Source organism: Ambystoma mexicanum, chromosome 13 (assembly GCF_040938575.1).
Source record: "Ambystoma mexicanum isolate Mex_15411 chromosome 13, UKY_AmexF1_1, whole genome shotgun sequence".
NCBI classification, from domain to species: Eukaryota; Metazoa; Chordata; class Amphibia; order Caudata; family Ambystomatidae; genus Ambystoma; species Ambystoma mexicanum.
Window position 1 is genome coordinate 481,728,397 of NC_090938.1, and position 144,179 is coordinate 481,872,575.

Genomic DNA, 144,179 nt, shown 5'->3' on the forward strand with positions numbered 1-144,179 from the left:
TCAGCGAAGCCATGTTCCGCCAACTCCCAAAAGATCCAGCCATTCCCACCTTCAAACTGATAGACAAATGGGAAATGGACCTGGAAGCACCTAATTCCAAACATCTCCTGCCAAGCAGGTGTATGCTCAAAATCTCCATTGGCAACAAGAGCATAGTCCACAATTGTTGGGTCGTGCGAGACGTCCCTGCCGCCTTTTACTTAGGGAGTGACATTCTCAATCGCTTTGCCATTAGTTTGGACCTAATAAACTTCAAAGCTTGGTCCCGATTAGCGGATAATCCCATGGGCTTTGATGATCCAGAAAAAGCATTTAGGTCAGCTCAATTGCTACCTTATGCAGTTGAAATTCAGGTAAAAGAGGAAGTCACCATCCCAGAAAGGACTCGACAATTCTCCCTGGAAGTGAAAGTTAAAAGGGGACAAGAGTTGAAAAACCCTGATGCTTACATACATCTAAATGCTTCTCTCCAACAGCAAGGGTTGGGGGTAAACCCAACACCATTAGTCAACATAGAACATGACACCATTCCAATAGAGGTGGATAACAGCGACTTAAAGAGTATTACTCTAGCCGCAGGCACCATTATTGGACTGGCGGTTGATGACCGACATTTTTCCATCGACTTAGTAAATGAACTGTTAGGACCAATCCCCAAGGACTGTTTTGACAGTGACAGTGATGACAATACAACACCAGACAGGATCTTTACCCGGCATGGGGGGAACTTCCTGGTGTACACTTCCTGCCCCTATGGTAAGGAAGATGTGACTTGTGACTTCAGGAGGGATGAGGTGATTTTCCAGGTCCATGAGGGCTGCCTTGCCCACCTGAAGCCTCCGGTCCAAATCAGCACTCTGACCAGGGACTTCTCCACCCAGCTGGAGGAGGCCGCGGAGATAGCCAAACCAGAAGTCTTTCCAGGCTTCAGGCAGATGGTGGAAGAGAGAGTCAACCTAGCTGATGCCTGTGTGACTCTGGAACAAAAGCAAAAGTTGAAACAAGTTTTCTTGGATTTCCAAGATCTCTTTGCGGTAGACTCATATGACTGTGGTCGCACTGACATCCACACAACAACAATCCCCACGGACCCTGGCATGACTCCTGTGTTTGTGAAGCAATATCGCTTGCCTCTCGCATCAATGGAGTCCCTTACTGAAATAATTAAGAACCTTGAGTCCCGGGGAATAATCCGTCCAGTCCACAGCACCTTCAATAATCCAGTGCTGGGAATATTGAAGCCAAACGGCCAGTGGAGACTCTGTGCCGACCTCAGGGAGCTCAACAAACGGGTCCATACTTCCCGATGGCCTCTGCCCTACATTGACCAAGGGCTGGCCCAGATTCAGGGGTCACAGGTATTCACTGCAATAGACCTGACCAATGGATACTGGACCGTGCCTGTCAGTAGGGAGGACCAATACAAACTGGCTTTTACCTTTGGGGGCCAGCAGTACACATGGACCCGGACTCCCTTCGGATACCTCAACTCCGGCAATGAATTCAACATTTTCCTACATAAGGCCATGCCCGACCTGGGTGCGAGGGGTAACCTGGCTTATGTAGATGATGTCCTCATCAAAAGTTCATCTGTGGAGGAACACATAGCGGAGATCCGTTATGTTCTGACACAGTTGAGGGCCGCCGGAGCAAAACTTTCCTTTCAGAAAGCACAGTGGTGTAGAACCCGTGTTAATTTCTTGGGGCATGAGATTACTCCTCAGGGCCTCTGTCCCCAGGAAAAGAAAGTGGAAGCACTTCAGAAACTGAAAGACCCCACAACTCTGCGGGAACTAAGGAGCCTCCTTGGACTGACTAATTACAGCAGAAAGTTCATTGAGGGCTACGCAGAGATCACCAGACCCCTGATTCATCTCCTGAAGGGGGGGACAAGTGGGAATGGGGTCCAGAACAAGCCGAGGCAGTAAGACAACTCAAGAGAAGCCTCTCACAAGCGCCTTGCCTAGCTTACCCTGTCAGAAACAAGGAGTTCTTCCTGGAGACGGGGTTCTCTAATACGTGCTTGACGGCAGTATTATACCAAAAGCATGACAAGGTCAATAAAGTAATCTCCTATGCGAGCAAAACTTTATCCTCTGTGGAGGAAAAATTCAGCGATTGTGAGAAGGCACTCCTGGTGACGGTGTGGGCATTGAAGAATTACCGCCCGTTTATCCAGGGGGAACACATCGTAGTGGAGACTCCACACCAGCCTCTGCAATATCTCCAAAGTGACAGAATCCGGGCCGGAAATGTGAGTAATTCCCGAATTACTTCCTGGATTCTGTCAATGCAAGGCTTTCCTGTGGAGGTCCGATATGGCCAAAACAAGAAGAGTCCCCTCGCGCAAGGTCTGGCTGACTTGCATGATTGTGCCAGAGAAAACTGTCTCGAGGACGAAAGTCTAAAAATAAAGGACAACATGGAGGCATACCTTAATTCCCCACACAAAGTCTTTGAAGAGGACAAGTGTGAGGGAATGCCCACTGTCTATGTGGATGATGCTCTTACCATGTTGACAACAATGGGGAGAAAGAACTGGTGGCTGGCGTAGGGAATGCATGGGTGAATGAGTCCCCAGAACCCTCCGCTGGATACAAAATTGGTCCCCGAAGTAGTCAGGTGGCAGAATTGATGGCTGTGCATCAGGCCATCCTCACTGCTGTCCAGCATCAACTCCGCGAACTGGTCATAATCACAGATTCGGATTATGTACGGAACGGGTTCGTGGAGCACCTGGTTAATTGGAAAACCAGAGGCATGTTATGTGCTAACAACAAACCCTTGAAACATGGGAAGTTGATCCAAAACATTGATGATCTGGTCACCTCGAACGAGATGACCATCTATTGGAAGAAGATCAAGGGTCATTCCAAAGTAGAGGGACCAGACAAAACTGGAAATGACTTAGCTGACCAGTTGGCCAAGACCGGGGCCATCCAAGGGGATCTAATTGAGATTGAGTCCCTGTTGGGGGAAATCCAGGTCACTGCTATCACTAGGTCCCAGACAAATGCTCACAACGACCTTTCAATTGCACAATGGAGTAAGGAGACCCCTGATGCTGATTTGATTACCGCTCAGAAGGGGGATCCAATTATTGGTAAATTTTACCAGCACCTTGAGGACCCTGAGAACTTTCCCCTGACGGATACCGATTACATTGGGAAAGAGGACCTAAGAGTGTTGATGAAATGTCCAAAAATGTTCCGAATCCAAGACGGTTTGCTGGTAAGGAAATCCAAAGCTGGCCACGATCAGTGGGTGGTTCCTACCTCATTCCGAAGCCTGATGTTAAGTCACGCCCATGATGCGGCCACCGCCGGTCATAGGGGGTTTCACACAACATTGGAAATCTTAAGAGAGGTTGCATACTGGCCACACATGGGCCAGGACCTCAACCAATATTTGAAGGGTTGTCTTGTGGGTGCACAATTTCAGCCGACATCCCTCACACACCGGGCGCCTTTACAAAAGAGGGGAATGACACTGCCATGGTCAGATTTACAAATCGACTTTGTAGGCCCTGTGATTCGCTCGGCTAGGGGGAATAAGTACATGTTGACTGTGACATGCTTGTTTACCAAGTGGGTGGAATGTCTCCCAGCCCCAAATTGCAAGGCAGAAACTGCAGCTGCCTTGATGATTAACCACATCTTTTCCCGTTTTGGTCTACCTCAAAGGATTGAGTCAGACAGAGGTAGCCACTTCACCAGTGAAGTAATGACAAAGATGTGGGAGATACTGGGGGTCAAGAGAAAGCTGCATATTGCTTATAGACCAGCTTCTTCTGGGGCAGTAGAGAGATATAACCGGACAATTGTGAGCATATTAAAGAAGTTTGTGGCAGATTCTGGGCCAAGTTGGGATATCCGATTACCTCTGGTCCTAATGGCCATCAGATCTACCCCTTCATCTGCAACCAAAATGTCACCATTTGAGTTGATGACTGGACGCAAGATGGTGCTTCCTCACCATTTGCTCTACAGGACCCAAGAGCAGACACTGATAAATGCCTCCACTACTCATGAGTATGTGGAGAATTTAAGGAAACACCTCCAACATGCTTTTGCTTATGCTCAGCGGAATCTAGAAAGATCAGCTGATAGCATGAAGACCCACTATGACCTGAAAACTTCCAGGAAGGAATATCAGGTGGGGGACCGGGTCTATCTATACAACTTCCAAAGGAACCAGGCCAAGCAGCGCAAATTTTTGCCTACATGGAAAGGACCCTTTGAGATCATCGACAAGATCTCCCCTGTGGCCTACAAAATCCACATCCCCAAAGGTCCTTTGGCAGCGGGGGAAGACAAGTGGGTCCACATAAACCAGTTGAAATGTTGCCATCCCAGGCACACTCTGCAACAACTGGAGGAATCCTCTGGAATCCTAGCGGGTACTGTATCAGACTAATTCAGTTCCAATCATAAAACATACCACATCTAGTCTCTAACATACTGTGATTTGTATGAAACTGTCTCTTAGTCATACTGTTTTTCAAAATAAGAATGTAATGTTTCGTTATGATGAAATGCATATGCTGCCCCACTATCTCAACAGTGGTGGAAAAACGTCTATGAGTAGGTATTGCCGCTCTTCCTTTGTCGTCCTAGGAGAAAGAAAACCTGAAGACGGGCCGAGGAGGGCGATCCGGAGACCGGGAACGAAGATTCAATGGGCCCAGTGGACCGCCCAATATTCCCATCAGGACCGGCGAGGAGAACCATCGATCAGTACCGGATGGAGAAGAAGATGCTGAACTGTGCCATCTACAGAAGAGGAAGAAGATTATGCGGACAGACCGGTGCATGGGTCAAAACCCTTGTGCACGCGACTCCCCATCGACTCAAATTCAAGGGGCAGTCACGTGGGGGGGGCTTGTTGGGTGTCCTGACCCACGTTTAAGCTATCATGCCACCACATTTGGTGCTGTGGGCTTAGAAAATTCAAGATGGCGGAAAACCCACATGTGCGCCGAAATCCAGGAAAGCTGCGCAGTTTGTGCGCACACTAAAATGGTTGCCTCACTTGCCACCCACCAGTGCGAGAATGAAAGGCCGGGTTGCCATGAGGGAAATGGGTTGCCAAAGGAAAAACAGTAGCGCCGGTTAGCTTCAAAGCGCTTTAAAACCACCATTGGACTACCCGCACAGTAGTCTGAAACCATTGGGAATGGAAATGCTGATTGCCAAATGCAACCTAGAATTGTGGGGAATTCATTTCTTAAATCCCAAAAATGGGTGCAGTACCAGTACTCACCACTATCCAAAAGCCGGCGTTTTAAAACCACTCTGTTTCCCTGAAGGCAAGTCAAAATGCCTATTTTCAAACATTGCAATATGTGCAAAATATTTACTGAACACCAGGAGACATTTGGCAGAATGGAATTTTGTGTGCCTACAAAATCTGGGAAATGAAGATCATAAGACAAGGTTTATAACAAGACTGGCTGAGCTGTGGATTGCAGCAGTTTAAGTTGCACTGGATTTAAAGACACTAAAATCGAAAATGTTTAGATTAAATGAGTGACCTATGTTTGGTATCACATGCCTTTGTAACTGTTGAAATGTCATAGTTTTGCACTTAGACTCAGCATCCTAGCTGCATGTGTAAAATTGCAAGTTAAGTTAAAAAGCAACAAAAAACCTGCCAGTTAGCTGAAGGTCTGGCTTAAGGAACTTGATTTTGCTTGGCAGCTACCCCCATCAGGAGTGAAACTTGAGTCACCACTGTGTTCCCAGGCCAACCTTCCTTTTGCTGCCCACACTAAGGATATGCCATCTATCTGATAATTGAATTACCTGTGCTCTGCAGGAGAGTGAACAAAGCCCTCTTCACTCAGGCAAAGGTTTTATTACGCAGTCGTAAAATGTAGCTTCCTCTTGGCAGGAGCTGGGAGGGGCACTGCCTGTGAGAGCAAGCTGGCTTGGCAGAACTGGATTAACCAGTATTTCTACCTTGTGCTGAGAGAAAACCACACCCCTTTGTAGCCAGAATATTGTTTAGAAAAAGATTAATAACTCATGGTGCGGACATGTGAAAATTTTATAAATGATACCATAATTCTTGTGATTTTTCTGCCCACAGTTTAAGAGGTTTTTAGAACCGGTGGTATGTACAGGGGGGTGTCAGCGGAAAAGTGGATATTACTCTAAAGGTGTGCATGTTAAAAATCTGAAACTTCATCAGTTAATGTCCCTACTCCCTGCGCACATGTATGTAAAGTTGGGTCCATGTCAGAAATTGAAAAATCAGTTAAAAAGTCCATTATGTGCCATCTCTGAATGCAAGCTCCTAGAAAGAGCAGATTTGGACAGAGACATGGCTAAATTCAGCCACACCATGTATATGTAATTTCAAGCAACTGTGTAACTGTGAAATATGTCTTTTATTATCAAATATAGAATGTGTGCAATCTGACAAGGGAGTGCCCTCTTGGCAAGCCATAAAATGACATCACTCTGACTCACAGTTCATTCCCCAATCAAGGGGAGGAATGAAAGCTGGACCAATGACAAGTGAGAGGGGCAAGTCTAGTGATGCAACACACACACCCACTCTCAAAAACACATAAAAGCAGAGAGTCAGGACAGATAGGGACCTTCAATTCCATTTGCTGCAACGCACTCTGCCGGACCATACAACATCCAGAGATCCAAACTTCAAATTCATCAACCTCCAGAAAGCCAAACTAGAGACTTCAATCTATCCAGAGCAGAGAGAAAGCAGTGCTGTGCCCAGAGAGAGACCAGAGCCCAGTCCAAAACCCTGACCAGATCCGTGATGAGGCCCATTTAATTCAAGAATATAGTGTGAGTACCCAGCAGAACTGTGTAGAACCAATCTCTTAGTTTAAATTCATCTAATTCAATCTATTTAACCTAGGTAGAACTGCAGCTTAGCAATTGTGTTATTCTGCCATCATTTTTAAAGCCGAAAAAGTGTGCGGTTAAAATTTGCAAAAACCAAAAACGACCTCTAGTAAATCGTTCATATCTCCGCAACCGTTTGTGCTAGAGACTTGCAGTAACTTTCGTTTTGAAGCTGAGATCCTAGGCTTTCCTAGGACCCCAAAACGATAGAGATAGTCCTTGTGGTTCCTCTGTAATAGCGCTCGGCGCATCCGCGAATTTTGCCGCGATTTGCAAATTTCTCCACATGTAAAATCAGCTGCTGCTTGCCTTCCATTTGCCAGAAATTCGTTTAACCTGTTAACTATCCCTGCATCATTGCTAGTGTGAGCCTGGACTAATATTAACTAGATACCACTCACCCGGAACCTCTGAAAGGGAATTAAAAGCAAATTTAGCATATTTCTCATCCATTGCTAGCACATATCAAAGCATTTGGGCTTGTGTTTTCAAAACTCCTATCTGTTTTCTGTTGTCTAAGCTTGCTGGGTTGAACTGAATTACATTGATTGCATTTCTGAGAACTGTGTGTTTCCTCCCATTTCCTTGCATTGCATAAAGAGGGGGGGAGTGAATAGCCAGAGAAAAGTGATTACATTGTTTGGTTGAAATCATATTGAGTATTTTCTGTACTGCATTCATTGAATATTGCATCCACCTGAGCTTACATAAAGCATCCTCTACCACATTATACTTTTGTTCCTATTTACCAGTGTGCTACCTTATCCATTTCATGTCAACTCATTAGTGATTATAAGAAGTGTGCTAGTGCCAGATTCTCCGTTGTTGATCTTTATCATATCAGATTAAGTGTGCTATTCAATTATTAATTTATTATAAAGTGTGATATATATATATTTTAAATCATCAAATAAACCTTTTAAACTTGCAAAACAGAACTACTTCTTGGCTCAGTGGGGTCAGGGGGATTCCAAGAGAGGGGTGTTATATAGGGGTAGTCATCCAGAACGCATGAACTGGACATAAAGATATATCAATAAGGGTTTTCATTCAGTATTCTAGACTAGGCGTTAACTTAGCTGTAGTGCTGAATTGAATCCTCTTACATAGTAGACTTGTGGAGATTACACTATTTCGGAAGACACGAACAGACCGACTGATCCTGTATGATGGCATGCACTACCTGTTTTGTGAGATACACATCATTCACAAGAGCTGAACTCCACACTAGTGGAGGAAGCCTTCGAGATACATTTGACCGGCACCCTTTATCATGCTATAGCTAATTGACTGGGTATTGGACAAGAGTGTCAGCAAAGAGCAGGTAGAGTGACTGCTTTCTGTCTTAGAGCCAGAGAGATACTCGCTGAGTTACTGTGGGAGTGAGCATCCAAATATACAAAATATGCAAGAGGAGCACAATGAATTGAAGAAGCCACTTGGTTGCATCACTGTCTGTAGAGTTGAAAAAGGAGTGAAAAAAGTGGAGAAAGGAGTTAAGGATTTAATTAGTGTTGAATGAGATAATTCAGACCAAATGATGACCATGGTGCAACTTGCAAACTTACAACACTTTTATAAAATCCTCTGAAGGCAGAAATCCAATAAATTCTATTCCACATTTTATACATATTTGCAATTTTCATCTGCAGCAGGCAAAATGCTGCCAGCTAGTAATGGATCCCTTGAGTTATTCAGTCATTGAAATGGTGGTGATGTATGGAAAATGCATCAAGCCTTTACTGAATATAATGTCAATGTTAACTGGGCTGGATAAAGTAGAAAACCAAATGTAATACTTTGAAGTGGATGTAACATGATATTAAACAGCTATTCTAGTAAGACTGCAAGAACATCATACCTGGTTAGTTCAGTGTAATTGATAGCTTTATTGATGACCTGGGGCTGATTGTGTGTTTTACAAAGACACTGTTTAGACCTTTACTGTTTTGGAAAAGTAACAGACAGCTGTCAATACTACAGCCAATTATTGCAGTTGAAACGGGTGCCACATGTTTCTGGCTTCCACACTGTTGCAGAGAGAAATAAAAAAGTGCAAGGGGTATTACTGACTGTCCTGCTGGAAGTTGGTTCGATGTGCATTGCTTTGTGGCCCTAACGTTTTCAAAACAAAGTTGCATTGATTAGAGTGTAGATGGATGGAAAGATGTTGTCATTATTTGTCCTGTAGTATGCAGCATGTTCACATTTTGTATATTCTTGCTGAACTAATAAGATGTTTTGTTGTTTTGTTGTTGTTCATCTGGCCACAAAGGTGGCAGTGGGGGAGGGCTCATATGGCTGCTAAATGTTGACATATTTCACTTTCAGATCTGACTATCTGTCTCTATGAGACCGTGTAGAAAGGAGGAAGAGTGGCTTTGCTCTTCTCTCCTGTCTCTGTAACTCTGGCACTGCCCTCTCCTCCTACGTCTTGGTATCATTAGTTTTCAAAATCATGTTTTCCCGCATGCATTCAGATAAGGTCACCACATCCTTTGTCATCATCATCATCCTCACACTCATCATGAGTTGGTGTGGGTGGAGTTGTGGTGGACAAGGAACATTCCATGTAGTATATCGCTTCACTGTGTGCTCTTTCTCCTAGCTCATAATATACTATCCATAACTCACAGGGGGGCTATATCTCCTGAATACCCCCTTTTTCCCCAGGCACTTATAGGAACTCTGGACATGTTGGCCCAAACAATGGTCTTGTGTCCATGGCAATTATGAATTGAACCACAGGCATTGTAGTCCACTGCCCCCAAAAGGAAAGCAGTTCCACAAACATGCTTTAATCATTCCTTATTTTAATGAACACTTATTTTTAGAATTCATCACAAAATATAACAACAAAGGTCCACATGTGAAACCATCGCAATGTACATATTCATGACATGTTTCAGACACTACATCCTTTATCAAATGATCTAAAGAACACATTTTAAAAACTCTAATTTAGTCTTTAGATTCATTTTACAAATGAAGTTTACTAAGGCATGAAAATAAAAACATGCCATCAATTTAAGCATTGCCCACTTTGCATTACTTGACCCATGGGTCAAAAAAAAGAACTCTCTGGTTTGAAAGTTTTTCAAGAAGGCTGCTTCAGCGATGCCACACTCCACCATAATGTAATGCATTGGCATCATCACAGGACGACGTGGCGGCCATCTTGAAAATGTATAAACAACAATATTAGAAACAAACTACAAGAAAGTAACTGACATGTAACAAATATCTCAGCATATAACAAAAAGTTGAACAACACATAATGAGAATAAGAATTCAAACAATATTAAAAACGTTTTGGGTAAAAATAATCATAGACATCGAAATAATGCATAACAATAAGAATACAGTATCATAATCAAGGAATACAATCAAACGAGAGAGGATACAAGTTGAATAAGTGTTTCCATCCATTCCAGAAGGATGGATGTTCCTAACGTTGACAGATATTCCAGTCTATGTCCTCATTTACACAAAGCAGAACACAGTCCATTGGACATACGTATATGAAAAGACTCTCACTGTGGAAAACGTTTAATGCAATCTCATTATGTGTTCTAACCCTTGGAATCATAAATGCTTGGTGAAATGACCCAACTCCACAAAGTGTTGGATTACACTTGACCAAAGAGTTTGGTTGCAGATGTCTGATTGACGCTCTTTGATAGGATCTTTAAGATATAGACTCATCTAACCCACTTACATCTTGCCACAAGGACATGTTAAAGCATAAGTGACAAAATCAGCTAGATAGGTAATCACAAGAGTGCTTCAACAAAATATGTAAACTAGTTTATGGATGAGAAATGTAGTCCAGTTTTATGACGTTTGTACAACAGCGCAAACTAAGCAAAGGTAAGTCCCCCCAATAGGTTTTGCTAGAGATTGTTATCTGGATGTATGAACCTGAGTGCCTGTTTTAATTAGATGATCAAATTGGAGGATTGCTTGTAAATGAAAAAAAGGTAAATTCTTAGTGAAAGAAAGCATTTGAGTATCCAATGAAAGAATCGTTCAATACTTCCTAGCAATGTTCTTGATCTTTTTTGTGAGGACACCCCAAATCATTTAAAGCTTTTAACGTAGCAAAGCCTGCCACCATGTTAACCTTTCAATGCAAACTCTAGTGTGTTGACAGAATAACATGATTATCTAACCTGTACACATGTTTGGCAGTATTATCATGAATAATTGCATTACTTTATTTTTTTTTAATTTATTGATATAGTTGATTAATCAACTTTTCAATAATTTGTTACAAAAGTTAAATAACATTCGAATAAAACATTGTTTTGAAATAAAAAAAACTCACAAAAACTAAAAAGAAAATGAAAATCACATTTAGACTAAATAGACGCAATTCATATTCATGTTCGTTAAAATTTAAAACCAAATAATTGTCTACATCCCGTGATTATTCTTAATCCTAAAAAGCAACAATTCATTCTAACAAACCATGGTATCAAGATTTAAGTTCAGTGACAGTAAAAAATGTACCAACGCCACTCTTAGTTTGTTCGCATTCGCATTGTAAACAAAATCCCAAAATCTTTCAGAGGTCAGGTGAGTAAATCCTTCAAAGAGGTGCTTTAAATACCTGATTCTAGAGTCTGCAAGAGCTGAGCACATGGCTACCAGATGTATAAGGTTTTCAAGCGTATCAGATTTATTGCAAAAGCGACAAGTCATGAAAGAGACAGAACACTATTTCCATCTTCCGCAAATTTCCCTTGGGTGCCATATGTTTAGTCTAAATCGAAGAAAAAGGTCACAATATCTGGCACCTGGAAATTTGATTAAGTATGACTTGGGTGTTCTTAGCTTTTTTGGCCAGACTTTAAATTCCTGTCCATGCTCATGCTGCAGACATTGCTCACATGTGTTAATCCAATCTTGTTACATGATTTTTTCCTTAGCTTTAGTTGGATTTGTGATAAGCAAAGTGTCTGGGACATCTGACTCAAGCAAGAATTCCTGCACCTTCACCCACCAGGTGCTCATGCTCGTGTTATTAGCTGACTGTTTATACTTGGCTAAGACATTCAGAATAGAATTCGGTTTAGTACACATTATGCATTTCCTATACAAGCTGCAAAGCTTCCACGTATACATGGAGTATAGAGATGACAAACCCAGCTCATATCTATACTGTTTATGCATTTAACAAGCACACATTCTGAACATGTGACAGAGTTCAATAAAAACTTCTGATGGTGTAAATTAGCATGAAACAAAGAGTTCCAATCCAAACTTTCCAATGTCTCATAAACATTGGTTTGTGAGTAGTAACATCGACAATAATATCCAAAAAATATCTATTGTTTTGGACCTATATAGAAGACAACATTAGATGAGAGTAATGCAATGCTTGAAAAAACGCATTCATGGTGTTGAATTTACCTCACCATATTAGTAACTCCCTAATTTTCTTTTGGCCATTTTACTGTATTTCAGAAAGGAACATTCACTGAGTTTTACTGTGGTATTTTTATGGTGGGTAAAGGGTCAGAGGGTAATATGATAGGGAGTATATGGGTGGTGGAGTAAGGATGCCCCTCCATAAAAGTGCTGCAGTAAAATGTCCACGAGTGAAATATATCATAGATCCAACAGAGTATGAATACATCAGTCATATACTTGCCCAACAAGTACCCACTTGTGATGAGTATTTAGAATTAAATACATAATTACATTAGTGTTCCTCCATAAATACATTTAGGGGAAGATATTTCACCCATAGATGTTTCTCTCAATGTTTGGTAATTATTGAACGCATACCAGAAATAGTTCTCATGTAAGGCTATGAACAGTAATGTATTCATGATTGACTCCTTTGGGATTCATAATTAATGCTGCTGATCTAACTGGTGCTATACACTCATCTTGCGGCATATTGGTGTACAATCTCATAACATCAGCGGTTGCTAATAGTGTCTCATCATGAAAATCTGATCTGGACTTAGTGTAAGGTATGGTATATTTAATATAATGTTCATCTGTAGTAATCAGACACTTCTGGTATCAATTTACCTTTAATGTTAGTGTTAATGTTATAGGTATTTATATCGCGCGCCATCACCAACAGAGTTGGTCCCCAGGCGCTCTGGTGGATCTTTAAAACAAGAGGCGGGTGGGTAGGCTTAGTCGGGTGAAGTGGAGTAGGAGAATGGGAGAGGTGGTGTTCTATTGGCGGCTTAATTTCGGTATACACCATTTGCTGAGCTTTGGTGTGAGTATCGGACCAGGCGAGACCTCGTGTGCTGTTGGTGCTGTTTATGTGTTGTTTGTTTGTTGTTGATGCAGTGTGGTAAAATGCATGTGGTTTGCTGGGAGAGAGATGGTTGTGTGAATTTTTGGGTGGGTTAGGTTTGCACAGATTTGAAAGTTGGGTTAATGGGATGAATATCCTGGTTCTAATACATCTTGTTCTATTTAAAAATGGTATTCCTATGGGTGGGTTATTGTTACTTTCCTTTGTTGGTCGTCTGACTGTTGTGTGTGGCGGCGCGGCGTGCTCGCTGCTGTGTTCTAAGGAGCTTTGTATGATGTGATTGGATATGTCTATTTATCCCCCTTTGGTGTGGGAGCTGAGGGTAGGACGCTCCCTATTCCCTTGCTATATATTGTGAGAAAGGTCTATTGGGGCTTGAGTGTGGTTCAGGGCCACGGTGCTATAGATGGATCGTCCCAGTCTTTCCGTTTTGGTCTGCCTATGCATTCCATATTTTTTTTTGTCTTCCTATCATGGCTGTCTCGGTTATTTGTTCGGTACGTCTTGGAGTGTCTTCCTTAGATTCTTTTTTTATATGATAGTTTTTTAGCAAATCTAGATCTGTGTCGTCATTCATTGTTGTTTTAGTTTTATGTATGTCCCTGTGGGTGGTCTTCTAATTACAAAGAGAAGAGCCAGGACTTGAGCAGTTTCCTGAATAGTAGATGGTTTCTTGTGTTGCGTATGTTCTTTGGTAGGTCGTTCCAAGTTTTTGTTGCCTGGTGGGAAAAAGAAGATCCTCTGAGTTTTCTTTTATTGTAAGGTTTTGGTTCCAGGCGGATGTCGTTGCTTGATCCGAGCCTTCTTGTTGGTTGATGTAGGCGTAATTTGCCTCTCAGGAACTCAGCGCCTTGGTTGTATATTGCTCTGTGCGTGAAGCACATTGATTTGAATTTTATTTGTTGTTTTATTGGTAGTCAATGTAGTGTTTTTAGCACAGGTGTAATGTGTTCTTTTCAGGGTAGTTCGAGAAGCAATCTGGCTGCCGAAGTTTGTATGCGTTGTAGGTTTTTTAGAGGTCGTTCAGGCATACCCAAGTATAGGCTATTGGCGTAATCTACTCTGGACATGACGAGAGCTATGCTGGTGATTGTTTTGTTGGCAAAGGACAGGAACGGTAGGATCCTTTTTGCTGCTCACAGGAGGAAGAACCATTTCTTAAGTAGAGCATTTACTTGTGGCTCTAGAGTAAGATTGTTGTCCATCAGCACCCCCAGGTTTTTTACAATCAACGATGGTGCTGGGGTTGTACCGAGTTCCCTTGGCCACAGTAGGTAGTGGTTGTCTCCTCTGTTTATTGGGACAATCATTATTTCTGTTTTCCATGCCCTTTCAGTGCCCCTAATATGGTGTTAAGTTCAACATCTGTGAACATCAGAATTTAAGCATGTTTAGTGGTACAAGATGCAATTTCATGAAATGTAGACATAATGCAAACGATTGGTTACTGCTCCTCCTTGCTTTTTTGCTCTTTGGCTATTGTCAGTAATTAGAGTCTGATGCAGAACCCCATCTTTTTCTCTTTTAGTTTTGTGGGTATTTTGAGACTAAGTGTGGATCTTCACCTTTCTGTTCTTTGGTCTTTGTTGGTAATGGGAGCCTGAGTATGGCTTCTCACTTTTTTGTGCTTTCATTTTTGCTGGTAGTTGGAACATGAGTGTGGCTCCTCACTTTTTGGTTCTTTGGTTGCTGTTGGTTATTGGAGCTTTAGTGCTAGTGCACCTCCTCACATTTGTAATCTTTGGTTATTTCTGGCAATTGGAGCATGGCTCCTCACTTTTTTGTTCTTTTGTTGTTGTAGAAAATGGATGCATTAGTGTAGCTACTCACTTTTCTGTTCTTCATTTATTGTTGGTCATTGGAGCCTAAGTGTGGATCCTCACTTTTTTGTTCTTTGGTTACTGTTGTTTATTGAAGCCTGAGTGCACCTCCTCACATTTATATTCTTTGCTTTTTATTGGTAATTGTAATTGTAATTGTTTATTTATACAGCACTTATACACAGGTGGAGTGCTTCAAAGCGCTTCAAAGAAGGAAGGGAACAAGGGAATACAGTAATCAATCTTAGGCCTTGAAATGTATGAACGATCTAAACAGAAAAACTAGCATACTAGGCTTGACAGAAATTCTCCTAGCGCAAGTGTGTGAAGTGTTACAGTTTCGTCCAGGCTAGGGCTGGGGGACACACAAAGGTGGGGAGGGGGGACAGGACAGACAAACTTACTAGTCCTAGTACATTTAGTTAATGCATCCGTATAGATGGAGGTGCGAGGAAGAGGGGGTGGGAGGAACAAATGTGTCCAGTCCAATAGGGCCCTGGGTTAAGTGCAGAGAGGTTGCCTCGCTCATAGAGCGCAAGCAGAAAGTGCAGTAGTGCTGAACATACCGCACTGGCCCGGAGACAAGTGCAAAGACTGGCAGGGGTCTGGGACCTGTAAGGCTCTGATGGTGCACCAGGCAACAAGTCAGCAAAAACTGAGTGGAGTTAGGGAGGAGAAGGAAGAAGGGGTGGGGAAAAAGAACAGAGGTTAGCAGGGTAGAGGGAGAGAGAAAGAGGCAGAGAAGAGGAAGGTCTTGAAGAGTTTCCAGAACTTAAGTTGCTCTGGCTCAAGACAGAGAGAGACAGGGAGGTTGTTCCAGATCGAGGCACCTGCAAAGGATAAAGATCTACCCCAAATCGCTTTTTGTGAAATTGGCTCAACCACAGAGAGTTGGAGGAGGATGAGCGAAGGACTCTAGAGGGAGAGTATTTAGGAAGAGAGCATTGTATATAGTGTGTGCTCCGGCCCAGAAAGCCTTGTGGACTATGCAGAGGGTCTTGAACTCGATCCTAGCAGTCATGGGGAGCCAGTGGAGGGATTTCAGCACAGAGCGATGCAGTCCCTGGTCTTGAGGGCAATGATAAATCCTGCGGTTCTGTTCTGGATTAGTTGCAGAGGAAAGAGAGTAGAAGTAGGAAGGTTGAGAAAGAGGCTGTTGCAATAGTCCAGCCTAGAGAGAACCAGGTAGTGAGCCTCTGGGGGAAAGTGAGAAACGGTAGAATACTTTTGAGGAGGTGCAGTTGATAGTGGGACTTTTTGGTGGTGTCTTAGATGTGCGAAGAGAAGGACAGAGTGGAGTCGAAGATGACTCCAATATTTTGTGCCTCATTGATAGGTGAGAGCGCAGGGCCAAGGGAGACTGGCCAGTGTGAAAGTGGGAATGAGGGAGCAGGGGTCCCAGTGAGGACAATCTCTGTCTTACTGGTGTTCAGGCAGAGATCGTTAGCAGCACACCAGGACTGAATTGTGGATAGACAGTCAGGGATGAGCGAGTAGGAGGAGGATGCTGAGGGTAGCCTGAAAGAGAGCTGACTGTCATACGCATAACACTGAAAGTTAGAGGTAAAGGTAGAGATCCTGTTGGCAAAGGGGGCCAAGTTAGATCCCTGGGGGACACCACAAATAGAGAGAGTTATAGAGGAGAGAAAGGGCCCAGGTTCTACCTGGGGGGGAGGTCAGAGAGTAAGGAGTCGGGACACGCCAGGGCCTGATCTGTGATGCCCATCACAGAGACGGTTGATTGGGATGTTGTGGTTTACCGTATTGAAAGCAGAAGAGAGGTAAAGACGTATGAGGACAGAGGGAGAGTTAGAGTCATGATTTGAGAGCAGGTCTCTTCACCTTTTGTTCTTAGGTTACTGTTGGTAATTGGTGAGTGGGTCTAGTTACTGACTTTTTTGTTCTTTGGGTATTATTCGCAAGTGTAGCTTGAGTGAGGCTCTTCACTTTTATGTTCTTTTGTTATTGTTGGCAATTGGAGCCTAAGGTCACCCCCTGATTAGTTTTTGTTATACAAATCGGAAGGTAAAGTCAGTGCGCAGATCCCAATGTTCTTATTGAAAAATCCATAAAACAGGATACAGATATGGCTTCAAGTCCAATTTATTGGTAATAAGACAGCCGACACGTGTTTCGACCTATCAGGTCGTTCTCAAGGCGTGATTCCAATGGTGTAATGTACAAAGTGGTGTGTCAAGTATCCCTGGGGGACACCACAAATAGAGAGAGTTATAGAGGAGAGAAAGGGTCCAGGTTCTACCTGGGGGGGAGGTCAGAGAGTAAGGAGTCGGGGCACGCCAGGGCCTGATCTGTGATGCCCATCACAGAGACGGTTGATTGGGATGTTGTGGTTTACCGTATCGAAAGCAGAAGAGAGGTAAAGACGTATGAGGACAGAGGGAGAGTTAGAGTCATGATTTGAGAGCAGGTCTCTTCACCTTTTGTTCTTAGGTTACTGTTGGTAATTGGTGAGTGGGTCTAGTTACTGACTTTTTTGTTCTTTGGGTATTATTCGCAAGTGTAGCTTGAGTGAGGCCCTTCACTTTTATGTTCTTTTGTTATTGTTGGCAATTGGAGCCTAAGGTCATCCCCTGATTAGCTTTTGTTATACAAATCGGAAGGTAAAGTCAGTGCGCAGATCCCAATGTTCTTATTGAAAAATCCATAAAACAGGGTACAGATATGGCTTCAAGTCCAATTTATTGGTAATAAGACAGCCGACACGTGTTTCGACCTATCAGGTCGTTCTCAAAGCGTGATTCCAATGGTGTAATGTACAAAGTGGTGTGTCAAGTAACACAGTTGCTGCCCTCCAATATATCTCTGACTTTTGGTGATTGTAAAACCATTTTTAAACAAGAGAGTTAAATATATAGGGTTGTTTCGGGTGCCAAGTAAGAGGACAACAACCTGTTGATCTGCAGGGAAATCTGGTGAATTCCCAAATGGTTGACTTCACTTAGGGGCATATAGTTTACAGGAACTGCCAATCACATGTCAGTTAAATGTGCATCGACTGGGTGTTGATGTCCACTGTGTGGGATTATCATGGAGGTTGATGCCTTAGCACTGATATGGTCCAAAATGATCCCATATTTCCACGGTACCAAAACAAATGCACTCGTGTATGATGAATTCCAATACTATCTCAGAAATAGCTCCTCTGAGTCATAAACATCTTCTTTCCCTCACCCCCCTAAAACATGAGCAGGACACACATTATATATCGACGCTCTATAACACAATCTGCAATCTTAAACATATCTTCTTGATATCCAGCGCTTTGTGAAACCCACGGTATATTGCCAAAAGTCCATACTCTCGGGCCCAACCAATCCATCTCAGTTAACTTGCAGGAGTCCAACACAAAATTCAGTGTTCATGGACGAATGTTGCTTTGGTTAGCATCATAGGTATTCGACTTCATTAATATTTCCCGATCTAGATCTAAAGTCGAGTTACCCTGGACAGAAGGAACATCCCTTGTGAGGTGATGTAGGTTACATCTGAGAAGCTTGATTGATTACACACTGTGGATACGCCTAAGCAAAATAGACACTTGTGCAATGATATGAGCCGCAGGCATGACATGAAGAGAATTTGTAGATGATCCATATTTGGAGGATATCTGCCCATTGGTTGTTCCTGGTGCTGACCTAGTTAGAGCAGTCAAACACACCTGGAGGTTATGGAACATGCAATAGTGGTTGTAGCTGGCATGTCACACACCACTCTAGGACTCCCTTCCTCTCGTTTTCTGTCTCTGATTCTCTCTTTGCACACTCGTTCAGTCTCTGTCTCCCTGTCTTTTTCTGTCTGACTCTATAACTCTGTCTCTTGCCCCCTTTGAGTGGAAGCAGCGTTGCCAGGTGTGCATTTGATGAAGCCATCTCAGCAGTCTCGGAAAGCTGCATGAACAGAGGAAAGAAATAGACATTTTATGGAGGGACTGTTGTGTTTTTTGCAAACAGCGGCTATTGAAATAAAAAAAGGAAAGGATTTAATTGTTGTAACATTGTAAACTGGCAGTGTTTAAAATTTTACAATCAATGTTTCCATTGAACACTTCCAGTATATATTTTAGGAATAATACGAATGTTGCACTTGTTTTAATGAGCAAAGCCCATTATCAAAACCTAGAATAAATATACACATTTTTTCCTGATAGAAGCTTATCATTCTAGGATGAACATTCTTGTACACACCTAAACCACTCCTTCAAAATACCCCTAGGAGAAAGAGGAAGGGGACAAATAGCATCAGTGAGAGTTCCAGCCTGTTTTGCAGAAGATCATGGAGCATGTGCAGAACATAGCAATGGCCACAGATCTTTACGTGTGAGGAATAAGTCTGTGATAAAAGGGCTTCGTAATTGAATTGCCAAGTACATAATGCACATGTTACCCCCTGTGGGGGATATAAAAAATAAATAAATACGGACTGATCCCTGGCATGAGAATCCGTCTGGGAATTCGAAAAGAAATAGAGTAAAGTATCCTCACGTCTGACAGAGCAAGGGATCCTTGACTCCAGAAAGAAAGAAAAACAGTTTGAGTCGGCATAAGCAGAGTGCCATGGGTATAACGGTTTAAACCCTCTAGGGGTTTAGAGGCACTGTGCGCCCGTCATCGCCGCTGCCCGGTCCTGCATTGAGGGGCTCCCGTGACAAGCAGGGTTACACCCGTGAGCACTGCCACCACCCAGGTAGTGACAGTCACCGCCGCTGGCCCGGGCACTCATAATTACTAGCACTCCCAATCGGGAGCGCCCAATGTTTTCAGCCCTCCTGGGCTGAATAAAAGTGAAGGGGCTGCCCCCCCCCCTGCTAGGTTGCCTAGCAGGACTCCATGGGCCACACCTGGCAGACGTGGCCCAGGATTTGGGCTCCCCCTCTCACTGCATCTGCTTGCTGGGCTGCTTCTAGCATAAGCAGCCCAGCCAAAGAGAGGTTTTTGGGGCCCCCACACAATATTGCTGCCTATTATAGAGCCGAACCGCTTGCCAGAGAGCCAACACCACTAAGAAGCACATCAAGAAAGTGCAGCAGCAAGGACCTTGAGACAGCCCTGGCCAGGCTGTCTTCGAAGTAAGGTTTTTTGTGTATAGTTTTTTGCACAGTTTTATGTACAGTGCACTGTAGGACTTTGCATATATTTATTAAGGACTTTTACATTTTTTAAGATTTAAAATTACTCTTTTTATATTGTCTTTAAGGTTTAGATATGCAGCTGCTTAGGTTTAGGTTATCTGCATATAATTTCTTGTGGATTTCCCCTTTTTTAACAAAACTCTCAAAAACCCCTGCTGGTGTACCAGAAGATAAAAGTATATAGAAGCATACAACAACTAAAAGAACCGTACACCAGCATTCCGTTGTCCACTTTCCTTTAGTGTGCCAGTTACTTTAACCTAGTGTCTTTTTTTCCTTAGGGGCATTTGGGGGAAGTTCTGCCCCAATCTTTGCCTTTTCCTCCCTTCTCATGTCACAGTGTGGCTCAATGGGGTGATCTTGGACCCAGGTAAGAGGGTTGGAGACAGGTAAGAGGCACGTCAAGTATTCAGGAAAGATATATAATAAGTGTATTGTGTACCCACCTACACCTGTCTCCCTATAAGGTGCGTGGTACAATCCCCCTGCTACACACACAGGTGCTCAATTCATTTTCCACAAAACTCACCATAACATTTAAATATTTGTAGTTTTTAATCATATATACTTGAACTGGAGGCTCCGTCCAGCCCTTTAAGATGAGTAGTGGTACCCTGGAGATAGATGGGGATGCAGATTGTATTCATACATCAATAACCTAGACGACACAAATAGTTTGGCAAAAGTTTGTCTGTTTTAATATCAAGTATATAAAACAGGGAGGGGGCGTGGCCAAGAGGGCCATGTAGGAAGACGTGTTCTCAAGGAGCTCCTGCGATCCTACGATGATCCTACTGAATAGTGCATTACTATATGCCTGCATACGACGAAAACCCACATGCAAGCGCATGAATAGGGAGGCTGTGCCTGCTGACTTTTGTGGACCTTGAAGTGGAGTCGTGACGGAGAAATTAATGTAACGAATACACGAGGACCGGACATATAGAGGAGACAAGATGGCAACCTGAGAGACAAAGGATTCAGCTGGATGTGGATGCGGGACCGGAAGAATCCAAACATCTGAGGCGCATGAAAAGCAGGCGTATTGAGAACCCGGCACCTGAGCATGAGATTCCTGATCACACGGAGGCTCGCGGGCCACTGGAACAGCTGAGAGCTGCAGCGCGAGCCGGATAGTGGTGGGGGCTGCCACAGAGCGGATTCATGGCCGCGGAGCCGGCGAGGAGCTCAAAACATGCATTGTCTAGTATGGGCGCATAGCTCAGAAAAAAAAAACACAACACAAGGCTCATGCTCGAAGCTGCGGAACAACTGTTAAAGAGGCTGGCAGCGTGCACAATGAAGAATTGACGGGGAGCGGAATCATTACGGTGTTGGCAGATACAATGTTTCAGATGAGCGCGCAGCCCCGGGAAATGGCCTTGTGTAGCGAAGCCCATGCCTGAAGACCTTGATACAGTAGCCGGTTGACTGGCAGAGTGTACAGATACAGCCTGGGGAAAAAGAGCTGGCAGTTGGAACCTGAAGACTGCGAACGATTGCCCCACGGCAGCGCCAGCAGTAAGTGCGAAGAGGGAACGAGAAGCATATATTGCGTAAGAATCATAGGATACACGAGCCGGGAGCCCGGGATTGGCGAGGGATGCTCCAGCCCCTCTGATAGCTGATGCAGGCGACCCCTTGATGATAAGTGGAGGGCCTGGGCTGGGTCACTAGCATAAAGGTGACGGTAGTGCACACATGGCCCGGAGTGCACACAATCTCGTGCCAGCACATTTTTACGCATAACCAATACACCTCCCGGGGTGGGAGCGCTGGTTATTGAACGCAGGGCAACCTCTGGTAGCCTGGCACAGAAAAGTAAGCAGAAAGCAGACCTACAAGACGCTGAGAGCCGCCCAGGACTGAGTGAGGGGGGGGCTAGATGGCTCATTGAGGTGTTGGAGTCCCCGGGACTGGGTGGCACTAACGACGTCGGACCTAGGTGTGCACCCCCTGCCTGGAACAAAGAGAGGTGCGCTAGCTGGGTGGCAGGCCCTAAGAACGGCAGAATCAAGAAGTGGTTGGCAGCGATGAAACCCGAGGCTGGAGCTCGACAATTGGCACTGGGACTTCTAGTAGCGATAGCCATTCGCCACTGACCTGGATAAGAATCATAGAGCGCTCCTGTGAAGACATAGAGGAAACAAGGAAGGGACTCATGAGATTACGTCGGAGAACACAATCCAGTGCGGCTGATAAGAGCTAGGCCCAGAATACTACGGAATACTATGGAAGAGGCTATTAGAATTACAGACCACAGTGAAGCTGACCTACAGACCACAGCAGGAGCGCCATGTCCAACAAACCTCCAAGACTCAAAGGGAAGCAGCTTACGGTGGACGAATATACAAAGACGCCGCCCGGGCCAAAAGGGGCCAGGAGCAAGGAAAAGCCCCTTGCGAGCAGCATGGCCGTCGCGAGCACGAACCAAGAGGTCCTGGCAGCAATTGCAGACTTGAAATTGGCATGGGAGACCAAGCTGGAACTGGCTGTAACTGAACTAAAAACTGCGCTAGACCGCAAGGTTGGAGAGGTGCAATAAGAGGTGAATCTCCTTCGTCAGGATGTGAGGTCACTCGCGGAGCGCACTGAAAACCTAGAGAAAGAAGTGAGCCCAAACACGGCAGACTGTGCTACACATAAGTCGGAACTACATGCACTGGTGCAGTGGATGGGCAATTTGGAGAATCGAGCGGAGGAAGCGGAACGGCGGGCCCGGAGAAACAACATCCGCATTGTAGGACTGCCGGAGGGAGTGTAAGGCCATAACCCCACTGAGTTTGTTGAATCTATGGTGTTGCAAGAGATAACTGGAGGGACCTTGTCCCAGGGATTTGCGGTGGAAAGGGCGCATAGGGCGTTGATGAGGAAGCCACCACCTGACAATCCACCTAGGCCGGTGATCGCTAAGATCCTTAATTACCGGGATCGAGAAAGGATACTAGAGCATTTCCGCAAAGGTGGAACAATTCAAAGAGGAGCGGCACAGATAACGGCCTACCCGGATTATACTATGAGGGTGCAGCGGAGTCGAATGAACTTTGGAGAGGTCAAGAGGAGGTTGAGGGCAGCTGGCCATAAATACATGTTGCTTTACCCTGCGAAATTGAAAGTCTTTCTCAAAAACAAAACCTTATTTTTTGAAACTCCGGAGGATGCTATGGAATGGCTCGATATGCAAGGCTGCCCCCAGGAGCCGGACATCCAGACGGGAGGAGGAGACAGAGGAGATAAGTAAAGTGTGGGGGGGTGCCTGACGAGGGTGCGCTTGAGACTATGGGACTTGATTATAGTCATTGATGTGGCCCACTGAACGGTAGAACTGAACTAGAATAGAAAGTGAAATATGAGCACTGTGATTATTGCTCCATTAAGGAGCCTTGCAGAGCTGGTCTTTACACCCCCTTTTATGAACTAGTTAGGTTGCCATCAGTGTGGTGACGCCCTGCTGGGGTCTTGACCTGGGATACCAGAATAGACCCAAACGCGGGGGAGCCTGAGATCAGGGATGGAGCTGGGCATTGTTTGGGGTAGGCTTGGGGTAGGGGGGTGGGAAAGGGTGGTGTGCAGTGGGGTGTTGTAGTTAGGGGAGGGAGGGGGGAGGTGGGAAGTTTGGTGTGTGTATAAGTATGGGGAGTTTAAGTTCAAATATGAGCCTACATTAAAAAGCGAATGAGTTGTATCTGCGTTGCGTGATTGGGAGGGATCGACTGGACGGAAAAGAGGAGAAAATTAACAAGTTATGGGAGAGCTCAAGATAATAACATGGAATGTTAGGGGACTTAACAGTTATATGAAAAGGAATAGGGTCATGTTGTACTTGAGGAGACAAAAGATAGATATTGCTCTGTTACAAGAGACACATTTGACGCGGGAGAAGATGGAGCTAGTGAGGAAAAAAAGGAAAGGGACTGTGGTGGGTTCGTCATATTCTGCCTACGCTAGGGGGGTGCTTGTCAGGGTGGCGCCGCATGTCCCGTTTAAGCTACTACAAGAAGTGGCGGAAACTGATGGAAGGATGGTGATATTGAGAGGGCTAGTGGAGAATAAAGAGATATGCATTGTAAACACGTATGCCCCTAATCAAAATACGGCGGCATACTTTAGAACTCTGTGCACCAACCTTAGTATGTGTGTGGGCAGTTTGATTATTTGGGGCGGGGATTTCAACTGTGTAATGAACCCCAAGATAGATAGATCTGATGGCAAGATTGATAGACCCGCCCCAGCGGCTCGGGCATTGCGGGTACTACTAGATGATTTTGGCTTAGTAGATGGATGGAGAACAAAACATCCTAATGGAAGGCATTATTCGCACTACTCAGCCCCGCAGCAACTACACACGAGACTGGATTATATCTTTGCCACGTCAGACGTAATGACTGAGATTACTCAAATAGACTACAAGGTGAGGGTCCTCTCAGATCACTCGCCCCTGGTCCTCGGATGGCAATACTGCCCCCCGAGGGCACGGATTCCGACATGGCGCCTCTGAGCAGAGGCACTCAAAGATCCGGTCTTTAGAGAGGATATAAGAGATGAGATTATCAACTATTTCGAAATGAATACTGGTAGTGTTGACTCGGCGGGTACACTATGGGAAGCATTTAAGGTGGTGATGCGGGGTGCTGCCATAGCAAAGTCAAAGGGCCTACAGGGCGGGGTCCTGGCTGCCCTACAACAAACAGAAGATGAACTAGAAAGAGCATTAGAAGATGGCAATGTGGATGCAGAGCTAGTACTCAAACTCCAGCAGCAGTGTGTGGAACACTGGGAGAGACTCTGCAATCTCAATTATAAAAAGTATATAGAGAACAGCATGCAGGAGGAGATAAAACAGGTAGGCTTTTAGCGTGGCTGTATAAGAGCGAAACCCCTAGGCCCTCGATTAGGACAATAACTAGAGAAGATGGTGATGTAATAGACACCCAAGAAGGAGTCAACAAGGAATTTGCGGATTACTATAGGGTGCTATATGGTGACGTGGATGGGGGCAGTCTAGATGAGATAACCGAGACATTAGAGAACATACGACTTCCCAAAATAAGTGACGAGGAAAGAGAAGAGATGGATGCACCAATTACCTTATAGGAGTTGGAGGAGGTCGTGAGACAGTTGCCTACCAGTAAGACCCCGGGAGCAGATGGTTTCCCTAGTGAATTCTATAAAGTATATAGAGAAGAAGTGCTCCCCCCAATGCTAGAAATGCTTAATGAAGCGTTTGAGAAAGGAAGGTTGCCAGAATCGCTTAGAGAAGCGATCATAGTACCGCTCCCTAAACCCAATAAACCAGGGCATAACTGTGGCTCTTACAGGCCTTTGTCGATGCTGAACCAGGACAGCAAGATATTGAAGGCTGTCCTGGCAAACAGATTGCGAAGAGTAATCAGCAAATTAATCCACCCAGACCAGACGGGCTATGTCCCGAATAGGAATATAACTCACAACCACAGACGACTTCACCGAGTGGTTGAGTGGGCGGGTAGGAATGAAGGCGAAATGGCGATTGTGTCCTTAGCTGCAGTAAAAGCTTTCGACTCGGTTAAGTGGCCATGGCTGCTGACAGCCCTGGGAGGATACGGATAGGGGCCGGGATATATCAGGTGGGCGGAAATGTTATACAGTGAACCGCTAGCCAGAGTTCGAACAGGATTGGTGATATCCGAGAGATGGCAACTTAGTAGAGGCACTAGGCAGGGATGCCCCTGGTCCCTGATGCTTTATATTCTAGCTCTGGAGCCCCTAGCAATATACCTTAGGCAACAATACGATACGATTGGCATTGAGGTGGGGGGAGAATAGCACCTAATATCCTTATACGCTGGTGATTTGTTATTATACTTGAAATACCCGGAAGAAAATCTTCAATACATTCTGGAAGTGATGGAGAGGTGTGCGAGGCTGTCTGGCATAGCAGTGAATCCTCAAAAATCGAGCATATTCCCTCTGGGTAGCTATAGGGAGATCCCTGTGGAAAGGTTACCGGTGTTACAGATACCTTGGGTGGCGGGTTCCTTCCGTTACCTTGGACTAAACTGTATCCCACGGCAGGAAAAGAACATAAGCACAACACCGAGATAGCTATTGAGAAAATCCGGAAATGCATGAAGTTTTGGGAGAAGTTACCCCTAGCAATGATGGGACGGGGAGCGATGCTCAAGATGGTGGTCCTACCTAGGCTTCTACACTATTTTAGTAATATCCCACATATGATACCCAAGAAGTTTTTTGCTAAAGTGAATAGTATGTGCAGGGACTTCCTATGGCATGGTACCCGGAATAGAGTGGCGCTATGGAAGTTGCAGAACTTCTATGAAAAAGGGGGTATTAAACTGCCTAATTTTGAGGTTTACTATGTAGCAAGTCAGCTACAATTGGTGGCCAAGTGGCTCTCTGACAAAGCGACCCCTGAACTTAGGCTGTTTGGGCAGGACTGTACCCCATTTTACTTAAGGGAAATTATATGGTTGCCTGAGTCAGAAATGAGGGAGCGCCCTGGGATGATGATGCTTGGGTGGAAAATGTGGCGTCGAGCATGTCAAATGATGGAGGACCCATTCCCATGCTCCCCGCAGATACAGCTAGTGGCCTTAACAGGAGGAGATAAGCGATTGAGGGTGATCATCAGAACCTATTGGGAATCAGTGGGGCTGGTAACGTTAGGGGACATATGGCAAGAGGGGACCATTAGGGACTTTAAAGAACTTGGAGAGGAGACAGGATTACATACGGGCCAATATGTTACATATCATATGATGGTTCCGAAAATTCAGAAAATGTGGCCTGAAACAGTATTGACAGAGGAACCAGACGCTATTATTGGGGTAATATATGATATATCGGAAGGAGGGCACGAGATTTCTAGATTGTATGAGATGGTGATGACTAAGGCTGGGAAGGAATTGACACATTTGAGATTAGATTGGGAAGCGGAGGTGGGGTCCCCAATGGAAGATGGGATGTGGGAACGCGCTCTCGGATATCACAAGAGGGTGTCAAGAAATGCCAGACTAAAACAAATAGAGCTGTACATAACGCATCAAGCATACATGACCCCTCTGAGGATATCCAAGTTCGGAGGTGCTGGGCGACAGGCGTGTCCTAAATGCGATATGGAAAACGCTGACATGACACACATGTTTTGGTCATGCCCGGTGATTGAGAATTTTTGGAGTGATGTGGCACAAAAACTAGCAGAGAAGGGGGTCACGCTTGTCATAGATAATGCCTGGGCTTGCTTGCTGGGAGGGTTCCCCAGACCACGGAAACTTAAACATGTTGGGAAATTGAAAGATCTGGCATATGTGCTAGCAAAATGGAGAATTGCCATGGGATGGAAGAAGAGCTATAAACCACGGGTAGAGGTATGGTGGAAGGAGTTGCAAAAATGGACAGAGGCTGAAACAATGGTATGGCAAGAGGCGAACTGCACGAGTGGGGAAGAGGAAATAGGTACCCTGATGGCATGGAAATTATTAATAACGGAATTGTTTGGATCTATATCGGACCCAATGGAAATTGAGGGTAGCGAGACCCTGCCACATGCAGCAGATACTGAATGCACAGCACAAATAGGCTCATAATGGAGGGTGGGTCAGGGGAGCAGTGGCAAAATGAAAAAACGAAATGATGTTTAACGGAACGATTGTAAATTACACTGCGTGTTGGATGTGTGTATACTGTTGTTTTGTTTGTTTTGAATAAAATTAAATACATTTTTTTTTAAAGTATATAAAACAGGGAGTACAACGAACATCAGCAATCGCTCCATACTCTGACTCTAACTACTTCATAAAAAAGCTGGGTTCTTATACCCATAACTGGTCATCATCAACGTTTCGACCTGCGTCATTACCAACGTCATTCTACGTGGCAAATTACAAAAACCTATCGGGAGGTGGGATTGGTTCTAAGCGAATAACTAAGCATAGGTTATATATCTGTATGGAGTAACAGAAAGAGGTAATTGGATAATTAACATCAGGTGGGGCGACTAAGCCCTTCCTTCAAAATGGGCACTATGAACGTCACTAAATATACAACGTCCCATTGGCTACACAAACGATAGGACCCCCAACTACGTGATGCCCTACAGTTGGTTGGCTTCTAACCCCCGTCAGTACTTTCCCTACCTATGTTAGCAGCACGCAGACTGAACAACCAGGTGCGGGTGAGCTCGTCCTTGTACCAGCTTCCAACCAATTAAAATATCGTCCATCATCACCTCAATGGTCCAGTGTCAATTAGTGCTTTGAAGTTCGGCTTGAGTTTGTACTGTTCGCTGAGAATTTTTAAGAAGTATGGACACTAGCCGGCTTCCGTGCGGAGGTGTGATCATCTTGCTCGTCCAACTTTCTTCCATCACGTGACTGGACACCATGAAATTGTGCTTTTTCATGTATTTGATTTTATTTTCAGTAGTCCTCTGACATCTTTATTTTTGCTTGACCTCTATGAACAGGAGCTTCTGTTCTTTCACGACAATTGTATCCAATGTCAGCCAATTCCATTTTGATAAAACCATGTCTTTCTTGGCTCAGTGAACTCCTTAGCTGAACTTTTATTCTATTTAATTCAATTGCTTTTCTCTACTGCGACACTAAAATGAGGCCTTCTCGCTTCGTTCAGTACTGCTTATGTACGTAGTGTAAACATTCATCCTTTACTTGTCCATATGTATCTATAGAGGTATATATGGATATGTTGGTGCTTGCCACGGTCTAATCTATTTAAAAGCATGTGGCTAGCCTCATGATTGCTTTGCTGCTTGTGTTTCATTGGATCTGTACACGTTTAAGTATCTTCATCCAGTCTGTGGCATAAGTCTCTTCATCTTGATCCCAAGATGTCACTTATCCTTGGTACTTCTTTGTTCTTTGTAAAATCGTCTGCCTGTCTGATCCAGTTAACTTTCTATATGGGTGTCAATTCAACTTTGTATGACATCACCATTCATCTTCGTCATTTAATTTCCTTGTTTCTTCAGGAATCTCGTTCAAATGGCCATTATATTGTCTTGGATGCAGGTATGGGTTCCTCAATGGGTACTTTACCTCCCATATTCTCTTAGGTATAGGTATTCTTATGGGTACTGCACAGAGTTCACGCTCTTCTCTTTGCTGGTTTACCTGTTCAGTATGTGTCACATACTTTGGTTCATATGTTTCAGGTAATGTAGGTGGGGCAGTTGGAGTGGGGGTACTTGGCTCCTCCTCTACACTCCCCCCTCTGGGTGATTTAGCGACCGCTCTCACATCATCTTCTATATCTAGACATCCTAGTCTGAAGAAATGCTTCCTAGGGATCCATATTTTTACTCCCTTCAAGCATCCAACTGTTTTCATGTGCTCATCCTTGTTCCATGTCATGTGCATGCACTGTCCACTTGGACTGCAATAGATCAATCTTCCCATTTATTTCGTATGGTCCTTTGGATACAGGAACTTTGTTCCCCCAGGTGCTTGCATACTGGCCTTCACGAAGTCCCTGATTTCTTCATCAGTCAGATCTTTAGGCTTCCATCATAGTTCAACATCAGTCATGATCTTCATCCCTATGACTTTGTTTGCTGTCTTCTTGTACTGTGAAATTATTATCTTGATCACACAGAATCCAAGCATCACTAATAATAACAAAGCTCCAAGAAATGTAAACATATCTGCCATCCATTGTGGAACCCACGAGAAGATTGATCCAAACCAGCTGTCATCAGCAATGTCTTCTACCACTTCTATCATCTGACCATGGAGCTTCGTCAGCATGTGTATGGCCTCTGTCAAGGTTCCATTCTCGTCATCATGAGAAGGTATAAATGTGTAACACGATTCTCAGATTTTAGCACAAACACCTCCATCCATAGCTGTGATCATGTCCAGGACATATCTATTCTGGAGGGTCAACAATCTTACAGCTCTCAGTACCTCTCTGATGGCATTGAATCCCTTTATGGTAATATTAATTGTCTGTAGCAATTCCCATCTGGTGCTCTGAAGCCACTTGGTATTTGCTCCAACCTGGATCCTTGGCATGAAGATCAACGTGAACACTGAAGAAGTCTGGCTGAACCGTTCATGTTCATACGGAATAGAGTCAAAAGCTTCTATTGATTTGGCTGAAAAGTAGTTCTCTCTCTTCATTCGCTTTATCAGCTCCACAGATCTCTTTTTCCTCAGATGTGCATCTGCTTTTGGGAAACTATCAATGTTCAGGTCACTTTTAGGAATCACCAATGCAGGAACATGGACATCCACCAATGTTCAGATTCCTCCCCAATCTTTAGGCAGTCTGATGTAGGCTTTGGATCCACAAGCCCAATAATGATCCATGATTACTGCTGTTCCCATATTCGAGGATTCGTTCACAGTTCTGATTCTCTCCTGATTTTTCTTGTACCATTGTTCCTGAAGCATAATTTAGAACATTCCATTGGTATTATCTGCAGGGGTCCTCCTCTGTCTTCGACCCATATCAGTAGTTTAGCAAGTTTTGGCCATAAATGTTTACACAACATTTGTGCATTCTCGAATATTGGTTGGTAGTGACCCATTATTACCCAGTCTCTGCAGATTAGTACTCCTTTTTCCCAGCCATCTGGTGATAAGACAGTTCCCCAAATCTGCATCTGTCCTCTGTTTTTCTATCTACGGGTATCTTCTGTAGAGTGTCCTGGAACATTCAGTTTTTTATTTAATTCTCTTCTTATTCCATTTCCTTTTACTCCATTTTTCTCGTATCTGATCACAATATTCTTTGTCTTGGCATTGTTTCTTGTCTTTATATCTTGAACATAGTCATCTTCATTTGGATATGTTCCTTCAGTTGTCCATTTGCGAGAGGCTGTTTGACCCATGAACTGTCCTCTTGTACTGCAGAAAGCTAGGTGCCCTATGCAGTGTGCAGTTAGGACATCTATTTCAATAGCTATGAAGATCTTCGACTTCCCCATACTGTATGGCAAGAGTGCACATACAAAGCATTCTTCATCTGACGGCCTTCTTCCAACTTCTTTCATGTGTTGGTACCATATGTTGTTTCCTAAATGTGCTGTGCTATCCAGATAGTCGTTCAGTTCATAATTATCTTCTTGGGTGCTTCTTTTGGTTCTCAAACTCTTCATGTAGTTTTCTATCACTACATTTCTAAACACATCAACATAGCTTCTTCTGGCTGGTATATTTGCAGGAACATCCATCTGGGTTCCCTGCGTACACATAATGGGCCTCATTACGACCCAGGCGGTAAGTTACCGCCTGGGCCGTGACTTTACCACCATGGCGTAAACTACATTTACGCCATGGTGGTTGGCGGATTTACCGCTCCAACCTAGGCGGGGCAGTAAATCCCCATTTTCCCATTTACCCTTCCCCATTCCCATTTTGCCCCATAGGGCATAATGGGAGTGGGGAAGGAGTTAATTACGCCACCGTAAATTACGGTGGCGTAATTAACTCCATGGTCCCTTAGCGCCATGGATTTTAACACTTGCTAAAAGCAGGTGTTAAAACCTCCATGGCGCTAAGGGACCTCGTACTCAGGCGGTAAGGGTCGGCGCTGTTTACGCCGCCGTAAAACCCTTACCGCCTGAGTTGTAATGAGGCCCAATTTCAGCAAGTCTGTCTTTATCCATCTGTCCTTTTCTAGCAACAGCTAAAAATGGCCATAAAGATTCTGCTATAATTTCGGCATGTGATTTTTCTGTGGGACTTGTGCTTGGGCCTCTTGTCACTGGACAAGGTGTGTCTGCATGCATCATTTTTGTAGACCCAACCTTTATTAACCCCTTACTTTGCCTGATCCGCTGACCCTGTCTCCGGCTTTTAAAAACATTTAATGAAACTGTGCTGTGTGATTGATTACTAACAACATCCATTTCAAGCTCAGGTATCTTCCCATTTTTTCTTGGGAGGAATAACTATGTAGGGTATAGGCTGCTTTGTAGTTGCCACGCTTACTTTTTCCTTTTCCTCAGAAACACATACAGGTGTCTTTGCCCCATTTACTCCTATATAAAATACACTTCTCACTGTCAGTGAAAGCAATATGAGTATGAATATAATGCATGTGTAGATGATGCAGTGGTGCGTGAGTTTACTGCATCTACTTCTTGGACAATGTGTGCGCCCGCTCTCATGGGACAACACAACGTTGCTATTAAAGTTCCACATCTCGATCATTTGATGCTAAGGGAGGAAAAACAAACTTTAATGGCTCTGCATTTTTGATTGCTTTCTGGAAGCTGCTGTCTTCTTCAGCATTCGTCCTCGATCAACTATCTGCTTTCTGGATGCCAAGAAATGACTTCATCTTTCTTTCTGGAACCAATCTTTTCACCAGTCGGGATGCAAATGTTCCTTTATCGTGAAGAAAAATGTCCTCTGCAAGTATATACGAGCTCTGCTTCATATATCAGGTCCCAATCAATGCCTCGAATCTGATTCAGTCCAGATGACATGTTGCTTCCCTGTCAGCATGAACAAAAAGTATTTGTCTTTTATTCATTTCCTTGATCTGTTCCTCAGAGGAAAGTTTCTACACTGCTCTGTGATTTCTTTCAGGATAGATGCTCACCTGGATTATTATGCCTTCCAGGATCACATTCAAGTTTACAGTGTTTCTTGGATCTCTCAGAAAGCTTACCACATCCATGTGTCTTCCAACGAGATGCAGGTATTCTTCAATTAGACGAAAGAACACCACATTGACCAGTCTATGTGCTGCGTCATTTGATAAGGGCATTTGTGCTTTCTTCACTGTACTCAGGCAACTTCAAAAATTCTTCAGTAATGATTATGAGCAATCTTCTTATGAGCTTTTCATTGTCAGAATTTTGAATAAAAGCTGGAATGCAGCAAGTTCTCCCCATCAACGTAGGATAAGAGCGTTACACCAACTTGAAATACGTAAGTATGTGCCTAGAAAGGTAATCACTGTGTACCACCATGAGTAGAACCAAACAAGAACTCTGTGTAGAAGGAATCGGGGTATTGTACCCTCTTCCAATTGCTGTGTGTCAGAATCTGGTATATGCTTATTCTCATCAAGGCTTAACCATGCCTCAGTCTAAAGTGAATAAGCTACTGTGGCTTTAAGAATGCAGATCTTCCCTTAACCCTACAACTAAGACGCACAGAGTGTTCGAATGTGTCCTTTTACCCTTTTTTTATAGCTCAAAAGGGAGAAAGGGAGTGTCCAAAGTCAAGCCACAGTCCACTAAAGATTTCTTCATGCTTTCCAATTGTTAGGCTATGCGTCCTTCTTCCTCATCATAGATCTCGTCTGTACGTGCTGTGGTTCTTCCCCGAGGATTGTAGCTTCTTTGTGGTGGGATGTAGGCAGAGGGGTTTCTCCAGATTAGATTTTTGTTTCTCCCAGGAAGATCCAAGCGCGCCTACCCTGCAATTTGACAACAGATGGCGGTACGTCCTCAACGACAAAAGGACAGTTGAATCTGGGCTTGTCCCACCTTTTCCTTGTCTGGTTACGAACTAAGACCGCATCTCCGGGGATAATTTGGGAAGTTGAAATTCAGCAGGTTGGGTTGTTGAAGCATCTCCTTCTGTGTTCTGTACTGCCTTACACCCTCGTCTCTGCAACTGCCTGAAATTACAGAAAAACTGGATGTCAAACAGTTCAAATAGTTTTGCAATTCAAGTCCTTAAACTTCTGATGTTGGCTGAGCATCACTTCTAACTTGGGATGGAGGCATTAAGGGTGTTCTCAATTTCTTCCTGTAACAACTTTGTGCAGCATAAGATTGTGCTCAGAACCTGGTTGGTTCCTTAGTGCATGCCAGTGGTAGGCAATGCAATCACCCTTTTTTCAGAGTAAGCTTCAACTTGGCTATCTGTTCTTTTAACAGGCCATTGAGCTTTTACCAGATCCCATTTCCTTGTGGATGATAAGCCTAAGACAACTTGTGTTTTATACCAAGCAACAAGCTGATCTGCTCAAAAACTGTATTAACAAAATTATCCGATCTCATTACTTCACACACTCCCTATCTAGGAAACACTTCCCACACTAAGAAATTAGCTGCACAGGTAGAGTCTGGGTGTGTGCATGGACCTGCCTCTATCCATCTAGAAAAAGGACACACTACAACATGCAAATATCAGTATCCATTGCAAACTTGTATCATGTCGGCATAGTCGATATGCAAGTGCTGAAATCGGCCATTGTTTCTTGGGATAACTCCCTTCACTATGCGCAGTGTATGCCCAGCCATGAATTGTTGGCAAACAATACAATTTACCATAAAGAATGCAACATTCTCCATCAGGTTTGGTACAAACCAATCCTCAGCAATAGTTACAGCAAGATTCTCCCTAGTTGTATGCGCTGGGTAGTGTAACTGTTCTAGCGCTACCCTTAATAAGGCTATAGGCAGAACTGGTTTACCAGTGCTGTCTTGTCACCACAATGCTTCAGAGGAGTTTAAAGAACACCCTCTTTGCTTCCACAAATTCTTTTCCTCTTGCGATGCCTCTCCTTGGAGCGCCACTATCTGTGTTTTTGGCATATGATTATATCCCTCACACACAATCATCATCACATTCATCCTTTCATTCACATCCATGGTTTCAATATTCATCATCCCTGTATCTGTATTTGCTATGTGCTTGGCTTCAGCGTCTGCTGCTTGATTTCCGTGCGAGATAAAATCTGTCCCTTTCGTGTGAGCTGCGCATTTAACTACTGCTATGCCCACTGGGAGTTGTAGTGCCTTAATAAGCCTGTCCAATAAGGCTGCATGCTGCACTGGAATGCTGTCCACTCAGAGGTAGCCCCTCCTTTTCCATCGCGCTAATCCTGCGTGCACCTGTCGACACCATATAGGCGGAGTCGCTGTACACTGTCACTTCCTGGTCTGAGTGATTCTCAATCGCGAGTATCAACACCAATAATTCTGCAGCTTGCGCTGAATGATGAGATGGCAATCGAGCACTCACTATTTTACATCAAACTATTTTAATCACTGGATTCGATAAGACTACCTCATGGCAAATAGTGCGTGTTGAACAAACAACGTCATAGAACATCCCATCACTGTGCTTGTGGCTTTCTCTATGGCGAACGCGGCAGCTGCCAAACTTTGTTCGCATGGGAAGTGACCTCTCATCACTGGGTCCAAAATTCCACTGTAATATTCAAGGGGCTTGTACCCCAATGTTGCTCTTTGTGTGAGTACTGCTGTCATAAAGGTACCATCTGTACGCAAGAATAAAAATGATTCCTCTGCATAATCAGGGATTCCTAGAACTGGGGCTATGCAAATAGCTTTTTTCAATTCCTCAAACCCTTCTTCCATTGCCTCAGTCCACACAATTTATTCTTGCGTTGCCTGTACCTTCTTTAAGGCCTTTAAGAGAGGCCGTGTATACGAGCTGTAGTCAAAGACCCATGCCCTGACATAATTGAATAATCCTAGAAAACTCTGCATCTGTTTTATCGTGTGTGGTTTAGCTGTTTTTAAAATGGACTCAGCTCTTTCAAGAGTGACCTTCTTTCCCTCATGCAAAATCAATTGGCCTATATACAACACTTCTTGTTGACAATATTGTAACTTTTCCTTGTCAACCTTATATCCTTTGTCAGCAAGTATAATCATCAGCTGGACAGAATTGTGTCTCCACTCTTCCTCTGTGGTGCTGCAAACTAAAATGTCATCTATATATTGCAGCACAATGCTTTCTAAAGCAATATTGCTCAAGTCCATCTGGAGGACTCAATTAAAAATTGATGGGGGACTCACAGTACACCTGGGGCAGCCTTGTGCCTTTTAATCGCACTTGTCTAAAGGTAAAGTATGTCAAATCGTGTGAGTCTTTGTGCAATGGGATTGAGAAAAACACATTTTTCAAGTCAATCACAGTGAAATATAGTGCATCAACAAGTATATTACATAGAATTGTAGGCGGGTTCGGGACTAGAGGGAACTCAGCCTCTACAATATGGTTTATTGGGGCGAAGGTATTGTATTAAACGCCACAACCCACCTTAGATTTTTTGATATGATAAACTAACGTATTACATGGTGACTCTGACGTCACTAGGATACCTTGGTCCATCATGTTGGAAATCGTCTTGAAAATGCCTTAATCTGTCTCTCGAGACATGGGATATTGCCGTGCTTGAGGTAAAATTGCTCCTGGTTTCAATTTAATCTTCACCTCCCCAACCCCTTTCAGTAAGTCTACACCATAGGGGCCAGTGGTCCATAATGAAACTGGCACTTTTGACATATCTTCATCAAAATATTCAAGACGTTTCTTTGCTAGCATCATTCTCTGCGGAACTTCTCTCTTGATCGACTTTACCAATAAGTAATGCACATTTCAAATATTACAAAATCATCAGATAGTTAATCTCCAAATAATTCCTCATCAGTGACATCAGTCACTCTGCAGCCTTCCTCAATGGCAATTATTGTGCTCCATCGTCTACCCTTATCATCAGTTGCATCAAGCAAAGCCATATTTCCTTGGACTACAGCTGCTTCTATGTCTAAGGGATAAATGTGCCCCTCCTCTTCGTCCATGGGTATCTGAGGCCTAAATAGAAACTCATCTGGTATTATCATCATTCTGCCTACTAGAACTGGTAGCCATGTTAACAGAATATGTATCCCATAATGGAACACCTCGGGTTCGAGTGGTATCGCTCTAGGCGCTATTTGCCATGCGAATGCCATGATCATTTCACACACGTTTAAATAATGCATCCCGGTGTTGAGCATAATATGCCTTTGTCTGTAAACGAAATGGTCATATTCATTTTTGTCATCAAATCTTGTCCTAATATGTTGACAGGTGTTTGCCTCGAATAAAGCCGTGGCACCTTCATATTGTATTCCCCTATGGAGACTGTTAATTCTTCTGTAAAAGGAACTCAACTTGTTGCTCCTGTAAAGCCCTGAGTATTCATCGCATTGCCAGACATTGAAAATTTGCCTCACGTATACATGAGCGTGTTGCACCCGTGTCCACTAAGAAGGAAAAAGCTTTGTCGCCTATATTTACATCTATCCTCGGTTCCTCATGAGGATTCGGCGTTACAGATAGGACTGAACACATCAGGTCTCACAGTGAGCTGTCCTATTTCGGGTGCAGTCTCACTCCATTACTCATGAATGGATTTCATCCATCAATAGTGACACCTCCTATTCTCTGCGTCATAGGCAGTTCTATGTTTGTGTTCTGCTGAAGTTGCATAGGAGATTGCTGCGATTGTCCTTGCAGTTGATTACCTGTCACTTGCTGTGATTACAAGCCTTGAATGCACTCTCAGGGATTGCTGATGCACTGTTTGATCTTGCCATTTCTGCTCTGCTGCGAATATACAGGTGGATCTGGCATTCCCTGTGTAGAAAACTGATCATTCTGCACCATCCCTTGGCTCCTACACATTCGAGCCATTTGCTCTGTCATTCCACATGTCCAACATATGGGTGGGGGTCTCCCCATCTGCCCATATTGCATGTTCTGATTACCGTTTTGCATGTTCTGAAAACCTCCCTGATTATTCTGCCACTTCCCTTGATTACCTTGCGAACCTCTTCCTCGATATCCCCTTCCTCATGGAGCATACCCATTATTTGTCTAATCAAACTGTCTTTGGTTATTTATCTGAGGTATGTTCACTGCCTGCTGTGAATTTGTTCCGCCTACACTAGTTAACATTGCCCCTTCAATGGCGTACTTGGACAGTTTTTTCAGAACTAATTTTGCTTCCTCACCTTTTTCGTGTATCGTCCTGTTTGCAATTCTTTTCCTGCAGGAGCCTGCAATAATGTGCAATGGTTAACTGGATTTCTGGCTATGGTTTGGCTTCAATCCACACTAATTTCTTGAGCTGTTCTGTACTTGCTATGGCAGCCCTTGGCATAATATATGGTAAAATACAGGTAAAGACTTCCCCGAAGCATTGCGATTTTAAAGCGTCCAACCGTCTTGAAAACTTTGAATGTAAAGCAACGGATCCTCTCCCTCTTTCATCTTTCTTGTCATTATAGCTCCCATATCAGATGTGTCTGGATACAGCACTCTAAGCGCTTTCCAAATTGCTGCCCTTCAATTGTTAAATGGTGCTCCACCGTGCGCGGTGTTGACTGTAGTCACTGTAGTCACACCAGGGAAACTTGCCCGTGTCCATATGTCATCAGCTCTCTCACCAAGTATGGCGATTGGAAGACCTTTAATATCCCCTATAGCTAATGTATTCCATCCTGTCATTTTTTCTAACTCATGTATCCATTTTCCAGCCCCAGAAGTTAAACTCAGGAGTTTACATTTTAAATTATCCCTGTCCATCCTTGGCCACGGTATATACTGCAGCCTGGCCCCTCCCATTACTAACAAGGGGAACTGTGACGCTCCAAACTCATTCACATCTCTCATCATTTGTCTATTACCGCCGGGGTAATATTCCCACATTGCTGTCTACGTGGTAATGATCAGAGCCTGCTTACAAAAGGCGGGGACTCCCCCACAGTCACACTGACATAAGGGGTAGCCCCTTATGTCGGTCTGAATGTGTCAGTGGCTCTGATACCATAGACATAAGTATTTTTAAATCTGACCATTTTACTCCTTTATCCAAAGGCGAATATCCCTCTGGATCACATATATCACGTCTCTCTTCCCTCTGGAAGGTTTCCCTTTGTTCGTTTGATACTTCTTGTGCCCAACTCATGCGACTTTTCTCATCATCATCTCTATTTAATTTTAGTCTGTCTAAAGACAGCTCCTTATATCTCACACTACAGGAGGCTTCCTCTGTGTCATACAACTGAGTGCTTTCAAGGCGATCATTTTCTCCCTTCCCTTGTGATTCTTTCTGGACTTGCATTTCGTGGTAAACTTTAGCAATCGTTTCCCCAATACTCTGCGAGTCAAATTCGTCTTCTAGATTTACTCTAGACGTGCCTGGTAATGACTCTCTGTCATCTTTTGCATTCTATGTTGTCATCAACTTCTCTGCGCTTTCTCTCTTCTTCTCTTACTCTAGCTATCTTTCTTTTTCATATCCCTTCGTTCATGCTCCCTTCGTATTTCCTCATTCCTTCATCTCTATATTCTTTTCCCTCTTATCCTTTCCTGTTCATCATCTTCTATTCTTTTTCTGTTGTCACGTTTTCTTTGCCCTTCTGCTCTCACCTGTTTTTTAGCTTGCTCATCTTGATATAACTGTTCCTGTCTTTGTCTATATTTTCTTTTCGCTCCTTGATTATTTAATCGTTCCTCCCTTTCTTTGTCTTTTCTATCTTGTTCGTCTTGATCTCCCCTTTGTCTTACATCTTCGATACTTTTGCCATCAAGTTTAAGTAATATCTGACCTTTCATCCATTTGTTCTGTAAGTGCGCCATCTCATCAGTTTCATCCTTGTCTCCTTTCCATCTCTTTATTTCTCTCCTTATATCTAGAGATGTACTTGCTCGATCACTTCTCTCCTTATCGCATCTCTCCTTGTCCCTCGGGACTTTGGAGGTTATATCTTTCTCAGTATCTTTCTCTGGGCCCTCATCACTGCGTATGTGACTCATATGACGATTGCTATATCCCGTTGCTGCTCTAAGTCCCCTTAATGGGTATAATCCTTCGTCATTTTTAGTTTTGTCTTTTATTTCAGAACGGGCGGGCAGAGCAGAAGGCTCTTCACCCCCCTCTTTGCATATATAGAGTAGCCAATCTAAAAGAGGCTCCTCCTCCTTTTCGTGTTCATACATTTTCCAAAGTTCTAAACTCGCTAGCCACTTTTATAACTGTTTTCCTGTGCACGCAGCATGCAAATATGTCATCATATGCTGCAGAACTGCTCTCGATAATGATCAGCCTTGTGGCCATGGCATACACATTTTGTCTGCTGTCCCCTTAACCCACTCTGCACTGTATTGTTTAAGCTTAAGCACATGTTTCGGTAACTTTTTGCAGAGATGCACTAATGGAGTAACCTCTTTCATTTCTAACCTTCACTTTCCTCCTTGCTAACACTCGCTTATGTTTTAGTTACAGTTTCCAATTTACGTCTCAATCAAAATACACTTATGAGCGAGCACCAATCATCACAAGCTCCAATCACGTCACACACAATTTTTTACTTTAATCTTGCTAAAAACAACCATCAAAGTTCACTTATAAAACAATCAATTTTCGTGTCTCAACTTCACACTTCTCCTTTACATAACATTTTCTTCTTTCAACTGTAACGTCATCACACCTCTTTCAATCACATAAAACAAACAGACAAACTTGACCGAATACACATACTACTCACAATCTTTTCTTAAGACTCGCCTTACCCTGTACATCTGCTCTGATTGGAACTTAAGTTAATTCCTTTAAGACTGTCTTTAACCAGTCTCATCTTCTATGTGTCCCGCTAAGGGGCTCTGAATTAAAGCTTCTGCTAGCACTCTTTAAAGTCTAGCAACAGGGCGTATCCTCATAGCGTGGTCACACTCATGACTATTCTTCCTCACATATTGCTCGGCCACACTCAAGTCAATGGACTTCATTACACGTAGTGCGGTAAGGGTTTACCGGTACCGGTAAGGGCACTGGTACCGGTAAACCCTTACCGCCTTACTACGAGGTCCCTTTGCGGGTTGGTACTTTAACGCCTGCTTTTTAGCAGGCGTTAAAAACCAACCCGCGAAGGGACCAGGGTGCTAATTACGGTACCGCAATTTGCGGTACCGTAATTAGCGCCTTCCCCATTCCCATAGAGCCCTATGGGGCAAAATGGGAATGGGGAAGGGCAATGGAGGAAGGCGGAATTACCGCCTTCCCAACCTTGGAATAGGGCGGTAATTCCCCTTTCCTCCAAGGCGGTACCGGTAAATTACCGGCATTAAAGGGACGGTATGGTTCAAAGTAAAACCGAAAAACCCCTGAAATTCGGAAGTTATGGTAAGATAAGCAACCATAACTCGCGCCACCGTGCACTGCTAACACTAACACCCAGGACATCAAATATGACATCACAAATGTCATTGATGACATCACTGATGTCATCAATGACATTGGGCCTTATTCCGACCCAGGCGGTAAGGGGTTTACGGCAGCGTAAACAGCTCCGACCCTTACCGCCTGATTCCGAGGTCCCTTAGCGCCATGGAGGATTTAACACCTGCATTTAGCAGGTGTTAAAATCCATGGCGCTAAGGGACCTTGTTGTTAATTACGCCACCGTAATTTACGGTGGCGTAATTAACGCCTTCCCCACTCCCATTATGCCCTATGGGGCAAAAATGGGAATGGGGAAGGGTAAATGGGGATTGGGGACTTACCGCCCCGCCAACCTCGGAATGGGGCGGTAAATCCGCCAACCACCATGGCGTAAACGTAGTTTACGCCATGGTGGTAAAGGTACGACCCAGGCGGTAACTTACCGCCTGGGTCGGAATGAGGCCCATTTACTTTTCATGAACACTCTGTACAAGGGATTCTTATAATGCTGACCAAAAACTGTCAAGGATCATTGGGATAAATATCATGACCTAATTAGTGCATTAAGCAATGCATTGATATAAATAGCATTCTATTATGAAGTTCTATCCAGTATACTAAGCTACTCATGCAGAAACATAGGCAGTGTGTGCAGCATACATGATGAAGGTGCCATATTCATAATCTTGCCATGTTGAATAGTGAAATGATAACTGCTTTCTTATTAGAGTTTTGTGTACTGTGAAACATGTAATAAGTAGATAATAAAACCCACTTAATACATAATTATTACAGACAAAACACAAAGAGACAACAACACATACAAATATGAGTATATACAGGGACAGTGAAGTAAACCAAAAAGCAGAAGTAGTAGCAGAAAGAGTTCATAACCTAACTGATTGTCTTTATGCAGACAAACTATTGCTCTGTTTCAAAACTGCTACTTACCATATGTATGTGTATCACATGATGTGACTGCACCCAAAGGAAAGGAGAGTGAGTATAATGTATACAAATATGAGCATATACAGGGAAGGTAGAGTAATAAAACTAAAACTATGAGAAAGTGCTGATAACCCTAATGATTATCTTCATGCACAGAAAGGATTGCTCACTTTCAAGCCTGTGTCTTCCGCTACGCTATGTATATGTTTCATATGATGTGACTTGACCCTAACTCTACAAATATAGTACCTTTTCAATTTTTACTTCCTGGCTGTTACTGAAGAAAACCATGTGGCCTAGATATGTCAGTAAAGGGAAAAAGGTAGAGCCAGACATGTGATGTCATCAGTGATGTCATCAATGGCATTTGTGATGTCATCTTTGATGTCCTGGGTGTTAGTGTTAGCAGTGCACGGTGGCGCGAGTTATGGTTGCTTATCTTACCATAACTGCCGAATTTCAGGGGTTTTCCGGTTTTACTTTGAACCATAACGTCCCTTTAACAACGTTTTTTCACTGAATTTCATAGGTTTTTAGTAGCGCAACTTAACCATAACGTCCCTTTAACAACCTTTTTTTACTGAATTTCATAGGTTTTTAGTAGCAGAACTTAACCATAATACCCCTGACTTTAAATACATGTAACATAGAACATACTGAACCCCTAGCTAGTGATTTCGATGTCCGCGGACTACTGCCATGTCCGCGGACATATCGAAAATCTGAGCGTGGTGAATGTAAATTTAAATAGTGTGCCCCATTGCCCAATTGAGGTTGGCTCTGAAAAGAGACATTTTTTTTGTTTTTTTTGCAGATGCTTGACAGACACCTGTTATTTTTTTTTTCTTTTGTTCTTACTTTACTCCTAAAATCTTCACATAACCTTCTCCAAAGCAACCCTTACATTCCAAAACAGCATGGCATTTCCCATAAAAGATAAGGAAATGCCATCTTCTTTAAAATAAACAGCACTACTGGAATCAATATTCTCATTATTACAGAAGAACATACCAGCTCTAAGCATGAAGGCACACATGCCTTGGTTGATTACACACCTAGCATTGTTTTGCTGAGGACAAAAAAACTGAACTATTGTCCCATATTGCCCTAGGTAGTAATCCAGAACAAATTACTTTGGCATTTGTAAGGATGTTCATTACTGCTTGAACCAAGTGTTCCAAATCTGCCAACAAAGTAGGGGCACTGACATAGCCCAAACGGAAAGCACCATAGTGCAAAACTACCACATGGGGACTGTTGATCCTGCCCATATCTTCACAAATAGTACAATTCCCTGTACATTGCTATCAGGCACAGTGCCCCACATGACCTCCACTCCTTTAACATCAAAATTCTTTGCAACATGCCTGCATTGAGCATACTGTTGTAAACCATGCACAAACATATCTCCGAGCACCAACACCCTGACTTTCTCCACTTCTGCCATCTTCACTACACACAGACTCTTTCAACACAAATTCACAACCTCAACATCTGATTGGCTGATCCCTACAGTCTTCTTTCCATGCTGGATTTGCTGGAAAACTCCGGATGTAGCACGCCCTGTCCACGGACAGCCGCGGTGTCCGCGGACCGCGTAACTCTTGGACAGCCCTTCTACCATTTCCACTTCACTCTCTGTGTCATTCCCTCATTGCATACAGCTAAGCAGTCACACAATACGGAGAACGTCCTCAGAACACCCCCATTTTGTTTATTTTTGAACATTTCAGGACACCGCGAGTGTTCTTATAACACATGCAACTTGCCAGCAAACAATACGGACAACATCCTCAGAACACCCCCATTTTCTTTATGTACGAACATTTCAGGACACCGCAAGCGTTCTTCTGGCTCACTCTTTTTTCTTCTGCTGACATATCTAGGCCACATGGTTTTCTTCAGTAACAGTCAGAAACTAAAAATTGTATTTTATTTGTAGACGTATCCTACAAGTAGGTTCTTATAGTAATTCCCTTAGAGTCCAGTCACATCATATGAAACATATACATAGGGGAAGACACAAGCTTTAAAGACAGCATTATTTTCAAGCAAATAAATGATGATTTCTCTGTTTCAAAGCTGCTATTTACACTATGTATATGTATATTAGTATGTGTTCTTGTCTCTTTGTGTTTTCTCTATAGTAATGCAATTATGTAATACATGGGTTTTATTAGCTACTTATTACATATTTCACAGTACACAAAAATCTATTAAGAAAACAATTATCTTTTCATTATTCAACATATTAACATTACGAATATTATACCTTCCTCTTGTACGCTGCACACAATGCTATGTTTCTGCATTAGTAGCTTAGTATACTAGATAGAGCCCCATAATAGAATGCTATTTATATCAATGCATCGTTCAAAGCACTAATTAGGATATGATATTTATTGCATTGATCCTTGACACTTTTTTCGCAACATTATAATAAGAATCCCTTGTACACATATTTCATGAAAAGTACATACACATGTGATGTCATCAGTGATGTCATCAATGACATTTGTGATGTCATCTTTGATGTCGTGGATGTTAGTCTTAGCAGTGCACGGTGGTGGCGCGAGTTATGGTTGCTTAGCTTACCATAACCAGCGAATTTCAAGGGTTTTTCGGTTTTACTTGGAACCATAACGTCCCTTTAACAAAGTTTTTTTATTAGCACGTAAACAATATACAAAGATGGAGTGTAAAAAGCAATTTCTCAGAGATGGCTGTACACAGAATGTTGCAAACTAAGAATTTATGGTCGTTTACAGTGAAGGTCAGCTGCTTCCATTTTTTGCTTGCGTGCCGGAGAGGCCCACGACACGCAATATAAGGTTCTATTGTTTTTTTACCTTGACAGACAGGGATCGTGCTAAAAGACTTCTTTTGAAGGAGTGTTGCAAAAACATAAGACACGATAAGGATGAAATTTCTGAAACGAAACCACTTTCATATATTATATCACTATGAGCAAGATCGTTGGCACAGACGGAGTCGTATTTTGGGACTGCACTACGCTTAGACAATGGAAAATGCCAATATAATATAAGTAACCCTTTAGATTATTTTATACCAAAATATAATAACAATAGCGTGGCGTTAAAGCCCGGTTAAGTTGTACTTGTTTGTTCAATGTGGCATAGTGTTTTGTACCGCGCACTAGCACCGCCGAATTGGTCCCCTGTCGCTTACAGGGCTCTGAAAAAGGCAGAGGACAGAGGGTGGGTTAATGGGAATAAGTTAACATACTCCATTGCACTATCCTCGCTAGCAAATAGTTTCACAACCTAATAAATAAAATGAATATTTTTAATGAAGATCGGCTGGTGAGACTAATTTATGTTTTTTAAAACAGGTACGTCCTTCCGTACTGTCAATGCCACGATTTTCAGATCTCGGCAGACGGATTTTTTAACTGCCAGGTGCAGCTACTTCTAAACAACTTCATGGCCCTCACCATTTTATGGGACAATCGCCAAGGACCAATATGCCCTTACGCGGTACTAGCGGCTAGAAGCAACACACTAACCATTATGGTGGTCTAATGCCCCGTTGTTGGAACAGCCTTCCGATTATCAGTGCGACCATAGTCCTTCTTTTATCATAAACCAACACCCTGTGTACCGCAAAGGAACAACGCGTGACTCAAGATGAACTTTTACGGATCGACAGCAAAGACAAATGCAAATGGCTGAATATTCTCTAAACATTTGATGTCAAATAAAAGTACTTTACGAAATGTACAATCTTGCTGTTTGCTTTTAAATCACAGTTTCATATTCCGAATTGTGGCGCGCTGTGTTGTGAGATGATCTGTGTTGTTTTCCGGGTTCTGTGTAAAGTCGTGTAGGACTGGAGACGACTGGGCCTTACGCGGTACTAGCGGCTAGAAGCAACATACCAACCATTATGGTGGTCTAATGCCTCGTTGTTGGAACAGCCTTCCGATTATCAGTGCGACCATAGTGCTTCTTTTATCATAAACCAACACCCTGTGTACCGCAAAGGAACAGCGCGTGACTCAAGATGAACTTTTGCGGATCGACAGCAAAGACAAATGCAAATCGCTGAATATTCTCTTAACATTTGATGTCAAATAAAAGTACTTTACGAAATGTACAATCTTGCTGTTTGCTTTTAAATCACAGTTTCATATTCCGAATTGTTGCGCGCTGTGTTCTGAGATGATCTGTGTTGTTCTCCGGGTTCTGTGTAAAGTCGCGTAGGACTGGAGACGACTGGGCGCGTTTGGCTACGCACCCTGTACCGTAATGGAGAGAGACGGGGAATATGAATGCTTTGATAATGTCAGGCTTAGGGGCGGGAGATATGATTTAGTGTCGCAAAAGCAGGTCAGCCAGGTCGATGGGGCAAGTGATAGGATTATCACATAATGTTGGCGCACAGCAGCTGGTTTATCGTTTGTTTAGTGGACAAAAAGTCGGGTAAGACCCATAGGAAATTGTAATGTCAACGGACATAAGGAGGGTTCTTAGAACACTTTCAACCTGACAACAAACAATACGAACAGCGTTCTCAGAACACCCCCATTTTGTTTAATTGCAAATATTACCTCCACGTCCTCTTCCTCGTCCCAGTACTTACTTCATGAGGCCCCTGCCTCCGACACAGGACCTTCTTCTATTTCTTTAAATTCCTATAACTCCTCCCCCAAATCCACATCACTCAGTTTCATATTACCAAGCCGGAGCATGGGACCTTCCCCGCAGGGAGGGTAAGGAGGGTCGTCAGTACTGTGACGAGGAAGAGTAGGACTAGGAGTAATGAAGATTACCGGTAAGTAATCAGAGCATTTCAGGACACTGCGAGTGTTCTTAGAACACATTCAACTTGCCAGAGTACAATACGGACAGCGTCCTCAGGACACCCCCATTTTGTTTATGTACAAACATTTAAGGACACCGTGAGTGTTCTTAGCTCAATTTTAGCTTGCTTGCGAACAAAACGGACACATACTCCGTCCTCAGAACACCCCACCATTTAGTTTATATAGAACATTTCAGAACAACCGTGTTGTCCGCAGACAAATCGAACACAACAAAAGTGTCTAGCATATAAAAAAAAACAGAACATTGAACCTATCTCATACTCCCCCACCCTCCCCAAACACTCTTACACACCAACACACTCCACTAAATACAATTTTTAATACAAGTTTCACCGCGCTGTCCGCGGTCGTCCGCGAATGCAAGATGGCGGGCGCCACAGAAAATCTCACGCGCTTTCAACACGCCGTCCAATCAGCGAACACGTCGCATGTCCGCGGACATCACGCAAGCTGCTCGGCCAATCAGGGCACTGTCCGCGGAGCGAACCGGGAAGTCCGTCCGCGGAGCGAACAGAGATATCACTAATTTTTTTGCCTTACATTTTGGTCATTTTAAAAAAAACTACTGGACGGATTTACACCAAATTTGCAAAAGCACGCTTTCGGGACCAAGCCCCCACTCCTGCTGCAAATTTGGTGTAAATCCATCCAGCGGTTTGGGCTGTAGGCGTGCGCAAAGTTTTTTCCCATTGCAGAAAAATTCAGAGTGGGCCATATACTTTTTTTGCAAGTTTGGTGAGGATTCGTCCAGAGGGAGTGAAGTTATAAGCTACCCAAAAAATGCTCTTCCTATGGAAACACCAACTTAACCATAACTACATGGACGCTACCGCGTCCATGTGATATATATATATATATATATATATATATATATATATATATAAATATATATATATATTACACTCCTACTCTAACATTATATTGTATCCCGCCTCCCTCCATTAATCTCCGCTATTCACTATGCATGCACCCCTTTGCCACACTCTTTGGTCTATTCACTCACCGTTCACATATTTTTCATCCTCTGGATCAACGCCTTTGTTATAGCCTCTTCGACCGCTTTCCGATCTGCTTCGCGTAGATGTGGGAGGGGTTTCTATCTTAAAATAGGGGTCCCGTCAAACCGTCCCTTGCAAGGAGTTACCTATTCTAACCACTTCTACGGGTAGCTTCATGCCCCTGTCAGCCGAATGGCAAAGGTTGTGCGATATTGCTGAGACTCTAAAGTTACTTATGTCGATGGCCAATGGTTTATCTTCTCTAACCATCCTATCTCTGCTACCAAGTGAACTGGATGCTTTGTCCAGCCCTTTACGATGAGTAGTTGTACCCTGGAGATAGATGGGGATGCAGGTTTTATTCATATATCAATAATCAAGACAACACATATAGTTTGGCAAAGGTTTGTCTGTTTGAATATCAAGTATATAAAACAGGGAGTACAACGAACATCAGCAATAGCTAGATACTCTGACTCTAACTACTTCATTAAAAAGCTGGGTTCTTATACCCATATCTGGTCATCATCACCGTTTTGACCTGCGTCATTACCAACGTCATTCTACGTGTCAAACTACAAAAACCTATCGGGAGTTGGGATTGGTAACTAAGCATAGGTTCTATATCTGTATGGAGTATGAAAAAGAGGTAATTGGATAGTTAACATCAGGTGGGGTGACTAGGCCCTCCCTTCAAAATAGCCACTATGAACGTCACTAAATAAATGACGTCCCATTGGCTACACACACTATAGGACCCCCAACTATGTGGTCCCCTACAATTGGTTGGCTTCTAACACCCATCAGTACTTTTCCTTCCTACGTTAGCAGCACGCAGACTGACCAACCAGGTGCGGGTGAGCTTGTCTTTGCACCAGCTTCCAACTAATTAAAATATCATCCATCATCACCTCAATGGTCCAGTGTTAATTAGTGCTTAGAAGTTGGAACTGAGTTTGTACTGTTCTCTGAGAATTTGTAAGGAGTATGGGCACTAGTGGCTTCCATGCGTAGGTTGTGATCACCATGAAATTGAGCCTTTTCGTGTATTTGATTTGATTTTCAATAGTCCTCTGACGTCTTTGTTTTTGCTTGACCTCTCTTAAGAGCTTCTGTTCTTTCACGTTATTTGTATCCAATGTCAGCCAATTCCAGTTTGAGAAGACCATGGCTTTCTTGGCTCAGTGAACTCCTTAGCTGAACTTTTATTCTGTTTAATTAAATTGCTTTTCTCAACTGCGACACTAAAATGAGGCCTTCTTGCTTCGTTCAGTACTGCTTATGTACGTAGTGGAAACATTCATCCTTTACTTGTCCATATGTATCTATAGAGGTATATATGTATATGTTGGCGCTTGCCGCGGTCTAATCTATTTTAAAAAAATGTGGCTAATGTGGCTAGCTTCATGATTGCGTTGCTGCTTGCGTTTCATTGCATCTGCACACGTTTAAACGAACTAAGTATCTTCATCAGGTCTGTGGCATAAGTCTCTTCATCTTTATCCCAAGATGTCACTTATCCTTGGTACTTCTTTGTTCTTTGTAAAATCGTCTGCCTCTCTGGTCCGGTTATCTTTCTATATGGGTGTCAATTCAACTTTGTATGATGTCACCATGCATCTTTGTCATTTAATTTCCTTGTTTCTTCAGGAATCTCGTACAAATGGCCATCATATTGTCTTCGATGCAGGTATGGTTTCCTCAATGGGTATGTAACCTCCCATAGTCTCTTAGGTATAGGTATTCTTATGGGTACTGTACAGAATCCACGCTCTTCTCTTTGCTGGCTTACCTGTTCAGTATACATCACATACTTTGGTTCATACATTTCAGGTAATGTAGGCGGGGCATTTGGAGTGGGGGTACTTGGCTTCTCCTCTACATACTCATGTAGACAGTCTCAGGATGTAGGTGTGAGCGTAGAATGGCCTCAACATCAGTTGCTCTGCTGAGGTCCAGGAACTATTTGGAGATAATGAGCCTTCTTACAAGTTTGGTGTTGCAGTGAAAAGGGGCAGTAATTCTATTATCGTTATGTTTTTGGGCAGTAACAGAATTACCACCATTTTTACTGCAAAGATGATTTCTGAGTTTGGCCATGAAGTGCTTTGAGGTCATACCAATGATACTTAAGGCGTTATATAAATGCCAAGGAACATAACATAACTTAACATTTATCTGCAGCACCATGCTGGAGATAAATCCTCGAATTTAAAGGCAAACATTTATGGAAATACAACAGTAGATTGATTACAGCTCGTGGTAATTCTACCAAAATTCCTACAGAGTCCTATTGACTCCAAAATGAGGATTTATAATTGTTTGCCACCACTCATAATCCTGTTGCAAATCCATGGGACCGAGCATCAGTAATAGTAATCAATTATGGTGGTAATTCAGCAGATTTACCACCAAATTACTGGAAACCCCATAATGAGGCCCAATGTTTCCTCTTTCTATGCAGAATTTCTCAGAGGAAGGATCACTGTGCACAGGTTCAGGACCCAATGCACAGACATCCAAAAAGAATCCTATATATGTACGTGATCTACTTCACAACAGCAGTGATGTCTAGTCCCGATGACGCTAGGGGCAGTGAAATGGTGAGCTTGCTATCTGCTGTAACTGTAGTCGACAGTCTTTTAATTTGGCATATATGGTTGTTTTGTGTTGTAGGACATTATTTTCATATCTGCAGGATTTGTTATTTGTTCTTCACTGGGTCTATTCAAAATCACCTTGAACACCCACATGGCACCTTTTTCTTTTCTATAGTCATTCTTAGCAGAAAGCGAAGAGTCACGGACAGAAAGAAGAGCAGTTTCAGTAGAATGAAGAGGGCAAAAACCAGACTGCAAACAAGAAAGAATAGAATTATCAGATACAAAGAAAGAAACCTTAGAATAAACAAGACGTTTAAGTAACTTAGAAAGATAAGGAAGAAGGGAAATAGGTCAGGCATGTGAAGGAGAGGAAGGATCTAAAGAAGGTGTTTTTAAAATTGGAAGAATAAAAGCACGTTTGAATAAAGAAGGACATGTTGAAGTGCGAAGAGCAATATTAAAATGACAGGTAAGATAAGAAATCAGAGAAAGATATAATATTGGTATAAGTAGCGAAGCAGTTGCATCAGAAGGAGAAGCTGTGGGATGGGCACACGCTAGCAAAGATAAAGGGCCTCATTACATGGAAGGTGGTAAACCATGGTGCTATTAGCACCATGGTTGCTGCCGGTACCATACCGGTACCACCATGGAGAAAAGGGGAATTACCACCCCATTCCAAGGTTGGCGGGCGGTAATTCCCCCTTTCTCCATGGCCCTTCCCCATTCCCATTTTTGCCCCATAGGGCTCAATGGGAATGGGGAAGGAGATAATTACGGTACCGTAATTAGCAACAAGGTCCTTTTGCAGGTCCCAACTTTAACGGCTGGTCTAAACCAGCCGTTAAGGTCGGGTCCCGCAAAGGGACCTCATAGTAAGGCGGTAAGGGTTTACCGGTACCGGTGCCCTTACCGGTACCGGTAAACCCTTACCGCCTTCTGTGTAATGAGGCCCAAAGTGTCCGAATTAGAAATCAGAGAAAATTATGAGATAACCGAAGTTGGAGAAGAAGATATCAGAGAAAAATAAGAAGAAAAAGGGCGTTATGGAACAACTACTGCATGAAGAGTAGCCACGTTTGAAGAAAAATAAGTGGCAAGATATCACGCAGTTAGAATAGTGTTTAGTGAGTAGTCCGGAGAAAGCGGAGAGAGAAGATGATAGAGCGATTGGAACAAGCGCCTAGGATAAGCAGATTGAGTACATAAAAGATATGAGTTATATAACTATTTGGCAGAAAGAAGAGCATTGTCATATAACGCATGGTAGGAAGAAAAGGACAAATGATCTGAGTCAGAGAATGTTTTGTGCCAGTGCCGCTCAGGGTGAAGGAAAACTCACTGCATTGAGCGAAGATAAGGAGTAAGCCAAGGTTGAGGTGCCTTCTGAGAAGGAGAAAAATCAGAGGCAGGATATAAGGAGTCAACAGCTGAGGAAAGAGAAGAAGAAATAATAAATGCAGGCTGTATCGTCAGTGAAAAAAGCAGCAAACGAAGAGTGAGAAGGGAAATCAGAAATTCAAGAAGATACAAACAAGGGAGTATAAAAAGCAAGAAGATCATGACGAGAATTTGTAGATGATTTAGCCAAAGAGGAATTCATAGTTGAAGGAGAAGGGAGAATAGAAAAGAATACAAGATGGTGATCAGAAGAATAACAGGGTGAACAGAAACTGAAGATGTAGATGGTGATGAAGTAGAAATAAGATCAAGGCAGGAACCAGAGCAGAGCTATGTGAAGGGGGAGTAGAACGATGATAGGAGTCACGAATTGCAAGAAACGGAAAAGATGAATGAACAGTCGAGAGGTGAAGATTAAAGCCACCCAGTAATATAAACAGAGTTGAACAGGGGAGAATGACAGCAAGCAGAGCGTCAATATCATCACAGAAAGTAGAAACAGAACCAGGATGGCGACAAGCAAGTAATAACATCAATGAATAGGGATTTGAAAAAGTGGTCAGCGAGTACTTCAAATGAAGTAAAGGTAAGTAGAGACAAAGAAGTAGAAACATAAGTAAATGATGAGCAGTAAAGAATACCAGTCCTACCCCCTCGGGCTGACGGACGAGGAGTATGAAGAAAAGCAGAGGTGGAAAGAGATGCTGGAAGAACTGTGTTAGAAGACGAAAGCCACATTTCAGTGACTGACAGAAAATTAAATTTTAGAAGAAGAAAGATATCCAAAACCAATTGAGAATTATTACATAGTGAGAGAGCATTCCATCGAGCAAGATTAATAGGAGACAAGTGAGAGGTACAGGTAGGATAAATAAGGTTTGAATAATTGCAAGAGGATGAATAAGGAGCAGAGCCATGGTGTCTATAAAGAGTAGGATTTGGAATAGTCATATCAGTTATGACGATTCGAAAAGAACAATCAGGTCGAAGGTGTAATAATGAAGCAAGCACTAAGATGGAAAATAAAGTGAAGCCAGTAATTAAATAAACTGGGCGTGCTGCAACTGGGGAAGCTGACAAGGTTGGCCGTGATGGACATGAAGAGAAAGAAAAACAGAAATACATAGGGCCTCATTACGAGTTTGGAAGTAGCCATGCCGTTTTTAGCGGCATGGCTACCCCCAAACTCGGGTCTGGGTCCGGGTCCCGAAAAATGGGAATTAACGGGCCATTCTGACCTTTGCGGGCCCGGTAATTCCCATTTTCGGGACCCAGACCCGGTACATCCCCATTCCCATTCGAGCACCCATAGGGCTCAATGGGAATGGGGAGGATGCTAACAATGGTCCCGTTAATGACGGGAACGTTGTTAGCATCCTGTTCTGCTAGCAGGTGCCGGTCTGCATGTCTGGTCTGACCAGGCGTCCAGAGCGGCCTCCCGAGCAGAATTCGTAATGAGGCGGTGAGGCAGCAACGGTGCCGATATCTCTACTGGCGCTGTTGTTGCCTTACCGCCAGGGTCATAATGAGGCCCATAGTATAGGTAAAGATAATACAGCAGAATGCCAAAAATCAGCATACATCGGTGGACAGCTGCAGACAGCAGCAACCAGACTTTGTCAGACCTTGCCGTGGGCTTCACCCAGGACGTGATGAAATGAGAGTCCGGACCGGTGGGTGGGCCAAAAGGGAACGTGGCTTAGGTTTGTGACTCCAAAGAGATGTAATACCAAAAAGGGACACTGATTCCCAGTGAAATTGCAGAGGAGCAGGCAGGTGAATGGGCTGCCCCCTGTGGGGGGCAGGAGGAGTATAGCTTCACTTGCCCTCCCAACCAGGGTTGAGGCAGATGGTGCAGGCGACAGGCGCAGTCAGCAGATCCTGATAGGAGAGGACGGAATGGCCAGCAGCACACTACAGTCACAGGGTATCAGGTAATATTATCCCCCCATATATATGGTCGCCGTAAATAATATCCCCGGGAAAAGGTCGTGGCAATATTATTTGGGTGACCATATATATGGAGACAGGGGCAACACATTTTTTTTAATTTGGGGGTTGTGGGGGAAAAACGGCCATTTTTCGGCGATATTTTTGTATGGCGAGATTTTTGTGGTGACATTATTACATGGAACCAGACACAGGTGCAGACAGCAGCAACCAGACTTTGCTGGACTTCGCCCTGGCCTTTGTCTAGGACGTGATGTAAGGAGAGTCCAGGGCCAGTGGGGGGGGGGCAAAAGGGGGCATTGCTTAACTCTGTGGCTCCAATGAGATGTCAGTTTCAGTTGTGTTTCATGTATCATATTGATTCCTTATATTTAGTCATTAAATTATAAGCACATAGAATACTAAGAGCGTCATTATGAGTTTGGAGGTAGCCATGGTGTTATTAGCACCATGGCTGCCTCCAAACCGGGCTCCATTACCAGGTTCCTGCAATGGGGACTTACCGGGTCATTCCGACATATGAGGACCCAGTAAATCCTCCTTGCAGGAACCATTCCCCATTCCCATTTGAGCCCCCATAGGCTCAATGGGAATGGGGAGGGAGGTAACAACGGGCACATTACAAGTATCCCATTGTTACCTCCCTCTTCCCCTCGCGGGACCCGGAAAAGACGTCGGGCCTCATTACGACCCTGGCGGTATGGGATAAACGGGACCGTAAAAGGTGCCGGCACCGTTTACCCCATACCGCCTCATTATGAGGTCCCCTCACGTGACCCAGGAAGCAACGCCTGGTCAAACCAGGCGTGCTTACCAGGTCCCACGAGGGGAAGAGGGAGCAAACAACGGGCCAACTCGTAATGGCCCGTTGTTTGCTCCCTCTCCCATTCCCATTCAGGGTCCTTGGAGGGAGGAATTACCGGGCCTTCCGAAATCGGAATGGCCCGGTAATTCCTCATTCTGAGGACCCGGACCGGACGCGATTTTGGCAGCATGGCTACCGCCGAGGACGTAATGAGGCCCATCTGGTTTTACCAGACGTCTGATCCGGGTCCCGCAAAGGGAACCTCGTAATCAGCCCTGACGGAATGAAGGGAGCCGGTCCCATACCGGCCCCCTTCATTCCGTCAGGGTCGTAATGAGGCCCTAAGTGAATAGGTCTGAGATAATTTCATAATGGTGCTACACCTACACAATGGTGACATGCCTATATTTCTCGTTAAATCCTATTCAAATCTGCAGTAGTTTCAATACCCATGGGAACTTTTCTTATTTTGCCATAAATTACAAAAGGCACCATGTGATCTGAGAATTACTTTTTCCATTTTCACAAATTAAAATTAATCAGTTCTGGGATATTATAGCCTTCTTGGGCCTTGAGCGTGTTAGTTCCCAGAGGGTCAAAGCACAGTATAAGCCGCAAATAAAATATTGTAATTTTTTTTAATGCATGGCCCCCCCACCCCAGCTCAGGAAGTTGCCATCATTTATTTTACATTATGGGCCTCATTACACGGTAGGCGGTAAGGGTTTACCGGTACCGGTAAGGGCCCCGGTACCGGTAAACCCTTACCGCCTTACTACGAGGTCCCTTTGCGGGACCTGACCTTAACGGCTGGTGTAGACCAGCCGTTTAAGTTGGGACCCGCAAAGGGACCTTGTTGCTAATTACGGTACCGTAATTAGCTCCTTCCCCATTCCCATTGAGCCCTATGGGGCAAAAATGGGAATGGGGAAGGGCCATGGAGAAAGGGGCAATTACCGCCCCGCCAACCTTGGAATGGGGTGGTAATTGCCCTTTTCTCCATGGTGCTAACGGTATGGTACCGGCGGCAGCCATGGTGCTAATAGCACCATGGTTTACCGCATAACGTGTAATGAGGCCCTATGGCTCCATATTTTCTGCCAAATTCTGTTCAATTACTTCAAAAGGTAAAGTGCAAATACAGGGATTTAAAAAAATATTTCATATAGATCAAAGGAATTACATTGATTCGCCTGTTAAAATGATTAAAGTGGTGCAAAGCCTATCCCGCTGCTTGCCACTTTGTGCTTGCTTGTTCCCGGGAACTGGGTGGATTCCAGGATTCTCTTGCGGTGTGTGACTGTGGAGCGTCCCCTCCACGTTGACCTGGTATCCGGTACCACGCTGCTATTCCATGACTCATTGGGCCTCATTACGAGGTAGGAGGTCGCCATGGTGCTATTAGCATCATGGCTACCCCCTTCCCGCATTCCGTGTCTGGGTTCTCGAAATAGGGACTTACCAGGTCATTCCAACCTTGGAGGACCCAGTAAGTCCCCATTTTGAGAACCATTCCCCACTCCCATTGGAGCCCCCATAGGGCTCAATGGGAATGGGGATGGAGCTAATAACTAGCTCCCTGGTCCCTTGGCGGCTCCCGCTAAGGGCGCCTGGTAAAACGAGGTGCCCATAGCGGGACCCGCTAAGGGACCTCGGAATAGGGTGGTAAGGGTTTACCGGCACCGGTCTCCTTACCGGTGCCCGTTAACCCTTACCGCCCACCTCATAATGAGGCCCATTGACTTATCATTGGGGAGCTTAGCCTGCGTTCCAGGGCATAACCCGTGCCCAACAGAACCTTATTGGAGCCTTCAGGACCTATGGGGGCACTGAAGGTCTGAATTCTTATTGGCTCTCAGGATTCAATAATTCTACGCCAGGTGCTAATAATTCATAAACGGAAAAATGCCATGAAAATGATAATGAAAATGAAAATGCCAAGAAAAAAACGCTTCCATAGCCAATAGCTACAATTCCAGAATTAGTAATGCCTCATCCAACTCCCGGGAACTTTTCACAATTCTCTTGGAACTAGAGAACCCCGCAGCCAACCTGACAGTAGGCAGCACCTGGTGCAAAAAAATCCAGGAGGTCCTGACTGCAAAGGTCAATTCCCTCAAAGGAAAAATTATTTTCCAAGCAAATTGCGATTCTCACCAAACCACCACCACCCATACCACCACTGCCCACAGCACCCAGCCCCTTACTGACCCACTCCAGCACCCTTTTCAGCTTTCATAGCTTTCATCCTGTCTCAGACATGGGAGTCACGATTGTCAAGAGTCTCAAACCATCACACTGCAAAGGTGACACCTGCCCAGCTCCCCTCATCAACGACTGTGCCGAGACACGCATACCCGTCTTCACAGCCATCATAAACGCATCCTTCTCCAGCAATTCAGTGCCAACCTCCTTGAAGGAAGCATGGATCCTACTTCTCCTCAAGAAACCCTCCCTTGACCCTACCATCCGAACAAACTACTGCCCCATTACCACAGTTCCCTACCTCCTGAAGATCCTGGATCATGTTGCCTACATCCAGGTGCAACAGTATCTTGAGGAAAACAACATCCTGGGCATTTGGCAATCAGGATTCTGCCACAAAAACCCCCCTACTAGATTTGAAAAAATAAATTGATGCAATCAAAGACACTATCGAACCTGCCCTCCTCATGATGCTAGACCTCTCTGCAGCATTCAGTTTGGTGGACCACCAAATACTCTGCACTCAACTTGCCTCAACAGTGAACTTCTTGCCATCAGCCTCCAATTGGGTGAGGTCCTTCCTTGCTGACAGATCCTCTTGTGTCTTCATCAACGACTGCTCTGCCGAACCTACTCCTGTCACTTGCAGAGTCCCCCAAGGCTCCTGCCTCTCCCCCACCCTTTACCACATTTACACAAAACCCCTCTCCGACCACCTTGACCTACTCTGCATTTCACACACAAACTATGCTGATGATACGCAGCTCCTTATACCCCTATCCAGTTCATACGCCCAGGACTCAGCAACCATAAACCCTGCCTACGAGGTCATTCAGAATTGGATGGCCGCTCACCTACTCTGTCTCAACAATGACAAAATGGAAATCCTCATCATCGGCTCAACCTCCACACTTCCCAACATTGATCCAGCATACGAGGAATTAATCATCAATATTAACCGCATCACCATCTCTACTGCTGCCAAAACTCTGGGCGTCTACCTGGATGCCAACTTCAATCTCTCACATCATGTGAACTCAGTCGCCTTAGCAGTGGCTTACAAAGCCTAACTGCTTCATGCAAGGCAGGCCTTCCTCTCCACTCGCAACCGCCTAACAATAGCAAGAGCCATCACTGGAGCCAAGCTTGACTATTGTAACGCCTTATTCACCGGCACCTCTGAGCACAACCTGAGCAAACTCCGGACGATGCAGAATAATGCCCTCCGAGCAACCATCGGCCTCTCCAAAACTCACCATATCTCGGAAGCCAGGAGAGCCGCACACTGGTTGCCCATCCGGGAAAGGATTACATTCAAAACATTGTCCCAGGTCCACCAATGTCTCTCCAACACTGCCCTGACTTACCTATCATGATGCGTTACGCCCCAGCCCATCCACTGAGAACATCAAACTGTCACCTGCTGAAGACCCCCAAATTCAACCGCCTCTCAGCAGGGGGCAAGAGCTTCCCGGTCTTGGCAGACAAACTTAGGAACAATCTTCCACTAGCTCTCAGGAAAGAACAGGCCTACTGGACAAAAATAAATCAATACTGTTATATATTAATTAGACAAAATTAATTTATAAGGTATATGTAAAGTACTATTCGCCCAAAGCTGAAACTAGTTGACACAGGTATTTGTGACATCTTGGTCATGATTAGCATTGCTGCATGAAGTTTATAGAATTTAGGAATTTGCACCCTTTGTCTTAATTTTAGGCTGATCTTGATGCTTTGCTTATCCGCTGTTAAATTATTGAAAATCACCCATTTACTATTGTCCTTTTGATTTACATCATACGTGTACGTTATTCCTTCCCATTTTGTGCTTGTGTGTTACTCTAAGGCCACCCCATGGCATATATTTGTCTGTGATTTTCTTAATTGTACACTCATTTCACAGGAGCATCTTAAGTTTGCCTTCTAAACCCATGTTTTCGATATAATAAACCATATTGTTTTTATATAGCATTTTAGTTTCTGATTTTTTTATTGAATAGTGAGGCGGGTCTTAATTAATTTAATCTATTAGCATTGGTTAAATCGGCCTGTGGGAACTCCCTTGATCCTGTGTGCACGAGGGCCAGCAGCCAGGCCCATGCAATGGCTGTGTGATAGACATTAGCCTCTTTCCTGGGACTCTCAGCCTTTGAAACACATTATTGGGCCTCATTATGACCCTGGAGGAACGGGTTAAACAGCGCCGTAAAAGGCTGCGGCACCGTTCAACCCGTTCCGCCACATTACGAGGTCGCCTCACGGGACACGTTAAGCACGCCTGGGAAAACCAGGCGTGCATACGGGGTCCCGCGAGGGGAAGAGGGAGCAAACAACGGGCCATCTCGTAATGGCCCGTTGTTTACTCCCTCTGCCATTCCCATTCAGCCCTATGGGGGCTGAAATGGGAATGGGGATGAACCGTGTCCTCGAGTGAGGAATTACCGGGCCATCCAAACTCGGAATGGTCCGGTAAATCCTCATTCTGGGGACACTGACACGGATGCGGTTTTGCCGGCAGCCATGCCGCCAATAGCGGCATGGCTACCGGCATACCTCGTAATGAGGCCCATTGTGTATAGGTGCTATATAAATCATATCATATCAGGGTTCCCGGGACGATGTATCCTAGAACTCTGTTGAAGTCGCTCTGGGCCTATACTTGGAAGAAGACATTCGCCCTCATTACAAGTTTGGCGGCTGAAATCTGGTGTTATCGTGATGGCGGTGACACCAATTCTGGCACTGCATGGGTGTGGAAACAAGGTCGAATTACGGCTTGTCAGTAAAGTGCGGAACTGGTGCCACTGCCAGTATTGTAACACTGACGGAGACGGATGCAGCGGGCCAAATGCCGTACATCTGTATCCGCCTCGTGCATGCCGGACATAGCGGAGGTAGAAACACCGGTGCCGGAAATACTGTTATCTCGGAAACCAGAAAGAGAGTGGCAGCCATTACATAAATCACAATCCACTGCAATCCTCTGGTACCACAAGGCCCAAAGCAACAGTGACAGCCTAGAAACACAGAGGAAGATGACATCAAGGATCCCAGTCAGCCGGCAGCGGAAACCCCAATTCAGTGAGGCGGAACTCACCCTGCTCATCGAGCACATAGTCGACATTGCAGGGGAGTTGTTCAGCGCAGACCAGAGGCACACCACGCAACAGAGACGATAGGCAATATGGGCTGAGGCTGCCCAGAAGGTCCCAGCGGTGGGGGTGACTCCTCGTTCGGTAAAAGACACAAGAGGTGGGATGACCTGCGGCAGAGGGTGCGGAACATGCTGGCAGCCCACAGACAGCAATGCAGTGCCACAGGAGGCAGACCACATTCCCCACTGAAGCTGCTACCATGGGAGGAGGGGTGTAGCAGCTTGCTGCACCTCGAAGGAATCGAGGGAGTTGGCGGTGCTGGAGCAGTGACAACTGGCCAGGCCGGTAAGTACAGAAAGTGCAAAGATTCACAGTGTACCTGCCCCCCCCCCCCCCACAGAGAGCCACATATCACAGTCCCCATCAACCCTGGCACACCCAGTACCCCCATGGTCCTCACCCCCTACCAATGCACAGAGGGTCGCATATCACAGTCCCCATCAACACTAGCACACTCAGTACCCCCATGGGACCCCCCCTGCAATGCACAGAGAGCCACATATCATGGTCCCCATCAACCCTAGCACACCCAGTACCCTTATGGGACCCCCCAGCAATGCACAGAGAGCCAAATATCACAGTCCCCATCAACCCTGGCACACCCAGTACCCCCATGGGCCCCACCCCCAAGCAATTCACAGAGAGTTGCATATCACAGTCCCCATCAACCCTAGCACACCCAGTACCCCCATGGGACCCCCAGCCAGAGCCAGCCAGATGGCATGCATAAAAAAATGGAACCCCTGACTCACACACATGACCACAGCACACATTAATGCATGTAACCACATCTAGATAAAGCTTGAGTAGTGTCTTGCATGTGATTGTACCATACACATCCTGTGATACCACTAACAGCATGTCTTACAATCCCCTACAGGAACATCATCTGACACCAACTGGGGTCATCGGGTGACAAAAGTGGAACTAGATGTGTCCATCATCGGAGACAATTGTCATCAGGTGCAGGCACCTCCGACACCCGTGTTGTAACTACGGTCCAGGTGCACCACACTCAGAAGATCACCATCCCTGCAGTGCCAGCAGACCAGGAGGTACCGCTGGAAAATCCCCCTGCAGTGCCAGAAAACCAGGAGGCACTGCCGGAAAGTCCCTCTGCAGTGGCAGCAAACCAGGAGGCACCGCCGGCAAATCCCCCTCCTGCCACCGCAATTACACCTTTAAGTGCTGCAGCACCTACAGACCAGCCAGAGTCTGATGTTGTGGAAAGCACACCGGACCATCATGGCAGTGAGACACCAGGGTCAGGGAATGAGGGGTGCACCTCCACACCGGATCAACTGGGCACATTCAGCCCAACGACCCTCCACAGTCCAATGCGCTCCCCTACGCCATCGCTGCAGGAGTTGACCTCACGTCTGCAGCGCATTGAACAACGTCAGGACACGCTGAGCAGACTTGTGGAGCAACACCTGGAGGAATCAAGGCTCCAACGTGAAGAGTCGCGGTTGCAGTGGGAAAAGTCTGTCCGCCGGTTATCGTGTGCAATTGGCAGTTGTGCAACATCAAACATGTTGATGTCCAGAAGGGTACGAGAGGGCAACAGCGCGCAATCGAACATTGTGGAGACAATGTGGCTGGCCCTGCAGGCCATTATGAGCAGCCTGCCCCCACCAAACGCCGCTTTGCCCTCCACCAACACCACTCCTTCATGCTCCCTGGCCGGCAGCCCAAGGAGGAGGTCTACGCGGTTGTCTGGATTATCTCCAAGGGACATTCATGGGCCCAAGCGTGGAGAAAAATAGGGTGTACACTGAGACACTGAAGTCATACATGATTGCATTGTGTTTTGTGTCTGGGCGGTGGGTGGGTACGTTGTGGAGGTGGGGGTGATCCATAGTGGGGATAGCTAGTTGGGGCCTGGCCGGTGGGTGGGTACATTGGGGAGGTGGGGGTGGTCCATAGTGGCGATAGCTAGTTGGGGCCTGGGCAATGGGTGGGTACATTGGGGAGGTGGGGGTGGTCCATAATGGGAATAGCCAGTTGGGGCCTGGGCTGTGGGTGGGTACGTTGGGGAGGTGGGGGTGGTCCATAGTGGGGATAGCTGGTTGGGGCCTGGTCGGTGGGTGGTATGCTGGGGAGGTATGTGGGAGGTCACGTGTTGGCATTTTTTCTTATTGCACCTGTTCCATTTTTTCTTTTCTTAATACATTGGTTTGCAAATGTGAATTACCAGTGGGCAATTGTTTTCTGTGTGTGTATTAATCATTTAATGTAAGTGTCACAAATTGAAGTGCCGCATTTGCATTTGAAGTTGATCAGAAGAAATTGTCTACAAGTGCTCCCCGTGCATGTAGTCCATCAATGGCACCCCGACCTGGTTGTACACCCATCCCATCATCATCCTCTTCATTCTCAACTGCTGGCTCCATGTCCGGGGGCAGTGGAATGTTCCTGCGTATGCACATATTGTGAAGCATGGCACATGCCAGCACAATTTTGCCTACCTTCACGGAGCTGTACTACAATGCCCCGCCGGATCGGCTGAGGCAGCGGAAACTGGCTTTCAGTAGTCAAAAGGTCCGCTCTATCATGCCCTGTGTCTGTATGTGTGCCCGGTTGTTGGCCTCCTCATGCCCGTTCTGTGGCCGTCGGATGGGTGTCAAGAGCTATGATGTGAGTGCATATCCGGTATCACCTGCATGGGGGTGACAGTAAGGAGACATGTTAGTGGTTTGTTGTTGCAAATGATAGCATGTACACACTCTCTGTACGAGAATAGCACAGAACTCAGTACAACCCACGGATGTGCCATTTGGTATGACTCTGAATGACATATCTATTCTGCACACTTGGGCCACACATTCCTGCAGGGACTGTTTAGTCTGATGTCTCCATTCGTGGTGTGCTGCTAGGCAACTACATGCCTCATTCATTGCAATTTACACAATGATGTGTTCAGATGAAGTAGGTGCCTCATGTATTGTGAGGTGCTGGCAAGATCTGCGTCAGGTAGACACAGCCCACACGATTGTAGGGACTACTGCGCACAGCACGATGTGTAGCCATTGTGCACACGGGTGTAGATACTATTTACTCTTCAGTGGAGATACTCTCACCCACATGTTGGCATTACATGGTGTGTCACTCCATGGCTATGGTATTTTTACGATTAGCCAGGGTATATATTCCTGTGACATGGCATACTGCATTTGCCAGTTGCAGCGGTAAGCTGGGTGGACTCTGGTGGTTGTATTTTGCCCCTCTCCCAACTACACAGAGGTCATCCATTGACAGTTCTACTCACCCAACAGGCATGGACACTGTGGTGGTTGTCTAGTGCCCCCCTAACTACACAGAGGTCATGCATTGGCAGTTATGCCCACTCAGCAGCCAGGGACACTGTGGTGGTTGTCTATTCCCCCCCCCAACTACACAGAGGTGATGCATTAGCAGTTCTTCTCACCCAACAGCCAGGGACACTGTGGTGGTTGTCTATTTCCCCCCCCACCCCCAACTGAACAGAGGTCATGCATTGGCAGTTCTGCTCAGCCAACAGCCAGGGACACTGTGGTGGTTGGTTGTCTATTGCCCCCGCCCCAAATGGACAGAGGTCATGCATTGGCAGTTCTGCACACCCAACAGCAAGGGACACTGTGGTAGTTGTCTATTGCCCCCCCACAACTACACAGAGGTCATGCATTGGCAGTTCTACTCACCCAACAGCCAGGTCCTTTGTCCCGCATAACATGCCATGTACCCTGGCAACGTGGAGTTCTGCAATACCATTGAGTCTTATGTGGACCCTGGGAAACGTGCACAGCAATGTGGGATGGGTTGTTGTGCATCACAGACCATCTGCACGTTGAGTGAGTGAAATTGCTTCTGATTGCGATACACCGCCTTAATTGCATGTCTGACAGTCAACTACACCTTCATACAATCTAATGCACCAATGCAATTGGGCATGCCGGCAAGGGCATGGAAGGCCACTTTGGTGGCATTGATCTATGCAGCGGTTTGGGGTAGGGCAATGTGGTCTGACACATGGCACAGCAGCGCATCCAGTACCTAGAAGAGTATGCTTGAAAAACAGGGTTGTGACAGCTCCCCAACAGTGTGTTGATAGGGTCCAGTGGCAAGAAAGTTCACTACAGAGATTCAGCAGAGGTGGGATTGCAGTCCGGATGTTGATGAGGCTGCTGATGTCTTCTTCAATGAGGGTGACAATTGATAATATTGTGGCCCTGTCAAGCCGGTATAATGTATGTATTTGACTTGAGGTCAGGTTCCAGGGTGAGGCCCTGATGCGTGGTATTGCTGGCTGCCTGTGGGGTGGTACCTGCTGTACACTGATGTTTGGGATGGCCAACGGGATCCTAATTTGCCTCCTGCGCCTACGCTGCCGCCTCCTCTGCCTCAGTGCTGCTTCTAACTCTACTGCTGTTTGCAGGTTCACCATACCAATTGTTGCTAGGCCAACTGCCAGCATGGTTGTGTTGGAAGGTGGGTTGAGTGTGACTGTAGCCCTTTTGTAGGCTTCCAGTGGCCTTTGATGTGCAGCTGGCCTAATTGTGCAAACATGTGGCTTATTGCAGCTCACCTGCCACCGTTTGACGTCTAGTCTGCCGTGATGGTGTTACAGGCGCGGTGTTCACGGTACTACCACCATATTTGTAGCAGTGTTTCTGTGTACATAGTATTCATAATGTACCCAGTATTGCGCTGTGCCAGTGTGATGCTGGAAATGCATCGGAGGGACAGGGCCTCCGCATCCTTGTCCTTTACTGCTTTTTATCGTGTGTTCTGTCCTGTTTTCCGCGCAGGAGTTCACGTGGGACTCCTGGCGGTGCAGCTCTCTCTCTTTTGGTTTGGTGAACGGACCCGTGGGACACCCATATGGCACCCATCGGTGGGGGTACAACCCTGTGCCCCTAGTGTATGCTTTTGGGCACCTGTGGGTGGCCCGCAGAGCAGGGTATGGGCTGGTGGCAGCTCCATGCTGAATTTGACAGGTGCGCAGAGTATCCTCCATTTTGGGATACCCCGGCCCTGACATTTTGGAATCAGTTGATTCCTGATGGGATACAAGATGGCCCCTGTGGCCTCTTGCTTTCTATTACCCATTCCCTTGTTTTCCCAAAGTCCTGGGAAGCCCTGACTTTGTTCCTTCCCCCTGACTGACTGTTGGTTGCAAATGCTACTTATGGTGTTGTTGTGAAGGCCCAGCCACACTAGCTGGAGCCTTCCCGGTGATGTATGTTGTGGGTACCTCCTGTGGGTGGGACATGGGTGAATAGAGTGTGTGACGAATATGCATTCTGTGTTGTGGGTGTCTAGTATCTGGTGGTTGACACAATGACTGAGACAACCCTGCCCGAAACCGGTATGAATGCAGCTTGGAGTGTTGAATGGCTCGGTACTTGTCCCAATACACATAACTTGTTGTGAGTGTCTGGAGAGAAGTGAATGGCCTGAATACCTTGTGTGCCTGATTGGCTGCCTGCCTGCATGAATGCCCATAGTCGTGATTGGATGCTTGAGTGTGACCCAGCGGAATGAATGGGAGATCAACAGTATATCTGGGGGCCTCTCACTGCTAGGAATCGTGTGCAGAAGCTGAAGTCCACTACGACGAGTAACTGGAGTAATTGACGCTTGACCTTGAAGCCCTGTTGGACGAGCAGAATTGCTATTGCTCTCCTTCGCAATCTGAAAGCTTCTGTGTTTCCAAGGACTGACCCAGAGAGGACCTAGTAAGGCACCCTCTTCCCGAGCGACGAGGGACCATCGTGGACAGCTGATCTTTGCCAACGCTCCCTGGTAGACAGACCTTTGACAGGCTGCCAACCCGATACAGAGACTGCTGCGGAACTCCAAGGAGAAGCACTCGGACTGTTGTCCGCAACTGTCGACGACCGCCGTCGCCGACCGGAGCCGCCATGCTCCCGTTTGCCTAAGAACTTCAATTGATCATCGGACGCTCTCGTCTGCATCGTCACCCGCTTGTCTCCCGCTGGAGAAGGCCTGACCGTCGACGCGCCGAGGAGCATCCATCGGTGGGTTTCCTACCACCCAAGGACCACAGAGACGCCGCCGACTCGACGCCCTTGCTGGGCCACAGTTCTTCATCATCTCTTTGCGGTCCAGAACTATCATCACCAAGGTGCCCCCCACGCCTCTTCCTTGCAGGACGCCAACGCTCTGTCGTCGACGAACACCGCTAGGAACGAAGCTGCCACTTCACTGCCGTAGTTCAACCTGTTCACCGTCGGACGTTCGACGACCCGTGACTCCTGCCTTAAAGGGAGGGCACTCAAGAAGGGCCGTCGATTCCCCATCACCAAACGCCAAGTGCCCCGACGCCTCTCGACGATCGTGGCTCCTGCTTTAAAGGGAGGCACTCAAGAAGGATCGGTCGACGCATCGTCGGAGAACTCTACTCCACCAGGTACATTGCGGGGGTAAAACCTTAATAGGAGGAAGTAAGGCTATCGAACATTATATGGACTGGGCTTGTGCTATATATCTTTATTTACAGGTTGCCCAGGTGGGGGGATCTCCACACAGAACTGTGTCTAAGTAACAGGGCCAGCATTATGCCTACTGTTTCAACCATCTTGCGTTCCTTCCTACCTCTATTGCTGGTTTCCTCGTTATTGATCTGTGTGACATTTTAACTGTACAGTTGATGCACTTTAATGAGATTCGATAACATTGGTGGTACCACTTTAGAATTGTATATATTTATCATTATTGACTTCCGAGTACAAAGTGTGTTATTGAGATCCTGTACATACCTTTGAATATTAATTATATAAAGACTGTGTGTGGACATTCCTTAGTGGGGGTTCGGGGACTACACTGTACTTAAGAACCAGCCCGCATCACCTCCTGAGAAGCTAGGCCTTGATTGCTCGTCCATTGCTACCTTATAGAGAATCTTGGCTGGGGTCTTCTGTGCCTCTCCTCTACCATATAGAGAGCAGAAGTACAGACACCCCCTACCAGTCTTTACACTGGTGGCAGCGGTGGGATGCTTATGGTTTTAAGAATCAGTGTATTACCGTGCCACTTACAAAATATCTGTTACACATCGCCGCAGATGGTCTTTGTGGGCACGTACCCGCTTTGTGCGGTACTTTTCTTACAGGTAGTTCCAAGATGGATGCCCGTGGGATTTCCCATACTACCTGCAGCGGTCCAGTCTTTGCACGTCTCTCCGACGTACGGACAAGCGCTCACGTGATCCTTTATCCGGAATTGAAGCGGACGATGCTTCGCGTCGCTACTGCTTTTGGCGCTCCGTGAGTTCGCTTCTGATACTTTCCACTTACTTATTCTAGTCCATTCTAATTGTGCCTCTCATCTCTCCTAACCCTGTTCTTTCCCTTTATCCAGATTCATCCTTCAGTCTTCCCCAGCTCATTTCTCCGTCAGACCAATCCGGCAGACCGGATTGTTTCCCGTTCCTCCTAGACTTCCGTTAGAGTAAGTTTAGTCCCTTGAGAGCTCCCCCTTCACTTCGATTAGGATTCTCACCTGTTGATTCCTTCCAGAGTCTCTCCCGCTGCTCCACTAACCATCCGATCTCCAGTCCTGAATATTCTTCCTCCATCTTCGTTCCTTCGATGGTGAGAGGATTATTTTCTGTTTCCTACTATACCATTCTACTTTCTTCCCGCCTCTTACTTTCTTCTGTTTTTCTTCTCCTGTGTACCTAGAAGACGCCTCCTGTGTGACTTCCTTGTTCTGCCATCGACCCGAGACGCTTCTACTTCAGCCTCCCGATCCGCACGAGTTTGGACTCGACCAGGGTTTTCTTCCCATTAAAGGGTTTCCCTGGCGGTCCTGTCCTCTCCCCTGGGTTATCCTATCCCGGGTCGGAGATACCAGGGCTGTCTCAGGGGAGCTTTCACTGCTGCATTGGTCCTCCCATTTGGATTCATCGATCTGTCAAGGTGAGCTTGTTGCAGACTTTGGTGGTAAATGTCTGTTTGACAACAGCTTTATTAAATTGCATACTGCAGTATTAACAGTTAGCGACGCCAAAAAATATTGAAAGTCGATATCCCAAATGGAACAACAAATGCAACAACTAATGGCGGTGATGCAGGCCATGTCTCTAGAGATGCAATCCTTAAAACAAGACAATGCGCAACTGCGGCATCAAGTGGCCAGAGCCTTTTCAGACACTCCCCCGTCATCATGACATACTCTCATGTATGATGGAGATCCTTATAAACTTAGGGGATTCCTTGACAGTTGCACAATCCAATTTACCTTTAAATCTCGCTTTTTCCCTACAGATAAAGATAAGGTGGGCTATGTGATTTCACATCTTTCTGGGCCTGCTCTAGCATGGGCAACCCCTCTAGTTATCTCCAACAATGTAATCCTAGATTCCTATTCCGCTTTCACCACCAGTCTCAAACCCATGTTTGATAGGAAGAAAATATCGGTGGCCACTCAAGAAAGGCTTCTCGATCTGAAGCAGGGCAGTAGAGAATTGCTGTGGTACATTACTCAATTCAAACAACTATCGTCCGAACTGGGTTGGCCGGATGAAGGTCTTCTTACTCTTTTTTCGGAGAGGCCTAACTGATGAACTCAAGGATGAGGTCTCTAAGGTCCCTCGTCCAGCTAATTTGGCGGATATGATTACACTAACCATGCAAATCGATTACCGTATGCATGAACGGTCATATGAGAGAAAAAAGGGGAAAGGAACACGACCACAGAAGCAGTATTCCCCAGCAACCCCGAAATCTCATACTCAAACCGAAGAACCCATGCAGATAGGGACCGTCCGAGGATCGATATCTGCGACTGAGAAAGAGAGAGGAGACGATCATTAAAGCTGTGCATGTATTGTGGGTCCTCCTCTCATGTTCTGAAAGACTGCCACTTAGTCCCTCCACGCCGTTCTCCGAACCGGAAGTCAGGAAACTTCAAAACCTTACCCTTAGGGGAAGACCGGTAAGCGTACAGACTCACTCTTCCCCATATCAGCCAAGTATGTCGCTAGACAATTCTCCAATAAACCAGACCATGGTGGTAGTTTCTTTGTCTATGATACTATCAGAAAATATCTTATCTGGAATCCCTGCTTTGATTGACTGCGGAGCTGCTGGAAATTTTGTGGATAATGATTGGGCAAAGAACCACGGGATTTCTCAGGTACCAAAAACTGTTGTCACTCCTATTCAGGGAGTGGATGGTAGTCCCTTAAGCTCTGGGCCTATTAAGGAACAGACCGTTCTGCTCACTTGCATGCTGGCAAATCATAAGGAAACTATAGTCTTCGACGTCATTAGGACTGCCCATTTCCCTATCATCCTGGGGCTCCCTTGGTTAAGACTCCACAACCCGTATATAAACTGGTCTGCTGGGACCCTTTTTCTGGGATTAGACTATTGCGTCCACCATTGCCTGTCTCAAGAGTCGGTGGGGCTCCGCATTCCCTCTGAAGAGACGCTACATCCTACGGTATCCACCATAAATCAGCTGGACATTCCTGAATGTCATTTGCATTACCGATCGATATTTGAAAACCCCGAATTTCCTACCCTGCCTCCTCATAGAAGGGATGATTGTCACATAGACTTACTTCCAGATCAACCCATTCCTTTTGGTCGTATGTATGTTCTTTCTCAACGTGAAAAGTCGGTTCTGAAAGAATATCTTCAAACCCATTTACGTAATGGCCTTATCACTGAATCTGTGTCACCGGCGGGAGCATCACTATTCTTTATTCCTAAGAAAGACTCTGATGAACTCCGTCCTTGTATTGATTACCGAGGACTCAATAAAATAACCACTGCCGACAAGTATCCCATGCCACTTATTACGGACATCATTGAAGCAGTTCGAGGGGCTTCTCTGTACACAAAATTGGATCTCCGAGGTGCATACCATCTCATACGTATTGCTCCCGGAGACAAATGGAAAACCGCCTTTCGTACTCCATTTGGACATTACGAATACCATGTTATGCCATTTGGCTTGGTCAATGTTCCGGCGATCTTCCAGAGGTTCATGGACCATCTGTTTGCTGACATATTATTTCGTTTTGTTATCATCTACTTGGATGATATCCTTGTTTATTCCATCAACCCGGAAGATCACATTCAACATGTTAACACTGTTTTGGAACGCCTTCAATGACACCGCCTCTACTGTAAAGTCACAAAGTGTGAATTCCACCAGGAACAAGTAACCTATTTAGGTTTTGTGTTATCATCCCAGGGAAGTTCTATGGATCCTAAAAAGGTATCAGCTGTATTGGACTGGCCCGTTCCAGCTGGTATAAAAGACATTCAGAGGTTTTTGGGATTCGCAAATTTCTATTGGAAATGTATTCCCTGCTTCTCAGAAATTATTCTGCCTATAACTCGACTTCTCAAGAAGGGTGTCTCATTTTCCTGGAATGAATCGGCTCAGAAAGCTTTCAACACGTTGAAGAAGATGTTTACTTCCGATACCATCTTGATCACCCCTGACCAAACCAAACAATTCATTGTTGAAACAGATGCATCTCAGAATGCTTTAGGAGAGGTTCTCTTACAACTATCAGAACAAGGGGATGAAAGACCCGTAGCATACTTATCTAAGACCTTCAATCCGTCAGAGCAGAACTACTCGGTTCTTGAGAAAGAACTGATGGCTATTAAGCGCGCCTTCCAAGAATGGAGACATCTACTTTTGGGATCTCCTTATCCAGTTAAGGTACGCACTGATCACCAAAATCTCAAAGTTCTTCAGAACGCTTATACCACTAACAGTCGACAGGCCCGATGGGCTTATTTCTTTCTTCCCTTTCGGATTGAGTTCACCTTCTGGCCTGGCAAACATAATTTGAGAGCAGATGCCTTATCCCGTAAAGATTATCCGACATCCACGTTTAGCTTCGAAAAAATGTTTCCCAATGCCCAATTCATTGTAGTTCTTACTGACTTCCTTCAAGAATTACGAACAGCCACTAATCTAAATAAGGCTTTATGTGAAAGTATCGCCTCTACCCATCATCTTACCAAAGAAACCGAATATTACTTTCATGGAACTCAAGTACTGATTCCCATCCCTTCTTTGCAACTAGAATTGCTGAGGATTTGCCATGACTCACGTGCAGCAGGACATCGTGGATTCCTTTCCACCCTAGAACTCATTCAACGACATTTTTGGTGGCCATCCGTAAGATCAGATGTCCGGGATTACGTTGCAGCTTGCAAAATCTGTGCTCATGCAAAGACTCCTCGATCACCACCTCTGGGTTATTAGCTAGAATGCCTATTCCAGACCGGCCTTGGCAGATCATATCAACTGATTTCGTGTCTGATCTACCCCTATCGGACAATATGACTGCAATCATGGTGACTATTGACTACTTCACCAAACTAGCGCATTTTAGACCTTTGCGAAAACTACCCGGAGCACCATTAATGGCAAAAACTTTCCTCTCTGAAATTTTTTCTCGTCATGGTTTACCAGATACTATTGTTTCAGACCGGGGACCCCAGTACACCTCTCTCTTTTGGCAAAATGCTTGTCGCATTTTGGGTATCAAACGAGCCCTCTCTTCTGGATACCATCCCCAGACTAATGGGCAAACGGAGCGCTTGAACCAGACCCTAGAAGGTTACTTATGATGCTTTATGTCGGCAGCTCAGGATAACTGGGTAGAGCTGCTTCCGTTTGCGGAATTTGCTTACAATAATTCCAGACATTCAGCCCTCCAGACCAGCCCTTTTTATTGTTCTTATGGCTATCATCCATCCTTTGTTCCGAATGTGACGACTTCTGATTCTGGCTGCCCAGGGGTGGATTCTCTGATTGCTGATATCCACAAAGGACAAAAACTTGCTAAGCAATCTTTACTGAGGGCTCAAGATCGAGCAAAAAGAAATGCTGATCTGCACCGCCGTGAGGCTCGGCACTTACCGTCGGAGATTCGGTATGGTTGGCGTCCAGATTCCTTCCTCACCACCTGGTTCCATCAAAACTGTCTCCCAAGTACTTTGCGCCATTTCAAGTGTTGTCCAAAATTGGCACGGCTGCGGTCAAACTTTCTTTACCGGCCTCTTGGTCTCGGATTCATCCTGTGTTCCATTTGTCTCACATCAAACCGGTTGTGCAGGATCGCTTTCTGCGGACTGGGGGACCACCACCACCTCCGGTTCTCACGGACAGTGGTCCCAAATTTGAGGTGGCAGCTATTTGTGACTCACGCTTCCGACGGGGTCGGTTGCAATTCTTGATCGATTGGAAGGGTTATTCACCTGCTGAAAGGACCTTGGAGCCGGCTTCTGGGGTTCATGCGCCTCGTCTGCTGTGGCATTTTTTTCTTCTTCATCCGGGTAAGCCCGGGGCACCCCCCCGAAAGAGGGGGCATACTGTTACACATCGCCGCAGATGGTCTTTGTGGGCACGTACCCGCTTGTGCGGTACTCTTCTTACAGGTAGTTCCAAGATGGATGCCCGTGGGATTCCCCATACTACCTGCAGCGGTCCAGTCTTTGCACGTCTCTCCGACGTACAGCCAAGCGCTCACGTGATCCTTTATCCGGAATCGAAGCGGTTGATGCTTCGCGTCGCTACTGCTTTTGGCGCTTCGTGAGTACGCTTCTGATACTTTCCACTTACTTATTCTAGTCCATTCTAATTGTGCCTCTCATCTCTCCTAACCCTGTTCTTTCTCTTTATCCAGATTCATCCTTCAGTCTTCCCCGGCTCATTTCTCCATCAGACCAATCCGGCAGACCGGAGTGTTTCCCGTTCCTCCTAGACTTCCGTTAGAGTAAGTTTAGTCCCTTGAGAGCTCCCCCTTCACTTCGATTAGGATTCTCACCTGTTGATTCCTTCCAGAGTCTCTCCCGCTGCTCCACTAACCATCCGATCTCCAGTCCTGAATATTCTTCCTCCATCTTCGTTCCTTCGATGGTGAGAGGATTATTGTCTGTTTCCTACTATACCATTCTACTTTCTTCCCGCCTCTTACTTTCTTCTGTTTTTCTTCTCCAGTGTACCTAGAAGAAGCCTCCTGTGTGACTTCCTTGTTCTGCCATCGATCCAAGACGCTTCTACTTCAGCCTCCCGATCTGCACCAGTTTGGGCTCGACCAGGGTTTTCTTCCCATTAGAGGGTTTCCCTGGCAGTCCTGTCCTCTCCCCTGGGTTATCCTATCCCGGGTCAGAGAGACCAGGGCTGTCTCAGGGGAGCTTTCACTGCTGCATTGGTCCTCCCATTTGGATTCATCGATCTGTCAAGGTGAGCTTGTTGCAGACTTTGGCGGTAAAGGTCTGTTTGACAACAGCTTTATTAAATTGCATGCTGCAGTATTAACAATATCTGCACTTTATTAGATTAAGGTTTGGGTGTGTACAAAATAACTGCATTACAAGCAATGGAGTCTATTGCGAATGGTAAATTGACTTGGATGAGCTTAGAGGCTCTCCAGAGTGCTTGTGAAGCCAGGGAGTTAGACTTTGTGGATAAGTCTAGGGCTGAGCTGATAGCTGCCCTGGTGGACTACCAGACCGATGGTGAAACTCTTGATGAGGGGGGGAATGCAACCAATGAGGACTCTGCCCCTGGGGTTTCTACTGAATCCGTTTCTGGGAATGCCGCCGTTCCTGCTGCCTCTGTTCCGAACCCCAGCAATACCTTGGAGCTTGAGTTATTAAGGATGAAATTGGCCTTTGAATATCGCAAGTTGGAAATAGATGCTGAGCTTAAGAAGGAGGAGTTGGCTCAACAAGTGGAGCTCAAGAATAGGGATCTTGAACTCAAGAATAGGGATCTTGAACTCAAAGACAAGGACACTGAATGTCAGAGAATCCAGCTAGAGAAAGCTCGAGTGGAGACTTCAGCGAAACCCAGTGAGATTGTCAGGTCCCCAGCAACTAAATTTATGAAGGATTTGGTTGGTGTGTTTTCGGAGGGTTCTGATATCCTCCAATGTATTGAAGCGTTTGAAATGGCTTGTGCAATTCATGATGTTGACAAAAGAGATTGGGCTAAGTGTTTGCTAAGCAGAGTGCCTCAAACTGGATATGACTGTATTCTGAAGCTGAGTGTGGAAGAAAGGGGTCAGTATGAGTGTATGAAGTCTGCTTTGATTGCCAAGTTTGGCAAGACACCTACCCAATACCTTAAAAGATTCAGGGATTTTAAGAAAAGAGAGAATGTGTCTTGGGTTGACTGGGTGAGTGCTGCGCACATGAATATGATGGGGTGGATTAATGGTTACAAGGTGAAAACTTTTGTTGAATTGTCCCACCTGCTGTTTTTTGAGCATTTTTCTAAAGCCTGTTCACCGGAGCTACGTCAGTATGTTGCTGACCAGAACATTTTGGATCCCTTTAAGCTGGCTAGGTTGGCTGACAAGTGGGTCTCCCACCGGGTGTCCCCTAAGGACTCCAGGTGGGAAGGACAAGGACAAAGAAAAGGGGGCCTCTCAGAAAGCTGAGGAGTCCCAAAAGCAGTCACAGTCGAATAAACCTAAACCCTCCTCTCCTAAGACCCAAAAATATAGTGGGGATAAGTCATCTGTGGGTGGGAATAAGAGTAGTGGTCCACCTGCTGCAAAGCAGGCTCCCAGTGGTTCCAGTACCGTACCCCGCACTCCCGGCAATTGTTGGGACTGTGGGGCTCTGGATCACAAAAGGGGTGACTCCAAGTGTAAAGGTAAGGAACTTGGAGTACAGGCTGTCAGCCTGACCTACCCTTACCCCATATCTGAGGTGGAGGCCACTGTCCTCCCCTCCTCTACAGGAATCACTTTTGGTGCTCCCATAGAGATTTCCTTAGTGTCCCTTGGGGCCTGGGACCAGTACGCGGAAGTACTGGTGACTATCCCACAGAACACCCGTAGATTTTTTAGAAGTGTCCTCCTGAATGGCCAGCCTTCTACTGGTTTGAGAGACAGTGGGGCAAGCATGACAGTGGTGGACAGGACCCTGCTCAAGCCAGAGGACTATGTAGATGCTCCTCTGAGAACCACCAGGTTAGCTGGTGGGCCTCCCAAATTATCGCCTGTAGCCCGAGTCACACTCGTAATTGGAGACAAGACAGCAAAGCTTCCTGTCCTGGTTCAGGACAATGTCCCTGCTAACATTCTGTTAGGTAACGATCTAGTAGAGTTGGGGTTGATCACGGATGGTCTTCCCATGACTGCTGCTGCGGTCACTAGGTCACAGGTGACACCGGGTCTGGCTGTGAGTCAGGTACCCGAGCCGAAGGCACGGCCTAAGGCAAGACGAAGGAAGAGCAAGAAGGCCACCTCTGTGGAGGGAGCTCCTTCTCTTCCTGCTGTTCCTACAGCACCCATTGGGATCCATGCGCCAGACGGGTTGGGTCCAGTGGTAAACACCTGTGGGAGAAGAGCCAGAAGACTCTCTTGTGGGAGAGGTTCTCAACCCGGAGGATCATCCCGATCTTCAATGCTTGTTAGCTGAAGGGGGACCCTCCCGGGCAGACTTCTGTAAAGGACAGTGAGAGTGTCCCTCTCTCGAGGGTCTGAGGAAACAGGCCCTGTCCCAGGCACGAGGAGAAGTGCCTAGGACTTTCCGGATTTATTGGGAGGGTGAGCTCCTTGTTAGTGAGCCCACTAAGCCTGAACCTGGTGCCCTCAAGAGGTTGGTGGTACCCCGGGTTTACAGGCCCTTCCTACTGCAGTTGGTGCATGAGGTGCCCTTGGCTGGTCATCTTGGCACCAAGAAGACTAAGCAGAGGCTCTCTGCCCATTTCTACTGGCCTCGGATGGGAGTAGAAGTGGAGTCCCACTGCAGGACCTGCCCAACTTGTCAGTTGTCTGGCAAAACTGGAGGCAGTGTCATCGCCCCAGTGCAGTCATTGCCAGTGGTTGGCACACCGTTTGAGAGGGTGGGCATCGACATCGTCGGTCCCCTTGACCCTCCCACGTCAGGTGGACATCAGTTCATCCTGGTTTTGGTAGATCATGCCACCAGGTACCCTGAGGCTATACCCCTTCGGACTGTTACTGCCAAGGTGGTTGCCAGGGCTCTCCTTGGCATTTTCACCCGTGTTGGATTCCCCAAGGAGGTTGGCTCTGACAGAGGATCCAACTTCATGTCTAGTTACATGAAAACCATGTGGAAGGAGTGCGGGGTAACCTACAAGTTCTCCACTTCTTACCACCCCAGACCAATGGTCTGGTTGAGAGATTTAATAAAACTCTCAAGGGCATGCCAAGTGCTTTAGAAGAGCCCCTAAGGAGGAAATGGGATCTCCTCCTCCCATGCCTGCTGTTTGCTTACAGAGAGGTACCTCAAGAGGGTGTTGGTTTCAGCCCCTTTGAGTTACTCTTTGGACATCCCGTGAGGGGGCCCCTCGCCTTGATCCGAGAAGGTTTGGAAGCCACCCCTCCCGGTCCTGCTAAGCAAGTGGGGGACTATGTGTTAGGCCTCAGACGGAGGATGACACAGATGATGGGTCAAGCAACAGCGAATCTCAAGGCCAGCCAGGAATTGAACAAATACTGGCATGACCTTAAAGCATTGCAAGTGGATTGGACTCCGGGACAGGAGGTCCTTGTGATGGAGCCTACAAAGCCTCGGGCATTGGCAGATAAATGGACTGGACCCTTCCGGATAATCTCCAAGATGGGCGAGGTCAATTATCTGGTTGACATGGGAATCCCAGGGGTAGCCCCGCAGGTATTCCATGTTAATAGGCTCAAGCCTTTCCACAGGCGAGCAGAAGTCTCATGTCTCTTGCTGGCTTCAGAGCAAGAAGAGGATGAGAGTGAGCCCCTTCCTGATTTGCTGCATAGCAACCCTCAGGATGGCTCAGTGGAGGGAGTGCAGCTCTCTCCAGATTTGACAACCGAGCAGCGGAGGGCCTGCAGGACTTTGCTCCAGCAGTATGCCTCTCTGTTTTCGCTGACGCCAGGCCTTACACTGTGGTGTAAGCACGAGATTGACACTGGTGACAGCGTGCCTGTCAAGAGCAGGAGCTACCGAATGTCAGATACGGTTAAGAACCACATCCAGGCTGAGGTCGCCAAGATGTTGGATCTGGGTGTTATTGAACCCTCAACCAGTCCCTGGTCCAGTCCAGTGGTCCTTGTCCCCAAGGCAAGTTCCCAGGCAGGTACCAAGGATTGGAGGTTCTGTGTGGACTACTGAGGAGTCAATGCCGTCACCAAAACTGACGCGCACCCATTGCCCAGGGCTGATGAGCTCGTGGACACCATAGGTGCTGCCAAATTTGTGAGCACCTTTGACCTCACCTCAGGCTATTGGCAAATAGCTCTGACGGACCATGCCAAGGAAAAGACGGTGTTCTCAACACCAGAGGGACTCTACCAGTTAAGGGTCATGCCTTTTGGGTTGAAGAATGCCCCTGCCACCTTCCATAGATTGGTCAATCATGCTCTCAGTGGGCTGGAAGCCTTTTGTGTGGCTTATTTAGACGACATTGCCATCTACAGTTCCACTTGGGAAGAGCACTTGACATATCTGGGTAGAGTGTTGCAGGCCTTAAAGAGAGCTAACCTCACTATCAAGGCCACCAAGTGCCAGATAGCTCAGGGGAAAGTCACGTATCTTGGTCATGAGATAGGAGGGGGTCAAATCCAACCTCTCCCCAGTAAGGTACAGGATGTACAGGACTGGGAGACTCCCACTACTCAAACTCAGGTGAGAGCCCTTTTGGGCCTCACCGGGTATTATCGCAATTTCATGGCGGACTATGGAACCATAGCTGCACCACTGACAGCTCTGACTTCACCCAAGCAGCCTAGGAAGGTTAATTAGACTGAAGACTGTCAGAGGGCCTTTGATGGCTTGAAAAAAAGTCTGTGTAGGGCACCCGTGTTGTGTGCGCCTGACTACAGCCGACCCTTTATCGTCCAGACGGATGCCTGCGACACCGGAATTGGAGCTGTCTTGTCCCAGTTAGATGACAAAGGGAGAGAACATCCTATCATATTCATCAGTAGACAACTCAAGGGTAGAGAAGTTAGGTGGGCTACTGTTGAAAAGGAATGTTTTAGTATAGTTTGGAGCCTTAGGAGTTTTCGGCCCTACCTTACGGGGTCTACCTTCAAGGTCCAAACAGATCATAAGCCCCTGAAGTGGCTTATGCAGATGAAGGGTGAGAACCCGAAACTACTCAGGTGGTCCATTAGCCTGAAAGGGCTAGACTTCACCAGAGAACACAGACCAGGGAAGAGTCACGATAATGCAGATGGCCTTTCCAGAAGGTATGTTGACCGTCTGGATGAGTGTGTCTATCCCGTGGGAGATTAGGCACCCTCCACCTCAGTCTGGGGGGGCGACTGTGATGCTGGAAATGCAACGGAGGAACAGGGCCTCCGTATGCTTGTCCTTTACTGCTTTTTATCGTGTGTTTTGTCGTGTTTTCCACGCAGGAGTTCACATGGGACTCCTGGCGGTGCAGCTCCCTCTCTTTTGGTTTGGTGAACTGACCCGTGGGATACCCTTATGGCACCCATGGGTGGGGGTACAACCCTGTGCCCCTAGTGTATGTTTTTGGGCACCTGTGGGTGGCCCGCAGAGCAGGGTATGGGCTGGTGGCAGCTCCATGCTGAATTTGACAGGTGCGCAGAGTATCCTCCATTTTGGGATACCCCGGCCCTGCCATTGGGATCAGTTGATTCCTGATGGGAAACAAGATGGGCCCCTGTGGCCTCTTGCTTTCTATTACCCATTACCTTGTTTTCCCAAAGTCCTGGGAAGCCCTGACTCTGTCCCTTCCCCCTGACTGACTGTTGGGTGGAAATGCCATACATGGTGTTGTTGTGAAGGCCCGGCCAGACTAGCTGGAGACTTCCCGGTGATGTATGTTGTGGGTACCTCCTGTGGGTGGGACCTGGGTAAATAGAGTGTGTAACGAATATGCATTCTGTGTTGTGGGTGTCTAGTATCTGGTGGTTGGCACAATGACTGAGACAACCCTGCCCGAAACCGGTATGAATGCAGCTTGGAGTGTTGAATAGCTCGGTACTTGTCCCAATACACATAACTTGTTGTGAGTGTCTGGAGAGAAGTGAATGGCCTGAACCTCGTGTGCCTGATTGGCTGCCTCCCTGCATGAATGCCCGTAGTCGTGATTGGATGCTTGAGTGTGACCCAGCGGAATGAATGGGAGATCAACAGTATATCTGGGGGCCTCTCACTGCTAGGAATCGTGTTCAGAAGCTCAAGTCCACTACGACGAGTAACTGGAGTAACTGACGCTTGACCTGGAAGCCCTGCTGGACAAGAAGAATTGCTGTTGCTCTCCTTCGCAATCTGAAAGCTGCTGTGTTTCCAAGGACTGACCCAGAGAGGACCTGGTAAGGCGCCCTCTTCCCGAGCTACGAGGGACCATCGTGCACAGCTGATCTTTGCCAACGCTCCCTGGTAGACAGACCTTCAACAGGCTGCCGACCCAATACGGGGACTGCTGCGGAACTCCAAGGAGAAGCACTCGGACTGTTGTCCGCCACTGTCGACGACCGCCATCGCCGACCGGAGCCGCCGTGCTCCCGTTTGCCTAAGAACTTCAATTGATCATCAGACGCTCTCGTCCTTGCAGGACGCCAACGCTCTGTCGTCGACGAACACCGCTAGGAACGAAGCTGCCACTTCACTGCCGTAGTTCAACCTGTTCACCGTCGGACGTTCGACGACCCGTGACTCCTGCCTTAAAGGGAGGGCACTCAAGAAGGGCCGTCGATTCCCCATCACCAAACGCCAAGTGCCCCGACGCCTCTCGACGATCGTGGCTCCTGCTTTAAAGGGAGGCACTCAAGAAGGATCGGTCGACGCATCGTCGGAGAACTCTACTCCACCAGGTACATTGCGGGGGTAAAACCTTAATAGGAGGAAGTAAGGCTATCGAACATTATATGGACTGGGCTTGTGCTATATATCTTTATTTACAGGTTGCCCAGGTGGGGGGATCTCCACACAGAACTGTGTCTAAGTAACAGGGCCAGCATTATGCCTACTGTTTCAACCATCTTGCGTTCCTTCCTACCTCTATTGCTGGTTTCCTCGTTATTGATCTGTGTGACATTTTAACCGTACAGTTGATGCACTTTAATGAGATTCGTTAACATTGGTGGTACCACTTTAGAATTGTATATATTTATCATTATTGACTTCCGAGTACAAAGTGCGTTATTGTGATCGTGTACATACCTTTGAATATTAATTATATAAAGACTGTGTTTTCAGTAATACAGTGTGTGGACATTCCTTTGTGGGGGTTCGGGGACTACACTGTACTTAAAATCCAGCCCGCATCACCTCCTGAGAAGCTAGCCCTTGATTGCTCGTCCATTGCTACCTTATAGAGAATCTTGGCTGGGGTCTTCTGTGCCTCTCCTCTACCATATAGAGAGCAGAAGTACAGACACCCCCTACCAGTCTTTACAGCTGGTTATTAAGGGAGCTCTGCAGAGTCGTCCAACTGTTTCGATCACAGTGCTACCTGGTGCGATAGCACCATGGGGGTCACTTTGTGGAGATGGTGTTTCCGTCATCACGGGTCAGAATGTGCCAGTCCAGAAAACTGTGCCGGTTCGGTTCTACTGGCACCATTGATTCCAGACCGGCAAACTTGTAATGAGGTCCACTCTCTTATTAGGCTGAAAATGGCCCACACAGACAGCAGCCTGGGCCAGTTTATGTGGAAAGCCCTTTCAACCCGGATGACTATTGTCAAATAAACCACTACATCTCCAAATGATTAAGCCCCAATCCAGAATTCAGAGATGCATTTCTCATAGAAAAATTCTTCTATTTCATTTCATGAGATAATGTAATGTAAGTGATCATGTATAGTGCCCGCCTGCCACTATTGGTGGCCTTGATGTGCTTGATAAGCCACCTGCATACCCTACTGATCTGATAACCTGTGTTATGTGGCTCTGGACCAGACAAATCAAACGGCTAGACCATTGTGAACCACTTGCAGGCTGTGCATCCTTAGATCTGGAGTTACCGTATATTCTCCCATCCAAGACAATAGTGTGGAGGCACTAGGAGGGAATGCTAAACTAAGACTGGTGCTTATGCTAGGTAGTTTCAAATAGTCACCGTAAATATGACTTTTGAACCCTCAGCACCAGCCTCACCTGCCTTTCAATGGCACTAGCCTGACAGAGAATCACCTGTGGAAAGTTGACAGGTCATTTCACAACCATTTGTAGAGGTTGAAGTGAGTAGGAGCTACCAGGAGTGGGGTACCACAACTTTCATTCTTTACTGTTAACAGCTCCACTACTGTTTACAACCGCTCTCACCATCCCGGAACTGTTCTTTTTAAAGTGAAGGCATCTTAATGGTGCTACCCTATGGGAGTTACAGCCAAACGTGAGTCTGTTTCCCTGTATAGCCTGCCTGGACTCTATCTAGCCTCACCCTAACTACCAGAAGCTGGGGAAAGGTCTGCCTACACTAAGAAAGGATCTGTCCTGACAACACATGTCCCTCTGATTTGTTATAAAACTTGCAAAGCTATTGTCTCGGGTTAATTGCTTAGATGACAAAGTTGATAAAGTTTCAGGCAATGTCCATGGGATTTACTTTAACATCAAAGGGCTTTGGGGATCCGCCCCTCCTTGCCACTGCACACGTGTGCAGTTACAGTAAGAGTCTTGCTGCCGAGTTACTTCGTCTAGTGTAATGCACTCTCAGGCGATGCCTCAGGACCACAGACTACTCCTCCCTAAAACTGCCAAACCAGACGAGATAAAACACTTTCAGTCTTGGTATCCAGGCTTGGTAATAAAATACCAGTTTGTATTCATGACATCACACATTTGTCTAGTGGCAGGTCCCTGTTGAAGCAACTGCTGTTTAGGTAGGTGTTAAATAAGGGCTCCATCGGAAAGTCGAGGCGATTGATTTCACAATTCCCATATATAAATATTCCAACTGACTGAACAACGGAGAGAAATTAAGTAAAAAGAATATGGAGGCCTTAATTTTGCCTGTTCCACGGCCATCTCCCCTTGAAACATATGCTGCAGCCTGCTCCAACCTGCATCCGCCCACCCCCCCCCCTCGCCCGCCCTCCTCGCCCTCCTCGCACGCTCCCCGCCAGCGTTACAGTTCTACTACTTGTTGGCACTGAACTGCTCTTTGATTCTCACTGCGTCCCAGTTCAATGGTCGTTTGCTCAATGCTTTTCGATGCAGCGTTGAGGTCGGGCCAGCGTGTGTGTGCTTCACGTCTATCGGCAGTTGAGCGCCGTGATTGGGTGCAAGGGAACTGTTCCGTCTATTACTGAAGGCAATAGGGCCTCCCATACGGTGCACAGTTCTCAGGATGACCACGTGACCGCCCGAGGGATGAAACCCAAGGACAGTGCTAAGGGAACGGGTTTCCCAGCTAAAGCCTCCAGGGCGCCGTGCTCTTCAGTTGCAGCAGCTGCATTAAAATAATTGTGGGATGTTCTAGCCGTGAGTTTCCTGGGCTTTCCGGAGAGATTAATTATACAGTTTGAGCTCAAAGCAGCTTCTAGCATCGTTTCCACAGTCTGCCCCAGAGTCAGGCCAATACACCCGAACCTTGACTAACAGCACCTTCTGCTGGCTAAAAACACACACTGCACTGCCGGTGCCAGCCGCTAGCAAAATCTATCTGCCAATCAATCCATGGTAATGAGTTGGCGGTATTCTGAAAATGCGGCTGGATCCAATTTTGGGTGAGAATCGATAGGCCCAATCTATATCTCTATTGTGGTGTGCATTTACGCATTACGTCCTCTTGTGCACACCAGGTCTGATGTATACCTTCCATCAGCCCTTCTTCCAGTTCCGAGAACATGTCAAGCACGTTTCCGATCAAATTCATGACTCACCCACTACTTTTTCCAGGACTATTGGAGCTAACAAGCAGGCCAGTGGTCTCATTGATGTCTTGTACCACGAATTCCTCCATAATTGTGTACATTTACAAACACATTTGCGCCATAGCTCATGACCTCTCCCATCCTTTCTCCCAGTACTGGGGACACGTACAAGCACATCAGCGCCCTAGTTCATGAACTCCCATCCTTTCTCCCAGTACTGGGGACATGTACAAGCACGTTAGCACCCTAGTTCATGACCTCTCCCATCCTTTCCCCCAGTGCTGGGTGTTGTGGGCTGCCTCCGTCCCCGGGGCAGCCCACTGATACAGCCGGGATCACCCGACAAGGAAAGATACGCCGGGGGCAGCCTGCGAATCTTTGGTAGGGGAACACCCTACGGCGCCCGGTGTCACCGGGCGCAGGCTTCACGATGTGGGGGTGTCACCCCCAGTCTCCAGCAGCCGCGGCTCTGAGGGCACTCGGGCCGCGCTGCACACTAGGCCACGACCACGTGGCAGGCCCACAACCCACAAAGGCACAGACACGAGTTGCCACTTCCTGGGGCTCTGCTGCTCTGCCCTCACAGCGCCAGCAGAGCCCCTTTTATTAAGTGAGCGTGTGAGCGTCATAACACAGTCATGACGCTCAAGTCAGCAAAACACTAGACCACCACACAACACCGGGGACATGTACAAGCACATTACCGCCCTAGTTCATGACCTCTCCCATCATTTCTCCCAGTACTGGGGACACGTGCAAGCACATTAGCGCCCTAGTTTATGACCTCTCCCATCCTTTCTCCCAGTACTGGGGACACGTACAAGCACATGAGCGCCCTAGTTCATGAACTCTCCCATCCTTTCTCCCAGTACTGGGGACACGTACAAGCACATTAGCGCCCTAGTTCATGGCCTCCCCCATCCTTTCTCCCAGTACTGGGGACGTGTACAAGCACATTAGCGCCCTAGTTCATGGCCTCCCCCATCCTTTCTCCCAGTACTGGGGACGTGTACAAGCACATTAGCGCCCTAGTTTATGACCTCTCCCATCCTTTCTCCCAGTACTGGGGACACGTACAAGCACATGAGCGCCCTAGTTCATGAACTCTCCCATCCTTTCTCCCAGTACTGGGGACACGTACAAGCACATTAGCGCCCTAGTTCATGGCCTCCCCCATCCTTTCTCCCAGTACTGGGGACGTGTACAAGCACATTAGCGCCCTAGTTCATGACCTCTCCCATCATTTCTCCCAGTACTGGGGAAACGTACAAGCACATTAGCGCCCTAGTTCATGTCCTCTCCCATCCTTTCTCCCAGTACTGGGGACACATACAAGCATATTAGCGCCCTAGTTCATGACCTCTCCCATCCTTTTCCCAGTACTGGGGACATGAACAAGCCCATTAGCGCCCTAGTTCATGACTTCTCACATCGCTTCTTCCAGTACTGGGGACATGTACAAGCACATTAGCGCTCTAGCTCATGGTTTCCCACATCCCTTTTTCCAGTACTGCAGACACTTACAAGCAGATTAGCGCCCTAGCTCATGACTGCTCCCATCCTTTCTCCCAATACCGGGACACGTACACGCACATTAATGCCCTAGTTCATGACTTCTCACATCGCTTCTTCCAGTACTGGTATGATATGAAATGGCATTTATAACGCCCCTGTACACAAGTGTTTCTAGGTGCGACAAGACAAGGAGGGGAAACAGAGGGAGGAGAAAACAACGAGGCCATGTGTCATTCAGATCGCACAAGTGCAGGGAAGTAGAAGAGAAGTGCAGAGGGGGGGGGCAGAAGTGCAGGTAACTGAATAAGTGCAGCCAGCGAATGGCTCATAAATGCAGAGAGAAGGGGCTGTAGGGTTGCAGATACAACCATAGGTGCTCGAGGAGCCCAGAGGCAGTGCAAGGGAACTGGATATGGAGGAGTCTGGGTCTGAGTTCAGAGGGTAGCCAGGTGACCAGTGCGTGGAGCAGTCAGGACATCAGCAGGGGAGAGGAAGAGAGAAAGCAGAAGCAAAAAGTAAGGTCTTGAGTTGCTTCCGGAACCGGAGGTGGTTCTGCTCATGTTTGAGAGAGGCAGGGAGGCTGTTCCAGAGGGAGGCCCCAGCCGAAGAGAGAGATCTGCCACCAACTCTCTACTTGGAAAAGCATCTGACCCTCAGAAAGTTGGAAGTGGATCAGCGGAGAGCTTGAGAAGGGAGATGTTTAGGTAGAGAGAGTGGGAGGTAGTGCGGTCCCAGGCCCCAGAAAGCCTTGTGGGCGATGCAAAGGGCCTTGAACTTGATCCTTGCCACAACATGGAGCCAGTGAAGAGATTTAAGAGCTGGAGAGATACGATCCCTGGGTTTGAGGCCAAGGACAAGTCTTGCAGTCCTGTTCTGGATAAGTTGTAGAGGTCGGAGACTAAAGGCAGGCACATTTAGAAGGAGACTGTTCCAGTAGTCAAGCCAAGACAGGACCAGAGCTCTGGAGACAGTGAGCATCTGGGCAAAGTGCGTAAAGGAAGAATACTTCTGAGGAGGTGCAGCTAATAGTTTGACTTCTTAAAGACATCAGAGATGTGAGGAGAGAAGGAGAGGGTGAAGTCAAAGATGATACCAAGGTACTTAGCTTCACAGGTAGGAGCACGAAGAGGGCCCAAAGTGGGTGGCCAGAGAGAGAGAGAGGAATGGAGTTCTGGTGTTCCAATGAGGAGGATCTCAGTCTTACTGGCATTAAGGCAGAGATCATTAGCAGTACACCATTCCTGAATTGCTGCCAGACATTCTGGTATGAGAGAAGGGGAAGAGCCAGCTGAGGGGAGCCTGAAATAGAGCTTGGTGTCATCCGCATAACACTGAAAGTTGGAGGAGAAAGTAGCGATGCATTTCGAAAGAGGTGACATGTAGTGGTTGAAAAGCCAGGGAGAATGGTTAGACCCCTGAGGAACACCACAAGTAGAGAGAGAGATAGAGCGGGAAGACTCAGTTGGACCTGAGAGGGTCAGTCAGTGAGAAAGGAGGTCAGCCAGGCCAGGGCCTGATCAGTGATACCCAGGTTATCACAGAGGCGATTGAGCAGGATGACATTTTTGACCGTATCAAAAGCAGAAGAAAGATTGAGTAGAATGAGGACAGAAAGAAGGTTAGAGTCAAGGTTACAGAGCAGGTCTTCATAAGTGTTCAGGAGAGCAGTTTCTGTGCTTCAAGCAGCTCTGAAGCCAGACTGGTGGTTGTGGAGACAACCAACAGATTCAGTGTGCAGATTAAGCTGGGAGATGGCCATTTTCCAAGAGTTTGTCCAGGAAAGGACTGATGGAGATTGGGCGATAGTTAGCCGGAGAGGAAGGATCGGCAGAGGGCTTCTTTAGAAGGGGGTGCAAAAGGGAGTGCTTAACGGGGGAGGGGAAGGTTCCAGTGGCAAAGGAGTGATTGCAGAAATCGGCCAAGGCTGGAGCAAGGGTGTCAATGTGGTCCTTGATGGTTCTGGATGAGCAGGGGAGAACCTGCTTTGATGAGGCTTTCATAGATCAAACTTGTTTAGAAACATCATCTGGGGTGAACGAGGGAAAGGAGGAGAAAGGAGGTGGAGAGACAGCCGCAGGTGGGCCAGGAGTGGAGGAGGAGGAGGTGGTAGAGGAAGAGAGGGTGGACAGGATGTCCTGAGATTTATTGATGAATTTAGAAGCCAAGGCCGTGCAGAAGGCCTGGGAGGGAACAGGAGAGGTGGAGACCGCAGCAGGATTGGCCAGCTCCTTCTAGATTTTGAAGAGTTTGGCTGAGTTGTTAGATGCAGCAGAGACACAGGCTTGTATGTGGGCTCTCTTCTTAGCGAGGACAGAGAGTCTGTATTGCCTTTGGAGCAGGCGGCAGGCCAGTTTGCCAGAGCGTGCACCTGATGCCCTCCACTTCCTCTCGGCCACCCTACACTTGTGTTTAAGGGTGACGAGGTTGGAATCGTACAAAGAGTTGCACTTGGATTTGGGATTCAAATGCATCCTCGAGACAGGGGCAAGGACATCAAGTGTGTTAGCGATAGAGAGATGAAGGTTAGATAGGTCTGTGTCGGGGTGTGAGTCAGCCAACAGTGCAAAAGGAGGAGGGAAAGTAGCGGCAAAAGCCTCAACTGACACACGCTTCATGGGTCGGATGACCAAGAAGGTAGGTGGCAGTGATGGAGTCGGCTTGGCCTGAGTGGTAGAGAGGGAGAGGTGGGAGGAAAGGAGAACGTGATCACTCCAGGAGAGATGAGTTGTGAGAGGGTTAGAGAAGGGGAGGCCTGAGGAGATCAGAACATCCCGGGTGTGCCCTGCAGAGTGATGCGGGTCAGAGGGAGGAATAGAGAGAGAGAGAGAAAGAGAGAGAGTCGAAGACGTTATGAAAGAGTCCTGAAGAAGGGCAAGTAGCATCCAGGTGGATGTTCAGGTCTCTGATGAGGAGAAGTTGAGAGGTAGAGGTAGAGGCAAGGAGGTAGGAGGAGAGTTCAGCCCACTCAGAGTGGAAGAGGGTGACCTGGCCAGGCGACCTGTAGATAGTGGCCACAGTGAGAGAGAGTCCAGGAGATAAAGAGAGCCTGCAGGCCAGGCATTCAAAGGAGAAGTAGTCCTGCATAGGAATGATAGAATTAGGGATCCACTCCGAGAAGAATAGGGCAACACCCCCAACGGGACAGTTGGTTCTGGGTTCGGAGAGGATCTTGTAGCCATCAGGAAGGAGAGTGTTAAAGCTTGTGACAGACCTGGCCGTGAACCAAGTCTCAGTGAGACCGAGCACATCCAAATCAAGTTCTTCCAGGAGACGGCAGATGTCAGAGGAGTGTTTAACAGCTGAGCGAGAGTTCAGAGTAGCAATGTGGAGCAGGTTGCCCCCTTTGAAGGACTTCCGTGCAGGGGTACAGGTCAGAGGTATGCCCTGTGGAAGTGGTGGAAGTGTCCAAGAATGGTCAGAGGATGATGGAGGAGAAGGCAAGGTAGCCAGGAAGGAGCAAGAGGCTGCCGGACGCAGTGGCGGAGGACGGAGGCAACAGGGTGGCCAGAGAAGCAGCGGGTGCCGTAGAGGTGGAAGAGGATGGAGGTGGCAGAAAAGCCAGATTAGGGAAAGAAGAGATAGCAGGAGATGAAAGGAAGTTGATAAGACGCAGGAAGTGTCTATCAAAAAGGAGGAGGTTGGCCTGAGGGCCCTGGACCAAGACGGTGCCATTTAAGTAGACATTAATGATGGTCTTGGAGGAGTAGAAGGGGGCCAAGAGGGCCCCAAACCGTGGATACAAAGAAGCACATTGTCGCTCTAGCTCATGGTTTCCTACATCCCTTCTTCCAGTACTGCAGACATGCACAAGCACATTAGTGCCATAGATCATGACCTCTCCCATCCTTGCTCCCAGTAATGCCGACATTTTTAAAATGTATTTACTTGCTTATTTATACAGTGCCGAAAGCTGGCAGGCATCAGGGTGCACCCGAAGACTAAAGACCAACGTAAAACACATGACAATGCAGAAGGAAGAAATGAAATAGAGTAATTCAGTTTTATGTTAACAAGAAAGTCTTCAAACGTTGTCGAAATTGGAATGAGTTGAGTTCCTGCCGCAGGGCATTCCATGCTTTCGGAGCCAAAGTGACAAAACATCTTCCGTTGCCCAAGGCGCGTCTTGCTCTAGGACACGCGAGCCGCGTACCTCAGGATCTTAAAGTTCTACTTGGTTCATATCTAACCAGCCTGTTGGAGAGGTAGGTGGGTGCAGCACTGTGAATGCACTTGTGAACCAGGGTAAGGATCTTGAACTGTATACCTGCTGCCATGGGCAGCCAGTGCAGTTCCTTCTATATTTCAGAGATGTGAGTGTTACGAGGCAGGTTTTTTGTGATGCTAATCGTTTTGTATAACCTGCAATCTTTGAATACAGCTCTTGCTCGCCCACCATCCCCCAACCCCCAACAGAGCGTGACAATAATCGACTCTGGGAAGAATGATGGCGCGAGCAAGGGAAATACCATTTTTTACGGAGCCAAAAGGCCTTTTTTCTCAGCAGCTTAAGATGGTATGTACACATGAACAAGCATAGCTCCGAAGCTCATGACCTCTCCTATCCCTTTTCCCAGTACTCGGGACACGCACAAGCACATTAGCTCACTAGATCATGGTTTCTAACAGACCTTCTTCCAGTACTGCTTGCAGATGAAAGCATGTTAGTGTCCTAGTTCATGACTTTTCACATCCCTTTTTACGGCACTGCGGGTACGTACGAGCACATTAGCACCCTACCTATTAACTTCTTACATCCTTTTTCCCAGTACTGCAGGCACGTACAAGTACATTTGCACCCTAGCTCATGAGCTCCCACATCCTTCCTCACAGTACTGAGGACAGGTGCAAGCACATTAGTGCCCTAGCTCATGGCTTCTCACACCCCTTATTCCAGTACTGCGGACACACACAGGCATGTTAGTGGCCTAGCTCATGACCTTTCACAACCCTTTTTCCAGTACTGTGGACATGTGCAAGCACATTAGTGCCCTAGCTCATGGCTTCTCACACCCCTTATTCCAGTACTGCGGACACATACAGGCATGTTAGTGGCCTAGCTCATGACCTTTCACATCCCTTTTTCCAGTACTGTGGACATGTGCAAGCACATTAGTGCCCTAGCTCATGGCTTCTCACACCCCTTATTCCAGTACTGCGGACACATACAGGCATGTTAGTGGCCTAGCTCATGACCTTTCACATCCCTTTTTCCAGTACTGTGGACATGTGCAAGCACATTAGTGCCCTAGCTCATGGCTTCTCACACCCCTTATTCCAGTACTGCGGACACATACAGGCATGTTAGTGGCCTAGCTCATGACCTTTCACATCCCTTTTTCCAGTACTGTGGACATGTGCAAGCACATTAGTGCCCTAGCTCATGGCTTCTCACACCCCTTATTCCAGTACTGCGGACACATACAGGCATGTTAGTGCCCTAGATCATGACCTCTCACATCCCATCTTCCAGTACTGCGGACACATACACATATATTCGTGGCCTAGTTCATGATGTGTGCGCTCCCATGACAGTGCTGCAAACACTTCCACGCAAGTCAGTAACATAATTCATACATTACAGCATCCTTTCTCCCACTACTGATTGCCAGGGGCATAGGACCCAATGGAGCAGGGGGTTGGGGGGGGGGGTGTTATCTCCCCTTATGGTCAGTGGGGGTGCAGTATTGTTTATCCCCACTTCTCTGGGGGAATGTTCTTTTTCATGCACTGCCTAGCCCACAATCATGGGTAAAGAGTCAGTGTTATCGTGTATATCTGCTGTTCTGACAATCCGCATCCACTCACACAGGCGAAAGAACTAGGAGGGGCATGTTTGGAGTAATAGAAGCTTTGCAAACTCTGCTGCCCACCATCTAGCTTTACTTGCTGTGACCACATTTGCAAAATGTGAGAATATCCCTCTCATCGCAACGTACTGCTCATTGGCTGCTGCATGCACGAGAATGTGGTCTGAGGGCTTGTGCAGGCGCCATCTTGTGTGGTTTTGTGTAAATACAAAAAGGTGAAGACAATTGCTCTGTAAGCATTGTGTCGATTGGCTACCAGGAGTGCTCTTCATGTTTGCAAAATATAAATATACATGTTTACTTTAGTCCACGCCAGCAGCGTGCTGCAGCTGATATTATGGATGTGGTAGAGATGCAAGCAATTGCGAGAGAAACATGCGAATATCTCCTGTGAAACATGATCATCACAGAATTCAGGAAGACTGGAATGAGAGTCGAGAAGGTGGGCCAGATCGAAGCGCAGTGCACAAATACGTTTCTTCACATAAATTGTGAGCCAACTATAATGCAAGTGTGTAAGCCTTTACAGAATATCCATATAACAATGCACTTGTTTATCAGGGTCCTGAGGCAAGCAATAGTCAGACCAACACCTTGGGCCTCATTACATGGTAGGAGAAAGCCATTACCCCCTTACCGCATACCGGGTCCGGGTAGGCGGTATGGGGATTTACCGGATCATTCCGACCCTGGAGGACCCGGTAAGTCCCCATTCAAAATACCATTCCCCATTCCCATTTGAGCCCCCATAGGGCTCAATGGGAATGGGGAAGAAGCTAATAACGGTACCGCAGTTTGCGGTACCGTTATTAGCTCTGAAGTCCCTCAGCGGGTCCCGTCCTTAAGGCCTGGTCAGACCAGGCATTAAGGACGGGACCCGCTGAGGGACCTCGTGGTAGGGCGCTAAGGGATTACCGGCACCGGTGACCTTACTGGTGCTGGTAATCCCTTAGCGCCTACCGTGGAATGAGGCCCCTTCTGTTTTGAGTTGTGATAGTAAGCATATCCTCTGGCCATGCCTTGCCCCCCATGGCCGGTGGCACAATACATTGGAGGGCAGAGGTGGCTGATAAATGTTGCAAGTAGAGGAGCACATTTTACCAGAACCAGCATGCGAGGCAAAACCATCACTAATGGGTTAAAACGGTGCAATTTACAGCTAAATTATGCATGAAAAATGGTTTAAAAAGATGCACAATTTACTGTCTGTTCAGTAGTATTAAAAAAGTAATCGGAAAATCCAATAGATTCCAGATCACTAAGAGTGCACACCAACATTTGATAACATATTTGATGCCTTTGCCCACAACATGTGCCAGGAGTGCCACTGTAAAATACGTTCGTGATGCCTGGACCTGTTCTATGGTGCTGGCTTCCCAATTGTAAATCCTGACTAACATGTAAGGTGCCACATCATCAACAATGTACATTTTCTCAGGAGGATAGCTCAGCGGCAACGTGCTCACCTTGGAAGCAAGACGACATGGAGCAACACAGGTTCGATCCCCGTGTCCGTGCTTAGAAACCTCTGTGTATTAAGCGTGTTATAAATAACCTATCATATCATTGTACAGCCTACAATACCCAGAACAGATTCTAAGGCACCTAACCAAGCACCTAAGACACCACCATCAGGTTGTGCCAGAGTGCCCATAAAAGCCAGATGTGCGGCCCCATTGCAAAGGGAGGGTGTTACATAAAATGCTCTTTACTTCAGGTGGTAAAGCATGACACCGTGCTTTACAACACCGCACGCTTCTGGTTAGCATCTGCATCCATCAGGCTCATAGATTTAGCAGGACACACCTGTCATAAGGACACACCTACCGGGCAGAATACACCTGTCAGTCATACCATGACACATTTATACAGTTACCAATGTTCTGTAGGAAGAATGACTTTCCAAGCTACTGAATATCAGTAGTATTAACAGTCTATGTTCAGCTAAACAGTCTATACAATATTTATTTATTTGCATTTTTAAAGCGCTCACACAGCCCGGGGGCATCGAGGCGCTGTACACAAGCAAACAAAACATACATAGCATAGAACAGACAATATAACATATGGAACATGCATATGGAACATATGGAGCATACATTTTGATTACCATTTGATAGATAGAAAATATAACATCTCTAAATTTGTAATCGCATTATTAGAATATCTTAAAATGCAATAAAAGCATAATAAAATCACCAGCTGACATGCTATTCTCCTTTATGAGGTGCTACATTGTTAATGATTTGTTATTTATATAGTGCTTATGCCTACGCGCTGTAGATAGAACATATTTACATACAGTAATCATCTGAACCGAAGTTGGTACTCGTTTAACGACCTCAGAAGGATGCAAGGGTGAGTTGGCATTGCCGGTATTCAAACCTGCGGCCTGCAGGTCACACATAGATCGCAGCAGCAACCCCAACCCACTGAGTTGTCTTACCGGCATACTAAATAATACGTTATAAAATAAGAGAGTGGTTAATATGTTTAAGGTAATAGCATCTTCCAATAAAACAACATCTGTTGTCAATTTTCCATAAAAAATAGGATCACCCTATCTACTTAACATTAGTAGCAGCACTAGCATTAGTAGCAGTAGGAGTAGCAGTAATAGTAGTATTAGTAACACTAGTAGTGTTATTAGTAGTAGTACCAGTATTTAAACCAATAGTAGTACTAGTGATATTATGCAGTAGTAGTATTTTTAATTTATTTATAGAAGCAGTATTGATAGTTTGGAATGCTATGTTGGCAGCACAATACTTATACATGCAACTGAACATGTGGAAGCAAACAAAAAGTTCTACAAAATGTATGGTTAGGATAAATGAGAATGGGTTTAATTTCATGGAAATAAATATCAGTAAGATTTTACTTTCATTATGATTATATGGTGTCTAAATTGTGTAAATGGATTAGTGGTATATATGAGACATGCTCTAATGTTTTGTTGGTAGCGCAGCATTATTACGTGTAGCACAAACTATGTAAGTTAATGAGAGTTGGATAAGTTCAATAAACCATACGGAATGGCCAAGGAATGATGAATTTCAATTTATGATAATCTATTCACATTAGCAAGATTCTAGCTCGAACACTACTGGATGGTCTTTTAATTGTTTAAAGAAGATGGTTCGACTGATATTTTAATAAATTATAGTTTGTTGGGTCCTAGACTGAAAAGACAAAACTGTAGGAGCAATCTTATCAAATAATGGTTCCCACCGATATAGATTTAGACATGTTCTAAGATGGTGCACTAAGCATAGAACAGGTTAAGTATATATTTCCTTACTTTCTGTGTATTTGTATCTATATATATAGTCAATCTAAAATGGTGCTGCGGTAAAGCCACCGCGTGGTCACTGATGAAATTGAAAGATGCAGTGTTGGGAGGCAGATGAATACGTCACCCATAGCTTCTGCCCTGCACCCGATCCAATACCAGACAGGTGAGAACATTATTCACAAAGACAACTGTACCTCCCTTATCCCAGGAAGGTACAACAGGACATAGAGACAATCTAAACTGAAGATGGCGAAAGCAGTCTAGCTAACGTTGCAACAGTAACAAGCGAGACACAACGCCAACATGCACCCCACATGAAGAACACAGTAATATGTGCATTTATACATGAAGAATATTAACATAGCATCCATAAGACATGAAGAACACTAACATAACCAATGTATAAGGTGAATCATACGCAAATATAGCTCATTAACATAAAAACAAGAGTGTAATTGGACAGCCATCTTCTTAAAAACAGAAGCTGCAGAATGCTTTTAAATAAGCAAAGGACTCAAGACTTTCGAGAGAACTCAAAACGCTGAGTCCATAGAAATTCAAAGATGTGTAGAGCTCAGACAGTAGCTGACAATTAGTACCACGGTTTAAGTGAAATAAGGGAGGATATGAACGGCAGAACAAAGGCACAAAATAGCAGTTCCCAAGACGCAAGCAGGATATTCCCAGAATAATTAAAGTTTTATAAGAATACAACCAGTCTTTGTTAGCCAAGTGCTGTAAAACAGTGGGACCAAAAGACTCCATGAAGAATAACTCAAGAGTGTCCCTGGTGGAAACAGAAAGCACGACACACACATTGATATTAGTTAAAATCTCAATAAATAGGAGTAAACTCAATTTCATAATCGATCTTCTAACACGTGACCTATAATTGGAGAACACTGGCTATTCATTAGAAGCCAACAGATAGGACACCTGCATTACTGCCTAAAAGCACACACAGAAAGAGCTGCCCTAAAATGTCAAGTACAAAGAGGTTGCCCAGTCCCAGTACTTAAACAACTGTTTTGCATTTGCTCTCCAGGACCTGCAAGATTGTAATACTTGTATGCTGTTGCTACTTTCGTTGGATGATAATAAAACTGGATTTTGCCTTGCACTTTGTCTACTCCGTCATTGAATCTGGTATGTATTGACTGCAGTTCCTCTGCGTTGTTTGGGACTTTTTAGACTGTCTCAACCTATGGTAGCAGAGGACGGTCGACTAAGTGTCGTCAGATTGTCAGAGTCCCTATCGTGTCCCCCCGGGGACTGCAGATTCAACCTTTGGAGAACCGGAACACGCGCAACAGAAAAGGGCTGACAGGAGCCCTCTTGGAGAAAAGTCCTGTCCTGCCCCGCAGGCCACCTCATAGGGCGCAGAGGGTCCCAGGTTGATAGGGGAGACTCAAAATCGAAGACCTTCAGCAGATCCATGGATGTAAGTATGAGATAGGAATGTCAAATGGGGGAAGGGATTTGTGTATATTGAGGGATTGTGAAGAAATAAAGTGATTAAGAGAGATAGATTTAACTTCCGACAAGAGTTGGGAAAGATCACGTGTTAAGCCTCGTCCCGGGGCAGTAATAAAAGAGACAGATACCTTGTGGACTATGAGATGACACCTGTATTGTATTTTATGGTGTAGTGATTGCTGGCGCCAGCCTCATATTGTAAGATAACTACGGCCTTGTAGCAGTGTATTTTTGTGTATTTTGGAGGACATGAAGCAGTGGCATGGATGGAGGAGTGTTGTCCAGTGCGGGAGCAGCGAGGTGGGGCTGCTCACAGCGTGAGTGTGTTTTGTAATGCCACTTAGAATGATTGAAGAGCAGCGAGGTGGAGTATCCTGTCGTGCCGTTCGGAAGGATTGGGTGATGCGGGAGGTGTTGTCTCAAAGAGAGATGCACAAGTATTAATTTGTAGAAAAGTATTGTGGCGAGGGGTCTGAAAAGGAGGAAAAAGGGTTAATCAAGAGTAAAATAGAGTTTGGTAAGTATTGGTAAATTATGTTGTAAAGTATTATAATGGGGAACACTCCAATTATTCATTTTGGAAAATCGTTTCCCCGGTACAAGGACAACATCCTCAAGTACCATATGGGATGGGTTAAAGACATGGCGAGCAATATGCTTATTCCCTGGCCACAAGAAGGCACTCGTTCAAAGACAGTTCTTCCACACATGTGTAGAGGAGCAGCTGAATGCCTCTGCAGGAAGTCCCGCCTGCATGTTGCCTATATGTTGGAAGCTGGGAATTGCGACATGCACAACGCCAGTGATGGTGCCTATTGCACAGAGAGACTTTGAGAAAAGGTATCCATTGAGAAAAACCTATATGATGTATCCCCGTAGACATGACAATCTCTTGGAGGAGACAGCAGAAGGAATATGAAGATGAGAGAAAAAGAGGCTGGTGACGTCCCAAGAAATGAGCGTGATGCACTGAGAATAATGGTTGAAGAAGAAGATGAATAGACCTTATAGAATCTGATGGCAATGTAAAGAATCAAGTAAACTTTCGTATGCGGAATAAAGATTGCACATGTGAAGAGCACTGCAGAAAATGCAAGCTGTTTTATAACTGTACAGATGCAGCAGCGCAAGTAGACTAAGAGATCTTAAAGGCTAGCTATACATAGTGAATAGTCTGCAGGCGGTGCCACCATTATATAGAATTCTGGACATCGGTGTCACACATTTAGTAAGTTCATACCTGTGAAGAAGTAAGGATCAGAGTGCTGTGTCGCAGTAAGAAAACCGCTGAAGATAGAGAAAAGGCATGGAATAGCTGTCTGGCCTGGTGTCAAAGGATGGAGCGGACAAGAACCTGTTCTCTATCCTTGAAGAACAGTGAACATGAGAAGCTGAATCAGCCCTTCTTAAGGTGCAAGAAAGAACACCATGAGGGCCAAGTTTATTTATTCAAGACAATTAAATGCAGCAAAACAGGGTGAAATATGGTCTCCTCTCACGTGAGTTAAGGAAGGAAATAGGAGTTGGGCGTACAGACCTGGACTGCGATAAGAGTGTGCCTATACTCCCTTGTATTCTTAGGAGCAGTGATACTTTGCAAGGACAAGTTCAAAGACAATCTGAATGGCAGATGGCATGAGCAATGGGAGATGTTGGGCTAATTGGGTGGGGACACACGGTCAGCTCCACCCACTGGCACATGGTGTGCCAGCTTATGTGCTGCTAGTGAGACGAATGTTCCAGAAGGGTATAAGCGTGCCAACCAATAGTAGATGGCCATATAACGAAGAACCTTATAGTTTGAGAGCCAATGGTGTATCATGTATCTAGTAACTGATGAAGATGACTTGCACTTCGGGTGTGCATAATTTGTCCACCTGATTGTAAAAACCCAATCACAACCCGTCCCTATATAGAAAGTATACTACGATGAGAATAATGTACCTGAATATAGTTTCAGCTGTGGTATTTGCACATTTTCTGATTATTAGATAAAGAAATATTATCACAGAGCCCTGCAGCATTTTGCAGCTGCCCTCAATAGAGCTCCCCTACCGCCCCCACTCTCCCTACATACTGTGTTTTACTGTTTGAGTGGAGTCTTAGGCCTTTATTAAAATCTAGGCAGGTTTTTCTGTAGAAATACCGGCATTGCAGCTTGACCACTTCATCACCGGTAATGGTATGGCAGTGGCATTGCTGGAATACCGGCATTGCAGCTTCATCACTGGTAATGGTATGGCAGTGGCATTGCTGGAATACCGGCAATGCAACTTCATCACTGGTAATAGTATGGCAGTGGCATTGCTGGAATACCGGCAATGCAACTTCATCACTGGTAATGGTATGGCAGTGGCATTGCTGGAATACCGGCAATGCAACTTCATCACTGGTAATAGTATGGCAGTGGCATTGCTGGAATACCGGCAATGCAACTTCATCACTGGTAATGGTATGGCAGTGGCATTGCTGGAATACCGGCAATGCAACTTCATCACTGGTAATAGTATGGCAGTGGCATTGCTGGAATACCGGCAATGCAACTTCATCACTGGTAATGGTATGGCAGTGGCATTGCTGGAATACCGGCAATGCAACTTCATCACTGGTAATAGTATGGCAGTGGCATTGCTGGAATACCGGCAATGCAACTTCATCACTGGTAATGGTATGGCAGTGGCATTGCTGGAATACCGGCACTGCAGCGTTACCACTTCATCACTGGTAATGGCATGGCAGTGGCATTGCTGGAATACCGGCATTGCGGCGTTACCACTTCATCACTCGTAATGGTATGGCAGTGGCATTGCTGGAATACCGGCACTGCAGCTTCATCACTGGTAATGGCATGGCAGTGGCATTGCTGGAATACCGGCATTGCGGCGTTACCACTTCATCACTCGTAATGGCATGGCAGTGGAATTGCTGGAATACCGGCACTGCAGCTTCATCACTGGTAATGGCATGGCAGTGGCATTGCTGGAATACCGGCATTGCGGCGTTACCACTTCATCACTGGTAATGGTATGGCAGTGGCAGTGCTGGAATACCGGCACTGCAGCTTCATCACTGGTAATGGTAGGGCAGTGGCATTGCTGGAATACCGGCAATGCAACTTCATCACTGGTAATAGTATGGCAGTGGCAATACCGTCATTGGCATTACAGAAATAACACTTGTTGTATTTATTTCTATTCATTTCCCCCTCCTTTTGATGGAGGAAATGCACTCACCTTGGGAACATGTCGAGTGCTTAGATGCTGGGGAGTCAAGCAGGAAGTGCTATTTAAATCGCCAAAAGAGGTGTATCATCTCAACAGTACATACTGTTTGTCAGGGTTGTGAGTTGTTCTGATTGCAGAGGTAATGGTGGCTTTCATGAAATGGCTTATAAATACCTTGAAACCTTGATTTCACACAGTGGAGCAGCTGTGCGATGCTGAAGAGGGCCTCGAGGATGTGAATAGAAATGCACCTTACAGGATGCCTGCCTGGGTTCTGGCTGGGCATCTGGGTGAGCAACAGGAAGCAGCTGTGCCCGCCTCAGTGCAGGTTGCCAATTACAGACCCCAGGGCCTGGTCTGGGAAAAGCTGCGACTGGCATGTGCCCCCCTGCATCTCGCCTTGTTGGCACTTGCCAGACCCCAGAATAGCCCCAAAACAATTATACCTTGACAACACGCCTCTTACCAGCCCCTTAACTTAATTAAAAGGTCCCAGCCTGCTGTTGCTGTGGTTACCGAACTCCATCAAATCGCTGACCCGCTGCCATCCAGCTGGCACAGCAGATGGTCGCCTGGTGCCCGGGGAGAGGGACGCTGGCCACAAAGACGAGGCAACGGGCCCACGGAAGAGCCATGAGGGATTGCTTTGCTCCGATCTCAAAGCCTTTGCGTGTCCGAAGCCTTGGAAGCGTCCATCTCGCCGAAAGTGGCCCGAAGACTGCGTGTCACCTGAACACCACTTTCCCAGTCCTGGGATTTTGTTTAATACATCATTGGCATCAGGTGCGAGAGTCTGTGTTCTTGTTTTTAATCAAGACTATAATTCCCAGAAAGCGTTACTTTGCTAAATGCCCGTATATAGGCCCTTGTATGCCGCTTATTGGTATTGTCCAATTTGACCTACTCCCTTGTGACCGCATCTTTTTGACCTAATCCGGTGGGTCAAATGGTACACTTTAATTAAAAAATAGTTCTGGGATGGGGTAAGGGAATAGGTAGAGGTGGAGGAAGTCGGGGGTGGGTGCAGGGGTCTCCCCCGGCATTAGTGGGATTGTGGGGGTCTCCCTTCGCAGGAGGTAAAAAATAATTAGGTAAAAGAAATGAGGTCAAATGGGCAGTAGGTCACGTTTTTTAGGTCAAACAACCCATATCCACGCGTTTTACTGTTTTCAAGGTGCTTTAGGGTGCTATGTTGGGCTAGAAGTAAAGGAGGGTTAGGTAGAATGTGGGATTGGAGGAGAAAAAGACGAAAGTTGGAAGAGAAAGCAGTGGTGGTGGGCGTGAAAATTAACTGTGACTGGCAGTGAGTTAAAAGTTAGGAACAATGCTAAATTTGTTGGGGCGCGGGGGCAGTGGTCGAAGTGGGCGGGAGCGGTTGGGATCAGCACTCCTCTACTTTAAAAAAAAGTGTTACTGTTCCTATATTCTTATTTTCAAAAGAAATTGTTCCAGAATGGTTTTCTTTTAAAATAAAAGTGTAGGAAGAAGTTTAAACGTGCACTCCAGTGCACTGCGTTGAACATTCCCTTAAACAGCAGGTGTATTTGTTTGGGGGTCTGGATTGTGCGTGGGAGGGGGCGCACTTATTTCTGATCCCAGCTTATTTATTTATTTATTTATTAATGTATTTATTTTTTTATTTATTTATTTATTTATTGCATTTGTTGTATGCCCAAACCCTGAGGTATCACGGCGTAGAAGAATTTGTACATTGAATACTTGGTATGAAACCTGGTGGTTGCAGGTACATAGAGTTATGCATATTCATGGTTAAATTTACAGTTGCATTGCATTGAGCGATACCATGGTACTTAATATAGGCGAAGAGAGGGCATACCCGAGAATGGATGCCATGAGAGATAATGTGGTAATTAATAAAGCATACAGTAGAGTGAGAGCAATGAGGAATAGCCTGGTAATTAATATAGACAAAGAAAGGCATGCAGGAGAATGAAACAGTGCGAAGTGTCGGATTTGACCAGGGGCTGGTCCCTTAAATCTACCTGTTAGTTCCAGTCTGCGGATGTGGACTTCAGGTGGTGAGGCTGTCACTACCGAAACAAAGATGGGCGCAGAGGCTGGCGCGGAGCGCAGAGAGCTTGATTATGTTGTGGTGTTTGGCAACTTGATTATTTTAATGGTGAGTCAGTCATACTAATATAAAAACAACAGTGTGCACTGACCTGGGTCTCGTCATCCTGGGCTTGCTCGCTGTTATTCACGAATAACGATGAGTTAAAAGGTGACAATGTTGGGCACTGGTGCTGCTTCACTCAGCCTGCCTGACATTTCTGCAAATTCTCTACTGTAATAACCAGCAAAGTTGGTTTGACGACAACAGGACAGCCACTAGCCAGCAGCCTCAACAAAGGGGCGAGGTCAGTTAAAAGGCCAATATCAAAGAGGAGTGCCCAGCATGAGGGCCAAACCAAGGAAGATGATCTTTCTGCAGTCTGTGGCATGCACGTTCATCAGTTCAGTAATGATGCTGCCCGCATGTGTCCAATAATTTACCGCAGAAGGACAGCCTGTTGGTTCTTATTTTCTATTGATCGATTGTTCAAATGGCCCACTTGCCATTGATAGGTTCAGAGCAAAATACTAACAGTGATGTGTTTCGAAGAAACACTTAAATATTTATATTATTTCAAGACACGTTATGTCGAATGGTTTCTGCAAGTCAAAGTATGCATCCATCCCCTTCAATGAACTGGTGGTTTTTGCATCCTTAACACCTATTATGTTGGTTCTGTATGGAGCAGGTATGGGTGGTGTCAGTGGGCTGGGATCTGCCCGCCCGATGTGTCACTGATGTGCAAGAAAACATTTGGGCCCTGCCACTTATTCTCTTACAAATTAAGCACCGGGTAGGAAGCACAGAGAGAAGGGGACTAGGACAGATAGGTCTGAGGCGTGCAGCTGCATCCCTTCTCCCTGCTGTGTCTGCAGCGGGGCCCTGCTTGATCCTTGTATTCCTCCCTGATGGACGCATTGACCTGAAGGGTCCAGAGCCAAAGTGATTTAGAAGGAAGGTGAGCTGAAGTGACTCCTGGGCACACATCCACAGGCTATGACCTCATGGCAATCACAGAGTCCTGGCTCAGTGACTGTATCTCTAATGAGGCCACTCTGGCTGTCCCCTCAGGGTATGTTTTACTAAGGGCTGATCGTCCAGGATATCAAAGCGGGGAGGTGTTGCCCTCCTTCTGAGAGATAGCTTTCAATACCACCTTTGCTCACATGAGCCACTTGAGGACTGCGAATCATTGATCGCCAAAATCAAGATCACCAATAACATCACGTTAACAGTCATCCTCATCTATCGTCCTCCTGGCAACTTGGCCATATTCGAAGAACAATTTTTACACCTGCTCAATAGTGTCACCAGCAACAAAGCCCCTGTTGTTCTCCTGGGTGATTTTAATTTGTGGGCCAATGTTCCTTGTGATAAAAACGCCCAATCACTGCTTGCCGCCCTCTCCGCTATCGGCTATTCCCAGCAGGTCACCGATCCTACCCACGTAGGGGGTCATACCCTGGGTTGGGTTTTGTTTCATGAAGTCCAAGCCTCTATCCCTATCATTGCCTTGTGTCCCAGGTCGGATCACTCCTTACTCAGTTTTACTATCTCTTTACCCACTGATACTACACCTAGTCTCTTCACTACTACCAGATCATTTAAAAAGCTTACTCCTGAAAGACTATCTCGGAAACTCGCTGACAGATTAGGCAATATGTCTAACTTCGAAAATTCCACTGATATTTCAGAACACATGAAAAATACACTTGATTCAGTTTTTGAGGATCTCGCCCCCATGAGCACCAGACTCATTAAAACCGAAACCTTGACAAAACATTGGTCCCATGATGAAATCCTTTCTCGGAGACATTGTAGACGTAGTGCAGAACGTGCCCGGCGGAAACAACCCTCGCCAGATCTGCTAGCTGCCTACAAATGTGCAGTAAAAAACTTTCAAACTGCAGTTATTAAATCAAAATCTGACTATTATAACAATTGTATTCACCAAGTAAAATCGAGATCTAAGGGGCTTTTTTCCATTCTTCACGAATTCATCTCTAATACAAAGACAACTGTTCAGGCACCCCAGGATGCCACCTGCTGTCAAACTATCCATGATGCCTTTTCAGCTAAAATTGCCTCACATCTTGAAGCTAGTGCGTCTTCTCTTAACAATGTTACTGTCACCTCCCTGCTATTAGCCCCTGTTCTTACGCCCTCTGACACGCCCAAACAACTCCCTCTGTTGCTGCTACCCAGCGATGCCCCTGACCAGCCCAGTTCTAGTTTATCTACATGGATACCCTCCCCTCCTTTGCAGGAGTCCTCCGACCAATCTCCCATTAAAAATCCCTCCTTTTCCTTTACCTCTTGCACTTTAACTGAGGTGATCACGATCCTCCTCAACATGAGGCCCACCTCATGAAAGGCAATGCATGCCCGTCCAGGTTGTTGGTACATTGTCTCAAGACTATTAGTCCTTGAATCACCAAACTGATTAATAGCTCTTTTATTGAGGGCCAAGTACTGTCTAACATTAAGGAAGCTTGGATCACGTCTCTGCTTAAGAAAGCTAATCTTGACACCCTTCTTGCCAAGCACTATCGGCCAATAACTGATGTTCCCTTACTTTTGAAAGTTATGGACCATGTAGCGTATCTTCAGCTACAGAAATTTATCAACGACAACGCCATCCTTGGTCCTTGTCAGTCAGGCTATCAAGCCCGTCATGGCACAGAAACAGCCATGCTGGATTTAAAATCTAATCTAGGGTCCATCATCGATTGCGGCCATCCGGCACTCCTGATGTTGTTAGATCTTTCTGCCGCATTCAATTTAGTCGACCACAAGCTCCTGGCAACAAGGTTGTAATCCTATGTTGGCTGTACAAAACTTACCACACAATGGTTAGCCTCCTTTCTTGATCCTCGAAATGCCTGTGTGGTTATTCAAAATTCCTCTTCTATTCCCACCTTGCTGACAAGTGGCGTTCCCCAGGGATCCTCTCTGCCCCCTACCATCTTCATTATGTACATCCTTCCTCTTCTTCTGTTGCTTGATGACCTGGGTGTCCTGTATACCAACTATGCCGATGACACCCAGGTCATCCTCGAACTCTCAGGTTCCTATTCTATTGATTCTAAAGCTATTTCAGCCACTTATTCCATCATTCATTCTTGGATGAGTCAGAACTTTATGGTGTTGAATGCTGATAAAACAGAGATCCTCATTGCTGGATCCAGTCACATGTTAAAGAACCTCTCTAAGGAATATGCATCATTTATCATTGCCAATGTGTCCATTCCAGTGGTTCAAGCGTAAAGACACTCAGCGTCACTATTGACGCTGAACTCTCAATGCGATCACATATGGCAAAAACTTGAGCCACTTGTGGCTGTATAAACAGGCAACTTTGCTCAATGCGTCCCTTTCTATCCGTTAGCAATATGTCCCTTCTCGCCTCCGCGCTTGGAATTTCAAGGTTTGACTATTGCAACAGTCTCCTAGCAGGCACTTCCGCTGATAATATCGCAGCCCTTCAAATTACCCAAAACGGCATGTTCAGAGCTGTGCTTGGCCTGCCAAGGCATCATTCTATTACCGAAGCCCAGAAGAAACTGAATTGGCTTCCTATCAGGCATAGGGTACTTTTTAAGATAATCACTCTTACATTTAAATGCCTGAACAACACTGCACCCAGTTACCTGACACACCGTATTCAACTTTATGTCCCAAGTTGATCACTGAGGTCCACCGAGCAAGTCAGGCTTTGTCAGCCTCGCTTTCGCCTAGTCAAATTCGGAAAAAACAATTTCAGAGTCATTGCGCCAACTCTATGGAACTCACTACCTCTTCACCTTAAGAGCTCCACTTCATTGGTCATCTTCAAAAAGAATCTCAAGACTTACCTCTTTACCGCCCCGTAGGTTCACTGCTAGACTGCTTCTATTCTCTTTGGTCTTCGACCCCCTCTGTTCATTCTGTTTGTCTTGTATGGTTTTATGTGGGCCGTGAGGCCTGCGGGCGATTTGGCGCTTTAGCAAGAATTAAAATAAATAAATAAATACATATAAAATCACTTCCTTTCCTCAGGAAGACTCAGCTTCTTGTAGGAAAAGGACATCAGAGGAAGATAAGAACGGGGAACATCACCTGGAAACACTTTCTGCTGTATAGGCGCCATACAAATGTTCAATATATAAATCAAATAAAAGTGGTGCCCCAGACATAAGGAGTCACGCGGCCACTCTAATCCTGCCCTGCGGAACACTCTTCCCACAGGCACAAACACTTTGTCAAAGTATCAAGGGTCTGTTTTGGGAATTCTGAGATTGATACATTGGGCCAGATTCTCAAATTTGAGCAAAAACGAAACAAGCAGAGAGCTGGTCACACTATTCTCAAAGATGAGCTGAGCATTTCAGGAGGGACTGGAAAATAGCACAAAGATGCGCTGTCCAGCCCCCTTGCCTACATTAGTTTTGGGAGCGCTCTCCCGACACTATTGTGTGACAGGCTCCCAGCAACCACGTGGTGCTGGGAGTGACTGAAAAAAAATATTTCCATCCCCGTTTGGGCAATGGAAATGCTAGTATAACAGCCGCAGATTAAACTGCGGCTGTCATGCTTCAAAAACAAATCAAGACATGGTCAACAAGCATTGGCAATAGTTTTGGCTCTGTAAAGGAATTAGATAGGATTTGGCCAGGCACTGTAATAATATACGGAGGAACTAATACAATTTGCCAGCTGTTGCCATCTTATGGCAAGATAGTACCTTTATGGCAGACAATATGATGGAATGAATGCAGGGTTTGTGAACACTCACCCTCCAATGCTTGGACCATTGTAGAACTTCAAAGTTCATTACTGTACAGTCCAAAAAGCAACCTCAGACAGCAATGGCAGTGACAGGATTTATTTCCGTAAAGCTGTGCTGAAATCAACAGAGAACCTGGCATAGTATCCCCGATCAAAATGTGTCCCGAAAAACAAAACATTGGGAGTTATATAGGCTTTTAAATAATAAGCATCGGTTACAGGTAATTTGGTCGAAAATAAATGGTCGACAGGACAAATGGTCGACACAATTTGGTCGAAAAACAAATGGTCGAATTTTTTATTTTTTGTATTTTCACATTTTTTTTTTTTTGGGGGGGGTCCTCCCCAACACCCTTTTTTTGCTAAAAAACCCTTTTCTTTCCTAAACGAAAACCTGAAAAATATATATAGAAATAAAAAAAAAAATGGACCATTTGTCTTTCGACCAAATTGCGTCGACCATTTGTCTGTCGACCATTTGTCTGTCGACCAAATGACTGGACAGCATAAGCATCATATAGAAAAGTCAATATGACACATTTAGTCAGTTAGATCACCAATGAACTCCCTAACAGAGCATCCATTGACCTGGGAGGGCATGACTTTCCAGCACCATTCAAGAGCGGTATAATTCCGCTTCACCTAGCCACGCAGTACAAATCACTGCCTCTTATAGATCTTTCCATTACACGTAATAGGACAGTACCATAGACCTAGCACCCATGTGGCTCGTGTTCCCGTTTCCAGGTGGCTAAACACACTTCCATGTGACATTGTGGGGCACCTCGCTGTTCCTACCTGCATCACAGACAGAGGCTCATATCATTCCTGCACGACCTTATAGGCTTTGACGTGTGTGCTGAACAATCAAATCTTTTGCGGCGCCACCTCCCTAAACATGGCTGCCGTCACTGCATCACAGCCCAGTAATGCAGTTCTGCTCTGTCTATGGCTCATGTACATGTGCAGCTCATCCGCAATACTGTTGGCTACTACACCCTCCTCTTCTGATGCTTACAATAAGAGGGTCTGCTTGGTGGACTTGTGGACTTCCACCGTCTAAGAACACAATACTGCAATCAGCGCTACACCCTGGCACAGTAAGACCTATGACTCCACAACCACTGAAGGATGATGACACGTGTTATTCTGTCACCTTTGTTAATCAGGCTGTCCTGTCACTCTATCAGTATTCTAGCACAGTTCCTGCCCAGCTGCTATACCTGGGATACATGGAAAGTGGGCCCCCTCTTGAGTGACACTCTCCATAGGCTGTAAGCCGTACAATCCTGCAAGACTTGCATGTCAGGGGCTCCCTCCCCACCTTGGGAACGGGGGCCTGAGGAGCTTCCACAAAGAGTCTCCACTAGTCTTGGGGCATATAACTGCTCCCCATCAGCTCCAGTATTCTTCACCCATGACAGGGACCTGTCGGTTTTAACTGTCAAATGTTGTCGGTGTCTGTGCCACTGTGCCATGCAAACACCAGGGGGTGCCCATTGTGGACTAACTGGGACTGGGGATTCATCACCGTATTCCACCCTGGACACTAGCCATTCATATTTCTGACTTTACATTCCCTTTGCAAGGCTTTGGAATCTCCCTATTTCAATTTACAATTTGCATATCCCATAATGCACCTTTAGGCTGTGTTGGTCACCTGACTATTTCTCTGCAACAGTCTGAGAACTAAAATTCCCAGAAGCCCTATAGAGCAATGATACTTTCACTTTCCCGAGTCCACAGAGGGAGGAGGCAGATTAGCTTCAGGTGTGGTGCTCCAGGTGCTGCTAATGAGCCTGCTTTAGCATATGGTGTGCTAGTATTCAGGCAGCTGTCTGCAGGAGCTCTGTGCTCTTGCACTGTGTTCAATCCCTGCCTTTCTTGCTGTAAACGTGGTTTCCCACTGTGTCCTGTTGCTGCTGTTTCCAGACCCTGCTCCTGTTCCAGCCGTGTGCCTTCTGCTGTTTCTAGGTCCTGCTACTGGACCAAATCTCTGCTCTCTGCCTAAAACCTTGTGTGCTCCCCCTGCATTCCTCCTACTTGCTTGCCTGCATTCCCCTGTCCTCTGCCAGCAGTCCCTTGCTCTCTGCCGCCAGAAATCCTGTTCTTTGCCTGCAGCCCCCTGCTCTCTGTCACCAACACTCATGTTCTTTCTCTCCCTGCAGCCCCTGGTTCCCTGCCATCAGCACTCTTGTTCTCTGCCTGCAGCCCCTTGCTCTCTGCCACCAGCACTATTGTTCTTTGCCTGAACACAATTATAAAGCCACATCAATTTGATATCAAACACGTGTCAGCTCTGCGAGCAAGACTGCAGCTGTGACAGGACTGATGTAAAACAATGCCCAGGATGCTGCCCATTTGATATGTGGTTCTCCTGCAGGCAAGGTAACACCTTGCTTCAGGTCACAGGAACTTCCAAAAGGAGATCTCCTGGGAGCCCCTGTGTCAAAGGCTGCACTGACATAACCAAGTCACTCTCACACCAGGGTTATGACCACTGGAGTCCTTTTGAAGTCTCTGAGCATAGGGTATTCCAAAGGCCTCTGCCATAAAGGTAAAGAAAGAAGCTTCCAAGGCAGAGAAGAGCCCTGCCCCTCTAACCATCCCCAGCAAACACTGGCAGTGCCACTGCAGTTGCACCGAGGCCTCTCTGCTGGCTGTGAACTGGAACCAGAATCCTGCTCACTGGATGGTAGGGACCCCTGTAGATGCCAGACAACTTCCTAGAATGGAAGTGCAGAAAGTAGCACTCACCTTGCCCCTGGATACTCTGGAGTGGGCCTCTCAGCAACCCAGAAGTAAAGGAACAACTCTGGACCCTGATTCCTCCACTGAACTGCTTGCAGGCTACACTGACCTCGGCATCGCCTCCCTGTCCCAAGGTTCTTCACTTCAGGTGCCATTGCTGCTTGGACCACACTATGTGGTAGACCCAGTCGATCACCTCACCAACCAGATTCTGAACCACCATTTCAGGAAGCTCCTAGAAGCCTGGCTCAGTGCTGTTGAGCCCCCAAAGACAAGAAACCAAAATTACTGTGAGGAGGCCCTGTCCCACCGTTTCACTTTTTGTGACCACAGGATCTTTTAAGCCCCCCACCCCCTTCCCTATCTTCTTTCTACAAAGAGATATTCCTGGACTATTGACATTGTTGCCAGGTCTCCTGCCTGAACATCCCTGGTGGTCAACCCAAAGTGCCCTTTCAAGCCAAGTTCTGTATTCTCTGGTTCTCTTTTAAATGGGTAGGCTATTAGCATGTTTAGGTTGTTGCATTGAGTGTTGTATTAAAATTCCTATATTTGTATAGAACCTTGATAGGACATTCCTTTGTATTTTGGAGTCATTTTACTAACGATGTGGCCGTGATTAGATCAAACCCCTCCTGCAGATAAAGCCTGCCCTCAGGCTATGCTACCACACAAGGTGATTGGGATCACTGCTGGTTTAGTAGTAGTGCGTGGCTGAGTAGGCAGTTTAGCCACTACTCATCCCTGTACTCATACAGTGCAGTAGCCATTTTGTTACAATGGAACTCTGTGGAGAGCCCCTGCTTTCCAACCTGCACATGGTGTGGATGGCCAGGGTATCTTCTCCACTCAGTCCTCAGATTGATTGATTGGTTATTTATAACGTGCTTAATACACAGAGGTTTGTAAGTGCAGACCCGGGGATTGAACCTGTGTTGCTCCGTGTCGTCTTGCTTCCAAGGCGAGCTCGTTGCTGCTGAGCTATCCTCCCTGAAGCCCAGCATCATGGTGGCAGAAGAGGCAGCACCAGACTCTGTTTTCCTCCACACCCCCAAGAGATAGGCAGAGTGCTTCATCACATTCCCTCTCTGTAAAACAATTCCTCAAACAGAAGCCCACCACCTGGGATACAGTGACAATCTTTAGAAATGTAATGTCAACTCACTTGAAAGAATATGCCACAAAGAACAAAAATCCACAATGTCCACAATCAACTCATCCCACGGTCGCTGGGACCAGTATGTAGTCATTTTGCAGTTCATGTTCGCTTGCTCATGATCTGAACAAAACTAATCCCAACCAGCAGTCTTCCTTAAACCTCTGCTTGGGCTTTGTCACACCAATGAGCCCGTTTTGTGCAAAATCAGAATGTTTTCCTCAACCTATAGGTGCTGCTACTCTTCCCCCTATGTAAAGATGCCCACTCTAAATTCTTTCTTAACCTGCCAACATTCTTTAAATACTCATTTATCAGGATTTTTGGAGACTGTGAGCTCCACACAAACAGAATCACTTTATTTCGTGTTCTACTGCTCCACCCACCTGGTCCCACGTTTTCCTAGAACCTACACTATCAGTGGTCGCGAAAACGCCCTCTCTCCTGTGTATCGTGCCGGAACCTTCCTCACTAGGCAAACTGGACAGACAACTGCCTGCAATAGTCTTCTTGCCTGGCACAAAGTGTACTGCCACTGCATCCTTGCCACCCAGTTAGAAAATATCATTGACACTCAATTTTTTCCCTCAAAGTTACCTTTGAGGGGGATTGCTGAGATGAGCTAGCATAATTCTCCACACTCTCTTATGAGGAGAGTAAGATACAGGGGACGGGGTGGACCTGACAACTGCCTGATGTGGCCCATTAGGCTGATTGTATGGATTACCATGAGATAGACCGAATGGAGAAATTACCGATTTCCTTTTTTATATTGTGGGGGGGAGAGCGCTGGCTCCCCTCTCCCCACCTACCTTAACTATTACCCTTACTCCACCCCACACCTTTATTTTAGTAAAATGTCCCCAAATTTCAAAACATCTGTCATTTCTCCATTCATTATTTTAAATTCGATCATTTCTGCGGATTCCGACTGGAGAGGGCCTTGCTGGGGCCTTGTCTCCCTCTAATACAACGGGTTCTCAAATCATTCACCGAATCCATGTTGCTGCATCTGGCCGTTGCCGATGGAGCAGCCCCAGCAGCCCACTGGATGGCGAGAGGTGGCCTTACTCTGCGTAGGGCACATGATTGTGTATACAGACCCGGGGTCCCAGAGACATGATGCAGTAACTTTCCTCCAAGGGTAACCCGGCTAAGCAGGAGCCAAAGTTTTCCCACCAGTAACCTCCTAGGGATGGACTGAGCCCTATGGCAAGAGGGCAGGAGAGGAGTGGTTGCCTGAAAAGGGCTCTGAATGAGGTGAGAGAAATACCCTTGAAAGTCAAGGTCCAGAAGGACCTGTCGTGAATCCTGAAGCCAAAGTCCAGATAGGACCTGACTTGTGTGCTCAAACTCACATCAATCCGCGTGCTGAGGGAAAGGAATACCCTTAAATGGGTACCCTGTATCCCCCTTCTGGGAAACCCTTGTTAGAGAACTGGTGTTTCTTAAAGATTTGTGGAATTAATCAGTCTCTTCAGTTCTACGGGAGAAATCAGTCTCTTCATCAAGGTTTCAATGTCAATCCGTATTTCACAGAAATCAGTGGAAATAATGAGTGGTGGTGATTATCCAAAAGAATGAGAAGTTTGATTATAAGAATGCCTGAACTTAATGCCATTGGATAGTGGGCTTGTTGTTATTTAGGTATTGGAACCTCCACTTGTGTCTATAACTGACCTACTTGTGGACAACATCAATGAACGTGGCAAAGATGGAGTGCCCTCTGCGATTGGCATAGGCTTTATTGTGGCCTCCAAAAGGGCTAACAGAGGGTTTCCTGGAAGCTTTTGACGGAGCATCCCAGGAATTAAGGTCGAGCATCCCAAATGGCTTCAGTGATTTACAGAATTGAAACCCAAGATCAACGCGTATACAACTTTTCCCCATGTTTTAATTGCAGGAATTCAGGAGAGGTTCCTGGGATAAAATCCCATGCCTGATCCCTGTGATGGGGGAGGCATTGCCAAGAGGGCAGGGTGGCACCACTCATCTTGGGGTTCTGAGCCTGCAATTGTATGGGCAGGATTCACTGCTTGTCTGTCTTCATTAGTCTTCGGGGTTTGGTCAAGTTTTGTGGGAATTTGCAGTTGGCAAAGGCATTTTCAACTCCAGGGTGCGAAGGTGGAATCGATCCTGAAACCCCCACTGCACGCAACAGGAACCTTCTTGGTGTCTTTCTGTTTCTTGTGTCCCCATTATTATGTGTTCATTACTAATTTATCAGCACTGGCTAGCCCTCTCACTGACCAACTATGGGGACTGAAGAAGAATTGCATGTAGTGGGCTACGCTCTAGAGAAGGCTTTTAAGCAATTGCAGAGTTTCTAAAGCCATCTACCACTTTTAATCATACCTCACTTTAAAGACCCATCCATTTTGCAGACATAGGGGCTCATTACAGGCTTGCCGGTAAAACCCACCAGTAGGTGTCGGGTTACCGGCGGCCCCGTAACACCCTTACTGCTGCCGGGTATCCCGGCGCCACCGCGCTATCACAAGCAGCGACGTTAACAGTAAATACCCATTTCCATGGAGTCCAATAGGAAGCACTACTTCAGTATTACTTAACATGAAGAACATTTGTTCTAACCATGGACCATGACATGACATGATAGGTTATTTATAACACGCTTAATACCCAGAGGTTTCTGAGCGCAGACACAGGGATCAAACCTGTGTGGCTCTGTGTCGTCTTGCTTCCAAGGCGAGCAGGTTGCTGCTGAGCTATGCTTCCCCACTCTAGCCTGAGTATCCGGCATGAAAGATACCAAACCTAGGTTCATTCTATAGTTTCTAACACGTTATCCATTTTCCTTTATTGTGATTCACAGAGGGAGTCACCTCCAAACTAACAAAGATTGGCTCAGCCAATACTCCACAGGAACCCTAAAAGAAGAGCTGGAGGCGGGGGTGATATTTAACAAAGTCCCCAGCCTGACCCTCATGGTGGATGACGGCCCAGCAAAGGCTGTAGGGTGCTGCTACCTGCTGTACCCAGGAGTACTATGAGAAGCATCTCCTGGCTACCCTCATCAGTCCACAAGCACGCAGTAGGAGATCACCACAGGGACCTCCTAATAGGAGTGGGCCCCTTAATGAATTCCCCAATTGTAACATTTCAGAAAACAACACTTCAGATTCTGGGACCCTTGTTTTTAAGTGCAGCAGGAGGGCCTTACACTGACTAAACCGTCAGAGAAGCGGCAGCCGGCTTACGCAACACAGAGCTCTTGAGTTCCAGCGCATGTGCAAAGATCAGGAGTATCAGCTTCATGTCGAGTCTCATTCCCCGAGATCCCGGGGGTCCATGCATTTCCATTTATTTCACCAAGTACTCACACATACACCTGGGAGAGAGAAGGCATATTTTTATATATGGCTCCGACATCCTGATTAGTGGGTGCTTTAAGACGTAATAGGAGAGCATTTTTAGCTGGTGAGACAATGGAAGATATTGGAGCAGGAAGTGGATGCAGGGTAGAAAGGAGTAGAAGAGAAGGAAGTGGTTGGATAGAGGAGAGGAGAGAAGGTGTGAAGGAGTTGACGTTAAGTTGTGGTGGAGCACAGGGTTGCAGGAACATCAGAGGATTGAAAGAGAAGAGGAAACAGAGAGGAGAAGAGGAGTGGAGGAACATCAACGGAGTGAGAAAGGAGGTAGTAGAAATACCTGAGGAGAAGGTGTGCAGGTGCAAGACGACACGGAGCACCACAGGTTCGATCCCCGTGTCCGCGCTTAGAAACCTCTGGGTATTAAGTGTGTTATAAATAACCTATAATATCATATCATATCATATTGAGGAGCAGAGAGTTGGAAGTGCTTACCATGGAGAAGTGGTGGAACAGTAGTTCCGTAGAGGAGGGAGAGGGAGTCACTCTTCACCCGAGGCAAAGAGTGGAAGAAGGTGGAAAAGTTGGTAAACCTGGATTTTTGGGGTTAGTGGAAAGGATGTTTGCGGACCCTTAGTCTGAAGGTGGTACACCAAAGGGGTCAAGGAACAAGCACATGCTGTTCAGGAAGAAGAAGAAGAAGAAGAAGAAGAAGAAGAAGAAGAAGAAGAAGAAGAAGAAGAAGAAGAAGAAGAAGAAGAAGAAGAAGAAGAAGAAGAAGAAGAAGAAGAAGAAGAAGAAGAAGAAGATAATCTAGAGCAGTGCCCATTCAAAACAGGCATTTTGGGAGGTGTGTAGGAGAGAGATTGGGCTGGTGGGCATAAGAGACAGTACCCTTAGGGAGGTGACCAGTACCCTAGAATGGCTGTTTTAAACTCTGGGCCCTGTTGATTGATATCTCTGAGGCAGAGTTGGACATTTGTCTACCGTACCCAGCTGATGGGAGGAGCACTATTCTCCTGCTTCACACTCCGTCCACAAGAAGATCCTCCTGGAGCACCAAGTCACCCCAGACACTAACCCGTAAAGAGATTTCAGCTGCCTGGGAAGCACTATGAACTTTCCCAAGCTACTCGATGAAGACATATGGGGGTTTCTGAGTCAGGAGATGTCCTGAAAGACTCTTGTATGTTTGAATTACTTTTTAGATGGCTCCCTGTTGGTAAAGCGTCTGAATACACCTGATATTATTGTCACTAATATTAACTTTAGGGTATTTATTGAACATGGACTGAGCTCCGGGAAGCAACAGAGCACTTTACAATCGTAGGGGAAAGAACGCAGTGAGGGAAGCAGAGAAAAGGAGAGCAGGTAGGTAACAGAGGATGGCAGGGCTGGGCAATTGGCAGCAAAGGATTTACAAGCAACCGGGGAGAAGACAGTAGAGAGCAGATCGCCGAAGTCTCAGGTAGGGTGGGGCATGCAGGGTGTGTGGACCTAGGTGTTAGGGAGGAGCCATTCCCTAAAGAGGGAAGTCTTGAGCTCTTTCCTGAACTGTAGAAGTGACGGGGCAAGTTTGATGTTGATCGGGGTGAGGTTCCAGAGTCTTGGAGCATGAAGAGAGAAGGCCTGCCTCTTGGTTCTTTCCTTCCTGCTCCGTCAGAGTTCAGGTCAGTACATTTCCTTACTTCTGGGGGATCGCAGGCGCCCGGAGATGCTGAGTTTCTCTTTCTCGGCGAGGTAGCTTGGGGACTTCAGGGTGACATCCTCATCGATGTGATGGTGCAACAGGATTTGAAGATGATACAGGCTAGCAGAAACAACACCTTTCCATCTGATGTGGAAACCGCTCAGCTTCATGGCAGCCCACATCACTGTTTTGTGTGCAAGGGAAATGACTTGAGCAGGGTGTTCCCTTTCTCCATGAATGCTTCACAGAACTCTTGGCTCCTGGCATCATAGAAGCAGCAGGTCATCGGCGAGCTTCCTTCCTAGCAGTTCCTGGCCAAACAGTGGCATCTCCAGGAATTATATCAGTGGGGGGCACCCCGGGATTAACATTCAAATGTCTGGGGGTCACATTTATTGATGATAACAATGTCCTATATCAAACATAATAAACACACCTGTGCATTTGAGTGTGAAATATATGTAGAATATAAGATATGTATATAATATGTACAATATTATATATGTGTATATCATCATGACTTTTGTCCCCAGCAAGCTGTGCGAAAGTGATCATCTGAGTTCCATTTCGGTACCTAGCCTCATTCAACTTCAGACATGTCAATATACAAAGGACAGTTGTGTCTCATGTAATTAAAGTAAAGCGTGGGGTGTGGTTTGTATGGTTCTATGTTCTTTCATCAGCAATCATTTTTACAATGGCCTTTTTTTACGAGTACACAATTACGAAAAGGATAATCGAATTTTCTTTTTTAAGGGGGGGTTTCCCCCCTAAGCCCCACCTCCCCCCGCCTATTTTTAAATGTTCTCCACCCCCTAATCCCTGATCTGGCCTTTCCCACCCCCCCAAATTTTGATTACCTTTTTCGTAATTCTCCACTCGTAAAAAAGGCAGTCGTAAAAATGACTGTCAATGAAAAGACGGTATACCGATTTGCATAAGTTGCAGTCACACAGGGACACTCATTTAAGCCTTTGACATTATTTGGAATTGTTGATGCTAACGTTTAGGTGTTCCCTCTTAATGTGCCTACCCACAGCTCTTGCTGATGCTTTGTATCTGAGGTTGTAGTTCTCATTCATACAACACCTCTTATTAAAGTGCTTATAATTGTGACTATATTCATTATATATTTTGTATTGAAAAAGAACTACAGGGGCCCAGAGACAGGGCAGGGTGGTGACTAGATCAAACACCACATTGCAGTGTGAGTGGATAGCTCAGTGGCTTATACGCTTAACTCTCAAAGTTCAAACTCAGCAGGGCCAAATGAACACTTCGTCCACTTCAGGTCGAACAAAATGGCATACTCTTACATTTGGTAGTAATAACACCTGTAGTTGCAGCGCTCAGAAGCCGGAGGAATCATTGATTACTCACTATACATTTAAATGTGATGTCAACTATTCTAGCTGGATACTGGAAAATGGAGGCCAAAATAACACCAACGCATGGAGTGTGTTGGCTTGCACAAAATGATAGGCCACAGAAACATAAAACAAGTTCATTCTAGATAAGCAGCTCCGGCACAGGGACATGTAGCCTTCCTGCCCTATAGAGACAAGACCAACTCTACCAGTTCCCCTGCAAATATAGCACATTCGCTACTCAAAGAAAACCAAAACAATCGTGAAATCAGGGTGGATTCAAGCTCTGGCAGGGCGATGTTAGGGGAAAGTGATGTATTGCAACACGCATTAACTACAATAGAGCTCATTTTGGAGTCCCCCGGAACGTAAATGGAGGGGCTAAAGACAGGCGTAACTAAGTTACTCCTTTCTTAATGCCTCCAATAATGTTCTGGGTGCTTTACACTGTTTTTCAAAGGTGTGGGTGGAACAGGAGTTACGTTTCCGCATCCTGTTTGCTGTCCACCATCAAAAACATATTAGAGTTCATTTTGCTTCTGTACGTAATTCAATGGTAGGGAGTCGGTGCCATGTAGACCAACACATAGGCGGCTCCCGGCAGACAAATTGTGGTCATTTGCATGGCGAAGTACAAATGTGCAGAGCAAAAAGCAACATACTTTAGCCCTGCACATTAGTAAAGTTGCCTACCATGCACACACGGTAGGCAGCGATTAATTGTAATTGTAAATGCTGCCTGCCATGCAAACATGGTACACAGCATTTACAATGCATCCCTATGGAGTCTGCCTGCTTTATGCTGGCACATAAAGTCAGCGGACTCCATATGGATGCCCAGCATTTGTACCGGCATGAAAATGCATGCCGGTGCAAATACTGGGGCATTTCTATGGTGGACAGAAAGGGAGGCAGCGGAATTGCAACTGGCATTTCGCCCCTCCTCTCAGCCATACAAATTAATGAAAATGGGGCATGACATTAATGCGTAAAAACATTACGCAAGGCTTTTACACTTTACATTAATGTTACGCCCCAATGGAATATGAGCTGCATTGATTTTACGCCAAGTGAAAAGCAGGCAGGTTCCATAGGAAATCATTGTAAACGCTGCACGCCATCCGTACATGGCAGGTGGTGTTTACTTTATTAGCAATGAAGAGGGGAAATAGAGAAGTGTAAAGAGGTTTCTGCCGCCTGTTTACACTTCTCATTGGCACTCTGCAGTTCATGATTTTTAACAAAATGAACTCATTTATGGACATTTCTTCTGACTTCCGTGGACAAGAAAGGAATTAATCACGGTGTGATGCTTTTCACAGTTTCTGGATCATGAAAGTGTCCAGCACGAGGCCTCCTGATGCTCACTGCAAGGGGAGCCTAAGGGGTGGCCAGGCAGCATGAAAGCACCGGGGACCAGTGCCTCCTCTGGCCTTACCCTAGATAAGCTACTTCCAACAGACATTTCTTTCTTCTTCCTTCATGATACTGGGCGCAGAGCGGGCCTTAGGGGGGGCCAGCCGGGCGACACACCCCCCAGGGTGCCATTAGCCCCCGACACGCCAGCTCAGGGGCGTCTTTCAAGGGCTCCCCCGAGCTGGTGTAGTGGGAGAAGGCGCGGCATGCAGGCTTTTTCTGTGGCGCATTTAATTACAATAGGGTGCTGTTGTCAGCACCCTATTGTCATTAAATGCGGCCCTCCGCCGCGGGCACCTTTAATGACAAAAGGCGCTTTTAGCACCCCACCACGCCATAATGTGTCACCCCTCCTGAGGAGCTTGGTATCTCCCAGGAGCTTGTGGCAGTAACCACGTGACTTATCTCAATAAAAAGTAAGGAGCGGCTTCCCGCTCTTCAGTCTTCGAGTATGTAACCCTGGTGTGCTGTGTATTTATTGGGCAGCACCATGCTGGTGCTGCTTAGCTGACAGAGGGCCTTCCACCATGATAGTGCCCCTGCCGGGCAACACTGTCCCTCATGGCTGGCTGCCATATCCATGGAGCCCCTGCTGGGCAACTCCATCCCTGGAGCCCCTGCTGGGCAACAACGGCGTCCTCCACTGTAATATGCCTGGGTGCCCCCAGGCCATGCATGAGCCTATGTGCTCACGGGCTGACTGGGTGCTGGTTAACAGGGGGCGGGGCGGGAGGCGGGGCCAGGAGGGGCCACTTTTTTTTTTTTTTTTTTTTTTTTTTTTAACCTCACACCACAAGGAGGTAATGGTGTGTACAGGCGCGTGAACACCCCATTGTCATTGAATGAGCCTGCCACCACGGGTTCATTCAATGACAATGAATCGCCTGCCACGCCTTCTGCCACCACACCAGCTCGGGGGAGCCCTTGAAAGACTCCCCCGAGCTGGCGTGGTGGGGGACCAATGGCGCATTTTGCTGTTAAAGGAACCCAGCGGTGACGGGCGCCCTCAACAGCAAAAGGCGGCCTCCCGGGCCTTCTCTCACAATGCCAACTCGGGGGAGCCCTTGAAAGACTCCCCCAGCTGGCGTGGTGGGGGCGTGGCGCCCCGGGCGGTCGCCTGGCTCGCCACCCCCCCGAAGGCCGAATCTGCTGCTCAGCTCAGCCTTGCTGTGTCTAACCGAGCCGCATTGCCGCGCAAAGCCTTTATCTCATGCCTGTCAACGCCAGCGTCGTTCCCAGCCTGGGGTGGCCAGGAGAATGTGGCGCCCGTTAAACTGTGCAGATCCCACCTACGTCAGTCTGTAACTCATGAAACTCTCGCCTGCGCCTCTGCCAGCAGCGCCGCGCTCATTCTTGTCCTAATGCAGCCTTGGAATCACTGGCGGACTAATTATAGAGCAACACCTCTGCGCCGTCTGCGGTCAATGGTTCACTTCCCCCGCCGCCACGCGGCAGGAGGAAAGGCTTCGACGTTAGACGTTGCTGTTGTGCAGTCATTATGTCTCGTGCTCTCTCTCGCCCATGAATTTCAAACCCTTGACAGCTGGTGACTAGACATGCGTGAAATGCTCGCCTGCGAATCAAAATAGGTGACATTCACCTCGTATTTCACTTTCAGTGCAGCTTTTTTTCCACCCGCTGTTTTGAGGCAACACTACCCAGGTGAAATGGGTAAAGCGGGTGGAATTGGCCCAGATTTCACCCATTACTCTGCGGAGTGAATTACATTTATTTCGACTGCCCCTACTGCTGACCTGAAGGAGTATAAGATTTTTGCCACCCAGGAAACGTTATTTCGACGACCTTTCCTCTGTTAGAATATTCAGAGTTGCTGTTTGCAGGCCAAACTGATGCTTCGCTGCAGACGGCGTCTCCTCCAGCCTCACATAAATGCTATTTGGTGTCTCCTGCCCAAAATTCAATTACTGTGAAGTTACTTTTTCCCACTATCCATTCATTGCTTTATCCGGAGTAATAGACAATTTTTCTCGATGAATATGTTCTACTAACTTCCTAGACGATGAAAATAGCCTACCCTCAGGGACGACATTTGGGTGTTGCCAGGGGAAGCATTTGGAACCCCTGCGGTCTCCCTTGCTACCCCTAAAAAAATGTATATATATATATTTTTTTTTTTAAATGGAAGCTTCTGGGCTGTGGCCAGTGCCATGTGGCTCTTTGTTTCTGGAGTGGCTGGCTAACTTGTTCAGGCCTCTTTAAAAAAAAACAGGGGGTTCCACAAGTGTATCTTGGAGCAGTGATCCTAAATAAGTAAGAATCGGAATAACAAAACATTTGTCTGTGTGGAGTTCTATACAATAATGTCACCGATCTGCGTTTTTCACGCAAAATAATTCCATGAATCAGGCAGTTGGTCTGTTCTTAAACACCTTAAATTCAAAATGTAGACAAAAACTCCCAAAAAGCATTTAGAGTAGCATAAACACCCATTTAGGATTTTTATATTTTGCTTTTCGCAAGTTGCAGTTATAGCATGTTTGTTTTGCCATTGTCTCTGTTACAATAATTACAAAACATTGCATCTCGCTGTGTCCTCGGTCACTTGACAAAAACCTTGTGCCTAAAAGCTTGTGCTCAGTGTAGAAATGTTTGACCATAGCATACAAAGTGGCCCTTGATCAATGGTCGAAGTGAGCGGGAACTGCCAGGAGTGGTGTTCCACTACTTTTATTATTTACTGCTAACAGCGCCACTACCTTTTGCAACCACTATCACCACTCCGGAACTGTTCTTTATGAAGTTAAAGCACACTTCTTCACTTTACCACCGGATATCAGTTACAGCTATTTCAACTCAATTGGGCGTCAACCAGCATGGCTGCAACCCTTGAAAAATGTGTTTCACGATGCTCCTCTCCTTCCTACTCTGTCCCCCACTGAGTCACAGTGCCACCACTTTTTTGGTACACTTCTATCACTGCTCTTGATTTAATTGTGCCACAATTCATGCTTTGTTGTAATGTGTCTATCTTTCCTATCTCCCTGGCATGCTGTTCAGGATGTTTGTTTGAAAGTATGAGTTAACGAGTGCCCAGAGTATGGGATGTCATGTGAGTGCGCTGCTTTCCCTGCGCTACTTTAAATTCATTAATACAAAGTTATTAACCCACCCAATGGTATGTATTTTGCCAACCTCTGTAGTCTGTAAAGTAGATCCACGCAGGCTTGAAATGTGGCCAGCTTTGCACTAGAACTGCAGCTGAACTGGCCTGCTGTTAAATCTCAGTTGCCAGTTTAATTAATGGTATCCACTACAGAGTGTAATTTGCTTTCTGACTTTGAGAACATTGAGAAATGTAATTGCACATCTTACTATAGCCAGTAAAATAGCAGGTATAACAGCTCAGTGGGGTGAGCACTCACTGCTGTGATGTGTGTGTGATCTGCAGGTTCGAATCCCGGCAAGACCTACTCAACCTTTCATCCTTCTAAGGTCGATAAATAAGTACCAACACAGGTTGGATGATACTGTATGTATACTTGTTCTAAATAAAGCACTTAAGCGTAAGTGCTATTAAAACCCAAAGCCCTGGCGCCATCTTTTCAGCCATCACAGGAAGACTGCCAAAATGTACAGGGGGCCTTTTTTCACAAAATAGCAAAGGCTAGGGAGGTAATTAGAACCTCTCAAGAGCCAAAACAGAACCAAACAAGCCCTGCTAGACCAGCCCTCTCACGGAATGCCCAGGAAAGCTTTGTGTTTAATCCTATCGCAACAGAGGATATGGAAGGGATTCTAGCGTCCATGAAGCCAACCACTTGCTGAGATAATTTACTCCCCCCTAAAATGATACTGGAGAACAGAAAGTTATTTGCCCCCATGTTCACCAGGATGATGAATGCATCATTTAGAGAGGGAAAGATACCTGAGAGTATTAAAACAGTAACCGTCACTGCCCTACTAAAAAAAACAGAATTAGATCACAAGGATCCAGGTAACTTCCGGCCTATAACAGACTGCACTTTCCTATTAAAAATCATGAACAAAGTGGCAGAAGCCCAACTGCAGTCCTTTGTAGAGGCAAACAGCATCTTGCACAGACAACTGTCAGGATTTAGGGCAGTGCACAGCACCGAGACAGCACCGCTGGATTTACATTCCCACATGCTGAGCATTTTGGACAAGGGTAAATCCTAAAACCTAAGCGCGGCATTTGATCTCCTTACCTGAGGTGTTTCTGCATAGTGCTCGATAACATCAGAGCTTTTTTTTTACCAACTATGCAGATGACACCCAGCTGATGGTGGAACTGAGTGGCTGTTACACCAGTGACTGCTCCACAGTGTTATCCCTTTCTAACATCATAGAAACCGGGATGGATAAACACTGGGCCACAATGCAAATAAAACCGAGCTCATGATTTGTGGCTCCTCGCAAGCCCGATCCAAATGAAGTCATGAATATAAGTCCTTTAACATCAAAGATTCACCCATAACAGTAGTGGGAAAGGCGAAGACCCCGGGGATCTTCACGGAAGCCTTGTTGGGCGCAGAATCTCAGAGCACCTACCGCAACAAAACCTGTCGATACTATCTACGGCTACTTAAAGCTCTCAGACCATATTTGAGTGAGGGAAACAGCGCCACCACAGCAAGGGCCACCATTCTATCTGACTCGACTATGGCAGTGCACTCTTGCTGGGTGCTAGTAAGGGATGTACAGTGAAATGTCAGACCTTGCAAAATAGCGCTGTTAGTATAATAAAAAAGAAAGCAAGGAGAGATCACATCACAGAGGACAGAAAAGCCCTCCACTGGCTGTCAGAGGATGACAGGATTCTTTTTAAGAGCATGACCATGGCACACAGAAGACTTTTTGGGCAGACGCCCACCTAACGTAAAGAGAAAATCACTCTCTATGTTCCAACGCGATCATTAAGTTCTGAGGGGTTGGGTCAGATTATCTGTACCCCCATAAAAAGAGCCAGTCGACTGGGCCGTGCCTTCCTGGTGAAAGCAGCCCAGAATTGGAACTGCCTCCCAATACAGCTCAGGCACAAGAAGAACTACCAAGCCTTTAGGAAAGGACTGAAAGCTCACCTCTTTAGATAACAGCACATGCCCAGAATTTGGTGCAATATGTTAGGCAGGCAAGGATGTCCCGTTTTAGTCCCGTGTCTACATGTTTGCACCCCGATGCCTGTGGGCTTTCGACGCATTATAAACACACAAATAAAATTTAAAAAATAACACATCATTATCCTTTGGCCTTGGATGTATGCTTGCATTCACAGAAATTGGGTGAACCATTCTTGTATGAAATGTATATCATATTTCTGTGATATTGTAACCCATTTGTTTTCGTTGGGTACTTAGGAACAATGTTATGTGATGTCACTTCCTGTCTTGTCAAAGGGTTAACAGTTGTGTTCCATCGCTTCCCATAGTCTCACGTCGAGGTGGGGGCAAATTAGATCACTTCCTGTGATGTAATCAGAGGTCAAAGGTCGTGTTATGTCACTTTCCACTAACCCTGGCATTTTGGTGAAATTACATCCCTGCGCTACCCCTTCCGAGTTTCCCCATAATGTCAAGTTTTCAGACATTCGGAAAAGTCCAGGTCACCTCAACTACACATGGTGTGAAGAATTCGACCATCAGCAAGGGGGTGTGCACTGGCCAGGGCTATTTTGAAATTTTAAATGAAATTGAATGATGGTAGATCAACCACCGGAAAATGTGTGGGGCTATTCCTATATTCCTGAAAGTGCCAGACTATGGTCAGGAGTTCATTATCCAGATAGACACCTGTGATTTTGGCATCAGAGCAGTGTTAGCACAGCTAAACTCTTAAGGGGTAGAGCAACCTGTCACCTAAATTAGTAGGCAATTGACAAAAAGGGAAAGGAACTGCGCTGTCATTGAAAAAGAGGCTTACACGGCCGTGTGGGCCGTAAAGAAGCTGAAACTCTACATATTTATGTTGCACGTTAAGATCCAGACAGACCATCGCCTCGTCAATGCTTAATAGCCATGAAAGGGGAGAACCCTAAGCTTTTGCGTTGGGCCATATTCCTACAAGGATTAGATATGGACATCCAACAAAAGCCAGGCTGTCAGCACAGAAGTGCAGATGCCCTCCGCCGTACTTTCACCTTGATGTTGAACCAGACCCTCAGTAGGGTGGTGGTTCACATGTTGAGGCTGGGTGGCATGTGAGGAATTCGACCATCCGCACAGTGGGTGTGCGTTTGCCTGGGCTTTTTTGAAATTTTGAAATTTAAAATGAAATTGAATGATGGTAGATCAACCTCTGGATAATGTGGGGGGCTAATCTGCTCACATTTTCCTATGCTCACCGCACAACATACACATAGACCCTTGTATTCTGACTGGACACAGCCTACAGGCGCCATCCACCCTGTCAAATTTAGTTGGGAAATGACAGGCAAGAGTACATCAAGGCATCTGCGAAGTGGGAGGGCAAAACCTTCCTCCTGCCATGCTCAGACTAATAAACTAACGAAGGCTCCATGGATCCGCCATTTCCCTTTGTCTAAGCTGTGCTGCTGGTGACAGCTTTGCATACTAATCAAAGTTTAATTCAAACAGGCCCGCATGGAAGCGAGGGTGGTTGGACAGAAGACCCCAGGGGATGGATTAGGCCCTGTGTACTCGAACGGATAAAACCTTACAGAGGGGAGGGGGAAGTGGAATGTGACGTGGAAGACAGCATGTGCACTGTTTCTCGAGAACCATCACGCCGTCAGGCAAGCGTGGTGTCTCAACACTCTAGATTGTCAGTGAGGTCAGGGGTTACTGTGGCACCCCAGAGATCCCAGGCCTCAGCATAGTCTCTAAGTGGCCCATAAATTGTGCCGGCTGTTAGCGAGGTAGCAGCTAGAAAGCTCCTGCTCGTGGAGAGGAGACGAGGGTTAGAGGGCCAAAATAGAGCTCCGCAAGCTGGTGCTTGCAGAGAAGAAGGAGGCCAACAGATCCACCTCTAGCGAAAGCAGCAGTATTGGCTCAAACCAGAGTGTCTAGTATAAGCCCCGACAGCATATCCCCAAAGACTTAGTGCAGGCTTACGAAGTGGAGAAGGATATTTTTGACTGGTTTGAAGTGTTCGATCTGGCCTTTCAGCTACAGGAGGTGGACGAGGTACTGTGGGGTGCAGCCCTGATGAGTCGCTTACTGACACCAGGGACTGATGCAATTCCTCAGTTAACTCCTAAGAAAAGACCCGTTTATGAAAGCATGAAGGTGGCCCTCCACAGGAAGTTCTGTAAGACCCCAGAACAGTATCTCAAGAGCTTCAGAGACCTTGGAAGGAAAGGTTGGCAGACATGTGAAGTGTTCACACACTTGTCGTTGAAATATCTGAGCAGGTGGGTGGCTGGTACCAAAGTCAACACATTTAAAGGGATGTACAATTTGATTGAGTGTGAGCATGTATTGAAGGGTTTTGAGGTTGAAATACACCATCATCTTGTAGACAAGACTATCACTCCCCCTAGAGAGCTTGCAAAGGCTGCCGACAGGTTTGTGATTACTCAGTCCAGAAAATCTTCAGACAAAAAAGTAAACAAGGATGGGACGGACAAAGGTCCAACCCACTCCCTTCAAAGTAAGGTCGCCAAAAGAATAAAGGGAAATCCCAAAATTGAGTTCAGCTGTACACACTTAGGACACCTGTGTTCTCACCACCAAAAGGTTGTTTTGTGTGTAAGGAGCTGGGTCATACTAAAGGAGATCCTGCTTGCAAGGACCTACCCAAGCAAATCATAGTGAATGTTGGACTCATGGAAGAAGCCATCATTAGAGGAGGACTTCCCACTAGGCCAAATAGTGGCTGAATGTCGATTGGTTACACTGAATGGGAACGGTAACGGGTCTCCAGAAGAGATCCCAGTTACCAATAATACTCAACTCTATTTAGAACATGTGAATGTCAATGGACACAAAACTTCTGCCGTCCGAGACAATGCGGCTAGCGTCACTGCTGTCACCAGGCAGTTGGTACAGCCAGACCAGTATATTGATGGGCCTGATCGTAGCATCAGTGGGTTTGACATCAAAGAGTAAGTGCCCCTTGGCGATAGTAGAGTTCAGCTGGCGAGGTGAAATGACCCAGTGCCGTGTTGCTGTGAAAGAATACATCCATGACTCATGTCTATTGGGTAATGATCTTCCTGATCCCAAGATAGTCACAATGGCTACCCGATGAAGGGCCAAAGAGAATCCCAGATTGAACACTCTCAGGGACTTAGAGCCTGGAGTGCTTCCAGAGGGATTGTTGGAAGTACCAGCATTGCTGGTGGCCCTGTCCAGTTCCACAGACTTCTGAGTCGCCTACTCATGCGGGAGAGGGGTCAGTAGCTGCTGAGGACCCTACTTCGGTAGCATGGGACTCTGTGACTTTAGAGTTGCCTGGTGCAGCACAGGAGCATGAGGTGGAGGACGAGGTGGGCACAGATCTGTAGGGCCTGCCCATGCTGGATGAGTTTGCATCAGCTGGGGGCCCAGATCAGACTGACTTCTTCACAGCCCAGAAAGAGTGTCCCACTCTGGCGGTTCTGCAGAAGTAGACAGAGGAGCAGGCTACTGGGTGAGGCCCCTGGACTGTTGAAAGTGTACTGGGATGATAGACTTCTGTACATTGAGCCAAAAGACTCTGAGGGTGAGGGCACCAGAAGGTTGGTGATTCCACAGTGCCATAGAAAGTTCCTTTTGGATTTGGCTCACCAGATTCCTTTAGCGGATCACTTGGGAGTGACTAAGAGATCAGATCGGTTGTCTGCGCACTTTTACTGCCTGCAGTTTGTCGTATAGGTTAACAGATTGTTCTGGTCCAGCCCAACTTGTCAAGCTTCTGGCAAGTCAAGCGGTGCAACAAAGGACCCCTTAATTCCACTACCCATGGTTGAGCGGCCTTTCGATATAAAAGGCATGAACATTGTGGGTCCTTTGGATCCTCAAACCAGCTCAGGGAACAGATACATCGTGACGGTGGTAGACCACGCCACAAAGAACCCTGAGGCTGTCCATCTAAGGAGCATCAAAGCCCCCCTGGTTAGGAAGGCTCTGATTGGGATATTCTCTGCGTTGGATTCCGTAAGGAAGTTGTTTCTGACAGGGGATCAAACTTCAAATCAGCGTATATGAAAGCTTTGTGGGAAGAGTGTAGAGTCACCTACCAGTTCTATCCATCCATCCATCCATCCATCCATCCATCCATCCATCCATCCACAAACAGATGGGCTTGTTGAGCGGTTCAACAAGACCATAAAAGGCATGATAGGTGGCTTGGAAGAGCACCTGAGGAGAAAATGAGATATTCTCCTACAATGCCTCCTGTTCGACCTAAAGGGATGTGCCACAGAATAGAGTAGGGTTTATCCCCTTTGAGCTTGTGTTTGGACACAATGTACGAGGATCCCTGAGTCTATTGAAAGAGGGATGGGAGAGCAACCACTCCTCCCTGTCACGAGATGTGGTGGACTATGTACTTGGCCTTCGATCTAGAATGGCAAAGTACATGGAAGAGTCAACGAAAAACCTAAAGGCTGTCAAGAGTTGATGAAGCGCTGGCACGACCAGAATGCAACACTGACAGTCTATTCTCCAGGCCAGTGGATGTGGAATATGGAGCCCGTCAAGCCCAGTACCCTTCAGGACAAGTGAGCTGGGCCTTAGTGTGTGCTGTAAAAAAGTCAGTGAGGTGAATTACCTCATTGACGTGAAAGGACCTAAACAGATGTGCAGGGCCTTTCACGTCAACCAGCTAAAACCCCATTGTAGCCGGGATGACTTGGTCATGGCATTAGTGACTGACAGAGAGACTGAGAAGGAGACTGATACCCTCCCAGACCTCCTGCACACTGAAGCCACAGATGGGTCAGTTGAAGGTGTCAGCCTTGCAACAGACCTGTCAGAACAGCAACTGGCAGACTTTCGTTGGTTACTGGAACAGTTTGCTGGCCTGTTTTTGCTGACTCCAGGACGCACAGATTGGTGCATCCATGATGTGGACACTGGAGACAGTAAGCCAATGAAGAGTAGATTTCACTGGATGTCCCATGAGGTCAAGAACACCATCAAGGTAGAATTTTCCAAGATGTTGTCCCTAGGAATGATAGAGCCATCCCACAGGCCCTGAGCTAGCCCAGTGGTACTGGTCCCTAAAATAACCAATGGTGGGAAGACTGAAGTCCACTTTTGTGTGGAAGACGGGGGGGCTCAATTCTGTCACGAAGATAGCTGCTCCCCCATTACTTCGGCATATATGCTCATTGTCAAGCTCGGAGCTGCCAAGTACATGAGTACCTTTGACCTCACGGCATTGTATTGGCAGGTCGGCTTGACAGATGGAGCGAGAGGAAGTTCTTAAGCCCGGAAGTACATTATCAGTTCACTGTGATGCCCTTTGGATTGAACAATGCCCCTGCCACTTTTCAGAAGATGGTTAACCAGGTTTTGTCTGGTCTGGAACACCTCAGTGTCATCCATTTCGATGATTACTTATCCCACCTGAAACAAGTGCTTCAGGTGCTGCTGTTTGCACGTCTGACTATCAAGGCCACGAAGTGCCAGACAGCGCAGGGCACAATGACTTACCTAGGCCACCTGGTTGGTGGAGGTAAGAAACAACCTCTCAAAGTGAAAGTACAGGCTGTGAAGAGTTGGGACATCCTCACCACACGGACGCAGGTGAGAGCCTTTCTAGGTCTCACTGGGTACTACCGCTCATTCAACAAGGGGTATGGGACCATTGCCATGCCCCTGAATGATCTAACTTCCAAGAAGATGCAAAAGAAGGTAACTTGGACACCCGTCTGTCAAACCTCTTTTCAGGTTTTAAAGGATGGATTGTGCACAGCCCCAGTTCTGAAAGTGGCAGACTATGGTCAGGAGTTCATTACCCAGACAGAAGCCTGTGGTTTTGGGAATGGAGCAGTGTTAGCGCAGCTGAACTCTCAAGGGATAGAGCAGCCCGTTGCCTAAATTAGCAGGCGATTGACGAAAAAGGAAAGGAACTGGACTGTCGCTGAAAAAGAGGCTAACGCGGCCATGTGGCCCGTAAAGAAGCTGAAACCCTACATATTTAACTCGCACGTTACGATCCAGACAGACCACCACCCTCGTTGGTGGTTAATGGCCATGCAAGGGGAGAACCCTAAGCTTTTGCGTTGGGCCATATCTCTACAGGGATTAGATATGGACTTCGAGCACAAGCCAGGCTGCCAGCATGAAAATGCAGATGACCTCAGTCAGTACTTTCCCATTGATAATGAACAAGACCCTCAGTAGGGTGGTGGTTCACATGTTGAGGCTGGGTAACATGTGAGGAGTTCAACAATCGACACGGTGGGTGTGCGCTTGCCTGGGCTTTTATGAAATTTAAATGAAATTGAATGATGATAGATCAATCTCTGGAAAATGTGGGGGGCTAATCCACTCACATTTTCCTATGCTCACCGCATGAAATACACATAGACCCTTGTACTCTGGGTGGACATAGCCTACAGGAACCATCCCCCTTGTCATACTCAGTTGGGAAAAGACAGCCAAGAGTACATCAATGCATCTCAGAAGGGGGAGGGCAAAACCTTGCTCCTGCCATGGCCATCCTAATTGACTAACAAAGGCTCCGGGGATCTGACCTTTCCCTTTGTCTAGGTTCGGCTGCTGATGGCAGCTTTGCATATTAATCAAAGTTTAATTCAAACAGGCCCACTTAGAGTCTGGCTGCAGAGGCTAAACAAAGGACACAGGAAACTCCAACACCCCTTTCATGTGCAGTGTCAACACAAAGCCAGCTCCTGCCCTAAAGTATCAATGACAGTGAGCTGTCATGTCTGGGCCTAGGTGTTTACAGTAGGCAACCCCCGCAGGGAAAACCCATTCAGAAGGTACGAGTATGCGGTTTGGCGGCGACCAAACCGGTCTTTAATGAAACAAGTTTAGACTGACAAGAACAGTATACACAGAGAGGGAAGATGTGTTTCGCACCCGCACATTGCTTGTTCATAACACATTAATAAAGTTTTCTCAGGAAGCATTATAAAACATCCTAGTCCCTCTTTGCTGCCAAACATTCAACTGAAAAGTGAAAGTAAAAGTACATGAAATGCAGGGTGCCATGTTGGAAAAGGCTATTAACCATACTTATCAAGCCCACATGGGCTTTTACTGGATATTTGCGACAGAAAGCACACATCATGGTGCATGATAATACACAATACAAATGGCACATTCAAAATGACCCACTCAAAATTCTAAATGTGTGGAATTGCAATATTAAAATGCATGTGCAATCGGAAAATCTGCATGTTCGAAAATGTCTATGAAAGTGACGCCAACTGAAAGTTCTTATACCCCTAAGTGGGAAAAATCAACATAATGTGCCATGAAAAAACTGATATAAATCACTTAATGTAGACAAGGAAAAGACACACACATTGCATTATTGATTAATTATAAACTATACACATCCCTCCCATACTTCAATCTGATGTACAAAAAAAGGCAACCAAGTGTATACAATACAAGTATTCATTACAGCATTGGGTACAGTTAAAGTACAAATGCAAGAAAAAGTGCAAATGCTTATAGCAGCTTTCAAAAGGGCTTGTCAAAGTGCAAATGTGTTAAAGTGTGAATGCAATCAAAGTGCAAGTGCATATAGCAGCTCTTTAAAGACATAGTCAAGTGCAAATACTTGAAATACCTTACCCAGTTGAGACAAATAAGTCTAATGAAAGAGGCAGCCTAAATATTTAAAAGTACACATGATTCGATAGCACTGAAACCAATCAATTGATAAAGAGTGTATGCGTATTCTTAGCACCTCAAAATTTAGAGACACCCAATACACATGAAAAGTGTGACAGTTTGAATGATTCTACAATATACAGTGGTATAGAAAGCACAACCTGTAAAAACTGTAACTAAACAGTTTCTAAATCATGAAGGGACAACATCAAGGGAATACATATAATGGAAAAAAGAGAGAACAATACAACTAAACCTAAAGTAAGGTATTAAAAATGGAACAGCAATATGATATTGTAATTCATAAACATCCCACAAAGAACACCCTCCTGAAAATGCATCAGCAGTACATTCATGTGTTAATACAAATAAAGCAATGAGAACAATTCAGACTCCCATAAAAATGTATAACTCCTTATCAATGTTATGGCCATGTGGGACTTCAAAAATCCAAAATTAACGTTGTCTCTAACTGACATAATTGTAAGGTTCTATCACCCCCTTGTGGATGGATGGGAATATGGACCACTCCAAAGAATGTTAACACCTGGGAGTCATTCCCATTGAACTCTTTAAAATGCTTGGCCAACGGATAAGAGGGTTCAGATGTCTTTATTGCTCTTAAATGTAGTAAAATCCTCATCTTCGATTTTCACATAGCGCTGCCTACATACCATTTGTTGCAAGGACAGCAGAGTACATAGACAACAAAAGTGGTATCACACTTATCAACTCTGGAATGGTGCACAATACAGCAGTGATGGGATGTTCAAACTCTTTGCATGGAGTCGCGTGGGTGCAGACCTTGCATTTGAAACATTTCATAAAACCAGTTGGTGATGTGGATAACTAACGTTTGTGCACTACGGGCGCAGTCTGTGAATCCAACATGGCGTCTGTTTCAAAGGTTTTGACGCACCTCATGTTTTTAATTGACCAATCAGCATGCGTCTATGATGGCCTTGAACACCACATCGTTCTCTGATTGGACCAGAGGTGTCTGCAGACACCAAATCAGGAAATGAGTCTGTGAACCGGATACAGATATCACACATTTTTTGGGAACTATTTTTTGGCCATTGTTTTAAAAACTACTCGATGGATTTACACAGCATTTGCAAAAGCATGCTTTCCAGACCAAGCTACCGCTCCTCATGCAAGTTTGGTGAAAATCCGTCTAGTGGTTTGGGCTGTAGGCAAAAGAGTTTCCATTATGTCCATGAGGAGTTCATATTTTTTGAGACCCCCCTATACCTTTGCCCTCCACCCCATGCCGAAACCACACCTGCAAAATCATTCTGAGGAGGCCATATACTTTTTGTGCAAAGTTTGGCGTGAATTCATCGAACAGTGCCAAAGTTATAAGCCACCCAAGAACTGCTCTTTCTATGAGTTGAGCAACTTAACCATAACTACACGCCCACTACCGCAGGCCATGCAATATATATGTAGGTTCGTGCTGAGGTGTTATATAAAAAATACAAATCCATTCCACAAATCGATAAAGTAGAAGTAAACTAATGTAGAAACCGTGAAGCAAGACTTACATAAAATACTACAAATCTGCAGAAATACATCCGTTCTCTAGATCAAAACAAAGAGAAACGTAATAAAATACACAGAGAAAAATCTAATTTAACTGTCATGATAAAGTGCCGCACTTTTCCTCTACACTGGATGCAAACATGGCAACGGGCCCCCGCTTTCAATACCCGGCCATTCGCCATCTTGTTTTCGGCATAGGCTTCTTTTTCCAGTATCATACACATGATTCACGGCCACCCACCATTTTCCAACTGATGATTCTTGTACACCCTTCCTTTTGTCTGTGATCACATTCTGAGCAGGTAAAATGGTCAAACACAAAGTCCCAGCCCATTGATTTTCATATTCCATTTCAAGCATAATCTGAATGCGACGATGGCGGGCCACCACGCGCCTGCAGTGTAGCCTTCATCTCGTTTAAGGTGTCGATCCACTCAGAGGGTTTCATAAAGAACGGTCTGTAAAGCCTGTTCCAGTGTGCCCATCTCTCTGTGCGTCTGACCAAGCCCCAATAACCTTCTGTCCAAAATCTGGTAACCTGCTCTGGCTCACCAGAGAATAGAACTAGGCAGAGCTAGTGCGGCGCCTTGCACTACATGACAGAAGGAATCAGCTCGTATATTCAAAAGATTGATCTCATAGATGCCTGTTTTGAGTTTTCCCTGGGCCTTATTCTAGGAATTTCTGCATATTTAGCAATCGCTTGGCACAGGGATATCTAATGCATTAATACATTGCGACGGAGTCACTTGAAAAAAGCAGGTTGTTGAATTAGTCCAGTGCACAACTGAAGGGTGATAGCGGTAAGGTTATGAATTAATCATAACCTCTGGCAATTGCTGTAGCCAACTCCACAGACAATTCTTATGTAGTCTGACATGCCATTAAGACCATATGCAAATCTCGCTTGGTCAAGCCTGATTTACATATGGTTGTTCCTCTTTGTTCTATGGTTTGGCAGGCCGATAAAGATTGCCTGGGGCATTGCCCAGAGCAATTATCAGAGGCTAAGATTCATTTTAAACCTATCAGCCATCACCTCTTTTGTTTCGCTTAGCCACCCCTAGTGGGAGGGGTATGCCCAGATCTGAGTCCTGAGCCTGCTGGGCCTAGAGACCCAAACTGCAGCTCACTGATGACGCCCAATGATGCCGAACCATATCTGGGGTTGCCTGTTATCTCATGCAGAAGGGATGTTATCTAGCACTTCATGGTGCACGGCCCCCTTCGGGGTGGGGCCAAGCCTAATTTGCACATGGTCTTTCCTCCTTCTATAATGGCTTAGCAGGGTGAGGAACAATGATCTGAAGGGTTGCTCAGAATAATTCCAGAGGCAGAGGTCAAGATTAATTTGAATCCTTCCAGCCATCACTTCTTTTACGTTGCTTATATTAAATTAGTCCAGGTCATTCTTGCCCTTCAAGGGATTTTTCTGTCATGACCCAAGGGATGAAACCGCTTCTCCAAATCTGTTTATATGTTGAACAGGGTAACGCTGTAACACTCACCTAATGCCCAACGCCACATCTGAACTGAGCATAGGGGTGTACGGAGTCAACTCAGGATCAGATGCTGGATCTGAGTAGAAAGAACCAGGAAGAAAAAACCCTAGTAAACAGAAATGAGTCGGACCAATTTTGAAAGTCATTTGTCACAGGGAAAGGGCCAACAGCTACATTACAGAAGCCATGGTGGTGAGGTTCAGGATGAAGGCCGGTGTGACTTCCTTCATACTGGTTATTCCTTTAATATTACTTTGAAATCACATAACAGTAAAGAAACATCTTGACCATGTTGCATGTAGAGTTATCAACAAGGAAAGGGAGCATTAGCATAAAAAACAGATATATTAAAGAAAGGAAAACGATGTGGCAGTCATCGGGCAGCAGATCGAAAATGTAAATGAAGATGCTAGCCACTTGTGTGAGGGGTCAGAAATGAAAGCCAGACACAAAGTTGTCATGTTTTTGGTTAAAGACTTTTATTAAAATGAAAATGGGTTGGGAAAATGCCTCTTTGAACCTATTCTAAAGAGGAGTTCCCCTACCTAACAAACAAAAACTAAGGATCTGTCTCTGCCAGGATGTCAATAACTGAAAACCCGTCCTTCTGTCCAAAATGTCCTATCCTTGCCTCACACTAAAAACAAAGCAATAAAGTGTGAAATGAAATGTCTTCCACCTGATATTGGCAAAAAAGTGCTCAGAACTGAAAATTAGAATAGCTCCAACGGAAATGTTTCCCAAGGTGAAAGACCTTGGACCCAGAAGGTGGTTCCTTTCTCTTGGATTCTGAAATGGGATAGCAATGTCTCTTTTATTAACAACTGCTTTGTGTCTATCCTTGATTCACAATATTCCAGTTCGGGAACAAGTTCGTAACCGTTCCTTTTGAGTCTTTCCTTGAGTCTCAATGGTCCTGTTAGGCAACAAGTTCCGCAAGAGTCTTTCTTTAATACTAGTGTCTCCTTTGTGAAGTATACACTGTCCTTCTTTAGTATTTCTTGTAGTGTTTCAACTCACCTGGTAAACATCCCATCCAGGACACTTTATGCAATTCCAACTGCCTGGCGTACTCTCATGCCAGACCTTCCCTTGTGTTTCAATTCCCTGGTATCCTTGGCTTGCAAGGACTTATTATGTATTTCACAAGTCCTTTGTATCACCAAAACTGAATATACCATTCTTGTCTGGGTATATTTGTCCGTAGTAATGTTCGTTCACACTTTGCCCCACACATGCATCTCATGCATCTGTATTTTATTGGTGCTTGAATCTGTACTTTGCCTTTTCTGCCTTCAAAGGAGCTTCTTGTAGTTTCTGTATCAGTAATCTCCTAACATTCAAATTGTTGTTGGTGCAGTCGGCAGAACACCCTGGGGTCCCCACTTGCTTTGGCTTGACTCACCAGTTCTCCCCAGTGTCTCTGGTCCTGTTCACACTTAGGTGGAGTGGCTCTGCCATTCGCTTCCCACTCTGGATTGTGCAGACGTCCTTACGACTTCCTTCGCAGCTCTGCGGTCACACGCACGCTTCCCTTCAGTCACTGGTATGGAGAACGCTGCCTCTTCGAGCTGCCGAGTGCCCAGGAACTCTCTTGTGATTGCCGGCATCTCCACAGCATGTGCTGCTCGTGCACTGCGTTTTTCCTTCTGCCTCGGGGGGGCTCCTCTGCTCCGCCACACTGGTACGTGTCTCCCTGACTCTAAAGCACTCTGCATAGGAGCTGATGTCTTCTCCTGTACTGCCACCCTCAGCAGTGTGGTTGCCATCGTTAAATGTCCCTGTAGAACAACGAGTCTGCACATTGTGCTTCGGGCTCCTGTTACCTTTTACCAACTCCTTCATCCTCCTTCAGGGATTTTGGGAGCTGGGGTCCATAGGCGTCATCAGACATATATCATTTAGATCGTTTTTGTAAGTGGTTTAACATGAGAGAATATTTTCACATAAAGGGATATCAGAAGCAAAAAGAGTTTTGTTGGAGCTTTGAGTGTCAAAGATGGGGTTTTGACCTAAGGACTATTGGGAAGAGGTTTCTTTACTTCCTCTACAAGGGGGAACAAACAGCTGACAATAGGCTATTAAGGTTTTGTCCACTAAAGGGTCCTCCTCATAGGAAAGGGGGGGATTCTGTGTCTCGTCCACTGAAGTCATGACATCTCCCTGGTAGTTGTTACTGCCGGGGAATCCCCAATGACTCCATTGAATTCATCACACTTGTCATGAAGCAGAGTGGATCTATATGAGGAAGACATAGAGACATATGCCAACAGGACACATATTTGTTACGGATAATTACTGGATTGACCAAGCTCATTAAAAGGCAACTCAACAATGGGATTCTTGCTGATAAAGTCTCTTTGCTCAAATAGGTCTCTGGGCCCAACGAAGTCTCTGGGGTTTGTAATCCTCAATCCAGGGTTCACTTTGTGGGATAGATTCTCAGTCAATCACAGTCTTGAGGGTGTGTACATCCCTGGACATCTTTCCCTGTTTTTTTCTTCTGTAAATTCAGGTCCTCTGATTCTTGTTTAAGTCTCCAGGGTGACCCCCGCCAGGGCCTCCTGGGCCCCTAACGCACTTGCATGTTAGGCCTGGGCAGTGACCATTCATAGGAGTGGGTGATGGGGAATAAACTCCCCAGAGTGACCAGTAAATATCACTTTCCCTCTAGATTTATCTAGGTTACTCTAGTCACCTCCCTGTCCCAGGGTTCTGGAGCTCATCCCCAATGCCCCATCTTCGTCTACCTCCTTGGCGATTCGCAGTGGTCTCTTGCTTAAGGGGACCTCCCCTGATGCACCTATACCGTCCTCTCCATCTTGTTTTTACGTGGCTTCTTTGTAAGCCTTCTCAATCTACTGCATAATCCTCCTCATCCACAGCTTAATTCTCTCCAGAGGCATTAAGATTGTCTGTCCCTCTCTGCCACTCTTCTTCTCATTGGCTCCTTAATCTACCTCACCTGGCCTTAACATGGCTGTTACTCCTCTCCACCCATTTATGAGTCCCTCCACCTCCTTCCTCAATACATTGTCCCCATTCCTCCTTAAGAACCTTCGCCTACTTTCTGCTGACATTCTCCCCTTTCCTTTCTCTCCTCACTTCTCCTGATGCTTCTGCTCACCACCAGCTTAGTCTCCTTCACATGCTCTTCACCCCTCCTGATGTCCTCACCACCCTCCTACTTAGAACATTCCTCCACTTCGACAAATTCCTCCTTTCTGTTCTTTATTCCTTCATCAGCGTCTCTCCAGATTCCTCCTCTGCCACCTCAATCACTGTTTGCCTTTGTCCTCACCAATCACCACATCTCTGTAGCCCCCTCCAAATTCCCATTCTACAACTCGCCAGCTCGGCACTCCCGAAATCCCTTCCCCTGCTATCATGGTAACTGACCTTTTTTGTAGAGCTGGGATTGAATAGCTTCACCCTAAGTGGCTGGAGGGAGCACAAGGACGGTCTGTGCATGCTTTGAGACTGTGATGCTCTGTGGTCCCAACACTTCGGAGGAAAACTTCAAAGAGCCCAGCCACCATCTTGGATCGTTTCCCAGAATGTCCTTCCCAGTGGATGGGTGGAAGCTGCTGTACTCTCCTTCTGCCTGTAGCTGGGGAGGTGCGGGGGGCGGGGGGACATCTAACCACAACAGGTTGGTTTGGCTTTCTCTTGCACACACCAGGTCAGGCTAGATGTGGAACATTCATTTTGAGGGGTGGGAGCAGGTACAACTCTTGCTACTGCACGTGGTTTGATGTTAGTGTTTCCTTCTGTGGCTCATGGTATTGCATGGTAAATGGGTGCAAGTTTACAATGATTGTCCTTTTTGTCAGTAGAAATAATTTTCTTGTGGTGCCACGTCCTCCCCATAGTCTTTCTGGGGCTAAATCCATAGATGCATCATCTTAGTATGGTCCGGGCTTTCCCTTTGTAGAAAAGTTGGATTATGAAAAATGTTGTCCTTGTCTGTGTTGTTTGTTTGATGGGTTCATAGAACCTGGGCTTGGGCTATGCTCTCTAGCATCCCCCGTGGCCTCAGGGGCCTCAGTGGGGTTTCTCCATAGTCCTCTTCCACCCAGAGCTGTAGCTGACTCTCACAGATCTGCCTGCCTCCACTCTCCTCCCTCTGCAACTCATCCAGAACAGGACTGCGAGACTTGTCCTTGGCCTCAAGCCCAGGGATCGTATCTCTCCAGGACTGAAATCTCTGAACTGGCTCCCAGTGGCTGTGAAGATTAAGTTCAAAACCCTATGCATTGTCCACAAGGCCTTCTGGGGCTTGCAACCTCAATACCTTCAACTCTCTCTTCCTAAATATCTTCCTTCTCGAGCTCTGCGCTCATCCTCCTCCAACTCCCTCAGGGTCCGTCGCTTCTCCAAGCAACGAGTTGGTGGCAGATCTCTTTCCTCGGCTGGGGCCTCCCTCTGGAACAGCCTTTCTGCCTCCTTCAAACTTGAGGAGAACCACCTCCAGTTCCGGAAGCACCGCAAAACCTTTCTCTTTGCCTCTGCTTTCTCTACTCTGCTCGCCAGCTGACTGCCATGCTGAAATTGCACTGGTTACCTGGCCACCCTCTGACCTTGGGCCCAGGTCCCTTCCCCGCCATTCATACGCACCTGCACTGCCTTCCTGGCAGCCCCCTCACTTGGGTCTGTTCCTGTATCCCTACAGTCCCACCACCAGCACTTGCCGCCTGACTTCTGCTCTTACTTTGCACTTGCCACCTGCTGGCTGTTACTTATTTTGTGATTACGTATTCCCTTGTACTGCACTGTCCCCCACCACTCCCCCTCTGCACTTTCCCTTTCCCCCATCCCATGCACTTGCGCAATCTGAATGATACATGGCCTAGTAGGATCGCTGTTTGTCCTCCCTTTGTTCCCCCTCCCTTGCCGCATCGCGCCTTGAAACACTTGTGTATAGGCGCGTTATAAATGCCATATTATATCATATCATATCTGTTACAGGTTTTCTCTTAAACACTGAATGGGATTCTGGGAATTGTATTGCCTGGATGATCGGTTCCCAAAATAGGTATCCTAATGTGGTCTGTAAATATAGTTTTTGCGGTAAATCCGACTTTAACAGCCTGGGGATTCCATTCCAGGTTCATGAGGTAATGAATGTTCGCTTTATTACACACCACTGCTAGCCCCACTAGTGTCCCATAGAGCGCTGCTAACACGACACACAGGTCACATCGTCAGTCCCAATACCTGTGAAGAGACCACCACCAGACTCCAGGCCTCCGCAGTGCTGCAGGCCACCACAAAAAAACATTCATTTCCTTTGGCAGTTTCTTTAATAATGCACACCTGATTGCTAAATATAATATCACACATAGAAATAGAAACCTTGGAGAACCCTCTTTTTAATGAGATTAATCCTTCATATCAGTGAAAATTGACCGGCACACTACCAATGAATGTACATTTTGGCAATGTCAAAAAAGCGATAAAGTTAACCCTATCATGGTCTACATATTTGCATAAAAGCTGCATGCCTAAATATCTAAATGTGTGGCAATCAGGAGTAAAAGTAGGGCAAGTCCAAGAAAAATATAGGGACTCTGATTAGACTGATAAATGACAACACAATTGAAATTCCAATATCATATCGAGCAAGCCGCAATCTCAGTGCTCTGGTCATGAGAACATAATGAGATATCCGGGACAGGTGAACCATTAAATGAGGCTAATGTTAGCAAATTCGCCTTATTAAACCTAAGCCAGGAGGTACAGTTTTAATGATCAACATTTATTAAATCTCTCAAAATTGTCCTATGTAAAAAAAATAATTTGCTATTCTAGATCTTAATCCACATAAGAATGGGTGCCATTTTAATCTTGTCTTCCATTTAGTCAATACCTAACTTTTGCTATAAAAGGAAATTGAAGTTGAAACTGTAAGCAATTAAATTTGTTTAAGAAATATATTTCCAATTTTTTCTATTTGTTGGGATGGAAAATAAATATTGTCCGCTGGCAAAACGGGATATGGCCTTGACACTTTGGTGTCACTGACTCTAATTTGGCTACCTTTTCACCTGTCCTTGCTAAAATATTATACTCCAGCTACCCAGTTTTTATAACCCGAGTTTGGCGGGCCCGGGGATGATGATATGTTACTTTTTATAACTTGGGTGTCATGGTGCGGGTGCATTGTTTTGTAGCAGAGTAGGTGTTACTATCACCAAAGTTTATATACTCAAATGTATTAACTTTAGAGCGACAAAGGGCTAATCAGCCTGGACGGATTTGTATTTGTGAACTGGCATATTAACAGACATCTCGGTAACACTTGCTTGAAACACTGAGCTATCTTCTGAACGAGCATTGCACTGAACTCATCAAAATGCATTTCAAATGTGTTTATTGTTCGTGATCAATGCATTTCCCAAAGAAAGGTGAAAACATGACAAATTATCTGCTATGATGAACACAGAAACTGTATGCACTGCCATAATGCAGAACGTATTACAGGATTCATTGGTCAATTCATATATTGGTTGCCAACAACTTAATTATTTTTTTATAGTATTTAGTTAAAATAAAAAACCTTTACAATGTTATGAAATATTCATTTATACATTCTTGTACAATTACAATAAAGAAAATAACAGCAAAACAAAACAAAATTCATAAACCATCTGAATTTAGATTTAGAGAATTGACATTCCATTTACCAACAACATCCAGACAGGCATGGGCGTCATTTAGGGGGCACAGCTGCGACCCTAGGCTGTCAGCTTGCGACCCTTGACCAATCCGTTTTGAGCCCTGGCCTCCCATCTCATCCAACAATGAAAACGCTTCTACTTCCTGTCTGCCTATCCAAAGCGAGGCATGCAGAGCATGCATCAGACGGCACAGACTTCTTCTCTTCTCCATTTTGTTGTAGCAGCTTGCGTGTGAAGCATGGTGCTGTCAGAAAGCACCACAGGGATTACCAACCACCTCCGAGTTGTCTCCTATTCAGGTGCTAGATTCCTGACCATTTACAGCTCTGTTTCAGAGAATAAAGAACCACTCCGTACTCCGGTGTATTCGGTATTGTAGACAGTCGCGGCATGGTTCCACAGTGCGAAATCGCTCTGGTAGCCAGTGTGGCTTCCTCGCTTTCGTTCTCGTTAGTTCAGCGCACACTCTTGGCTGGGTTCTGTCTGAGTGAACATATGATATGGGTCCCATGTGGGAACCGTGCGATGAAGGATTTCTGCAGCAAACACAGAAAAGGCTTTAAAGAGACCAATGACCACAAGCCCTCGTGCACCTGATCTGGACTCCCAGTGGTGCGGTATACCCTCTGCCAGCCATCCCATATCATCACCAGTGAGTACACTGCGGTGGACTCGGTGAGTCCCGGTAGCTTTCCTGGTGCACAATGAGTTCTATGCTATCAGTCATGCAAGCAATTTTTGCTTTTGTACATTCTGTGTGTGGTAAAGTGCTGCTGCACAGCATCTGTCACCACAAACACACGTGTGTGTGTGGAAACCTTCAACTACATAAAAAAAGGCTTTGAGGTAAATTGAAGCCATACAAGGGCGAGTGTCTACTATAAGCTACAGTATAGTCACCACTAGTAGTGTGCTTTAGCATCTTGAAGCGTCTCTTGTGCAAGATGGAATTACCAATAAAGATCTCAGACCAAATAGCCAGACAGACTAAGAAAATATGGCAAAATACTACTTTATTCTCAGTTCAATAAAGCAGCAAGAACTGACGAACAATGGACTGATGCTCGCACACTCATAAATAAACTTATTTATAGAGAGGTTTTATACCCCAATATGCGTCATCTATGACATTATCCTACATGGCAAACTACAAAACCTATTGAAACACTTGTGTATAGGCGCGTTATAAATGCCATATCATATCATATCATATCATTGTTTAAGGAAATTGTGTACCTCTGTTATGCATAGGGGTTAGTACTTCATTGGCTGCCCCTTACCTGTAGGGCACGCCAGTATTACATATAATACTGATTATAGCAGAGAAGATGGCAGCGGATTGGTCTATGAAACATTGTATAGCACATTCCCCATAGACCCTCTGATTGGTTGGCACCTCACCCAACCTTGGACTTTTGGCACGTTAGCAGCATGAAAGCAAAGAAAACCCAGGTGCTTGAGCCTCCTCAGATTACTCCCCACTTTCCCAATTAGTCCATCATCTCTCATCAGTCCAGCCAAACTTCTCTGTTCTGGGACATTCGAGGGAGTATAAGCACATCACTACCTTCATTTGAAGCTTAATGACTAGCCCTTGTTTTCGACTCTGAATAATGTGTGGGTGACAGCAAATGTGTCAATTTCAACCTCTTTTTTTACTGCTATTTGATTTACTTATGCTGGGTGATCTTGCTCCTCTTGGCCTATACTATAGAGACTTGCTCACTCCATCTTGTAGGAGCCTCATCCATTGTTAATTGTCCAACAATTGCAAATGTGGACTTCTTCTTTAATCTAAGAGAAGTATGTCTTACGTACCTGGCTTATCCATCTGCCTCCCTTTGTGCCTTGCAATTATTCCTTAAAATAGCACCCTTGATCCCAGGACTATTGCAACAGCCTCTTTCTAAATCTGCCTGCTTCTACTCTCTGCCCTCTGCAACTCATCCAGGACAGGACTGCGAGACCTGTCCTTGGCCTCAAGCCCAGGGATCGTATCTCTCCAGCACTGAAATCTCTGCATTGTCTCCGAGTAGCTGCAAGGATTAAGTTCAAGACCCTCTGCATTGTCCACAAGGCCTTCTGGGGACAGGATCCTCAATACCTCCAGCTCTCTCTTTGTAAATACCTTCCTACTCGAGCTATTCGCTCCTCTGCGTCCAACTCCCTCACGATCCGTCGTTCATTTTTCAATCATGGCTGTCCTTGCCACGAGGTATAAGCTTCTATATGTTTCATCTACCTTGAGTTACTGTGTATTTATACTTATTGGTCAGCAGGTTACTTTATCTTTTTTGCATATGATTACTTTATCATTTTGTACATGTTTATCTTGTCACTTTAGTTACATCGTTGCATATCTTCTTCATGACATCACTCTGCCCTTGTCAGATTTCACTCAGCGCTACATGATGTCCTTTGGTGCGTGCTGACATCCATCCACTCTTTCAGTATGAGGGTACATTTGGTATGGTTGTCTGAGTGCATATCGTCTCTTTATTTCTTTATTTATTTAACTAATTTATTGGACATTTGTATGGCACCTATACACAAGTGTTTCTAGGTGCCACAAAACAAGTTTACGAGAGTGGGTGGGAGATAGGAAAGAAGTAGAACAACAGAACAGGTATATTGGCCTTGTGACAATCCTACCGTACAAGTACAAGACAAGGTGGTAAGTGCAGGAGGGATAGAGAGAAGTTTAGGAGTGGGGCGCCCAAGAGAAGGGGTGAGCAAGTGCTGGAGGGACAAGAAGACAAGTGTCAGGGGAAGGAGAGGGGGAGGGAGGATAATTGCTTTGAACAGGGTGGACCAGGTTAGGGCTAATCTGGGGAAGGGTGCCCACAGGCAAATGCTGGAAGGGAGGTTGGTGGGACTGGTGCGGGGTGGTCCACCCCTGTGTGACTCTGAAGGGACCAGGCCCCAGTCTCAGCGGCAGGTCTCAGCTGCAGAGAGAATGTTAGTAGGGGAGGGGAAGAGGGAAGGAAGAGGAAAGTCTTGAGGAGTTTCAGAAACTTAAGAAGATCAGGCTCAAGTCTGAGGAGTGTGGGGAGGCTGTTCCAGAGGGAGGAGCCAGCTGAGGAAAGGGATCTACCTCCCACTCACTGCTTTGAAAAACATTTGACCTGCAATGAGTTGGAGCCAGAGGACCGAAGGACTCTAGCAGGGAGGTATTTAGGGAGTCAAAGATGGACGTAGAGAGGTTCCAGGCCCCAGACAGCCTTGTGGATGATACAAAGCGTCTTGAATCTGCAAGTGGAGAAATGTTAGGGCTGGAGAGATGCAGTCCCTGGGCTTGAGGCCAATGATAAGTCTTGAAGTCCTATTCTGGATTAGTTGAAGGGGATGAAGGGAGGAAAGAGGCAGATTGAGGAAGAGACTGTTGCAATAATCCAGCCTGGAGAGAACCAGGCCTCTGGAGACGTTGATCTTCTGGGGGAAGGTGAGAAAAGGTAGAATACCTCTGAGGAGGTGGAGCTGAAAGTTGGACTTCTTGGCAAGGTCCGTGATGTGAGGAGAGAAAGTGGCCCAGAGAGGCCAGTTAGATCTTGAAGAGCCATGGCGATAGGATAAAGCCCTGAGGGATGCCACAGATAGCGAGTGAGGTGGGGGAGAGAAAATAACCCGTTTGCACTAGGGAGGGTCTGTTTGAAAGGATGGAGGTCGGCCTTGCCAGTGTCCGGTCTGTGATGGCATGGGTATCATGGAGACGATTTATGAGAATGGAGTGGTTGACTGTGTCAAAGGCAGAAGAAAGATTGAGGAGGATCAGAGCAGAGGGAGTGTCTGAATCCAGGTTTGAAAGCAGATACTCACAGTTGTTCAGGAGAGCAGTTTCTGTGCCTCTGGATTCCCTGAAACCAGACTGGTGGTCCTGGAGGCATCCAGCCCTTTCGGAGTGGAGGCTCATTTGAGGGATGTCTAGCTTCTCCATGAGTTTGCCCGAGAAAGGGGGGATAGAGACAGGATGATAGTTAGCCAGGCAAGAAGGGACAGCAGATGTTTATTTTAAGAGAGGGTGCACAAGAGAGTGCTTAATGGGCTGTGGGAAGCAGCTGGTGACAAAGGAGTGGTTGCAGAGGTCAGCCAAGTCTTGGGTGAGAGAGGCAATGTTGTCCTTGATGGTTCTGGAGGAGCAGGGAAGCACCTGTTTAGAGGAGACCTTCATAGAGCGGACAACTCTAGAGATCCCATCTGATGCAATGGGAGAAAAGGAGTAGAGTGTGGGGTGGGCGGAAAGGGGGGCCAAAGAAGGCAATACAGGGGGTGGGGTGGAGAGGGTAGCAGATGACAGTGTAGACAGGATGTCCATAGTTTTGGAGAAGTGGGCGGGCAGTGCAGTACAGAGGGCCTGAGAGGGAGGATGAGAGGAGAAGCCTGCAGTAGGATTGGCAACTTCCTTGCAGATTTTTAAAAGTTCAGCCGTGTTATTGGTGGCTCCAGAGATGTGGGCTTGGACATGAGCCCTCTTCTTGGAGCAGATGGTGAGATCATATTGCCTTTGGAGTAGGCAGCAGGCAGGAGGATGAGCTTGATGCCTGCCACTTCCACTCTGGAGCTTTGCACCGGCGTTTGAAATCTGCCAAGTTGCAGTCATACAAAGAGTTGCATTTAGAGGCAGGCTTCATGTGGGTCCTCATGACGGGGCAAGGATGTCCAGGGCATTGAAGATAGAGAGATGGAGGTTAGCTAGAGCAGAATCAGATGGAGAGACCCATGAAGGGGCCGGAGCAGGGATGAAGGAAGAGGCAAATACAGAAACTGACACACGATTAATCGGTCGAATGACAGAGAAGGAGACTGGTGGTGCAGATGGGGGAATCATGGTCAAGGAGGGGAGGTCAAGGTGGGAAGAGAGGAGAGAGTGGTCAGACCAGGAGAGAGGGGTGGTTAGAGGGTTGGAGAGTGGGATGTCTGTTGAGGTGAGAGCATCCAAGTTGTGTCCAGCAGAGTGGGTTTGGCCAGAGGGGAGGATTGTGAGGGAAACAGAGTCACAGAGGTTGCAAAAGGGAACAGTAGCTACATCTGGCGAGTCAAGATGGATGTTGAAGTTCCCACGGAAGGTTG